Raw genomic sequence first — 142,415 nt, forward strand, 5'->3', positions numbered from 1 at the left:
TCAGTCTGCAGGCTGACGCTCTATCTTTCGGCTCTATCCTTTAATTGATGAAGAAAATGAGACATTCAGAGGGAGGAAATTGTCTAAGGTCATACAGGAGTTAATGACAATACCAGGGTTAACACCCAGGTTTTGATTCAATTTAGTTTCAATATTATTCATTTATTCCAGGAATTCTGAAATCCACCTGAGAATCAGAAACAACTTAGAAAACCTGTTAAAATGCATCCCGAGGTGGGATAAGGATATATATGTACTAATTAATAAAGAAAAAATGAAACCAGACTGGTGTGGCTCAATGGTTGAGCATTGACCTATGAACCAGGAGGTCACGGTTCAGTTCCCAGTTGGGGCACATGCCTGGGTTGCAGGCTCGATTCCCTGTGGGGGGCGTGCAGGAGGCAGTGATCAATGATTCTCATCATTGATGTTTCCATCTCCCTCTCCTCTCTGAAATCAATAAAAATGTCCTATATAATAAAAGCCTAATATGCTAAATGTCTGGTCGTCTGGCTGTTTGTTCAACCAATCAAAGTGTAATATGCTAATAATATGCTAAGGCCACTCAACTACTTGCTATGACATGCACTAACCACCAGGGGGCAGATGCTCCAACTGGTAGGCTTGCCACTGGGGTCTGGCTGAAGGGACTGAGCAAGACAGGCTGGACAAGCCCTGGAGCCCTCCCACAGTCCCTCCCTGGCTGACCAACCTCCAGCATCTCTCCCTGGCCCTGATCATGCACTGGTGGGGTCCCTTGGCCTGGCCTGCACCCTCTCACTATCCAGGACCCCTTGGGGGATGTCAGAGAGCCGGTTTTGGCTCAATCCCTCAGACCTGGCCAAGGGACCCCACTGGTGCACCAGGTCTCTAGCAGATTTTTTTTTTTTTAAATGGTGTCAAAACAAGCCAGAGAAAAATCATTTGGGCAAAAATAAAAAAAGGATCCCAAGACAAATTTATAAAAAATGTTCCTTTATTAACTTTTGGTCAAGAATATGTTTGTATATTTTCAGAAAACAACTCCGAGACCATGTGGATTCCGACAACAGAGAGGAATTGACTGGACTACGCCAACCATGAAGACAGAAGAGAAGCAGTCCAGAGATGGAAGACGCTGATGACGCCTTGCCATAATAGCAGTCAGCAGCTGTGTATCACTGCAGGATGCCCAGGACCAAACCAGAGAGGGTTGGACCTGCATTACCACCATTTGTCCACATCCAGAACTGAAATATCATTTTTACATAAGGAACTGTTTGACATTGAAATTGGGTCTCAAAAGAACTGTTGGCCCAGAAAGAAACTCACTACAGATGGATTCATATGCCTTTCAGAATAACCATTATTGCTTATCTCATTTTCGATTCTTATAACTATATTTCCAGTAGGACATGATCTCACTCATCTAGGAGAAATGGTGAACAACATAGACTGATGAACAAGAACAGACCCAGAGATAAGGAGCCATGGGTCAGACGGTTGGACCTCAAAGGGAGGGTGGGGATAAAAGGTAGAGATCAATCAAAGGACTTATGTGCATACATATGAGACTAACCAGTAGTCAAGGACAATAGGGGGGTGGGGACATGAGTGGGGAGGGGTGGGTGATTGGAATGGAGGGCTGAGGACAAATATATGATACCTTGATCAATAAATAAATTTTAAAAAAAAGAAATGCAGAGCCTTGATTCAGCTTAGTCTTGCTGAATCACAACCTGCAGTTAAGTAAGTTCTCCAGGTGATTAGAACACACTGGAAAGTTTGAGATCCATTATCCTAGGTGATTCTTCTGTGTAGCTGGGTTTGGGAAACATTGGCAGTATTCTAGCTCAGGACTTCTTCAAAGTTTCGCATGTTAGAAACATTTATTTATTGATTTTTATTGATTTTGGAGAGGAATGACAGAGAGACATAGAAATATCAATGATGAGAGAGAATCATTGATTGGCTACCTCCTACCGATTGAGCCCAGAACTCAAGCATGTGCCCTTGACCACAATCAAACCCAGGATCCTTCAGTCCTCAGGCTGACACTCTATCCACTGAGCCAAACCATCCAGGGCCACATTGGAAACTTTAAAATAGTGACTCCTGGAGGAGGATCCAAGATGGCTGCTCAGGTAGACACCTAACCGCAGCAGCACACAACAATTTCAATGGAATACAACTAAAATGTAGAGTGGAAATTGCCCAGAGCTACAGGTAGTCGACTTAATGAAAATTCTACAACAAGAAGGAAAGAGAAAACCAGAAGGAAAATCAGAGGAGCTGAAAAATCCTAAGGTACGGAGACATGCTGCGCGCTCGGACGCACGCGCGAGCGGAGAGGTTGCAGCCAGAGAGGAGGAGAGGGCTGGGTGCTGCCTGGCGTTCCCTAGCAGGAAGGAAATAGAACCCCCAGCCTGGGCTGAACCCCCGAACCGGCAGCGCTGAGCCCCAGTTATGGGCCAGACCCTGGGGACCCAGGCTCTGGCAGGGGGAGACGGGGCTGTGAGGTGGAATCCCAGGTGAGCAGCGAAAAGCAGGGCCCCCGGAGTCGCGCACATTGTGCACAGAGGACGGAATGTTGACTCTGATGCTGGATTCCCCTGGCGGGAAGAAACAAAACCTCTGGCGGTGCTGAGCCCCACTCCCGACTGCCCTGAACTCCATTTCTAGGCCAATTCCTGGGGACCCAGGCTCAAGCAGAGGGAGACAGGGCTGTGAGGTGGAGTCCTGGGAGAGCAGCGAAAAGCGGAGCCCCTGGAGTCGCGCACATTGTGCGCAGAGGACAGTCTGTTGACTCTGATGCTAGACTCCCCTAGCAGGAAGGAGAAAAAAGCTCCAGACTGGAGAAACGCGACGAGGAGCAGGAGCCCCTGCCGGACACCGGCCAGCCGGGCGCCGGCAGGGAGCTGGGCGACGGGGCCCCCAGTGGAGCGGGGGGTGCCCCTGGGCCTTCTACCGCTGAGCGCGGGCAACGGAGCCGAGGCTGGGGACTGCTTCCTGGGTGGCGGTGCCGACCCCGGCAACAGGCTGAAGCAGTGCAGGAGCCCGAGGAGAACAAAGGGGTGCCACAGGCCAACCTGCTGAGCTTCCAGGAAAAGGAGGAAGAAACCAAAGAAGTTTTCAATGTGAAGAAATCAAGTGAGAGCAAAAGATAGTAAAATTACTTAAGAAAGAACACAAAGAAGATCTTGAAAAATCAAAGACTAAGTCAGAACTCAACTCAGCAGCCAACATTGCAACATAAATGCGTTTTTAAAATAAAAAAATAAAAAAAAGGACAGAATGTTGGAACGGCAGAGGCCAGGCCTAGAGTGGCCAGGCACAAGGCAGTGGCAGCCGGGCCTGGAGCAGCAGCAGCCAGAACCAGAGCAGCAACAGCCAGGCCTGGAGCAGCCAGACCTAGGGCAGTGGCAGCCAGGCCTGAGGCGGAGGCGGCCAAGCCCAGGGTGGCCAGTCCAGGAACACCCAGACCCGGAGTGGCCGGGCCCGGAGAAGCCGGGCCCAGAGCAGCCGGGTCGGGAGCAGCCAGGCCCAGAACAGCAGTAGCCAAGCCCGGAGCATCCAGGCCAGGAGCGGCCAGGCTTGGAGCGGCCGGGCCCGGGGTGGCCCGGCCCAGAGCATCCAGATCGGGTGCAGCCAGGCCCGGAGCAGCAGCTGCCAGGCTGGGAGCGGCCAGGCCAGGAGAGGTCAGGCCCGGAGCAGCCAGGTCAGGTGCGGCCAGGCCCAGAGCAGCGGCTGCCAGGCTGGGAGCGGCCAAGCCCGGAGCAACGGCTGCCAGGCTGGGAGCGGCCAAGCCCGGAGCAACGGCTGCCAGGCTGGGAGCGGCCGGGCCCAGAGCAGCAGCTGCCAGGCCCGGAGCAGCAGCTGCCAGGCCCGGAGCTTCCGGGCCCTGAGTAGCCGGGCCCAGAGCAGTCGGGTCGGGTGCGGCCAGGCCCGGAGCAGCAGCTACCAGGCGGGGAACGGCCAGGCCCGGAGTGGCCGGGTCGGGTGCAGCCAGGCCCGGAGCAGCAGCTGCCAGGCTGGGAGCGGCCAGGCCCGGAGCGGCCGGGCCCGGAGTAGCCGGGCCCAGAGCAGTCGGGTCGGATGCGGCCAGGCCCGGAGCAGCAGCTACCAGGCTGGGAGCGGCCAGGCCCGGAGTGGCCGGGTCGGGTGCGGCCAGGCCTGGAGCAGCAGCTGCCAGGCTGGGAGGGGCCAGGCCCAGAGCGGCGGTGGCCAGACCCGGAGCAGCTGGTTGTGGAACGGACCAGAGCAACAGAGGCCAGGCCCGGAGCAGCCAGGCCCGAAACAGCTCGCTCCTCGCCTGCCCCCGTCCCAAGGCTGCCTCTCAGACATGGCTGGAAACTTTTGCGGGAACTTGAGGGTCTGCTGAATCAAGTGATGAAGGCTTAGATCTGGATATGTTGAGTTAGTATAGCGCTGGGGTGTTGATCTGTGAGTGCCTTGGGTGGGGCCTGGATGAGGCTGGTTGACCTATTTGGAAATGTCTTTTGTGTGAAGTGTATCATTGGGCATGTGGAGGTATTATTGATATGAGAAAATGCTAAGTAACTGATTTACTTTCTGAAAAGGGATTTACTATTGGGGAAAGGGAGGGAGGAAGAGATTGAACATAAACTGTGCACCTATGGATGAGGACAATGGGGGAGGGGAGGGGGCGGAGGGTGGGGTGGGAACCTGGTGGAGTGGAGAAGAAATGAGGAACCTTTGTAATAATATGAACAATAAAGATTGATTTAAAAAATAAATAAATAAATAAAAGTCATAGACCCCCCCCCCCCAAAAAAAAATAATAAAATAAAATAAAATAGTGACTCCTAAGAACCAGCAAGATCAAATCATTAGAATCTCTGTGGTTACATGGAACACTCCACTATGAAGGATGAACAAAATCTGCTTTGTCTTTGGATTGCTTTTCATCATGTTTTATCTTTGAAGCTGACTGTGCTAAAATTTAAAAATTTTATTATTTTTATTATTTTTAAATCAATCTTTATTGTTCATATTATTACAAATGTTCCTCATTTTTTCCCCTCCATTGCTCCCCTCCACCAGGTTCCCACCCCAACCTCTGCTCTTTCCCCACCCCCCACTGTCCTCATCCATAGGTGCACAGTTTATGTTCAGTCTCTTCCCACAACCCCCACTCCCCTTTTCCCAGAGAATCATCAGTTCACTCCCCTTCCATACCTCTGCTTCTATCATATTCAACAGTTAACATTGTTCATCAGATTTATTTTTATTCCCTTAGTTTCTAGATTCACTTGTTGATAGTTACGTATTTGTTGTTCATAATTTTTAATCTTTATTTTCTTCTTCTTCCTAAAGAACCCCCTTCAGCAATTCATAGAATTCTGGTTTTGCGGTGATGAACTCCTTTAGCTTTTTTTTATTTTTTATTTGTGAAGCTCTTTAACTGGCCTTCGATTCTGAGTGATAGCTTTGCTGGGTAGAGTATTTTTGGCTGTAAGTTCTTGTTATTCATCACCTAGAATATTTCTTGCCATTCCCGTCTGGCCTGCATGGTTTCTGTTGAGAAATCAGCTGACAATCGTATAGGTGCTCCTTTATAGGTAACTACCTGCTTTGCTACTGCTGCTTTTAATATTCTCTCTTTGTCTTTTGCTCTTGGAATTTTAATTATGATGTGTCTTGGTGTGGTCCTCTTTGGATTCCTTTTGTTTGGGGTTCTGTGCACTTCCTGGACTTGTAAGTCTATTTCTTTCCCCAGGTGGGGGAAGTTTTCTGTCACAATTTCTTCCAATATGTTTTCGGTATCTTGCTCTCTCTCTCTTCTTCTGGGACCCCCATAATTCTGATGTTGGTTTGCTTGAAGTTGTCCCAGAGGTTTCTTACACTATCTTCAACTTTCTGGATTCTCTTGTCTTCTTGCTTCTGTGGAAGAGTCTCCTCTAGCTCTGTGTGTTCCAAATTTTTTACTTGATTCTTAAGATCTTCCATTCCTTTTTTAGGACTCTGTATAATATTTTTTATTTCAGACAATGTATTCTTTATTTCTAGTTGATCCCTTTTCATATCCTCATAGGTCTCGTTTATTTTATCAGCCTTTTCTAGGAAATTCTTGAAAAACCTTATAAGCGTGGTTTTGAACTCTATATCCAGTTGCTTGTTGTTTTCGATTTCTTTCATTTGTGATCTGTTTCCTTGTCTTGGCATTTTCGCTGCTTCCCTAAGTTGGTAGAGTGGCTTTGTGTGCTAAGGTGTCCTATATGGTTCAGTGGGTCAGTCTCCCAGTTACCTGAGGTGGACACCCTTGGTGCACCCCTTTGTGGACTGTGTGTACAGCCTTATTGTAGTTAAGTCTTGATTGTTGTTGGTGTCACTGGGAGGAACTGACCTCCAGGCCAATTGGCTGTGAGGATCAGCTGTGTCTGTGCCAGGAGACAGCCTTGTTCGACTAGACTTGGAAAATTGCAAAAGCCTCTGTGCTCAGCTTGGATGGGGCGGAGTTTCAGGGTGGAGCCTACAGCCTTGGCTTCCCATCAGCCCCGCCCTATGAGGTTCTTGAGTCTCAGTGTCCTTCAGTACTCGCTGCAAACACCTGTGAGAGAAAGGTGCTCTCGAGTTCTACCCAATACCAGACAGTCTAGTCTCTCCCCCAATGAGCCCAGAACTGGGGTTCAGTGCAGTTGGAAATGAGGTTGGAAGTGGGGTTCAAAGCAGTCTGGAGCTTTTGTTTCCTTCCCGCTTGGGCAATCCAGTGGCACAGTCAACAATCCATCCTCTGCGCACATTCACATGCACGCCTCCGGAGCTCTGCCTTTTGCCACTCCCCTGAGTTTTCGCCTTACAGCCCAGATTCCCTCAATATGAGCCTGGGTCCCAGGGTCTGGCCCGGAACTGGAGCTCAGCAAAGTCCAGAGCTTTTGTCTCCTTCCCGCTAGGGCCATCTAGCAGCAGAGTCAACAGTCCGTTCTCTGCGCGGCATTCACATGCGTGCCTCCTGGGCTCTGCCTTTCACTGCTCCCCTGAGTTTCCACCTTACAGCCTAGATTTTCTCTGTATGAGCCTTGGTCCCCAGGGTCTCGCCCAGAACTGGGGTTCAGTGCAGTTGGAACTTGGGTTCAGCACAGTCCGCAGCTTTTATCTCCTTCCCCCCCTAGGGAACACCAGCCAGACACTCAGCCGCCCCCTCCTCTCCGACTCCGTCCTCTCCCCACGCGCGCACCGTGTCTCCGTACCTTAGCCTTTTACAGCTCCTCTTATTTTCCTTCTGGTTTTCTCTTTCCTTCTAGTAGAATTTCCAGTCAGTCAACTTTCCTGTAGTTCTGGATAATGTCCATTTTGTATTTTAGTTGTATTTTTTGAAATTGTTGTGTGAGGCTGCAGTTAGGCATTTAACTATGCTGCCATCTTGGTTTCTCCTTCAAAATTTTTATTTTTAAATTATTTTTTAAATTAAGGTTTTATATGTGTACATATCTTACCATTGCTTCCCCACCCCCCCCAATCTCATCCATGCCCTCCCTCCCCAGAGTTTTGCATCCACTGGAAAAATTTAAAATTTTTATTAAAATAAACTTCCTGGCTTGTGCTTTTCTACTATGAAAGAGAGGAAGGTGACTAATTCTTTGAAACACGAACACACACACACACACACACACACACACACACACGAGTGTGTCCATTACCTACAATGTGAAGGGTACAAAGATGGGAAGGGCAGGGTCTAGTCTATTTACCCCAAGGAAAGGAGCCACTCTATTCCCCTGAAGGCAAAAAGAGGTGGGATTTAGGCAGATTACATGGATACATTTCTGAGAACCAATCATAAGATGCATTTTATATTCTACTAGTGGCCCAGTGCATGAAATCGTGCGTGGGTCGGGTCCCTAGGCCTAGCCTGCAATCAGGCCCATCTTCCACCCGCTTGCCAGTCCCCAGTTCCTCCCCGCAGCTGCTGCCAGCCAGCCAGTTCTCCTCACCGGCCCCCCACCTCACAGTGACTGTTCAAGCAGTCATTCTGGCATTATGCTTATGGTCACTGGCCTGTTATTATATAGGATTGAAAGTGAGGAGGGCGAGAAGTACCACAACACAGATTATGGCCCCAGCCCCTGGCAGGTTGTAGACAATGGTGATGACCACTCTGAGGCTCAAAGGATTAAGCAATAACCACTAGGACAGCATTCGCACCAGTGGAAAGAAATTAAAACTATCCAAAAGAGAATAAACAAAGGTTATTTATTCCCAACATCCCCGCATTTGGCAGACTCGAAGACAGGCAATGGGAAACTTTTATAGTGGAAAAGAGAGAAGGCCTCAGGTGTGCTCTGACTGAGGCTGACCTCAGGTGGACTGTCTAGAAGCAGGATATCATCCTATCTGATTGTTAGAGAGGTTATTCGGTTTCCTCTGGTTGGTCCTGAGTTGAAAGATAGGGGGAAAGGGGAGGGGGAGGGAAACTGGCAGTTATTGACCAAGTCCTGACGATTTTGTGTTGATTGCTGCACGGCTTGTGGTTTAGCTTCCCAAAGTGGTGGCTGCAGAGATTGTGGGTCAGAATTCTATTGTCATATGTGGTCTGTTCATTTGTATTGTGGATGAAAGGGGCCACATGCTAACCTGACAGACTGAGCGGAGGCCTGCATGGTGGTCTTGAAAATTCAGAGACCTAAAGTAACCACAAAGGATGGCCTGAAATTAAACTTTAACTAAAAGAAGTTATGGTGGGTAATTATCTTCTAGGCTGGTATCTTCACCGAAAAGGTCAACCTTTACCTTAACTGGACCTATCTCTTTGCATCTATAATAACACTAGAGGCCCGGTGCACAAAATTCATGCACGGGGGTGGGGAGGTGTCCCTCAGTCCAGCCTGCACCCTCTCCAATCTGGGATCCCTCTCACAATCCAGGACTGCTGGCTCCCAACCGCTCCCCTGCCTGCCTGCCTGATTGCCCCTAACCACTTCTGCCTGCCAACCTAATCACCCCCTAACCACTCCCCTGCCAGCCTGATTGCCCCTAACTGCCCTCTCCTGCAGTCCTGAGTCCCCCCCCAACTACCCTCCCCTGCTGGAATGATCACCCACAACTACCTTCCCATGCTGGCCATCTTGTTGCAGGTCATCTTGTGTCTACATGGGGCGGCCATCTTTGTGTGTTGGAGTGATGGTCAATTTGCATATTACCTCTTTATTATATAGGATACCCTTAAAATGTCTGGGTAACTGGTAACTTCCCTTTTTCTGGACCCCTTGGGGCACAACCTAATGTGCCTGGGTGCCAGGATGTAGACCACAAATTCCTTTATTATCATGTTCATTGTTCCTGCACCCACCTGAGTATATGTCTATCATTTTACTTTTTATCCAATCCCAAGGGTTAACCCCACCTCCACTCTTCTTTCTCCTGCCTCTCTAGTCTAACACCAACGGATTTCATGTAGCCCACCTACGTCTCTTCCTTTGATTGTGATAGATTAAATAGAGAAGGGAACCGGAGACCGGGATGGCAGGACACAGGCTTTATTGGAGGGAAGAGCACCCCTGCCGGCTGCTTCCAGAGAGAGAGAGCAGAAGAGAGCAAGGGCCGGGGTACAAGCACCTTTAAGGATAGGGGATGGGGCTTAGGGCACTCAGCACATGCTGATTGGTGATTAGGGACCTAGGGAATTGGAATCGGGGGCTTAGGGTATTTGGCAGGTGCTGATTGGTGGTTCAGAGCTCAGGAATGTCTGGCTGCAGGTGGGGTTTACGTCTTTCCTTCAACTAGGAAAGGAGGATCCATCAGATTGCAATGTATATTATAAATATCGATGTAACCTGCCTTTCTCCGGAGCATTATCTCAATTCCTTGAGGTTCTGCTTCCCGGCAATTGTCCACAGTTTGGCTCAAATAAACCCACAAAAATTCTTCACAGGTTTGAACGTTTTTATGTTAAAGTATATCTAATCTCTCACACTCTCCTCATTCTTCCACTGCAGGGAGGGCTGGGGTAACTCTTTACAAAGCTGGTGAAGACCTGGGACCCTCAGCTGTGAGCTGACGGAGTGATTGACAGGGTGAATCCTGGGTTAGAGGGCAGGACACCCAGAGAGGGTCCCCCGGGGAAGGCAGCAGGGCAGAAATAGGAAATCTGTGTCTCTCTTCTTGGACAGGATGAGGGTGTCGCTGTCCTTGATGCCGTAGCTCCCCAACGCCGACCAGTCCTGCAGGACCTGGCCCAGGAACTGCAGCTCCTGCTGCTTCCGGAGCAGCCCCTGCCTGTCTTCTATCTGCTGCTTCAGGCCCAGCACGTAGCTGTCGGGGTCGATGGCGTAGGCGTGGCTCCCGCCTTCCGGGTTCTTCACGAAGACCTGGATCTCCGGGGGGATGGTCTCCAGCAGGTAGACGCGCGTGTCGCAGAATATCCCAAACTTGGCCAGAGAGCCGCGGCTGCCGAGGAGCTTCCGCTCGCCGCCGGGGGTCTGGAAGGACAGACGCTGCTGCACGCCCGAGGAGCACTGTCCGCGCCAGATCTTCTCTTTCACCTTCCTTATGGGGTCATACGGGTTCACCGTGAGGACGCAATCCGGGCGGCCCCCCTGCTCCACGGTCAGCTGGATGTCTCGCGCCTTCTGCAAGGGAGAGGAGAGGGTGGAGTGACCACGCCCCTCTGTCTGACATGCCGTAGCCCCCCTTACCGGCCCTCATCTTCCCAACAGCAGCAAACATTCAGGGAGTGCCAGCCACTGTCCAGGCCCTGTGCTGGTGGGGGCCTTTTATTCTCTTCTTAATGCATTTTGTTCTCACGGCAGCCCTAGCAGGGGGTGCTTCTCCTATTATCCCATTTCACAGATGAGGACATTGTGGCCAAGAAGGGTGAAGCGGCCCAGTCAGCATGGCTCAGTGGCTGAGCATTGACCCGTGAACCAGGAGGTCAGGGTTCAATGGCCGGTTAGCACATGTGCCCAGGTTGTGGGCTCGATCGCCAGTAGGGGCATGCAGGAGGCAGCCAATCACTGATTCTCTCTTATCATTGATGTTTCTAGCTCTTCTTTCCTCTCAGAAATCAATAAAAATATATATCCTGTACAATAAAAGGCTAATATGCAAATAGATCGAATGGCAGAACACCCAAACAACTGGTTGCTATGATGTGCACTAACCGCCAGGGCGCATGCAAGGGGCTGCCAGCAGACAGGGGACCGGGGGCCATGGTGGGAGGGGCTGGGTGGGGGGCACAGAGGATGGGCCGAGACCCGCCCCTGTGCCCACCACAGCCTCTCGGCCCACAGTTCCTTTCAAGGTGCATGAGTTCATGCACTGGGCTCCTAGTGTTTGTATATATATGTGTGTGTGTATTTATATATATATATATATATATATATATATATATATATAGAGAGAGAGAGAGAGAGAGAGAGAGAGAGAGAGAGGTGTGTGAAGTGGTTTACTACCTCATAGAAGTAGTAAGGAGTAGAGGAGACATTTGAACCTGCTCCAACATCAGAGGCCACACTCAAGGGCCTGCGAATCCCAGGTGGCTGAAGGACACCCCTGGAAGGTGCTGAGGCGGCTGGTCCTCTAGTTGATCCTTTCTAGAAGGAACAGAGGCCCAGCGTAGTCAAGATAAAAATCTTTGCAGGATGGTTTGTCTAGTTAGGAAAAACCCAGAGGCATACACGTTTCAGCCCACCTGTGGGCTCATTCGGCTGGTGGCCTCCAGTCTGTCATCCTGCACCTTATCAGAGAGCCTCTGGTTCCACTTCTGCCCCTTCTCCAAGCAGGTCTGGCTTTTGTTCCATCACACACCTCCAGTCCTGTGGCCTCTCTCCCCACCGAACCCCTCTCTCCCCACCTGACCCTCTACCTGGACGGGGTGCCCTCTGTTCTTAGTGTCTATATCCTTCCCTGGCTTTTTATTTTATTTTTTTACTTTACTAGAGGCCCAGTGTACGAATCTGTGCACTGGTGGGGTCCTCTGGGTGGCCTGCAGGGATCAGATGGAAACCTGCAATTCGAGGCCGCCTGCAGCTCCTGCCTGCTCCTCCCACTCATCGCAGCCCCACTGTGCCTGCCGCAGGCTCGTTCCCAATCAGTCCCACTGGGAGAGGCTCGCATTCACCAGCCATGAGCCCTGTGTCTGGTGTCCTCCCAAGGGAGTGGCCTGTGGGATTGGGCTGAAACCGGCTCTCTGACGTCCCCTGAGGGATCCCAGATTGTGAGAGGGCACAGGCCAGGCTGAGGTATCCCATCGGTACACGATCGGGCAGGGGAGGGACCGTGGGAGGGCTCCAGAGTGTGTCCAGCCCACCCTGCTCAGTCCTGATAGGCCGGACTGCAGCAGCAAGCTGACCTACAGGTCAGAGCATCTATCCCCTGGTGGTCAGTGCACATCATGGCAAGCGGTTGAACAGCCTTAGCATATCATTAACATATTATGCTTTGACTCAGTTGTTCTGCTGTTCAGTCTATTTGCATATTACCCTTTTGTTATAGCACTAGAAGCCCGATGCACAAAGATTTGTGCAAGAATGGGCTTTCCTTCCCCCGGCTGCCAGCACTGCCTTCACTCTGGCCGGAGCTGCCTTTCCAACTTTCCGAGCTGCCCAGAGGCCTGAGTGGCGGGGGCAGTGCAGAATGCCTGCATCATTGCCAAGCATCCAGCCCCGCCCTCGGCCATTCAGCACCTGCATTTGCAAATTAACCCACCATCTTTGTTGGGTTAATTTGCATGCTCACTCCTGATTGACTGGTGGGTGTCGCAAAGGTACAGTCAATTTGCATCTTTTATGATTGTAGATTTTTTTTTTTAAGATTTTTTATTTATTTATTTATTTATTTATTTATTTATTTTAAAATATCTTATTGATTTTTTACAGAGAGGGAGGGAGAGAGATAGAGAGCTAGAAACGTTGATGAGAGTGAAACATTGACCAGCTGCCTCCTGCACACTCCCTACAGGGGATGTGCCCGCAACCAATGTGCATGCCCCTGACCGGAATTGAACCTGGGACCCTTCAGTTCACACACCGATGCTCTACCACTGAGCCAAACAGGTTTCGGCTGATTGTAGATTTTATTAGAGACCTAGTGCATGAATTTGTGCACTGGTGGGGTCCATCAGCCTGGCCTTCAGGGATCAGGCTGAAAATAGCTCTCTGACATCCCCTGAGGGTTCTGGATTGTGAGAGGGTGCAGTCCAGGCCAAGGCACCCACCAGTGCACAAATCCGTGCACCGGGCCTCTAGTATGCATGTAAGATCTTTGGTTAATCTCTTCCTGCCCTCGCCCCTCCCCACTTCCCTCTGAGATTCATCAGTCTGTTCCATGTTTCCATGCCTGTGGTTCCCACTCCGTGTTGAGCGTCTGCTCCCAGTGGTCATTGCATGCCATAGCATGGTTGCTTAGGCTTTTATATATATAGATTAGAGGCCCAGTGCACGAAATTCGTGCATGGGGGGGTCCCTTCAGCCCAGCCTGCACCCTTTCCAATCTGGGACCCCTCAAGGGATACCCGACTGCTGGTTTAGGCCCAATCCTGGGGATCAGGTTAAACCAGCAGTCAGACACTCCTCTCACAATCTGGGACCACTGGCTCCTAACTCTCACCTGCCTGTCTGCCTGATCACCTCTAACTGCACCCCTTGGTGGCCTGATCACCCCTACTACCCTCCTCCCACCAGCTGATTACCCATAAATGCCCCCCTGCTGGTTTGGTCACCCATAACTGCCCTTCCCCCCCCCCCCCACTGGTCTGGTTGCTACTGACTGTCCTCCTTTCCAGCCTGGTTAACCCAAATGCACCCCTGCCATCCTGGTCACCTCCAACTGCCCCCCCGCCAACCTGGTTCCCCCCAACTGCCCCCTGCCAGCCTGGTTATCCCCAACTTCCCCCCTGCTGGCCTGGTCACCCCCAACTGCCCCCTGATGGCCTGGTCACCCCCAACTGCCCCTCCCTGCTGGCCTGGTCACCCCATGCAGCCTGATGTTCAGTCATCCGTCCAGTTGCTTTGGTCGTGACGGCCCCTGACTTTTTATATATTAAGATTGTTAAGCTGAGACCAGTTTGGCTCAGTGGTAGAGCGTCGGTCTGCAGACTGAAAGGTCCTGGGTTCGATTCCGGTCAAGGACATGTACCTTGGTTGCGGGCACATCCCCAGTAGGGGGTGTGCAAGAGGCAGCTGGTCGATGTTTCTCTCTCATCGACGTTTCTAACTCTCTGTCCCTCTCTCTTCCTCTCTGTGTAAAATCAATAAAATATATTTTTTAAAAAGATTGTTAATAGCATTACAGACGTCTCCCATTTCCGCCCTTTTGCCCCCTCCCCACCCAGCCTCGCCCTGCCAGGCCTTCCCCTGCTATTGTCTGTCTTCATTATATCCCTCCCTGGCTTTTAGGCCTACCTCTGGCCCTGTCTCCTTCAAGGAGTCTTCTCTGGTGATTCAGAGGTAATATTTATTTCTTATTTCTAGAGCCTCACAAAAACCTGGGTGTGAATCCTCCTGCCTCTTAGCAATGTGACCTTGGTCAATTAACCTTTCTGAGCCTCAGTTTCTTCATCTGTAAAGTGACGATAAGTGATAACAATAATCGTATATAATAAAGATGTAATATGCAAATGGTTGTTATGCCATGAAGTGCAATGACTGACTGTGTAACAACCAGATCACGGAGCAGCAGGAGGGTGGGGCAGTGAGCTATAAGCGGGCAGTGGAGAGCTATGGGAGGTGGCAGGGCAGCAAGCTATGAGGGGGGTAGGGGGAAGGGGAGCCAGGGGAGCTACAGGAGATGGGGCAGTGGGCGGAGAGCTACTGGAGGGCAGCAGCAGGCTACTGGTGAGCTACTGGTGCACAGATTTATGTGCAGGGCTACTAGTAATCTATTTATATAAAAGCCTAAGAGACCATTCAACCAGTAGCTATGATGTGCACTGACCACCAGGGGGCAAACGCTTAACACACAAGCATGGAAACATGGAACAGACTGATGAATATCAGAGGGAAGGGGGAAAGGGAGGGTGGGAAGAGATTAACCAAAGATCTTACAAACATACTAGAGGCCCTGTTAGCCTGGCCTATGGGGATGGGGCCGAAATCAGCAGTCTGAGATCCCCCGAGGGGTCCGAATTGTTAGAGGGTGCAGGCCAGGCCCAGGGACCCCACAGGTGCACCGGGCCTCTAATAATAATGATAATACTTGACATTTCTACTTTACAAAATTATCAATGGACAAGCACTTAGCACATTTTTTTTTTATTTTTTAAAATATATTTTATTGATTTTTCACAGAGAGGAGGAGAGAGGGATAGAGAGTTAGAAACATCGATGAGAGAGAATCATCAATCAGCTGCCTCTTGCACACCCCCTACTGGGGATGTGCCTACAACCAAGGTACATGCCCTTGACCGGAATCAAACCCGGGACCTTTCAGTCCCCAGGCCAACGCTCTATCCACTGAGCCAAACCGGTCCCGGCCACTTTGCACATTTTAAAGTTCAATGTGAATAAAATAAATTGTTATGGCCTTTGACTGTACTGTAGGTTTGGCATCACTCACGTAATATTATCTGTTATTTAGTATTTTTTGTTTGTTTTCTGAGTATCTTCTCTGGTGATTCTTTCTAACATCCCCCCCGCCCCCCCGAATTTGGAGCAAGGAAAGATTTACTGATCAAGAATGCCTAGTTTGCCGAAACCGGTTTGGCTCATTCGATTCCGGTCAAGGACATGTATTTGGTTGCGGGCACATCCCCCAGATCCCCCAGTAGGGGGTGTGCAAGAGGCAGCTGATCGATGATTCTCATCGATGTTTCTAACTCTATCCCTCTCTGTAAAAAATCAATAAAAAAAATTCTCACTGCATCTTAAAAAAAAAAAAAAAAAAAAAAAAGAAGCCTAGTTTGAGAACATGAGAGAACTAATTCTCCAATCCATTTCCTTCCTTCCTTCCTTCCTTCACTTATTTATTTATTTAAAATATATTTTTATTGATTTCAGAGAGGAAGGGAGAGGGAGAGAGATAAAAACATCAATGGTGAGAGAGAATCATTGATCAGTTGCCTCCTGCATGCCCCCATTTTCCCTGACCGGGAATTGAACTGCCACCTCTTGGTTCATAGGTCAATGGTCAACCATTGAGCCACACCAGCCAGGCTCCAATCCATTTTAAGACAACTCAAAATGCAGGTGTCCTTTAGCAGTTTTGTGCAAGTTTGTTTCAGAGGCTGTTCCCCCAACCCCCCACACTTGCTCCAAGTCCAGTGCTGGCACAAAACAGCTGACTGACTGATTGGACTTGCCCGGGCCCAGTTCGTGCAAGGAGTGATTGAGAGCATGGAGCAGATTCTCAGGGAGGTATGGAAGAAGGAAGGAAAGCAGAACAAGGATTGGAAGATAAGAAATCTGAGGCTCAGAGAGCTGAGTAATTTCCCCAAGTTCACAGAGCTGGTGGGTCATGCAGCCAGGACTCAGACTTCCGACTCCGATGCCCTGTTGGCTCCATTGACACAGAAATAAGTAGGTAAACACCGTGCATTCATCTCATTCTGGCTTCACGCCCCTGGCAGCAGCCCAGAGGGGAGCCCGTACCTTCACATTCCAGCTGGGGACTGGGTTGTCCTCGCTGTCATAGCAACAGTCCTGCTTCAGGCACTGGCAGGCCCTCTGGGCCACTATGTCCCATCTGTACCCTTCCGCCACGTTGTGGGTGGGGTCGGCCGGGTCCAGGATGATGGGCCTGCAACACAGGGAGGGGGTGCCAGGCTCTTTCCGGTTTGGAGGCCTGGCCAGAAAGAAGCCTTCTCAGGCGTCACCTCTTCCAGGCCTGAGCATCTGCATGTCCGGAGCCCGAGCTCTCAGTCCACGCGGGCTCAGAGACATTGCTGGAGGTAACAGCATAGAGACCATTCGATTTCCAAGAACTCCTCTTGGGGAGAATTCTCTAGATGTTTGTAAGAAAATTTACCCAGTGGGCATGGCTCAGTGGCTGAGCGTCGATCTATGAACCAGGAGGTCACAGTTCTATTCCCGTTTGGGCACATGTCCGGGTTTCAGGTTTGATCCCCAGTAGGGGGTGTGCGGGAGGCAGCCCATCAATGATTCCCTCTCATTACTGATGTTTCTCTCTCTCTCCCTCCCCTTCCTCTCTGAAATCAATAAAAAAAATTTAAAATGTATTTTATTGATTTTTACAGAGAGGAAGAGAGAGGGATAGAGAGTTAGAAACATCGATGAGAGAGGATCATCGATCAGCTGCCTCTTGCACACCCCTTACTGGGGATGTGCCCGCAACCCAGGTACATGCCCCTGACCGGAATCAAACCTGGGACCTTTCAGTCCGCAGGCCGACACTCTATCCTCTGAGCCAAACCGGTCTCGGCAATAAAAATATTTTTAAAGGAATTTTGATGATGATGATGATGATGATGATGATGATGATGATGGGGGGAGGGGAAGAGTAGGGGAAAGGGTGAGATGCCAAAGGCATGGTTAAGCAATATCAGATGCCCACCCAGGAAGGTGGGCCTCTTAAGTTCAAAAGTTTTGCTGACAGGCCACATAAGTTGGAGGCTAGAGCTGCTGAATCATTTTAAATAATAACTCCCCCTTCCCCAACTACTGATATCTGAGGTACTGGGACAAGCCCTATGTGAATTTTCCTCTTTTAATCCTTACAGTTCCATATGTGGGGACTAGTGTTCCCCATTTTACAGATGGGGAAACTGAGGCACATAGACCTCCCTCAGTTCTCACAATCAGCAGGTGGGACTCCTCCTCCAACGGGATTGGAGTTGCCTCTAGGTGTCTCTCCTCTGCTGGGCAAATGTTTTAAGGAATACAAGCTTGAAGGGGCTTAGGCTCAGGGTTAGTGTCCTTGGGTTGCTCACGTGACAACATGTGTTGCCCGTGATAGGAGCCGGCCTGTTCCCGGGGCTTCGGACTTAGGAGGGAGCCGTGGCCTCGGGGACAGAATGTGACAGCGGGCTACTGGAGTGAGCGGAACATTTTAGGCTCCAAGCTTGTTACTCCCAACACCCCGGCTCCTGATCACCCTGAGAGACCCAGGCTGGGGGGGGGGGGGGTCACCTGACCCAGAGTGGCCCATCTGGGGACCCGATGCACAGGGCTGATGCCCAGTGGCCAGCCGGGCTCTCTCAGGAGTTTGGCCAGGGATGTAAGTAAGCGGGAGCAGGGCAGAGAGGAGAGTGTGGGCCGTGAGGCAGAGTGTCAGGGAGAGAGGGAGCCAAAGGTTTGTCAGGTCCTGATGGTTTCCAGCCTCATTTCCTGGGCATCCTTATAATCAGCCCTCTTTTCTTAAGGAGACCCGGCTTGTCTTCCTTGTTTGGGAAAAAAACAAAACAAAAAACCATCACTCACGTAAAAGAGCAACAAGCATTCCTGTGACATGGCTTGCACTGACTTAGACCTTCTACTGCAAAGAACAGTCTCAGGCTGGGTTCTCCCCGCTGCAGGTTCCCAAGGGAAGGATTTGACTCAGGAGCAGACCCAGGAGTCGCCATGAGGAGCGGGACTGGAGAAGGCAGGGAGGGTGCCCCTAGGGGGGGGTGTCCAGGTGATTGCTGCAGGGGGGCTGAAGGCGGTCTCCGGGGAGGGACGCTGGGATTAACGTGCAGCAGGCGGGACCCAGAGCGAGCCCCTCGGTCTGCGATGAGAGGGAGCGGGGCTGTTTATCCACCAGCTGCCGCCGGCAGAGGGCCGCAGGCGCTGCCGGAGGGCTGAGCCAGCTTTCGGGGAGACGCTGGGCCCGCAGCACGTGCTGAGATCCTGACCGTGTACCCGGCCACACGGGGCCCTTCGCGGCGTTTCCCCGGCCCCCAGTCCCGCCTCCGTGGTGCCGGCGGCTCCTGTCTCACCGAGAAGGAACTGCGGCCGCGCTGGACTGAACGTGGGTCTCCATGATTCCTCCCACTTTCTCATGCTCTCTCTAAAAAATACTGAACTGCTGAAACCGGTTTGGCTCAGTGGACAGAGCATCAGCCTGCGACTGAAAGGTCCCAGGTTCGATTCCGGTCAAGGGCATGTACCTTGGTTGCGGGCACATCCCCAGCAGGGGGTGTACGAGAGGCAGCTGATCGATGTCTCTCTCTCATCGATGTTTCTAACTTTCTATCCCTCTCTCTTTCTCTCTGTAAAAAAATCAATAAAATATATTTTAAAAATAAATAGAAATAAGTAAACAAATAAATAACACTGAACTGCTCTTCTGAGGGCCAAGGTCAGAGGGGGCGGGGGCTTGGGGCCAAGGAAAAGGCCTCTAGCTGCTAAGGCCCTGGCGGTTTGCGAAGGCGGCCAGGTCACCATTTCCTGGCAGCCTTGCTGCTTAATAAAGCTCCCTTCCCCAAAGAGAGACCCCAGAGCACCCCCTCCGCTCTCTCCTCTCTGGGACGGGTGTGTGTGTGTGTGTGTGTGTGTGTGTGGAAGCGGGGCCCGCACCTCCCTCCGCTCTCTCCTGCCTGGGACGGGTGTGTGTGTGTGTGTGTGTGTGTGTGTGTGGAAGCGGGGCCCGCACCCCCCTCCGCTCTCTCCTCTCTGGGACGGGTGTGTGTGTGTGTGTGTGTGGAAGCGGGGCCCGCACCTCCCTCCGCTCTCTCCTGCCTGGGACGGGTGTGTGTGTGTGTGTGTGTGTGTGTGTGTGGAAGCGGGGCCCGCACCTCCCTCCGCTCTCTCCTCTCTGGGACGGGTGTGTGTGTGTGTGTGTGTGTGTGTGTGGAAGCGGGGCCCGCACCTCCCTCCGCTCTCTCCTGCCTGGGATGGGGGTGTGTGTGTGTGTGTGTGTGTGTGTGTGTGTGTGTGGAAGCGGGGCCCGCACCTCCCTCCGCTCTCTCCTGCCTGGGACGGGTGTGTGTGTGTGTGTGTGTGTGTGTGTGTGTGTGGAAGCGGGGCCCGCACCCCCCTCCGCTCTCCCCTGCCTGGGACGGGTGTGTGTGTGTGTGTGTGTGTGTGTGGAAGTGGGGCCCGCACCTCCCTCCGCTCTCTCCTGCCTGGGACGGGTGTGTGTGTGTGTGTGTGTGTGTGTGGAAGTGGGGCCCGCACCCCCCTCGGCTCTCTCCTCTCTGGGACGGGTGTGTGTGTGTGTGTGTGTGTGTGTGTGTGGAAGCGGGGCCCGCACCTCCCTCCGCTCTCTCCTGCCTGGGACGGGTGTGTGTGTGTGTGGGGGGGGGGGGGGCGGGGGGGACAGGTGTGTGTGTGTGGGGGGGCAGCGGACCGTACCGCGCTCTCTGGAGCTGCTGTCTGACCACGGCCTCGATCACGGGGCTCTGCAGCGTGTAGTACGTGGTCCAGAAGATGCACAGGGCCTCGGGCTCCTGCAGCAGCTCCATCACCGTGGTGAGGCCCTCGTCCAGGCCGAAGCTCTCGCTCTCCTGCGTGCCCACCTCCCAGGCGTAGACGGTCAGCAGCTCCAGGGCGTAGAGCGGGGGCAGCGCGGCCCGGGGGCTCCTGGCCTTCACATACTGTGCAGAGAGACGGGGAGAGCGAGACCTGAGGCCCCGTGTCAGGATGGCCCAGGACCGAACCCTGGAAAACCCAGGTTCCTCAGTCCAGACACTGTGTCTGTGAATGCTGACCCTGCCTGGCCCCTGTAGGTGAGCAGCATGTTTGTACTCGAATCCTAGGAGCCAACTTCGGAAGATCAGACTCCGACCTCCAGCCGCCCGTCCTGGGAGAAGTGCTGACCTTATGACTTAGAACCGAGAGGAGGAAGACGGGGGCTCACAGCAGGCCTCACTGGACCGTTCCCGGGCCCCGGGGGAGTGGACCGAGCGGCCTGCGTGTGGAGAAGCCGTCCAGCTCCTCCGGCCCCTTCGCTCTGCTCTCGCTCCCCCTCTTCTGAAGTCCTCCGCCTCCTCCGAAGTCCTCCCCTCCTCCGAAGTCCTCCCCTCCTCCGAAGTCCTCCCCTCCTCCGAAGTCCTCCCCCTCCTCCGAAGTCCTCCCCCTCCTCCGAAGTCCTCCGCCTGCGCTGAGAAGGGGGATGGGCTTTGCCACAGGCGTCCCTGTCCTCGCAGGTGTCTGGGCTTAAATTAGTGTCTTTCCTCAAGAGTTTGGGTTTTCAGGGCAGCAGGCAGCTGAACCTGGGATCCGATTATAGTCTCAGCTCTGCCATCTACTGGCTGTGTAATCTTTCCAACTGTTAAAAAATTTATTGGTTTTAGAAAGAGGAGGGGGGGGGAGAGAGAGAGAGAGAGAGAGAGAGAGAGAGAGAGAGCGAGAGAGAGAGAGAGAGGGAGAAGAGAAGGAAAGGGAAAGGAAAAGAAAAAGGGAAAGGGAAAGGGAAAGGGAAAGGGAAAGGGAAAGAGAAAGAGAAAGAGAAAGAGAGAGAAAGAGAAAGAGAAAGAGAAAGAAAGAGAAAGAGAAAGAAAGAGAAAGAGAGAGAAAGAGAAAGAGAAAGAAAGAGAAAGAGAAAGAGAGAGAAAGAGAAAGAGAAAGAGAGAGAAAGAGAAAGAGAAAGAGAGATTTGTTCCATTGATGCATTCACTGTTTGATTTTTGTATATGCTCTGACCTGGGACTGAACCCACAACCTTTTTTTTTTTTTTAAATATATTTTATTGATTTTTTTACAGAGAGGAAGGGAGAGAGATAGAGCTAGAAACGTTGATGAGAGAGAAACATCGACCAGCTGCCTCTTGCACACCCCCCACCGGGGATGTGCCCGCAACCAAGGTACATGCCCTTGACCGAATCAAACCTGGGACCCTTCAGTCCGCAGACAGATGCTCTACCACTGAGCCAAACCGGTTTCGACTGAACCCACAACCTTGGTGTATGGGCATGATGCTCTAAACCACATGTGTCAAACACAAGGCCTGCGGGCCAAATCCAGCCCGCCAGGCCTTGCAATGTGGCCCGCACCACGCTGTCATCACTGCACTCCGCTGTCAGTTTATGACATTGTCAGTTTATGACTGTTCAGTAAACCATTCAGCCTGCGATTTAGGCTGGATTTTAGATTTTGGCCCCTTCTCTGATTGAGTTTGACACCCCTACTCTAAACAGCTGAGCTCCCTGGCCAGTCGGTTTCCCTCTCTGGCCCTAAATGGTGCCCCATTTTAGATTCAAGGGGCTGGATTGTCCAGTGGTTTCAAACTGTGCTTGACATATTCCTGGAATGGAGTACGAAGAGGCGTCTCCAGGAGTGAGCAGGATCCCAACCCAAGAAGCTTCGTTTTAATTCAATTTAATTAAACTGGGATTTAGACAGGTTTTCTTTAAAGAAAACTCTTTTTTTAAAAAAAATATATTTTATATTTATTTCAGAGAGGAAGGAAGAGGGAGATAGAGATAGAAACATCAGTGATTGGAGAACAGTATGAAGTTTCCTCAAAAAAACTGAAAATGGAACTCCCATTTGACCCAGTAACCCCACTCCTAGGACTATATCCTAAGAAACTAGAAACATCCATCAGACAGGATATATGCACCCATATGTTCATAGCAGCACAATTCACAATATCTAAGATTTGGAAACAGCCTAGGTGCCCGTCAGCAGATGACTGGATCAGAAAACTATGGTACATCTACACAATGGAATACTAAGCTGCCATAAAAAAAAAGAAGGAATTCCTACCATTTGCAGCAATCTGGATGGAATTGGAGAACATTATGCTAAGTGAAATAAGCCAATCAATAAAAGAAAAATACAATATGACCTCACTCATTTATGGATAATAAAGAACATTATAAACCGATGAACAAAAAAATAGATACAGTGATAGTAAAGCATCAAACAGAATGTCAAATTACAGCAGGAAGGATAGGGAGAGGTGGGGGAGATAAGAGATCAACTGAAGGACTTGTGTGCATGCGTATAAGCATAACCAATGGACACAAAACGCTGGGGGGTGAGGGCATGTATGGGAGTGGGTGAGGGGAGCGATGGTAAGATATGTACACATATAATACCTTAATAAAAAAAAGAAAAAGAAAAAAGAAAGAAACATCAATGATGAGAGAATCATTGATTGGCTGCCTTCTGCACTCCCCACACTGGGGATCAAGCCCACAACCGGGCATGTGCCCTGACCAGGAACTGAACTGTGACCTCTTGGTTCATAGATTGATGCTCAACCACTGAGCCGGGCCGCTGTTGCTATTTTTGATTCTGGATTAAGTCTGAGTTTTGGCCAAGTCTGATTCTGGTTCTTGCTCTTATTTGCAAAGGCCACTTACGTCTGTGCTGGTGACAACAGTCCATGAATCTGATGGTTGCTATCGGGAGATGGATGATAGGAATTTATCTCTGGATGGGGGCCAGTCAATGGGGATTGGATTGTATTTTCTATTTTTCGTTCTTCCTTTTCCATCTGTGTTTTGAGAATTCTGATATCTCCTGGGACCCTCACTATCGTCTTGCATGTCATTATGAACTTGAATTACTCAAACATTCATCTGCGCATGTGACTCCCAGAAAATAAGCTGTAAGATTAGGCGCTCACTGATGCATAGATTTTATGCTGCGTTAATTTTGACCTATAATTAAAGCAGTAAAACCAAAGCCATTAGTTCTTTTTGTCTTTATGTTTATAAATGAAAGACAATGATCTGATTACAATATAATGTATCTGTGGGAAAGCCTCTTTCTCCCCACTCCACTCTGGAAAATTTACGGAGTGTGACTAGGAATAAATCCATGGGTAAAGGCTCAGATCCTTACCAAATGGGACTGAGTCAGAATTTCACTGTACTCTTTTATTCCAGAAATATGAGTTCATAAAAGCAGTTGCTTAGCCAAGGTAAGAAAAAGAGAGAGAGGGAATTAATTACCCTGGTTAATATTCTATATTTGATGGATATGTAAGAAAATAACTACTTCTTCTTAATATATCTCATATCCTCACAAAAAGATAATAGACTTGTGCAAACTAAGATTAAACATTCTTTGAATGATATATTATTCTAACTGGAACCTCAGAATTAAAAAAAATTCCATAAAAATTCCTGCTGTTGGTTATAAACTAACAAATCCTCAGGAAAAACACACACACACACACACACACACACACACACAAAGAATTATTCTGCAAAATAATAGCATATATAGGCCCTGCTTACAATGATGATTAAATATTTACAAAGTGACTTTAAGTTCCTGTTTTCATGACTATGTAGTATTTACATAATGTAAATTTACACAATGTAAATACACTATGTAATATTTACATAAGCTCAATAAAAATTTGTCCTTCTTCCTACCAGGATAGAATTAGAGAAAACAATTTATCAATAAATCAATAACAATAAAATATCAGCCAAAGCTGGTTTGGCTCAGTGTTAGAGCATTGGTCTGCAGACTGAGAGGTCCCAGGTTCGATTCCAGTCAAAGGCATGTACCTTGGTTGCGGGCACATCCCCAGTAGGGGGTGTGCAAGAGGCAGCTGGTCGATGTTTCTCCCTCATCGACATTTCTAGCTCTCTATCTCTCTCCCTTTCTCTCTGTTAAAAATTAATAAAATATATTTAAAAAATATATATCAAATTTATAAATAAATTTGTGTTTATGCGAGAACTCTAATCCAATTAAGTGTGATAATCAACCCCACTATTACAAATCAAGGACAAAATAAGATAGACCAAAAAGATAAATATCATATGATCCCCCTTATATGAGGAAGCTAGAATAGGGAAATTCATAGACAGGAAGCAGAATGGCGGTCCTCGGGGGCTGGGGGAGGGTAACATGGGGAGTTAGTGCTTAATGTGTACAGTTTCTGTTTGGGGGGGATGAAAAAGTTCTGGAAATAGATAGTTGTGTTTATACAACATTGTGAATGTAATTGTACACTTAAAATGGCAAAAAAAAAATTCCCCCAAATAAACAAAAAACTTAAGTCAAAAGCTCAACTATCCTGGCTGGTGTGGCTATTTGGTTGGCGTCTTCCCATGCACCGAGAGGTTGCAGGTTCGATTCCCCGTTAGGGCACATGCCTGGGTTTCAGGCTCCATCCCAGGCAGGGGGCCTGCCAGAGGCAGCCGAGATGGGCGTTTCACTCTCCCATCGATGTTTCTCCCTCTCTCTTCCTCTCTCTTCCACTCTCTCTCTAAAAAAATCAATAATCAATGAACAAGTAATAAAATACGCCTGGGGAAAGAGTGCCCCACCCTAACCGCCTTATGGACAATGAGTGCTGGCTACCCTGTTAGCTCAGATCTGGGCTGAAGGGCAGCCCCGCCCGCTGGCTCACCGCCCCCTCTGGCTCTGGGATCTGCAGGCAACAGGTCCTGTGACTGTGCCTTCGTGTAGGTAAGTGAAAGGGCAGCTTCGATCGACATGACCCTGAGGCTTTCCCTTCCCCAGGTGGGAGCTCAGATATTGAAGGAAGGACCCGCTGACTCCTCACTCACAGGGCCTACTCTGCATTTTCATAATTTCCACACCCCAGTTCCGGCTTCTCCGCTCAGTTCTTCGGTCCTTGACCCCAGTCCCGGAACTGATGTGAACACTAAAATACGACGGAGCCATAAAAGTCAATGCTGACACCAGGGACTTCACCAAACTTCCGGACAGGAACTGTGAACCCCTTAGCCTCATGGGACTCTCGTTTGTTTACCGTAAACACAAGCTTTTTATGTCCTTTCGTATCCATCAACAGCTTGTGACACCTAGCTGGATAAAACTTGTCAAATAAGAGAAAACACCAAAGTAATAGTACTGAATCTTTCAAAAAACAGCTTCATAAAACCCTGTGTGGCCGAATCCTTGCCTCAGGGGCAGAGGCTTGACCAATGGGGAGTGATAGATCCTCCCTTCCTCCAACTGATGGACGGATGTAAACTCTGTCTCTTAGTCGGAGCACTGAACCACCAATCAACTCAGGACCATGCCACCCAGCAGGGCCAGAGGATCGTCCACGGTCACCCGGGTCTGAGGCACCAGTATGGAAGATGAAACAGTGGGGCGGAGACCGGGATGGCAGGACACAGGCTGTATTGGAGGGAAGAGCACCACTGCCGGCTGCTTCCAGAGAGAGTGCAGAAGAGAGCGAGGGCGAGGTACAAGCACCTTTAAGGATAGGGGGCGAGGCTTAGGGCACTCAGCACACGATGATTGATGGTTTTATGTAAGGCCTAGGATTAGGGGCCTAGGGACTTAGGAACCGGGGGCTTAGGGTATTTGGCAGGTGCTGGTTGGTGGTTCAGTGTTCAGGAATGTCCGGCTGCAGGTGGAGTTTTCGTCTGTCCATCAGTTGGAGGAAGGGAGGATCTATCATCTTAATAATCATTCTTTTTTTCAAGTGCAGTTGACATTCAATATTATATTAGTTCCAGGTGTCGTATGGATATTTTAAAATATACATGATTCCATGCAGACATGGCATGTGAAATCTGAAAGGCAACTGCTACGAAAATGTTCACTCAGTTAGTCATGATCCCAGGAACCGGCCATGGGAGGGGAACTGGTGTGGGCGGAGAGCGGTGAATCTTTCCTCTTGTTAGCGGCCTTCATGGGCAGCGATTAACGTGCGGATGTCCCATTGCAATTGGCATTAACGGTACCAGACTGTGTACTTGCTTACTGAAATCCTGTAACCTCCTTCTTTTTCTCCTCCCTCCAGCTTTTCTTTCTCTTCCCCTCCCCTCCTCCCTCTCTTTCCCCTCTTTCTCTAGCTCCTTATTTATTTATTTTTACTGATCTCAGAGAGGAAGGGAGAGTGAGAGAGAAACATCAATGAGAGAGAACCATGGATGGGCTGCCTCCTGCGCGCCCCCTGCTGGGGATGGAGCGGCTGGGAATGGAGCCGTGACGGCCCGGCTCTCTCCAGCCTCTTTGTTCCACTTTGTATTTAAAAGACAGCACGCTCCTTGGCCGGCTCCGTCTCTCCGGGGCCTCCCTTCCCCCCCTAACCCCCCTCTTCCCCCGCAGGCTCACCCGCAGGAACCAGTGCTTCACCAGCCGCAGCAGCCCCTTGAGCTTGGTGGGCCGGTGCTTCACGAAGTCCCGCTGCAGCTCGCAGAAGGAGGGCGAGAGGCGGCCGGGGTCCGGGCAGGCTGCGGCCAGGCGCTCGTAGACCTCGGGGGGCGGCGGCGAGCTGGGAGCCGAGGGCCCTGGGGCGAGGGGGGCGCAGGGGGAGGGGTCAGGACCCGGCTGCCCGGGCCGGTGCGCGGGGGCTGCCGGGGGCCGGTGTCCGCGGGGGCTGCCCGGGGCCGGTGTCCGCGGGGGCTGCCCGGGGCCGGTGTCCGCGGGGGCTGCCCGGGGCCGGTGTCCGCGGGGGCTGCAGGGGCCGGTGTCCGCGGGGGCTGCCCGGGGCCGGTGCGCGGGGGCTGCCTGGGGCCGGTGCTCGGGGCCGGGGCTCAGGGGCTGCCCGTGGCGGGGGCTGGGGCCGCAGGGGCTGCGGGGGCTGCCCGGGCCGGTGTCCTCGGGGGCTGCCCGGGGCCGGTGTCCGCGGGGGATGCAGGGGCCGGTGTCCGCAGGGGCCGCAGGGGCTGCGGGGGCTGCCCGGGCCGGTGTCCTCGGGGGCTGCAGGGGCCGGTGCTCAGGGGCTGCCCAGGGCGGGGGCGGGGGCCGCAGGGGCTGCAGGGGCTGCCCGGGGCCTGTGCCCGCGGGGGCTGCCCGGGGCCGGGGGTCCTTCCTGCCGCCACCAGCGGGTTCTCGCTCCCAGGGCCCTCCCCGCTGCGATCAGCACGTTCCCTTCAGGCCCGTTTTGGACCCCCCGCCCCCAGTTCCTTTGGGCCCCAGCGCCGCGGGGACCCCAGTTCCAGGACAGAAAGCGGGGCTCGGGGCGGCTGCAGGCCCGGGCGCCTTCCCGCTCTGTCCCGCCTCCGGTCCCCGCCAGGCGCCCCAAAGCCTGTGCGGGCCCCGGTGAGCGCCCAGCACCCTCCACTCCGCCCCTCGGGGTCCTGCTTGCTTTACCATCAACACGCACCAGCGTGGTCCCCAGGGGAGCCCCGGGCACGGCGGCCGCAGCCCCCGGGGCGGGGGGAGGGGCGGACGGACGAGGCGGACGGGGGCCCGGGGAGGGCGCGGGGCGGGCCGCTCCTTACCCAGGGCCCGGTAGGCGGGCACGATGGTGACGGTGACCGGCTCCGCGGTCCAGCGGGTCCAGATGGTGAAGGCGAGAGCGTCGGGGACGCCCGGGGCCACCTCCAGGCCCTCGAGCCCAAGGTCCAGCAGGTCCCGGCAGGTCCACAGCGCCCGCCGCAGGAGCCGCAGCGCCGCCTGGTGGCACCGGGCCGCCTCTTGGAAGCTGCGGAAGCCGCTCAGGAAGGCCACCAGCCGCACCTCCGCCACGCCCCGCAGCGCCGTGCCCGTGCCGAAGGAGCCCACCTGCGGGCACAGGGCACTGTCACCGCCCGGCTCAGCCCCAGCCCGGGGTCCGAGCCACAGCCCCGGGGTCCGAGCCACAGCCCCGAGGGCTCAGCCCCAGCCCCAGGGGTCAGAGCCACAGCCCCAGGGGTCAGAGCCACAGCCCCGGGGGTCAGAGCCACAGCCCCAGGGGTCAGAGCCCCAGCCCCAGGGGTCAGAGCCCCAGCCCCAGGGGTCAGAGCCACAGCCCCAGGGGTCAGAGCCACAGCCCCAGGGGTCAGAGCCCCAGCCCCAGGGGTCAGAGCCCCAGCCCCAGGGGTCAGAGCCACAGCCCCAGGAGACAGAGCCACAGCCCCAGGGGTCAGAGCCACAGCCCCAGGGGTCAGAGCCCCAGCCCCAGGGGTCAGAGCCACAGCCCCAGGGGACAGAGCCACAGCCCCAGGGGTCAGAGCCACAGCCCCAGGGGTCAGAGCCCCAGCCCCAGGGGACAGAGCCACAACCCCCGGGGTCAGAGCCACAGCCCCCACGGGGGGACCCATCCCCCTCTTTCAGGTGAGAAAGCGGGAGCTCGGGAGAAGCCACCTGCCGGGTCGCAGGTGCGCAGCCTGAGGCCGGAGCCCAGGCCCGGGTTCCCAGGCTTCGCTCTGAGGCCGCCCTGCCTGCAGCCATGTGTGTGCCCGGACATGGATGCCCTCACAGGCTGCTGGACGGGCAGCGGGAGGTCTGAGTGGTTTATGACATGGCGGGGGGGGGGGGGGGACGGGGGGGGCGGACTGCCTGTGGATGAGAGCCTGGGCAGCCAGACCTGGCCCTGACTCCTGCCTGGCTTCTCCAGCTATGTGACCATTCGGAGCCCTACAAATCACCCCCTCTCTCCCCTCTCTCTCTCTCCTCTCTCTCTCCTCTCTCTCTCCTCTCTCTCTCTCTCTCTCTCTCTCTCTCCTCTCTCTCTCCTCTCTCCTCTCTCTCTCTCTCTCTCTCTCTCTCTCTCTCTTCTCTCTCCTCTCTCTCTCTCCTCTCTCTCTCCTCTCTCTCCTCTCTCTCTCTCTCTCTTTCTCTCTCTCTCTCTCCTCTCTCCTCTCTCTCTCCTCTCTCTCTCCTCTCTCTCTCTCTCTCTCTCTCTCTCTCTCTCTCTCTCTCTCTCTTTCTCTCTGATGATCTATCTATTCACACAAGGAGCAAAGACTTGGCTTTGCACTTGGTTGCTGTCAATCTCAAGTCTCTGAGCCTCCATTTTGCTCTCATCTGAGAAAAGGGAAGAGAACAGCATAGAGATCAGACCTGTTGCGGGGTTATGCTGGTGCACCCCAAAAAGTGAACTGTTATTAGCAGGTTGTTCTGCTCAGGGCAGCGTGGGGCTGGGTGCAGGCAGCTAGGTGCTGAGGGTCGGCCGCGTGTGCCAGCCCGGGCCCAGCTCACCTTCACCAGCTTCAGCACCCGCACCTCCTGGTCCGGCCAACACGCTCCCTCCAGGGGCTCTTCCCTCAGGAACTGCTCCACGGCCTTCACGGCCTCCAGCACCTCCTCCTTCCACTCCCGGCTGGGCTGCAGCCGCTGAGCCAGGAAGGAGTCCAGCCTGGAGGCGGGGGTCTCGTACAGCTCCTCGGGCAGTGCCATCGCTGTGACAGGACCTGTGACAGGACCCCTGCCAGGCAGATATGTAGTCACACGCCCAGCTCCTGGCGTGCACGCCCTTTTTTTTTTTTTTTTTTTTTTTTTAAGGGAGCTCCTCCTCCGCTCCCCTCCAGCGGCCTGCTGGGATACAGATAACGGAGAGGAAGCCCGGAGCGAGGGGGCTGGCCTGGGGCCCCCTCCTTGGGGACCCCTGGCTGTGGCAGAGGCACAGAGGGGCTCCGCAGAGCTTGGGAGGACCGGGGCCACCTTAACAGGCTTGGCTTCTGGCCCAACTTTCTGCTATTGGTTTCGATTCCCAACTCTTTAAGTTTCCTTTTAATGACGTTTGGAAAGTGAAATTGGCTTGGGTTGGTCCTTAGAGGAGGCCATCTGCCAGCAAGGTCCGAGTTGGATGGTACCTGCCCCCCTGTCCGAGGTTCAGGCAGATAAGGGGTTTGTTCGTGGTGGGGATGAGCAGTTGGGACTCACGCCAGGTGGAACAGACTATTTACACTTTTTAATTTGGATATTTTTTCTTTTTCCATTTGCAGTTTATGTTCCGTATCATTTTGTATCAGCGTCAGGTGTGCAGCATGGTGGTTAGACAATCGTACACTTGACAAAGGGCCACTGGCATTTCCAGCCCCCGTGGCCTCGGACACAGTCACCACCACACAATCGGCTGTGCTCCCCGGGCTGTAACTGCCAGGCTGCACCTCTCACCCCCTCCTCCCGCTGGCGGCCATCAGCCCACTCTCCCTATCTATGAGGCTTTTCTGTTTTGTTGGTTCATTTACGTTGTCCTTTGGATTCCACATATAAATGAAATCATATGCCCAAACCGGTTTGGCTCAGTGGTAGAGCATCAGCCTGTGGACTGAAAGGTCCCAGGTTCGATTCTGGTCAAGGGCATGTACCTTGGTTGCAGGCACATTCCTGGTAGAGGGTTTGCAGGAGGCAGCTGGTCGATGTTTCTCTCTCATCAATGTTTCTAGCTCTCTATCCCTCTCCCTTCCTCTCTATAAAAAATCAATAAAATATATTTTTTTTAAAAAAGAAATGATATGGTATTTGTCTTTCTCTGACTCAGCTCACTTAGCATATTACCCTCTGGGTATAACACCGTCCACGCAGTCACATAAAATGGCTGAGTAATATTCCAGTGTACACAGGCACCACAGCTTTAAGAACACCCACTCCGGCCGAAGCCGGTTTGGCTCAGTGGTAGAGCGTCAGTCTGCAGACTGAAAGGTCCCAGGTTTGGTTCCGGGCAGGGGCATGTACCTTGGTTGCGGGCACATCCCCGGTGTGGGATGTGCAGGAGGCAGCTGGTTGATGTTTCTCTCTCATAGATGTTTCTAGCTCTCTATCTCTCTCCCTTCCTCTCTGTAAAAAAAATCAATAAAATATATTTAAAACAAACAAAAAACAAAACAAACAAAAAAACACCCACTCCGCCAAAACCGGTTTGGCTCAATGGATAGAGCATCAGCTTGGGGACTGAAGGGTCCCGGGTTCGATTCCGGTCAAGGGCATGTACCTTGGTTGTGGGCACATCGCCAGTAGGGGGTGTGCAAGAGGTAGCTGATCGACTCTCTCATCAATGTTTCTATCTCTCTCCCTTCCTCTCTGTACAAAATCAATAAAATATATTTAAAAAAAATAAAACACCCACTCCTCTGTGGATGGCTGTCTCGCTGCTTCCGGAGCCTGGCTATTGTAAACAACACTGCAAAGAACACCAGTATGCATGCATCCTTTCAAATAAGTGTTCTGAGTTTCTTCAGATATATTCCAAGAAGCGGTGTCACTGGGTCATAAAGCAGTCCCATTTTAATGTTTTTGAGGAAACTCCATACTGTTCCCACAGGGCTGCACCAGTCTGCGTTCCCACCAGCAGCGGGTGAGAGTTCCTTTCTCTCCACACCCTCGCCAGGACTGGCTGTTTGTTGATTTATGGATGGTGGCCATTCTGACAGGTGTCAGGTGATATCTCATTGTGGTTTTCACTTACATTTCTCAGATGATTAGTGTGACTGAGCATCTTTTCATAAGTCTATTGTCCATCTGTATGACCTCTTTGGAAAAATGTCTGTTCAAGTCCTTTGCTATTTATTTATTTGTTTGTTTTTGTAAGAGAATATTTATTGGGTAAATTATAGAGGTAGAAAAAGTAATTCATAAAGGAAAAACCAAGATGACAGCGTAGGTGAGCAACTAATCTGCTCCCTCACACAACAATTTCAAAACTACAGCTAAAAGACAAAACATCTATCACCCAAAACCACAGGAAAGCTGGCTGACAGAGAAAGGAGCATAAGCGCTGAAAAGCTGAAAAGCCTAGAGGTGCACACAGCAGTCATTGTTTACTGCACTGGAGGGGGGGGCGGGGCGGGACTTGGAAATGACAGGCAGAGACAGCTGACGGCAGCCATCGCTGCTTGCCACGCCCCAGCCTAGAGAGGTCCTGAGACCCCGCCCCGTCCTAAGGCCCCGCCCTGCCCTGAGGCCCCGCCCCACACATTCTACAAACCTGCCCAGGCTCCACACAGCTGCTTTTTTTATTATTAAATATATTTTATTGATTTTGTACAGAGAGGAAGTGAGAGGGATAGAGAGTTAGAAATATCGATGAGAGAGAAACATTGACCAGCTGCCTCTTGCACACCCCCTACTGGGGATGTGCCCGCAACCAATTTACATGCCCTTGACCAGAATCGAACCAGACCTTTCAGTCCACAGACTGACGCTCTATCCACTGAGCCAAACCAGTTTCAGCCACACAGCTGCTTTTGCATAAGCAGCGAAAATGCCAAGAAAAAGAAGGATATCTCAAACAAAAGAAATGGAGGCCGAACCGGTTTGGCTCAGTGGTAGAGCATCGGTCTGCGGACTGAAAGGTCCCAGGTTCGATTCCGGTCAAGGGCATGTACCCGAGTTGAGGGCACATCCCCAGTAGGGGGTGTGCAGGAGGCAGCTGGTCGATGTTTCTCTCTCATCGACGTTTCTAGCTCTCTATCTCTCTCCCTTCCTCTCTGTAAAAAATCAATAAAATATATATTTAAAAAAAAAAAGAAATGGAGGAGAACAAACAAAAGACTGGATATAGAGTTCAAAACCACGATTATAAGGTTCTTCAAGAATTTCCTAGAAAAGGCTGATAAACTTAACAAGACCATCGAGGATATGAAAAAGAAATTAAACTAACTAGAAAATAAACATGCACTGACTGAAATAAAAAATATTACACAGAGACCCAACAGCAGACTAGAAGAATGCAAGAATCAAGACAAAGATTTGGAACATAAAGAGACAAAGGACACTCTTCTGGAGAAGCAAGAAGAGAAGAGAATCCAGAAAGTTGAAGATAGTGCAAGAAGCCTCTGGGACAACTTCAAGCAAACCAACATCAGAATTATGGGAGTGCCAAAAGAAGAGAGAGAGCAAGACACTGAAAACCTATTTGAAGAAATAATGACCAAAAACTTCCCCCACCTGGTGAAAGAAATAGACTTACAAGTACAGGAAGCACACAGAACCCCAAACAAAAGGAATCCAAAGAGGACCACACCAAGACACATCATAATTAAAATGCCAAGAGCAAAAGACAAAGAGAGAATCTTACAAGCAGCAAGAGAAAAACAGTTACCTACAAGGGAGCACCCATATAATTATCAGCTGATTTCTCAACAGAAACTAGGCAGGCCAGATGGGAGTGGCAAGAAATATTGAAAGTGACAAATAGCAAGAACCTACAACCAAAATTACTCTACCCAGCAACGTTATCATTCAGAATTGAAGGGCAGATAAAAAGCTTTACAGATCAAAAAAAGCTAAAGGAGTACATCACCACCAAAGCAGTATTATTTGAAATGCTAAAAGGTATTCTTTAAAAAGAGGAAAAAGAAGGAAAAAGTAAAGATAAAAATTCTCTCTCATGAACAACAATTACATATCTATCAACAAGTGAATCTAAAAGTCAAGTGAATTAAAAATCTGAGGAACGGAATAAACAGGTGAATATAATAGAATCAGGGGCATAGAATGGGAGGGGATTGATAATTCTCAGGGGTAAAGGGGTGTCTGTGTTGGGGGGTATGGGAAGAGACTGGACAGAAATCATATACCTCTGGATGAGGACAGCAGGGGAGGAGGGAGGTAAGGGCAGAGGGTGGAGTGGGGACCAGGTGGAGGGGAGTTATGGGTGGGGGGAAAGGAGAATCAGTTATAATAATATGAACAATAAAGATTTATTTTTAAAAAATATATTTTATTGATTTTGTACAGAGAGGAAGGGAGAGAGATAGAGAGCTAGAAACATCGATGAGAGAGAGAGTCATCGACCAGCTGCCTCTTGCACACCCCCTACTGGGGATATGCCCGCAACCAAGGTACATGCCCTTGACCGGAATCGAACCCGGGACCTTTCAGTCCCCAAGCCGATGCTCTATCCATTGAGCCAAACCGGTCTCGGCAGATTTTTTTTTTTTTTAAAAAGAGGAAGATTACCCAGTCAGAGAAAGATAAATATCACATGATCTCACTCTTTGTGGAATATAACAAACAACATAAACTGATGAACAAAAACAGAACCAGAGACATAGAAGCATGGAACCAGGGGTCTTCAAACTACGGCCCGCGGGCCACATGCGGCCTGCAGAGGAGTCTGATCCGGCCCGCCAGGTTTTTTGGGCAGTGAGCGCAGCCGAGGTGTTACAGTAGGAATTAGTAGTTCATATAGTCCGACCCTCCAGCTCTCTGAGGGACCGTGATCTGGCCCCCACTTTAAAAAGTTTGAGGACCCCTGGAATAGACTGTCCAATCTATGAGGGAAGGCAGGGGAGGGGGAGGGTAAGAGGTCAACCAAAGGGCTTGTATGCATGCATATTAGCATAACCAATGGGCACAGATGGGGGAGAGATGCGGGATAGAGGGGAGGGTGACCGGGGAGAAGTCAATGGGCAAAAATGGAGACTTATGTAATACTTTAAACAATAAAGAACTTAAAAAAAAAAAAAAAAGTAATTCCCAGAGGAAATGGGCTCAGGAAACCAGTTGTAGAGCTAAAGAAGGGCCCTTGGAGCATGGGAGTGAAGGGGCCCATGGCCACGGGCCTGGGTGGGGGGAGAAGGGGGAGGGGCAGGGCGCAGAAAGGCATGCGTGTGCTCTCGAGGCGAGACCTCTGCCCATTTTTAAATTGGGCAGTTTGTTTTTCTGGTGTTGATTTGTATGCGTTCTTCATAAATTTTGAATATTAACCCTTTAACAGATGTATCATTGGCGAATATCTCCTATTAAGTGGATTGTCTTTTCATTTTATTGATGGCTTCCTTTGCTATGCATTTTTTTGTTTCCCTTGCCCAAAGAGATGCATCAGAAAAAAATATTACTAAGAGAGATAGATGGCCGAAGCCGGTTTGGCTCAGTGGTAGAGCGTCGGCCTGTGGACTGAAAGGTCCCAGGTTCGATTCCGGTCAAGGGCATGTACCTTGGTAGCAGGCACATCCCGGTAGGAGGTGTGCAAGTGGCAGCTGGTCGATGTTTCTCTCTCATCGACGTTTCTAGCTCTCTATCTCTCTCTCTTGCTCTCTGTAAAAAATCAATAAAATATATTAAAAAAAAAAAAAGAGAGAGATAGATGTCTGAGAGTTTACTGCCTCTTTTCCTTAGGGGTTTTATGGTTTGAAGTCTTACATCTAAGTTTTCACTCCATTTTGAGTGTATTCTGGTATACCATGTAACAAAGTGGTAGAGTTTCTGTTTGTATCTGTCCAATTTTCCAGATTGATGTTGGTGGAATCTTTAGGGTTCTTTAGGTACAGAACAGACTTTAAATTCCAGTTAACTCTACAGACTCTAAACCCCTTTGACCCCTTGCCCCATACGTTGTCATGCAAATTAAACATGGGAATATTGAGCAGATAAAACACTCACTAAATGCAAGTATTATTCATTTTCTAATTATCTCATGAGTGTCTTCTAGGTGCCAGACATTGTGCTAAGAATACTAAATAGACTGGTTCCTGCCCCAAGAGGCACCCCGCACCCCGGGCAATGGAGGACACAAACTAGAGCCTGAGAGTGATGTGTGCAGGTAGGAAAAGGGCATGGAAGCCTAGTGGGAAGCTGGCAGAGAGTTTCTTTGGGGTCACCTATGGTGTCAGTCTGCACCTGCCTGAGAAGAGTCTTAAAACAGTGGGGATGTGGCCAGGAAAAGAGGGCACAACGCAAGTGCAGACAGAGCAGTGTGAACTATCCAGGGGTGTGCCAAGCACTCAGATGCTAAATTTGCCTTGGCATGGAGAGTTCAGAGGGGGAGACCTCAACCAAAGGCTTGGCCTGTGCCAGCACCGATAACTTTGTCCTGGGAAGGTTTATGGCCTCTCTGGAATGGGAGTAGTCTTATTTTCCTTATTATTTAAGCAAGGCAGGCAGGAGGGCAGGAGCTTAATCTTAGAGTGCCATTCATTCATTAATTCAACAAACATTTTTTTGAGCATCTACTATGTGCCAGTCAGGAGTTGGGCACAAAGCAGTGAATAGGCAAAATTCCCTGCTTGCAGAGGGCTTACTTTCTGATGGTGAAGACAGACAAAAACAAGATAAATAAAATTATAGTAAACGAGATGGTGATAAGTGCTAAGCAGAAAAAATAAAGCAGAGAAAGAGGTTAAGAGGTACTGTATATGTGTGTGTGTGTGTGTGTGTGTGTGTGTGTGTTCAGTCTTAAATAATGTGGTTAGGGAAAGCCCTAAAAGGAGACATTTGCACAAAGACATGAATGAGGTGAAGAGTGAGCCATCTGCATGTCAGAGGGAAGAGGATCCTTCAATGCAGAAGGAACAGCAAATGCAGAGGGCCATGCGACAGTGGGTGGTGGGTTTAAGGCATATCACTGTGACGGGAGGGAACTGATAGGGGGAGGAGGGTGGGAGGGGATAAGGTTTGAGTAGTAGAGGGTGTCAAGGAGGGTGCAGGGGGGGGGGAACTAAGGGTGTGGGATCTTGAAAACTACTAAGACTTTGACTTTAAAATATATATATATATATTTCAGAGGGAAAGGGAGAGAGAGAAACATCAATGAAGAGAGCACCAATTCACCAACCAGCTGCCTCCTGCACAGGAGACCAAGCCCACATCCTGGGCATGTGCCCTTGACTGGGATCAAACCCGGGGTGGGGGTGAAGCATCTTATATGAATACTGCTGTTTGAAATTTTAACCCTGCTATTTTGGCTCCTGTAAATGCTTGACTGCTTAAATAATAAGGAAAATAAGACTACTCCCATTCCAGAGAGGCCATAAACCTTCCCCAGATGAAGTTATCAGTGCTGGCACCAGGCCAACCCTCAAAGCCCCAGCGCATAGGGCTCTTTAAGAGCGTGCAAAGGGAACCAGAAACACCCTTACTTGGGAGACAAAGAACTAGAAAAAGTATAAACAGCGTAGCTTCCTCCATGTTTCTTTGCCCAGAATTTGAAAGGCGTTTTTCTCTGAGGCTGCACGTAATAATAATAAAGTGTGACTCCATTTCTCCAAGTGCTGCTTGGTTTTTCTGCAACGGGGGCGGGGGAGAGGGGGGCCTTTTAGTCCACAGACGGACTCTCTGCCCACGGAGCCAAACCAATAAGGGCAAGACTCTAACTTCTACTCTGAGCGAAATGGAGAGCCACTGGGGGGTTTTCCAACGAGGCAGAACGCGGTCTGCCTTTCATTTTAACAGGATGACACTGCCTCCTGGCGGAGGGTCAGAGTAAAAGCAGGGGGTGTGGCGCAGGGAAAAAGGGAAGCAGGCGCTCAGTAAAGGAGCTTCCGCAACAATCCAGACAGAAGATGTGGCCGCTTGGAGAAAGCTGGCAGGCGTGAAGGGAAGGAGAAGCAGGATTATTTATTATTATTATTTGTTTTATCGTGGAAAATTAAAATAAAGTAAAAATTAAAAAGCCCTGGCCGGTGTGGATCAGTCGGTTGGGCATCGGCCATCGGTTTCCTTCCCGGTGGGGGACAGCACTGCAGTTACCCTGGCAACGGCGCGCGTCGCCCCAGCGGAAGCAGTGAGTGGAGACAGAGGCGGGGCTTCCGGCGGAAGCGGGTTCTGCCGCTGCAAGCTCGGGAGGATGCTGCGCGCAGGCTGGTGGTGGCGGTGCCTCGGCCTGTGTGGCCTCCTCGCGGGGCGGGCGGAGGCGCCGAGCCCGGGGGAGCCGCTGGAGCAGAGCCGGCCGTACGCGGTGCTGCGCGGGCAGAACCTGGGTGAGCGGCGCGGGCGGCCCGGCGGCGGGATCGGGCTCCGCTTCCGCCTCTGGGGCGCCGGGAGCCGGGCCCGGCGGGGCGGACGGCGGGGACGGACGAGGGTTAGGGGTGCGGGTGCGACCTCGCCGCGGCCTGGGGAAAGGGCCTGAGCTGTGCGGCTCGGCGCCAGCCTGGCGCACAGGTTCTGGGCATGGCGAGTCCGGGGCCCTGGGTCTCCATCCGGGTCCCCTCCTCCCGGGCCGGGTGCGCAGGCTAGGCAGCAAGGAGCGTGATAGTGCGCACCCCGCTCCCGCTTCTTTCCTCTCGGGGACCACGGTCACAGCGGTGGCCGGCCCATTTCCGGGGTGCCGTGTGCCGTGTGTTGTGCTCAGCACTTCGTACACGTGATTTCATTCCGGCCCCACTGAAACGAAGCGGTAGTTTTCAGCATATTTTACAGATAAGAAAAAAGGAAGCTCGGAGAGATTTGCCCAAGGTCACACAGCTGGAAAGTGGTGGCGGCCGGGATAGAACCGGCTTTGTGTGAGAGCATCTCTTCCTCAAATACATCGTCCTGGGGCCTCGGCTACGGAGGGGCCGACTCTCGAGCTTCAGAATAACTTCCTCTTGTTTGGTCAAAGCCCTTCCTTCCCGCTGTGCCTCACTCTACATCTGGACATCAACAAAGCTGCCACATAGTATCATTTCTGGATTATCTTTACAGGAACTCATTGTCATGTATTTTTAAATATATATATTAATAATTCAAGAGGACCAGAGCTAGAAAGGCCATGGAGCATCCGGCAGTCTCTGTCCCTCATTTAAACATTAAGGAAACCGAGGCCCAGAGAGGGTGAGAGATGTCCCAAGGTCACACAGGAAGCTGGTGGCAGGCAAGACTAGAATTAAGGTGTCATCCCCCACCCCCACCCCGAATTCTGCTTTCCAGCCCAGTGACCTAGTGCTCCCTCCGGGGAGGCCTCCTCCAGGAAGGAGTTAGAAGCCTCAGGCCCCATCTCTTCTTTGTACCCAGCCCCAGCATCTGAAGCTTGAGGTCATGTGACTTGTTTCTTTTAATATTTTTATTGATTTCAGAGAGGAAGGGAGAGGGATCTAGAAACATCAGTGATGAGAGAGAGCTATTGATTGGCTGCCTCCTGCGCTCCCCCTATTGGGGACTGAGTCTGAAACCTGGGCATGTGCCCTGGACCAGAATTGAACCTGGGACCAGGTTCAGTCCACAGCTCTATCCACTGAGCCAAACCATTAGGGTTCATTGTCATGTATTTCCTACGTACTGTGTTGTGTGCCTAGCTAGCTGGTGCTGTGCTCCGTGGTTTCCACACATGACCCTGCTTTATGCTTTAGATCCGTCATGCTGATGGGATCGTTCATTGTCAGGCGGGAGGCGTGGAGACATGCTGCCCTGCACACCCTGAGATGTTTAGCGGCCTCCCCGCCTTTGCCCACTAGATCCCAGCCCACACAATCAATCAGAATATCTCCAGACACACTTTCCAACACCAATGTACATGCGCTTGTTAAAAGTAACAGCATTTTTTGCCGAAAATGGTTTGGCTCAGTGCTTGGTAGAGCGTTGGTCTGCGGACTGAAAGGTCCCGGGTTCGATTCCGGTCAAGGGCATGTACCTTGGTTGCGGGCACATCCCCGGTGGGGGGTGTGCAAGAGGCAGCTGGTCGATGTTTCTCTCTCATCGACGTTTCTAGCTCTCTTATCTCTCTCCCTTCCTCTCTGTAAAATATCAATAAAAAAATAAAAATAAAAAAAGTAACAGCATTTTGAACACCTCCCACAATTCTGAGAGTCACACAGTCTGGAGTGCCTGTGACTTCTGACAGGTTGCTGGTTACATTGATTTAAAGCCAGGCCCTTCTGCCTAGTCCTGTACCACAGATCAACCTAATTTACCAACTGCAGGTCCCAATTCTTACCTGAGCACATTGTAAATTTTAGTTGTGAAGTTTCCTTTCAAAAACATAGTAGGTTTGTGAAGTTAGTAAATTGCTGCTTTGATCAGAAAGGCCCTTCTCAAAACTCACATAGAGAGACTGAAATACTTTATTCTTTATTGAATTTCTAGTTTTTATAAATGGCTTTCAAAACATAGTTGGGCTCCCTGCTTTTATTCAGATCGTTATTCTTTGCCTACAACCCTTTCTTTAAACTCAGAATAAAATCCATGTTTCCTTAAACATGCAATGGCTGCAGTCTTCCTCTCCAGCTCCATTTCCTGCCTTCCTCCCTTCACTGTTCCCACCTCTGCCACGCTGGCCTCCTGTTCATTTGCTTTTTGGCTTGCTCTGGCCTCAGAGGCCTTCATTTCCTTTCATTAAAGTCTCAGCTCATGTGTCCCCACTCAGATGTCTCCGGGCCCCCCCCCCCCCAATTGTCACAGTAGTTTCCTCACTGCAGCCCTTCAGGCTGTGAATGCTCTTGTGTACATTCTCCCCATCACTTGGAGACTTCCAGAGAGAGGTCTGTTCAAGGCCGTTTCCCCCGGCACAGCGCCCGGTACTGAGTGGCATTCGGTCCGTCGCCGCCGGTGAATGAGGACTTGCGGAACCGGGCCGCCATGAGGAGGTAACTTGTATTCCTTTTGCAGTGCTGATGGGAACCGTTTTCAGCATCCTACTGGTGACCATGATCCTTATGGCATTTTGTGTCTACAAACCCATTCGGCGTCGCTGACAGCCGAGCAAGCTGCCCCGGAGTGTGGGAACAGAATGAGTTGTGTTGCACACGGGTCAGTGGAGAAGTTGGAATCCGAACTTTCATGCTTGGAAATGACCTCTGGTCTGGACAATTGGTAAATGCTGACTTAGAACATCTAGCAGATTTTCTGTAACACTGTAATGCAAATAACTGGCCACTGAGTCTACTTCCAGTATTTTCTTTCATATGTGGCTATACTTGTCAAAAGTCAGACCTAAAGCTCAGCGTAAAGTTCTGTGTAAAATGAAGTGCTCCTGGGAAAGGAACACGGTAACCTTGTGAGTGATTGGAAGGACTAATCGTTAATGTCTGAAGAGTAAGACGACTTAGACATTCAGCACTTAAGAACACTTGTGACTATAGGTTAAGAACCACAAACGTTTGTAATTAGAGGTGGCCTAGAGTACTCTGGTTGCAAAGCAGTGTCCTCTGTGGGGAGCTTGAGCTGTCATTCCTCGTGCAGCATCAGCTCTGCCCACTGAAGTTGGGGTCACATCAGGTAGGCTCTCTCATGTGTCCCCTTGGGCTGGCAGGCTCTGGGGTTGGACTGGAAGCTTCTAGGTGACCCGTCAGAAAAAGAACTTCCTGCAAACGTGCGGACCTCCCTGGTCTGCACTGCAGCCTTCCCGGCCCGCGGCCCGAAGCGTGTGGCAGCTTTTCAGATTTGGAATCTAAGAGACTCTTCGGCCCGGGTGGGAAGGACTCCCTTCCTGTACTAGGCAGAGTGGGAGTGGGTCTGTGTTTACACATTTATTTCAGCTTTGGAAATGCTGCTGCTGGTTTGCACTGCTGGTGAACTGGATCTCCCCCTATTGCAGTGATACTTTTGTACTTAAAACGTGGCCATCAGTATTTATTTTACTTTAAAGGTGCTAAGTTTAATTACGTTGTTAAACTGAAATGCATATCTTGTGCTCCTAATTTTTTTTTTTAAACCCGCACTTAATGTGAAATAACTGATGTGGGATCCTGTAACTCTTTGACGTATTTTGTTTGTAACCTTCAAATGTTAACTGTTCTGTGCTTTTCAGCAAATGTCAATTAAAATTAAAGTAAAATCTTACACCCTGTTTTACTCCTAGTTATGTTCCAAGCATTTAAAATGCAGGTGCGTTTGAATCAAATCTCTTAAGGAAGCACTGTGAAGTGGATTTTTAAATTCATATGTGAAATAATACTGTTTCCCCAAGTCAAAGCACCATTTCTGAAAACAGCCAGGATTAATCCCTCAGGCTGGCCAAGTCTGGAGACCTGGACTCTTGTCCCAGCTCCAGACACAAACAGCCTGAACTTCCTCAGAGCCTGTTTCTCTTCTTTGAAATGGTGACATACACTTGTTCTTAAATATTGTTTAGATGAAATGATTTGAAAGCTAACTCAAATGAAGGTGGGATTACTAGTTCGCCTGTCCCGTAGAAATCTGTTACTGGCTGGAAGGAGGGATGCCAAGACTGGCATTGACAGGGTTAAATCCCACCTCATCTGCAACACATTTTGATATGCTGCCAAAAAACTTATTGCCACTTTTAGGATTTTATGTTTTGTTAATCCTCACCCAAGAATATTTTTCCATTGATTTTTAGGGAGAGGAGGAGAGAAAGGGAAACATCGATGTGAGAGAAACACATCAATTGGCTGCCTCCTACATGAGCCCAGGCCGGGAGGAGCCTGCAACCAAGGTGCATGCCCTTGACCTGGAATCAAACCGGGGACCCTCTGGTCCACAGGCCAACACTCCGTCCTCTGAGCCAAACTGGCTAGGGCCACTTTTAAGCTTTTACAAGGAAACAGTAAGAACTTGCCAGCCTGCTGTCTGTTCAGTAATCACCAGGCGGGTAGTAGGGCCGTGTTCATTTTCTGAAAAAACTTGGCAGTTCACATACAATCCTAAACCCAGCCTCCATCCTCATTCCATGTTCCATCCGTGCAGGATGACTTCAAGCTAAAGGAAGAAAATGGTTTTTGTAGAAGAGGCTTATTACAGAGAGACTTCAGGTCTGGGGGAGGGAGGGAATTATACTGAAAAGCTTTTGAGAGCAGAGGCTGACCAGCTAGTACCTTCAGGTAGATTCTTTTCCTGACCATTTTAGGGAGCACGGGGGACCTAGACCTCACAAAGTGAACTGTACTCAGAATACCCGAGTACCCAAATGCACACACATCACTGACACCAGTCATAAAAATGAGTTACTTTAGCGAACACTGATCTTAACGCTGAGGTGAAGACGTGCCGGCGCTGCTGGAGGGGAGGGTTCCGGTCCTGGGAGGACTTCCCAGCTGGATGCTGTAGATCACGTGGGCCTGGTCGGGTTTGAACTCCATCACTTACTGAGCTGCAGGCATTTGAAGTTGCCGCAGTTCAGCTTGCCTTTGATGTCAGCTGTGTCCAGCAGGGAACGGTTGGTTTTAAATTAAATAATCCACAGGTATTGTGTTTCCATCAGAACAGTTTTCTTTCCGGTGCCCCACCTGGCTATTTACTTCCCCAAAAGCAAAGCCGCACTTTCATTTTTCCAAGGCCTCGTTTCAGAAACCATCTTTTACTAGTCATTGCTTCGTTTTAATACCAACATACTTGGTGTAGGATAAGTCCTAAAGCCCTAATTATCAACTGAACTGCTAAGAGCGGCCTCAAAATGCACGGCTTCCACCTGGCAGGTGTGGCTCTGTTGGAATGCCCTACCCTACACCGAAGGGTGGCGGGTTCGATTCTGGGTTAGGGCAAATACCCAGGTCTCGGGTTCGACCTCCCATTTGGGGCGTGTATGGTAGATGGCCTAACAACTTTTCTCTTTAAAGCAGTGTTTCCCGAAGTGTGGTACGTACCCCCAGGGGCACGGGAAGAGTTTGGTGGGGATACGCGTTGCACCGGGGTTTGGTGGGGATCGGCACTGCACCGTGCTTAGCTGCCTAATTCTACGTTCTCATGAATACGAGGGGTACTCAGCGTTACGAAAATTATTGAAGGGGTACACATATGTCAAAAGTTTGGGAAACACTGCTCTAAAGCAATGAAAAGCACAAAGACAGCTGAAACCGGTTTGGCTTAGTGGGTAGAGCGTCGGCCCGCAGACTGAAAGGTCCTGGGTTCGATTCCAGTCAAGGGCATGTACCTTGGTTGCGGGCACATCCCTAATAGGGGGTGTGCAAGAGGCAGCTGATCGATGATTCTCTCTCATCGATGTTTCTAACTCTCCATTTCTCTTCCTCTCTGTAAAAAACCAATAAAATATATTAAAAAAACAAACAAACAAAAAAAAACAAAGACAAAAAGCTCTTCAACTTCAAAGGCTGCTTAGTTCACCGTAGAGAGCAGATGCGGGGTTGGTTTTCCTTCCTCCACCAGAGCCAGCCCAGCTCCAGCTGCGGAAGCCGGAGAGCAGCCCACACCGGCTTGCTTCTCGTTTCCATGGAGACCAGGAGCACTGGGCATGTGGACTAGGATTGGTCAGGAAGGCAGGAGGAGCATGCCACCTTGTAACGTACAACTGAGCATGGGGCGGGCGGGCATCCTGATGTTCCAGCGTCACACAAAACGAAGTGCGGGTCCATTCAGTGACTAAGAATCTGAGGAGAGGGACTCCCAGGCTGTCTGGGATGCTGTATGAGCACTGCTAAGGAAGCGGTCTTTGCATTTTAAGAGCGTGAACACATAAATGAAAGACACTACAGGCAGGTTGACAAAAAGCTCAGTCCCTTTTTAATTGACTTCCTGGGATAAGTCAGAGACACGGGGAAGCAGGACAATGGAATGCAAACATAAGAGATTACTTATGGTTCACCTCAGTGAGTAAACTGTTGCCTAACTGCAGCCGTTCCCAAGCTGTGTCCTCACTCAAGGCAAACATTCAGTAAACAAAATGCCAAGGTATGCACTTGGAACAAAGGTGCTGCTGCGTATACTGGCCTGGTGTGCAGGGAAGGAATTTTGGTCAGACCATGACAAGACAGACAGGTGGTTATACTGAATCAGAAGCACATTTCTTTGTGGCTAGGAACATTTTACTGGCAATGCTAACTGTATTACAGACTCTAACTGGAACGTAATTCTTGTTTCTCTTCCCATCCCAAAAGAAGCCCAGCACACAGGAAACTGATGTCAAACAGGAGGATATTATTGACCAGGTCGTTTCAGTGCAGCTGTGAGCATGAGTACACAGAGCAGGCCAGAGTGAGGGTACCTTCTGCTGTATATTCTGTGATGGCTATTTACAGAAGGGTTAGACAAAATAGTTAACTACTAAAGGTATCCAAAAAAGGCCTGAGAAAATCTGGTTAAAATGTATAACCTTGTATTGCTACTGATGGGAATAGTTTTTATATCTTTTAAAAATAATAAAAAGATTCTGTTAAAAAATATATTTGTCGAGAAAGATGTTGATTTGAACTCTAAAAAGCAATGTGGAATCATCACTTTCCCTTCTGAATACAGAGCCACTGGGTCCCATCGGTAGCCCCCTGTCTAACTCCACCCCTTCTCCTCCAGCGAGCCGAGGGCTGCAGGGGCGGGTCTTCTCGGCCGCCTCGTGGAATCCTGCACGAGGGAGTGTGGCACCCACACGTGCGTTTGGTTCTATGCTGTCTGCTGTTTGGCCAGCCTGCCCACTGCAAGAACAAAGCTCATTCTAGCTGCTCCTTCAGGGCCAGGTTTAGCTGCCTTGGATTTAGCCTGGAGGACCCTATTCTCAAAGGAACTGCCTTTACAAGTTCAAATCAGATCCCTCAATGAATGAAGTGAGGTGGTCTGAAATTATTAGTAATTCTTAAGGCTAAGGCAACATCCATGGTAGTATATCTTAATTTGATGCAAATAGTTAACCCTAATCTAAAATAGATCCTGTACACATCTCCTCTTTAACTGTAGCTAGGGATGGAAAGAATGGAATGAGGTGGAATGGAGGAGGAACAGTGATGGTGGCCTAGAAACCCTGTATAAAGGTAAAAATAAAGGAGTAGATCGGCACAGATTATCCATTTCTTTGGTGAACTGTAAAGTATCATAAATTTTCATAAACCACACTCTACAAAGGCTGCTGCTCTCACATATAAAAGCACCCTGACTGCAATAACTTGTTTTGTTATCACTCCTTGGTAAAAATGAACCTACAGATCTGCGGGGATTGGGTTTGTCTAAAGCTGGTAGTAAAAATGTGACCTGCAAGCCAACACAGCTAATGGAAAGTGACGATGCTCTCCTGCCCTTGGTCTGGAGATGTGGCCTGCCAGTCCCCGCCCCTTCACCGGGGAGTGTTTGGATGGGCCTGGGGTCCCTGGTCCTGCACCTCTGCGTAAAGAAGGGGCGGCTGCCGTCCGCTGTGCACATGCGAGGTACAGCCAGTCCCTCAGCCCCAGGCCCAGGTAATGTAGCACCTGCCTGCAGCCCAGAGCGCTGCCTGGCGCAGCCGTGGGCAGAGGTCTATTGCTCGGTGAGAGACAGCTGTAAGACCTGCTGGAGCTCCGCCTCCTCCTCCCGGAGCCGCAGCTCCTGCTCCTCCAGCTCTTTGGCAGAGAGCTCCATGGCCAGCTGCAAATCACTATCAAAATGGCTTGTCTCATTCGAGGCACCAGAGAACAGGCCTTCCGAGTTGGTGAGGAGGCTCTCTTGGATGGCCCTGGGTTGGAAAGAGAGGGGGGAAAGAAACAGGGATTATCATCATCATCATGGCAGTGGTAGCAACTACATTCTTAACTGTTCACCAAGTGCACTCCATGTGCGTGCATAATGCCATTCGGTCCCCATGACTCTGGGAGCACAGAGGCTGTATTCAGGTGAGAAGTCTGAGGCTCAGGGAGGTTAAGACACCTGTTAAGGATCACCCAACTTACTAAGTGATGGGGCTAGGAATTAAATTTGGATCTCCTTGAAGCAAACCCCAAGTTTTTCATATGCCCAAAGTTTAGGGAAATGCTTTGTAAAAGGAATCTTTCTGGTTTCCTCCATCTATATATATAAAGAGCCAGAGTCCGTAACATCCAAAACAACGGAAGGCTCCACCGAACACCAGAAGTCAAGTCCTAAGTCAGTGCAAGGTTGCTGTGGTGACCCAGCACTCACTGCTGAGGGGGCTGTGGATCAGACCTGGAGAGAGAACTGAAGAGAGAGGCAGGGCCCTCGTGGCAGCTGCTGGTCAGCCATTGCCTCTCTTTCTCTCTTTCTCTGGGCTTCACCAGCAGTCATGCCTGTTTCTCTTTGGGCCTCCGGGGGCTGCTGATCAGCCCTACCTCTCTGATGAGGCCTGGAGATGCCGATTGGCATAGAAACCAACCAATCAGAACCAAATCTGGGTGAGCTGTGAGGAGCCAATGGCTGCCTAGGAGGCAAAGCTTTTGATGCTGACTGGCACAGAAACTGACAAATCAGAACCAAATTGACCAGCATGGTAGAGCAGTTGGGGGCAAGATCAGGCCAGCAGGGAAGAGCAGTGGAGGGTGAGATCAGGTTGGCGAGGGCAGTTGGGGTGGGCAGGCAGGCAGGCAGGCAGAGAGGTTAGGGGCGATCAGGCAGGCAGAGGGATTAGGGGTGATCAGGCAGGCAGGCAGGTGAGCAGTTAGGAGCCAGTGGTCCCAGATTATGAGAGGGATATCCAACTGCCCTTAGTTGGACATCCACCAAGGGATCCCTGATTGGAGAGAGTGCAGGCTGGGCTGAGGGAACCCCCCCTCCATGCATTGGGCCACTAGTTTAAAAATAAAGGAAGAAAATCTAATAATCTTTGTAGCTCTTCCCCAAAATGCCATTATCTTTAAAATTATATAAAGGTCCCACTGAGAGCATTTAGACCCTGTGTGATCACACATTCTTGGCAGATCAGGCAAATCGGAAAACATTTCCTCGGGGCCTGGCTGCCAATGGCACTGGCCTGTGAACAGGTCAGCAGTGCTATCACCCACTCCTGGAAACAGCCACCAAGAGATTACAGCTATTTTAATGAGTAACTGCCACAGGAAGCAGCAGCAGAATTAACACTTTATCAGTCTCTCCCGCCAGGCACAGTGTTGTGCGTACAAAGTGCCTGTGCCAGGAATTATGTCAGTTACCTCTCATATTGGACATCGTAGACATGTGCCTGGCTGATCCCTCCGTTAGAAGCTGGTCCTGAAAGGTCCTAGAAAAAACAAACATGATGGACATGAATATCTCTTAGAAGGAATAGGTGTCACTGATAAGAAAATAAAGCAGCAAGAACAAAACTGAAAATATTTGCATTATTGAGAGTACTGTGTGAAAAACTAATAGGGACTTAAATTATCTCTAAAATGACACCTAAGTGCCAGGTAGTATATGGTACACTACCCTTCTTAACAGCCTTTCATACTTGACAAAAAAACCAGTCTCTTAAAAAGTAGCTAACCTTGGGCAAAGTTTAAATGAACAAAACAGGCAATTCTTTTAGAGCAAGGTTAGAATAGATCATTCAATGCAGTCATGCACAACATGACAAGGTTTTAGTCACTGCTAGACCGTGTACGTGAGGGTGGTATACCATAGCTTAGGAGTGTACCATCGAGGTTTAGGTCAGTGCGTTTATGATGTTCGCACACGAGGAATCTAACGTCTCACGCTGGTTTCTCAGTGCGTCCCCATTGCCCACCGTGAAGCAGTGCCTAGCTGAGTCTGTGTCTGTGACTGGCCGCTCCTGTCTGTAAAACTAGGGTCACGTAGGTCTGTGTAGGCCCTGGAGGAAAGAAGCAGCTCGCTTACAGAGGAAAGGACAAGAGGCAGTGGACTGACAGCGGTGCCCAGGGTGGATCTTCGCCCAGGAAGGGGCTCTCCTCGGGAACACGCTGCCCTGAGGTCGGGCCCTTGGCCCGGCAGCCTCAGAAAGCGGAATGGCTATGGATGGGGTCCATGAGAGGGAACAGTGGGGCTCACATTACTCAAGCTCTGAGACTCAAAAATGAAAGCGGAGTGCCAAAAACCTGAGCCCTGGGAGAGGGAGGGGACAGGAGGAGCTGCTGACGGGGGAGTACCACAGGCCCTGGACTGTCCCAGGATGGGGAAGCCTGGAGGAAGAGTCACGTCAGAAAACAAAAGGCAACTGTTCTTAATGCTGGTCTGTCCTGTCCTTAGCTCTACTAGTACTTGTAGTTAGAGGCTCAGAGAGCTTGGGTTTAAACCCCTTAAAACAGAAATAAAATACCTGAGTAAAAAAAAATGCTCACAGAGGAGAATCCAAGATGGCTGCTCGGGTAGGCACCTAGCCGCAGCCGCACGCAACAATTTCAATAAAATACAACTAAAATATAAAATGGACATTACCCAGAACTACAGGAAAGTCAACTGACTGGAAATTCTACAACGAGAAGCAAGGAGAAAACCAGAAGGAAGCGCGGAGGAGCTGTAAAAGCCTAAGGTACGGAGACACGCGGCGCGCGGAGAGGACGGAGCGGGAGAGGAGGGAGGCCGAGTGCCTGGCTGGCGTTCCCAAGCGGGAAGGAGATAAACACTCCGACTGTGCTGGGCCCACAATTGCTCTGAACCCCCGTTCTAGGCCAGACCCTGGGGACCCAGGCTCATCCAGAGGGAGCTGGGCTGTAAGGCGGTACCCGGGGAAGCAGCGAAAGGAGGTCCCAGAGGCGCGCACACTGCGCGCAGAGAAGGGACGGCCGGCTGTGCCGTAGGGCTGCCCTGGCGGGAAGGAGACAGGGGCTCCAAACTGCTCTGAACGCCATCTCCAACTCCACTTCCAACTGAACTGAACCCCAGTTTCGGGCCCATTCCGGGAGAGCTTACACACTGTTTGGTAGCAGGCGAAAATCGAGGGCACCTTTCTCTCAGAGGTGCTTGCAACAAGTACTGAAGGACCCTGAGTCTCAGGAGTCGCATAGGGCAGGGCTGACGGAAGCCAAGGCTGTAGGCTCCACCCTGAAACCCCGCCCCATCAGAAAAGCTGCCTGCGAAAATGCCTAAACCAAATAGATCACAAACGAAAGAAATGGAGGACAAAAAGCGACTGGATATAGAGTTCAAAACCACACTTATAAGGTTTTTCAAGAGACTCCTAGAAAAGGCCGATAAAATAAATGAGACCTATGAGGATATGAAAAGGGATCAACAAGAAATAAGGGATCAACAAGAAATAAAGAATACATTGTCTGAAATAAAAAATATTTTACAGAGTCCTAAAAACAGAATAGAAGATCGCAAGAATCAAGTCAAAGATTTGGAACATAAAGAGCCAGAAGACACTCCTCTGCAGAAGCTAGAAGGCAAGAGAATCCAGAAAATTGAAGATAATGTAAGAAACCTCTGGGACAACTTCAAACGATCCAACATCAGAATCATGGGGGTCCCAGAAGATGAGAGAGAGCAAGATATCGAAAACATACTGAAAGAAATAGTGACAGAAAACTTCCCCCACCTGGGGAAAGAATTGGACTTACAAGTCCAGGAAGCACACAGAACTCCAAATAAGAGGAATCCAAAGAGGACCACACCAAGACAAATCATAATTAAGATTCCAAGAGTAAAGGACAAAGAGAGAATATTAAAAGCAGCAAGAGCTAAGCAGGTGGTTACCTATAAAGGAGCACCTATACGATTGTCAGCTGATTTCTCAACAGAAACCATGCAGGCCAGACGGGAATGGCAAGAAATATTCAAGGTGATGAATAGCAAGAACCTACAGCCAAAAATACTCTACCCAGCAAAGCTATCACTCAGGATCGAAGGCCAGATAAAGAGCTTCACTAATAAAAAAAAGCTAAAGGAGTTCATCACCACCAAACCAGAATTATATGAATTGCTGAAGGGGGTTCTTTCAGAAGAGAAAGTAAATAAAGATAAAAATTATGAACAACAAATACGTAACTATCAACAAGTGAATCTAAAAACCAAGGAAATTAAAAAAAAAATCTGATGAACAATATTAACTGTTGAATATAATAGAATCAGAGGTATGGAAGGGGAGTGAACTGATGGTTCTTGGGGAAAAGGGGAGAGGGGAATGTGGGAAGAGACTGAACATAAACTGTGCACCTATGGATGAGGACAATGGGGAGTGGGGAAAGGGCAGAGGGTGGGGTGAGAAGGGGGGGGAAAGGAACACTTGTAATAATATGAACAATAAAAATTTATTTAAAAAAAAAAAAATGCTCACAAAGCATCAACCAACACTTTCATCATACCCTTACTAAGACAATGATTTGTCTTCCTGGGGAGGAAGTGAAATTAAAATCCACATACCTTCTATGACACTACTGACACCGATAATATTCTAGGGAAAATATGGTGTAAACTATTATGAATTTACTGTTTCAACACTAGGAAATTACATAGCAACCCCAAGAGATAGGTTACCATCAGCTGTACGGGTGAACAAGAGGAAAGGGAAATCTGTCAGGAGACGATGCTGATAAGATTACGCAGATTATATGAGATTAGGAGCCCTCGCTCCCCCAGGCCCCAAAGCGGGCCTGCCTCTCTCTCTGGGCCCCACAGCAGCCGAGGCACTGCCAGTCCGGCCCTGCCTCCCTCTCTGGCCCTTGAAGCAGTCCTGGCTGCTGCAGATCAGGCCCTCCGCCAGTGCAGGCACACACAGGCCCCTGCCGCCCGCCCCCGAAGCTGTGTGTGCAACCCTTCTGTCCAGTCTCAACCAGTTATGGCATCCCTGTTAATTAGCATATTTCTCTAATATATATATACATACATACACACACATACACACACATACACACACACACACACACACACACACACACATATATATATATATATATATATATATATCGAGAGAGAGAGAGAGAGAGAGAGAGATATCTTGTAATAACCTTTGGGAAAGACCAGGTGTGTACAATACACAACAATTTCTGTAAATACCATAAATATGCCGAGGTTGTTATTTGAAGAGGTCAAATGGGAGGGTAAACCTCCCATGCCCCGCCCTTTATTCTGAGAAGTGCACCTGACTCCTGTTGGATTCCAGTAAGCTCTGCTGGATGGCAAACTGCATGATCTCGTAGTCCTCGTCCTGCAGGTGCATGTTCTTGCCATTGTCTTGAACATGGTAAGATTCAGGAATTTCAAACACAGACTGATCAACCTCAAAGTCTGTGACCGGGGAAGCTGGAACGCAAAGAGTGTATCTGAGTTAGCCTATGAATTTCCACTTCAACTTTTATACACATTTTTAAAATTTAAAAATATGATTAAAATAAAAGTTTGCTAGATGTGAGATTTAAAAAAATATATATTTTTTATTAATTTCAGAGAGGAAGGGAGAGGAAGGGAGAAATAGAAACATCAATGATGAGAAAAAATCATTGATTGGCTACCTCTTAAAAACCCCCACTGGGGGTCAAGTCAAGAGCCCAGACAAGTGCCCCTGATTGGAGTCAAACCCAGGACTCTTCAGTCCTCAGGCCAACGCCTTATTCACTGAGTCAAACCGGCTAGGGCTGTGAGAGATTTTTTGAGGAATAATCTTGACAGATAAAAGTATTAGAATACTGCTCTGACTGGTTTGGCTCAGTGGGTCCTGGGACAAGGGCACATGGCCCCTGTTGCGGGCTTGATCCCTAGTGGGGAACATGCAAGAGGCATCCTATCAATGATTCTCATTAATATTTCTCTCTCTCTTTCCCTCTCCCTTCCTCTCTGAAGTCAATAAAGATTTTTTTTAAAGCATTAGGATACTGCTTTTCTTTTTCTTTTTGCCTTGATCATTTTTTAGTAATAAAATTAATGCAGAGTTATAAAAAAAAATAGAAGACTCTAAAATGAAAAGTGAAGATCTCTCTCCCTGTACCCTTTCTCCTATGTCCAAATTCCAGAGGTAACCAGGATTTTACTCAAGTGTCCTTTGAGGAATGTGTGTGTATACACACAGTCACACCAATGTGCAATGTGTCTTTTTCTTTTTTCTTTTATTATGAAATAGAGTGAACATATAAAATAGTGTGTATATATGTAAACAAAATAAAAATAATATAAAACAAACATCTGTGTATCTTTCTTTCAACTAGCCTAAGACACAGAACACTATTTTAGCATAATTTTTAAACACTGAAAAATATTCAATTATATTTCTATATACTAGCAATGAGTAACTGGAAAATAATAATTAAGAAAATAAATCCATTTACAATAGCATCCAAAATATAAATTGACTTGATGGCAAAGGAGGCCGAGGAAATTTGGGGGAATGATAGAAATGCTCTCTCATGACTGTGGAGGTGGTTACATCTGCCAAGATGCACTGACCTATCACACTTAAAAAAATGAGGGCATTTTATTGTATCTACATTACACCTGAATAAAATCATTTTTAAAGAATATGCTGTTTTTAATAAACATTCTCAATTTTTTTCATTGAATTTAAACTAAATCCAAAAATTTCCTGATTTGGAACAGAGAACTACTTTATAAGATACTCCAATTCAAAGAGAATAATTAGTATAATGACTAAATGTATGAATTTTCTCTTTTAAAAATCACAAAACCCCATTTTCTTTTACCTGAATCTGCCTGGGTCCCTTCCACAGTTTGAGTTTCTTCAGCAGTGCTACAGCCATTAACATTTCCAAAGGTAATCCGTGCATTTAATACATGAAACAAGGGAATTTCTAACAAAATAAAAGCTTTTATAAATAACTTTATTGAGAATAATAACAACCATCATTTAATACTTAGCTATGAGTGCTTACTATGCTGGTACCATGCCAAGTACTCTTTATGAGTATGATTTCATTAATCCTCATAACAACCCTTCCCAATATATAGATATGAAAACAGATTCAGAGAGATTAAGCAACTTTTCCTAGATCACTGTAAATAAATGATTGAGCCGGGTTTCAAGTGTTATGAATGTACAACTATCCAAAATATAAATTCGTCCCAAGTAACATGTATTGTCTATGGTATTATGCATACTACTTCAGGCCCTAAGCCTATTTATGTGTCAAAAGATCTTGGTATCAATTGTCTTCCTCAATTAACTATCTAATTTGAAGTTTCACTTAAGGTCTGATATTGAAACAATGAATGTTTCACATTTTTATGCCTTTTCACGTCAATAAATTGAACTGGTGATTGGGGACTCTCCTAATTTTGCTATGCAAAGTGACCGAGTATCATGACACTTCTTCAAGCCAAATTAAACCAGAGGCTGTGCCCTCCTCCATTTTGCCTCCTGTCTGCTACTTTTGATGCAAGTGCTCCCATTCCCTACAGCACATTCTGTCACCGCAAGAAGGGCACAACCTGCACGTACTCCTGTGTTCATTCAGTTAACGGTACCTATTTTGACAGGAAATCCAGGTGGGAAGTCCAATTTGATGAAATCTCTGAGTCTTGCGAAATGAGCGCTTGTTCTGGCCATCAGGTCAATGATGGGAATGACCTGCTCCACGAGGGAGAGAGGGAAGTCCTCACACATCCACAGCGTGGCTTTGAACCTGCAGGGTTTGACATGATCATCAGACAGGGAAATGGAATTCTATGCAGCAGGCTAGACAACAGCAGCTTGCTCACCCTGCCGCCTTCCCAGTTATCTTACATCTCAATTCTGAGCTAGGCGGGGACTACTCCCAATGGGGAATTCAGATCACTCTGAAATCAGAGCTTTAGCTGATAGCAAGCATGAAGAAACTGCTAGCTGGTGGAAACAGTTTCATTTAATCAATGGATGCTGTTGGCAGTAAAATAAATATCCAATTCATTCTCTATGAGGGCTAATAAGATGGGCTTTTGTCGTAGCCAGTTTGGCTCAGTGGGCAGAATGTTGGCCTATGGACTGAAGGGTCCCAGATTAGATTCCAGCCAAGGGCACATGCCTCGGTTGCGGGCTTGATCCCCAGTAGGGGGCATGCAGGAGGCAGCCGATCAATGACTCCTCAATGATGTTTCTATCTCTCTCTCCTTCTCCCTTCCTCTCTGAAATCAATAGAAATATATTTTAAAAATAAAATAAAAGATGGGCGTTTGTAAAGTAATTTAAAATTATTTTTAAAGGCAGGGGGCAGAGAAATGACTGACCATGACACCATAAAACAGCATAGTTCTGAAACAAATACCCGTAAGTTGAAAAATGGCCATTGAGCCTTGGCCAGCATGGCTCAGTAGTTGAGCATCAACCTATGAGACCTATGAACCAGGAGTCACTGTTCCATTCCGGGAAAGGGCACATGCCGAGGCTGTGGCTGGATCCTCAGTGTGGTGCCTGCAGGAGGCAGCCAACCAATGATTGTCTCTTGTCATTGATGTTTCTATCTTTCTCTCCCTCTTCCTTCCTCTCTGAAATCAACTAAAAAAGAAAGAAAATGGCCAGTAAATCCCTCTTACTTCTGTGTTCTGATCGTCAGCTCTTTCGGCCTTCCGATGTCCCTGTCTCTCAGATCAAACTCTTCATTGAAGTACTCGTCAGGTGTGATGGCTGTGGGGTTGTTTGCAGTGGCAAATTCTGTGGTGAGGTCCTGCCGGGCCAGAACTCAGGGGAATCAGAAATGCCAAGTGGTGCTCACAAGTGGAGGCCTATGGCACTCAGTCTCTGAGGCAGACATGTTAATCAGCTACAGATCAGGAAGTTCTAGTCATTAACTTTTTAAAATTAAGTTACTGCACAGAACAAGAAAATCTATAAAGGTATTACCAAGCTACATGGCAAGTCAAATGCATTTCTCCATTTCAAAATACTTCTCCACTTTCCTTTGCATTTTTATCTCCTGATTAGAGAGAGAGAGAGGAAAGCATAGGAGGTCTGGGAGGTTTGGGGTGTGAGTTCCAGCTCTGCATTCTCTAGCTTGTGCTGCTGGAAAGGTAGTTCATATTTCTGACCCTCAGGGACATCCACTGTAGCAATTTCATAGAGTTATTTGTAAGGATCAAGTGAGGAAACGATTGTTAAGGTGCTTTGTTAAAATGTGAAGTCCTGAATCCTTTTTAATTTAAATTTTTACAGAGATCTTAGTTTATAACACATAGGAGAGAAAGCACCTGATTTTTATAATCACTTCGCTTCCCCTAAAATCTTTATTTTTAAAGACTCACTCATCTAATTCTCTTCCAGCAGAGTGTCTCCAATTCCAGCTGGGAGTACCCTGTGGCCTTCTCAGTCAGAGTGGCCTATTAGAGATTCCGTAAACGCCACCAAGCACAGGGAAGTCATCTCCTTTAAAGGGCGCTGAGAGCTCGCTGCTTCACTTACCCCCTGCGCACCAAACTGGTGCTCCACAGTTCCCAACAAGGACTCCAGTGGGTTCCTGTCCGCTGTACAGGGGCGAAAAGTTCAATGTTTAATATCATACTTTACTTGTGACTATAGAAAAAGATTCTCATCATATTTTAAAGTTTCTGATCCAAGCTACCTGCATCAGGGTATCATTTATGGACAGACTCATAAAATCATCCACAAGAACCATCAGCTAATTTATCTTTTGTAGGGTCTCTAGATGAACAACAATTACAAGAATTAAAGCAGTACATTGTGGAAAGAGGTTGCATTTGTAAGTGAGCCAGATCTGGATTCCAATCTCCTCCTGAATGGTCCCTGCCCATGTGTCCGTGCCCTGGGTCTGTGTCCTCATTTGTCAAACTGCAGCCACAGCATTGTGGTGACATCGTTAACAATGGCGGTGGTGGTGGTGGTGAACAATTACTTGTGCTAGCCACATACTGCAGGCACTGCTCTAAATCCCCCCAGTAACTCTTAAGATCTAGAAGCACCTTTATTTAATTTTTGAGGAAGTTGAGGCACAGATGGTCAATAACTTCACACAGCCACAGAACCAGCCCCTGGCAGAGCTGGGCAATGGCGAGGATGTATTGGCGATGTTTTGGCTCAGAGCCCAAGTTCTGTCTAAATGTTTCATTGTGATAGTTTGGACCAAATCACTTATTCCAGTGAAAATATTCTCCAATAGCCTTATCTACTTTTTCATCCAACAATTGTTCTTCATAACACATAAACAAGTCCTCGTGAATGGCTTTAATTATAGCTGAAGCCAAGTAAGGAGAAATATCTCCAAGAATAAGTCAGACTAAGGAAATTTTTATAAAAAGGAAGTCAGTATTAGGATTAGTACAACTGATCACATTATCCCCAAAACTTACCAGAGTCAACAAAGGTTCTCTCTAGGATTAAAAAGGGGTGGAGGCCCAGCTGGTGTGGCTCAGTGGCTGACCACTGACTCATGAGCCAGGTCACAGTTTGATACCCAGTCAGGGTTCATGCCCAGGCTGTGGGCTTGGTCCCCTCCTACTTGCAGGAGGCAGCCAATCAATGATTCTCACTCATCACTAATGTTTCTATCCCACTCTTTCTGAAATCAGTTAAAAAGACATACAACAACTTATTTTTTAAAAACGGGTGGAGAATTACCTTTATATCTCTTTTTCTCTTCCTCGGTCAGATGTTCTGTCCGTATTTTGGTTATCACACTCACATTATTTACGGTATAAACCTTGAGAGACATGTGCAAGAGAAAACAGTGACATGGGGAATCGAAACTCAAAAAATAAGCATAGCAAGAGCAAGAATGCTGAAGCCAAAAAAAAAAAAAAGAAGAAAAAAAAAATTAAAGAAAAAAAGAAATGCAGCAAAATAAAAATGAGAAACGGTTAACAATCATTAGATCCTTCAGAGAAAATGCACAAGCCATCAGCTTAGAAAGGCCTGAGCAGTCACTGTGCATCTCAGAGCGTTAAATACTGAGGAGTTAACAGAGACAGGCTTCATCTTCTTGTTGCTAAGTGTTCTCAAAGAAGGTCCTGCACTTTAAGCCCCCCCTGCATTTCTAGTGTGTTAAGGCCGTGGTCAGCAAACTGTGGCTTGCATGCCACATGCGGCTCTTTGGCCCCTTGAATGTGGCTCTTCCACAAAATACCACGGCCTGGGCGAGTCTATTTTGAAGAAGTGGCATTAGAAGAAGTTTAAGTTTAAAAAATTTGGCTCTCAAAAGAAATGTCAATCATTGTACTGTTGATATTTGGCTCTGTTGACTAATGAGTTTGCCGACCACTGTGCTAAGGCATCCGAACCTGCACTGCGGACTTCTGCTGATTTCTGGCCATCCTGTAACAGGACTGACTAAGACAGCCATCGGAGGCAGGAGGAAGGGGAGTGAACAAAAGGTTCTCTACACTGATAAGCTTTACAACCAGAGCCACTATTGAAGGCATGCCAGAGAGTGACAAAAAGCACTGTAGCTGCCAGTCAATGCTCTGTTAGCAAGGTTGACTGGGAACTATGGGGGTTTGGAAAATGAAATGTCTCGATTAACAGAGAAGTGTATCTGCCATACGTTCAGCGGTCCAGAAAGCACACTCAGCACTGGAATGACTGTTACTGAATGTATCTCGCTGAGCATGACGTAAGCTTTCTCTGCTGCTCAGAGGTCACCAGAGGATACTGCAGTGCCTGGCTCCGGCCTCTGGAGCCATCAATCCCTGCTGTACTGCAGGCCCCGGGAGGGCCAGGAAACAGGGCTGTGCAGCGGACAAAATGCCAGCTGTCGTCTCCACTATGACAACTATGCTCCAAACTCACTGATGTCATGTAAGTGGGCTATGAGCCATTTGCTTACACAGAAGCTAACTACAAAAAATGGAGACTCATAAAACTACTGTATTTTTTTAAAAACACACTCAGGTTATAAAAAAAAGATGAACAGTCATGTTAAGTCTAATCCTTTCTGTGTGTGTGTGTGTGTGTGTATGTGTGTGTGTGAGAGAGTCTTTTTCATTCTTACCAGGACAATTGGTACCTGTCCTCATTTCTCTACAGTAGTGTTTCTCTTTGGCATAACTAGAGACCTCCTTGGGACATGCTATCCCATTTTCTGAGAGTCAAATAAGATAAAAATCCAAGTGAGAGACACGCTAGATAGTACTTAGTCCCCAGAGCATCTCCATGGCATAGATGCATGACAATCTGAACAGACTCATTTGCATAGAAGCTAAATTGCTATATTAAATCTTATTTTAAGAGTTTCCTTTTACCTTTGCTTCGTAACCATTAACAACTTCTGCTTTATCTGTCCTCCAGCCCCAGAATCCGGATTTAGTTCTGATAAAAAGTGAACACCACAAATTTCTACATGTACAACATGCCATTCAGATTTATCCCTGCAGCCTTTATCGTTTCTTCCCCCAGCTTAAGTTAGTGAAGGACATCTGGAAACCATGGTCCAAGTGTCCATAAAGGATGTTACAGTGACAGATGGCTGAAGCATCTCCCGCCCCCTCCCAGCTATTCACCAGTTTGCCTCACCCCCGGCACAGAGAGCCTCCGTTCTTGGCTTCTTTACAAAAAGTGCCAGCACGGACAACAAAGGTGGTGACATTTATTAGACAGCTGTCCTAAGGAGTGAGTGACATGACCGGCATCCAAGCTCGCCACAAAGTAGTATGTGGGTCAGAGAATTTAGCTGGGTCATCTTAACTGTGGGCACAGATGTCAGGGGCTCTGTCCCATAAGCAGCCACAATCATGGGGGAATTAGCGGCACAAGGAGGCACAGACCATCTTGATCCTGGGAGAGTGGGGGTGGGAGAGGAACTCATCACTGTGGCAAGCTGCGTGGAAAAACCACCAGTGCCCCCAGAATGGCGCGGGAGTCAGCCACGCAGGTGATCGGGTGCAGCAGGGGGAAAGGTGTTAAAGGCAAGGTTTCAGCCCGGCCGTGGGTCCCGGCTCTGCGAGCTGCTTCTAAAGCAGCCCAGCATTCCAGCAGCAGCTGCAGCACTGGTAAAGTGCCCCAAACCCAGTTATTCCACTCAACACAGTCCTGGAAAAAATGCATTTAGGAACCAACAGCAGCCAAGAAGCTCTGGTTCTCTTTCAGAGCCTCACACCCTGGGAAACATGACGGCTCCCAGGGGAGCCCGGCCAGCCTGGCCGTGGTCTAGGACAGCACATCCTAGCTCCGCTGACTGCACTCGGCCCTGCGCAGGGCAGCCGCCTGCCTCCTGCTCTGACCTGGCGGGAAGGGGGACATCAGGTGGCATGGTAGTCAAGTCACAGAGAAGTCTGCGGTCATTTGCATATTGTGTTTCCAAACACTCTGCTTTTCTTCTAATGGGATTTAGAAAATGGAATTAGGCCAGATGGGGTATAGGAGTTTTATGTATGCATTACAGCCCATCAGAGAAAGGAGGGACCAAAGCTTTAAACACCCTATTAATTGTCCATAATCAGTACGCCGTGACCCTTGGAGGGAGGGAAATAAATCCTAAAGGGATTACACAAACTGCTAGCTATGTCCGAGTGACATTTCAGAAACAAATGATTCCAGGGTGCAGGGGGCGAGAGACCTCACCTAACTGATTAACAAACCAGAGGCCCCTCTTAGTCATTGATAATTGAGATATTCCTTTTGGTTAACAAATTCAATCCTCAGTTCCTGTCTGTCACTAAGTCACTTGACAGTTCAGCACAGGAAATATTCCTTTTCGGGCACAGAGTCGTCCGAAGGGCCGAAGGATGACCAGGTCTCTCCCCTTCCTCCTGCACGCGTTCTGAGCCAACAGCTGCAGTTCTCCCGGGAACCACGCTCCTCACTCACCTCCCTCATCCACAACCCCCACTATTCCATTTCCTTCTCATCCTCACTCTCTGATGGTTCCTTCCTTCCTTCCTTCCTTCCTTCCTTCCTTCCTTCCTTCCTTCCTTCCTTCCCTTCTTTCCTTTTTTTAATTAAAGAACTTATTTCCCAGCCAGTGTGGCTCAGGGGTTGAGTGTTGACTGATGAACCAGGAGGTCACGGTTTGATTCTCAGTTGGGGCACATGCCCAGGTTGTGGGCTCAGTCCCCAATAGGGGGCAGGTGGGAGGCAGCTGATCAGTGATTCTCTCTTATCGTTGATGTGTCTGTCCTTCTCTCCCTCTCCCTTCCTCTCTAAAATCAATAAAAATAAAGAACTTATTTTGGTATTTCTTCAGTAGAGGCATCTCCTTTGGGGTAATCTGCAGAGAGCAACATCCACCAACCCAGCACCAATTTCTTCACAAAATCCACCACTAATCTGCCCTCTTGACTGAAGTCCTCTCAGAGTTCAGTTCTTAAATTCAATGTCTACATCCTAGTTTAAAACCAAGACCCTAAAAACTCCCTGGCACTTAACTTTACACGCAGAGGCCTCTGAAGATGGCATGAGGGTTCTCAGCTCCCTCTTTTGCCATGTTCACCTCTGCCTGTCTCCACTGAGACCACCACCCAAAACTGGCTTGGAGCAAGCACTGGCTCGGAGCCTGCTACACAATTCGGAGAAGAGAGAGCTGTGATGGGGCGGGAAATGTTTTGTTTAGGATGAGTTGAGCATAATCTTTCAGAGAAGAGAAAAACCCAAAATGCGATCTGAAGGCATATATTAGGCCAAAAATTTATGCAAGAAGGGCACTGATTTACAAGCATCAAGCCCCAAGGAACAGATTAGAAAAAGAACTGAATGAAAACGACTATCATAATATTAGAGCTCCACATCTTCCAACTTCAATCAAATGAACGCTCCGACCTCCAGCAGCAAGCCTCTCACTCAGAGTGCCTGCATCCTTACTGGATGCACAAGATGCTCACTGATCACACCTCACTCCTGAGTACTACACAACAAAGCAGCCGAGGAGACAGCATCCTGGAGGGGGAAGCCACCTGCCCGAAGCCGCACAGTTAGCTAGCAGCCCTGCTGATGAGGCTCAGTTCCCAGCTCCTGTCACTACTCCTCTGTCTTCCAGCTTAGGGACAGAGCCCTAGGCTAAATGTCTGCAGGGGCATGTGCCCAAGACTGGACATGTCTTCCCATATCCTCACTGGTAAAGCCATGGCCAACTGCTGTCCTGGAAGATAATGGCTGTCCGGGGGAGGCTGACAGTGTGGCACTGACCCTGCCTCAGGGGGCACCCCGCCCAAGCAGCAGCATACCCGGAGTTTTGGTTTTCTCTTATGCTATAAGCAAATACCCTAATTCTACAGCTCAATCTAAACTAAAGGAAAAGGGCACTGAACAAGTCTTCTATATGACTCAACAGGAAGCTGTTTTTTGTTTTTTTGTTTTTTTTTTATATATTTTATTGATTTTTTACAGAGAGGAAGGGAGAGGGATAGAGAGCTAGAAACGTCGATGAGAGAGAAACATCGACCAGCTGCCTCCTGCACACCCCCCACAGGGGATGTGCCCACAACCAATGTACATGCCCCTGACTGGAATCGAACCTGGGACTTTTCAGTCCGCAGACCAACGCTCTACCACTGAGCCAAACCGGCTTCGGCAGGAGGCTGTTTTATTAATAAATTTTATATTGGAAATGAAGAAAAGGCTAGGATCGTTAGTATATTTGTGAAGAGAAAAGGAAGACTAACTCCAGGACAGCGTTCACAGTACGTCATGTTACGCTGCTCTGGTTACAGAGCTGGATGTGACCTCCTAGGCAAACACTCAGGGCTCTGCCAGCCCCGGGGCACAGCAGGGACAGGTCCCTTCCCTCACAAAGGCCTCCACACCACAGAGGTTCCATCTGGGCTAACAGACACAGCCCGCTCTGAGGTTCTGCAGGGAGAGTCTGCAATAGGACCGAAACCCTCCAGACTCTTGCTCTAAACTGGTAGGCCTTCTGTAGGGAAACTGGGGAGAGAGAATCAATCACATTTGCCTCTATGAAAGCTGTGAATCTGACTAACATCAGGGTAACCACATTCAATAGCTTCCAGAAACTCAAAGTCCCATGGTCGGGGACTAGGGAGTCCTGTGGATCCCCAAACACCAAAACAAAAATAAAATTCGAGTAAAATCCATTAGAAAGGGCCCATGAAAGGATATGAAGACATTTATCCAAGACTTAAGCAATGTGCTATAAAAATGATGTATGATGAAGGATGTCAGTAATGGTTTACATTTGGTGAGAGCAGAGATTAACTTTAAAATGCTAGTGCTAAAACTGCCATAAAAAAAATCCCAATCCACCCATAATTTCCAATCAATACAAACACGCCACTACAGATGGCAGTAAAGGGATGAGAAATTAAAATGCAGAGCCTAAATTCATACCTTTCGAAAGCAATATTTTTAGTATCGAGGTTGGTGTTAATGACTGGGCTCGTGAGCCGCCTTTCAACCTCCCTGCCTGTTGGCTTCATCAAGTCCAGAGTGAGGCGCTCCATTTCCTGGGAAAGATCGAAGTGTTCGGTGGTGACCACTTTGTCATCATGGTTGACTTCCATCAACTCCGCCCAGTTGTCTGTTAATAAAAACAAGGGCATAACTAAGCGCAGTGCAAGTCAGAGGCAAAACCCAGAAAACCTCATGTTAAAATGCATCCTCTTTCCAAGTCTGCATCTTTGAGCCATCTTCCCCAGAGATGCAGGTTTTTAAAATAATTTTCACTTTTTGTTAGCAACACATTTATCTGTGTACTTTTTAAAATATATGATTACAGCCGAAACCGGTTTGGCTCAGTAGTAGAGAGTCGGTCTGCGGACTGAAAGGTCCCGGGTTCGATTCCGGTCAGGGGCATGTACATTGGTTGCGGGCACATCCCCGGTAGGGAGTGTGCAAGAGGCAGCTGGTCGATGTTTCTCTCTCATTGATGTTTCTAGCTCTCTATCTATCTCCCTTTCTCTCTGTAAAAAATCAATAAAAAAATATATTTAAAAAATATATATATGGCTGAAACCGGTTTGGCTCAGTGGTAGAGCGTCGGTCTGCGGACTGAAAGGTCCCAGGTTCGATTCCGGTCAAGGGCATGTACATTGGTTGCGGGCACATCCCCGGTAGGGGGTGTGCAAGAGGCAGCTGGTTGATGTTTCTCTCTCATCGACGTTTCTAGCTCTCTGTCTCTCTCCCTTCCTCTCTGTAAAAAATCAATAAAATATATTTTAAAAATATATATATATATATATATATGATTACAAAATATACATTATTTATGCACAACACTGGATAAGCAATGCCTTGTATGGAGGGAATATAATGAATGAGATATAAGACAGAGGCTTGTAGCCAAAGCTCAGGGACATAAGAGAGTAACAATGTTGGGTGGTAAATAATACACACAAGAGAATTATATAGGTAACAAGTGAGGTACAGGAACTGAGATGAATAACGAAAGGAATGACAAGCCCGCCAATGTGGCTGAGTGAATGAGCACTGACCCATGAACCAAGAGGGCTGGGTTCAATTCCGAGTTAGGGCACATGCTCGGGTTGCGGGCTCGATCCCTAGTAGATCAGAGGGCATGCAGGAGGCAGTCAATCAATGCTTCTCTCTCATTGATGTTTCTGCCTCTCTCTAAAAATAAATAAAAACATAATTAAAGAAAGAATAACAAGAAAATGCCCAGAAAGGATCAGATAAGGCACATGAATGTGGATGTGTTTTATGGTTAAAAGTCACTCTATAACTTAGCATGAGCAGTGGTTACTACAATGAAATCACTCACCTTCTCCCTTAAATATGAAGCTACGCCTCCCTCTTATCCAGCTCATGTTCTCAAATCCCAGCAATGTGATATCAACACGCAGCTTGGCACCGCTTTTCCAAATGCGACAGACATCGTTGGGGCATATTCTGGAAACCAAGGGCACTGAAGAAGAGAAGTGCATTACTGAGAAAAGCCTGATGGCCAAGCGAAACACCCAGAAATCAGGATTCTGGCTTTAATGAAAGGATAGGAATAGAAAGATGGAGACTGTCACATAGAGCTGAACCTGGCTGAACTTGATACAAGAAGTCACTTTTAAAAAATAAAAATGGCGCAGCTGGCAAGGCTCAGTGGTTAAGTGTTGACCTATGAACCAGGAGGTCATGGGTTCAATTCCCAGCCAGGGCATATGTCTAAGCAGTGAGCTTGATCCCCAGTGTGGGGTATGCAGAAGGCAGCCTATCCATGATTCTTTCTCATCATTCATGTTTCCATTTCTCTCTCCTTCTCCCTTCCTCTCCGAAATCACTAAAAATATATTTTAAAAATAATAATAATAAAAAATAAAAAAGGACCTTCTGTTTTCCAATGGTCTTAGGTGACCCTGCTAGTGGTTCTCAACCTGTGGGTCACGACCTACAGGTTGAGAACTGCTGCTGTAGAGCCTAAGACCATTGGAAAACACAGATATTTACATTATGACTCATAACAGTAGCAAAATTACAGTTATGAGGTAGCAATGAAAATAATTTTATGGTTGGGGGTCACCACAACATGAGGAACTGTATTAAAGGGTCGCGGCATTAGAAAGGTTGAGAACCACTGGGCTAGAGTATGCTCAATGTCAAAACGAGCTCCTCTCCTTGACTGCCATCAGAGCTCGGGTGGGTCCATCTGGCCTTTCTCGTTCACATATGCTACTTTTGCCATATGGCTGCGGCTGCCATATTGTCAGATCCACCATTCAGATGATCAAATGTCTAAAATGTGCTGCTGCCGAAACCAGTTTGGCTAAGTAGATAAAGTGTCGGCCTGCGGACTGAGGGGTCCCAGGTTCGATTCCGGCCAAGGGCATGTACGTTGGTTGTGGGCACATCCCCAGTGGGTGTGCAGGAGGCAGCTGATGAATGTTTCTCTCTCATGGATGTTTTTAACTCTTTATCCCTCTCTCTTCCTCTCTGTAAAAAAATCAATAAAATATATTTCAAAAATAAAATAAAATGTGCTGCTTTTTAACAAAACCTGAAATCAGTGAATATCTGCATTAGAAAAAACTCATTCGTTTCACAAAAGAATCTGAAGTTCTCTTCTTTGTATACTTTTTACTCTATTTCAATGTTTCATTATAAATATGACGTCTTGCCTGAAAGGGAAGTCTGGAAGTGAAAATGGCTGAAAACTGGGAATTAGGAGCTGTCATTAACTGATCAACTTGAAATAAAAATAGAACAACTATGAAAATTACTGTCAGTCAATTTGCCTCACATAAGATTTTGGAGAGAAATACATCCATTTTGTAAAAAACAAGCTACTCCGATATTCATCTCATCTTCTTCCTCAGAATAACGAGTCTAAAAGAATCAAGCTAAACCACATAAGGAAGTAAGCAAATTACGGTAAGTCCTATTAAAATATCAACCTTTTAAAGAACTAATAATATAGATCAATGTCAACTGGAAATGACAAGAGACAAAACTGTCATTTATGGATGCTTGGGAGAAAAAGTCCTGCATGTGGGGAAAAGCCTTGAAGGGAAATGCCCAGAACACTAACACTAGTGGTGCTTAAGTGGGATTATAGGTGACTATTTTTCATAATTCTTATCTATGCATTTTCTAGATTAAAAAAAATACATGTAACTTTTATAAAGGAAAAATAAACCAATATTGAGGCTAAATAAAGTTGGGAACAGAAATAAATTACAATCTCACAGCCACTCACCCCAGCTGGTGAACTCCCATTTCATCTGCACATAGAAATCTGGCGTCTGAAGGACAAAGTTTAGAAGAAATTACCCTGTGCTATTAACTAAACACAAGCACAGTAAGGGTTAAAAGGGCTTTTTAAAGTGTGGGAGGGGGAGAGAACAGAGAAAATAAGAAACACAAAGCGCAAACCCATCAAAATAAATGCTTATTTTACATTCAGGCTGTGATTTGTTCTTGATATAAAATGTCTAGACAGTTAATAAAGTTAACTGAAAGCAATAACGTTGGAGGGGGATAAAAGTCAAGTCTGATTTAGGGGCTCAATCTGGTTCCTAACAGGCACATAAGGAGAGCCTGGGAGGATGGGTAAGGACCACCAGGCAGCGTGCAGGACAGGCCGTTCCAAGCAGAGAGAGGAATGTCCGTTCCATCCAGCAGGCTGGGAGCCTGGCTGAAAGGCTCTGAGTTCTGGAAAATGGACCGCTCTGAAACCAACGAGCGCAGCTAGACATCACTTCCCCAAGAAGTTTATACTCCCCTCCGCCTTCCTCTTAACTCTCAGAATGTGGCTTTGACGTTTCGCACCACCACAGCAGCCCCGTCTAAGATGATTTCTGACCTACAAGGTTCGTGGCGAGCTACTTAATTTCTTAAGTGCCACCTACTAACTTCCCGTTGCCGCCCAAGAAGAGAAATGCTAGCAAGTCCAGGTGTTTTCCTGTCCCTCCCACCACCAGGTTTTGCCAGAAGCTCAGGGCAGGAAGACCAAGAGTCTACCCTGGTGTAAGACCGGCCAGGATTCCAGTGCCGGACAGCGACCCTCTCCAGGGCAGCCAAAAAGAAAGGCGAGCGAGCCGGGACCGGTTTGGCTCAATGGATAAAGGGTTGGCTTGGGTACTGAAAGGTCCTGGGTTCGATTCCGGTCAAGGGCATGTACCTTGGTTGTGGGCATATCCCCAGTAGGGGGTGTGCAAGAGGCAGCTGATCGATGACTCTCTCTCATCGATGTTTCTAACTCTCTATCTCTCTCCCTTCCTCTCTGTACAAAATCAATAAAATATAAATATATTTAAAAAAAAAAAAAGAAAAAGAAAAAAGAAAGAAAGAAAGAAAGGCGAGCGTGTCATGAGACAAAACATCAGCCACGGCCTCTGGTGCCAATAAGCACAAGGTCAGCTATGGGCTGTCCATACCGTCCAGCAGGAAGTGCAGTGCAATGCAGTTCACTAGTATGGATCAATAACAGGTTAAAAAGAAAAATCCTTTACTTTGAATTTTTAAAATGGGGGTGACGCCATGTTAAGTCATTTTCTGTTTTGTCAAATGGAGAAATGTTTTTAGTTCCTCCTGCAGTCAGATAAGAGAACGGTAAAGCCCCATGTGATCGTTGTACAAATGCACACCTATTTTAAAAACAATGCATATAACTGTTTCATATGCCATGGAAGGTTTCTTTGCAGTACATGAAAATTAACATCTTAGGCAGCATTTACTTTACATAGAATTATTTCTTGAAAGGGGGCTCAGATAATGAGCAGTGATTGTCTAACTTCTAGCAAAATTGTTCCTTTTCTCCACAGAACTGCTCATTTTTCTCCAGAAATGTGTTTTGACTAACATCGTAAAGCCAATTTATCAACAAATATCTTTGGAGATGTTTTGAGGAGCTCACGTCTGTGCTTAATTTGAGAATAAATGGCATGAAAATTGAGCCATGGCACTTTCTCGTCTCTTGCTGCCCCGGGAATATTCCACATGGTTGACTGATAAAATGGTTTTTGCAGGTAACAAAGGTTATCTGTAGAATGGCAACCATCATCCAAAACAATCCAGGGCCCTAGAAGTAAAACTGTTTAAGAAACTTCTCTAGGTGTCAAACAGTCCTGCACTTTAATTCACAAAGACCTGTAAACTTCCCCAAAACTGTACATCAAATATGGCAATGAATTAGAAGCCGCAGAATACTGATGGCTAGAAGTAACAGGAGTGACAAGGAGAAGATACACGCAGACCTAGGAACCTCAAGAGACCCTGACAATCCCTGTCCAGTCACCAAGGCCCAACCATCTCCAAGGTGACCTATGCTCAGGATGCTACTTTTAAGAAATCAGGCACCTGGACAAATTCATTGTTTGATGCGCAGGAAATCATGCTCTCCAGTATTCAGTACATGTATTCCTGACTCATGAAGCTCTTCAGGCCAAAACCGGTTTGGCTCAGTGGATAGAGCGCCGGCCTGCGGACTCAAAGGTCCCAGGTTTGATTCCGGTCAAGGGCATGTACCTTGGTTGCGGGCACATCCCCGGTAGGGGTTGTGCAGGAGGCACCTGGTCGATGATTCTCTCTCATTGATGTTTCTAGCTCTCTATCCCTCTCCCTTTCTCTCTGTAAAAAATAAAATAAAAAATAAAAAATAAAGCTCTTCAGGAAGGCGCCCCACAGGGTCAATGACGGCAGTGCCACATTGAGTACCTCGAGAATCTTTTGGAGCAGCTCAGGAACGCCTTCGAGGGCCATGGACGTGTTGTGGTAGTCTCGATGTTGAAGAACCGTGTACACCATCTCAGGGTCACCAGTGCTCACAGCCTCGTGCAAAACTGGAAAACAACAAGGTAAAACCTAATGGCCCAGCATTCTTACACTTTCTGAGACATTCCACAGCCAGTCTGAAAAATGTCTACATAGATCAAAGACCGGCACGTTCTTCCTGGAGAGGAGAGAGGCGGTAACCCCACGTTATCATGTGACCACGCCTCTTATTGCTAGCTCGTAAATAGGTAAAAAGAGAAAACAGAGCCCGTTTAGCCTCCTGTTCAAACCCTCATCCTCCTCGGTCAAATCCATCCCCTCCTTCTCCCCCTTGGTTACCGCTGGTCATGGAATCCTGACAGCGCCTTCAGAAAGCTGGCTTTAACTCTGTGCTCACACAGCTATGGTTACATGTAGATCAGGCAAGCAGAGCTCTGCTTGTGTGTTTTCTGCTCTGTCACCATCAGATTACCCTGACCAATAATAAGAGAATTGGCACGTGCACGCGCACATGTGCGCAGAAAAGAGCCAGGACTTCACTGGAAAAGGCCACTTCGAGAAGGCCACAATTTCTTTTTGGTTTTGCTTATCCTGATGGATTCCTTGCAGTTCCCATCACATTCCTCGGGGGAATCTGGCCTCCACACCTGTGCTTGGTGGGGAGGGTTTGCACTGAGAGCTGCTTTCTAGATGAGGGCTGTGGGCCAGGACGTGATCCGGCCGCCGTGCTGCAGAGCAGCCAGCAGCATCTGAGGCTCCTGTCTCCTCGCCCAGTGCCTAGGCCAGGAGAGAGAGAGTCTTCAGATAAAGATGGCTCTGAAGACAATGCCTGACACTGGCCTTTATTCCCAAAGAGACACTGAAATGAAAGGCTTTAAAGATTTTAAAAGCATACTTGCCTGTCCATCCCTCGCGATTTTCTTTTGTAACATCTGCTTTATGTCGGAGCAAGACTCTAGCAGATTCCAAATGTCCCAAAGAAACAGCGAGGTGCAGTAAGGTTCGACCTCGGGGATCCACAGCCTCCACGTTCTGTGAAGTAAACACGGGCATTTATTACACAGAAATGTGAAAATGTTTTTGAGAGATCCTAAGTATAAAAACAGAAAACAATATTTAGATGTTAATTAAGGCAATGTATGGAAAAATGAAGGCTTGCAGATGGGCACAGTTGAAATAGGAATTTGGGGGTTATAAATAAAGATGATAGCTACTGAGTTCCTCTTTCTATAGAGTTAAATGCCTAATAAATAAATGCTAGCTACCAGCCTCAGATCATTGAGCACCACCTCAAGCTCCGAACCACACTCAAGTCTAAATAAGGCTTTCCCCTAAGAAATGTAGGGGATTTCTTAAGCACACATCAGCATTCAGGTGTAAAACAGGAAGCACAGGCATTTATGCAAAACGGAAAGTGCAGAAGAGAATTTAGGTCAGAATAAAATGACATTCTCCAGTTGGATTCTCACCAACACACCATTCTCATTATTGTGTATTGACTTCCAACTGGCCTAAGTAGTCACACCTTTGGGTCCTGCAGACAATGTGCATGATCTGTCAGGCGTGTATGTGCACAGATTCATAGACAAATGTAAGCACGCGCGCACACACACACACACACACACACACACACACACACCGTCAGTCGGTTTCCCCTTGAGGGTTTTCTTCCAGGTACAGACATACTCTCCTCCGGTGCCTGCTCTCTGGCGGGCCCTGCCCTCCAAAGACAGCTCTGAATCCCGTCCCAGGACACAACACGCTGCCACGGGACTTGGGAATGCGAATGCTAAGTGCCATAACACTCCGTAGAAAATGTGCTTTGTCTTGATTTGAGATGCCACTTGTGCATGATTAACTGCAGCCTCCAAAGATACCCAGAACGTTCCGCCAGTGGCCACAGGGAAGGAAGGTAAGCAGCACTATGGGCAAACCACTATCCAACAGCTACAGAGCCTCCCTGTTTTGCTGTGTGCATGGCTATTGTGCAGCGGAGACAGGAACTGTTGCTGAGGAAAACAGAAGTGTTTGAAGACATCCTGCTGAGGGAACACACATCCGCCTGGACCAATCTCAGGCCTCAGATTCCTCTCAGGCACTGAAGTGCCAACGTGTCTCCTTGAACCTCCCACCCACCTCCCAGGATTCGCTGACTTTTCCCAAGTCTGGCTTGTCCATCTCGTCAAAGAGATCAAGAATGCCAAAGCGTAGGATCCACATCTTATATTTCCTAGCTTTGTCATCCTAGTCCCTAATTTGCATTAAATCCTTATTCTTTTTTTAAGTAATATGCTAAAAACTAAGAACTTAGTTGAAGTTTAACAAGAAAGAAATAATTAACAAGTTTATCTTCTTACACATCTGTTATATAACCTTTTCTTACTTAACAAATTCAATTTAATTAAAGGTGCTAGGTTTAGCCGCTGCCTGATATATAAGAGATGCTTAACAATATTTATCACCCAAGGGGAACTACTTACTGCTGTTCACTCCCCACAGCAAAACTAACTAAGCACTGGAGCTCCTAGACAAGCATTGGATACAATATATGAAATCAAAGCCAAATACATTAAGTTGTTGACTTTTCCTATTTTGGATCACAGGGAAAACTGCATGTATGAGGCTTACACAGCAGCACACTTGCGTGGCTAATTACAACTCTTCGGAGCCTCCTGTGCCTCTCTTGCTCATTTGAAAGGAGAAAAAGGAGTAAGAATGTTATTTTATGCTGACAATGTGATTAAAAACAATGGATGAATAAAGATTACAGTGGGAATTACTGAAACAGAAGATAGAAAATCAATAGAGAAAATTCAGCAAAACCAAAAGTTGGTTCTTGGAATATTTCAACAAAACTAACAAACTAGATTGACTGAGAGAAAAGAGAGAAGACTCAAGTTAACAAAATCAGGTTATTACTACCAACTCTACAGAAATAAAAAATATTATAAAGCTCAGTATGGCTCAGTGGTTGAGCATTAATCTATGAACCCGGAGGTCATGGTTCAATTCTCTGTCAGGGTACATGCCCGGATTCGAGCTTGATCCCATGGGGGCTTGCAGGTAGGGGTGTGGAGGAGGCAGCCGATCAGTGTTTCTCTGTCATCATTAATATTTCTATCTCTCCCTTGCTCTCTGAAATCAATAAAAACATATTTTTAAAAAATATTGGGCTCATGATCTGATTGGGAAGTTTTTTCTTCTTTTTTGGAGGAAGATTTTATAAAGAAATGGTATTAATTATTAAAAAAAAATTCTTATTGATTTCAGAGAGGAAGGGAAAGGGAGAGATAGAAACATCAATGATGTGAGGGAATTATCGATTGACTGCCTCCTACTGGGGATTGAGTCCATAACCTGGGCATGTGCCCTGACCAGGAATCGAACAATAACCTCCTAAATCATAGGTCAACACTCACCCACTGAGCCAGGCTATAAGCCCAGTATTATCGTGATAAAAAGCACATCATAAAAAAAGAAAACCAACAGACCACTAACTTTTATGAAAACAGATGCAAAAATAATATAGTAGCAATACAAATTCAGTAACATATGAAAGGGGATATCCAAATGATATCTCATATAGGCAAAGATGGTTTAACATCTGATAATCAATTAATATAATACATCATATCGATAGAATGAAATTAAAAAAAAAAACCCAAACACAATCATCTCAATAAATGCACGCTGTGGTCTACCCCAAAAATTCCTATGTTGAAATCCTAACCTCCAAAGATGATGGTATTAGAAGTGGGGTCGGTGAGAGGTACTTGGGTCATGAGGAGGAGCCCTAGGAATGGAGTTGGGAATTATGGCTTTACAAAAGAGGCCTCAGTGAGGACACAGTGAGAAGGTTCCTACAATGAACCAGGAAGAGAGCCCTCACCAGCTATCACACAGGATCTGCTGGCACCATGATCTCAGACTGACAGCCTCTAGAACTGTGACGAATAAATTCCTATTGTTTATAAACTGCTCAGTATTTTGTTACAGCAGCCCAAACAGACTAAGACAATGCAGAAAAAACATTTGGCAAAATCCAATACCCCTTTATGATAAAAACACCACCACTAAACAAACCAGGAATAAAGGGAGCTTCCTCAAAGAGCCTCTGTCTATGAAAACCCACAGCCAACATCATTCTCAATGGTTTAAGACTAACTGCTCTCCCCTCAAGATAAGGAACAAGACAAAGATGTTCTCTTTTACCACTTCTATCCAATACTGAACTGGGGGTTCTAACGAGGGCAATAAGGCAAGAAAAAGAAATAAAAGGGAAAAGTAAAACTATCTCTGTTCATAGATGACATAATTTCATTTATAGGAAATTCTAAAGAATCCCTTTAAAAACTATTAGGACCAATAAATGAGCTCAGTAAGGTTGCAGGACACAAGAGCAATACACAAATACCATCTGTGCCTGGCTGGGTGACTCCGTTGGTTCAAGTGTCATCTTGTACACCAAAAAGCCGTGGTTCAATTCCCATTCAGGGCACACACCTAGATTGTGGGTTCAATCAAATAGGCAAATCTATAGAGATAACAAGTAGATTAGCGGTTGCCTGGGGCTGAAGGGATTGGAAGAAATGGGGGAGTAACAAAGGGGTATAGGGTTTCTTTTGGGGGTAATGAAAATGTTCTGGAATTTGACAGTGGTAATGATTGCACAACTCAATTAATATACTAAAAAACACTGAATAATACACCTTAATAGGTGAATTGCATAAGTGAATTACATCCCAATAAAGATATTTAAAAATCAATGTATGTATGTGCTCTATGTAATACATAAAACTAATGTACCGATATACTGTTTGATGAGTTGCTTAATTTCTCTTGGTTTCAGTTTGCTCCCTTATAAAATGAGATCAATAAAAAACACCTACCTTACTGAGTTCTTACAAGGCACAATGCCTAACCCCAGAGAAAGCACTGAGAAGAGTCAGCTCTTATCATATGCCCACACTGTCATTTTATTTTTAAATATATTTTATTGATTTTTTAAAAATATATATTTTATTGATATTTTACAGAGAGGAAGAGAGAGAGGGATAGAGAGTTAGAAACATCAATGAGAGAGAAACATCAACCAGTTGCCTCATGCACAGCCCCTACTGGGGATGTGCCCGCAACCAAGGTACATGCCCTTGACCGGAATCGAACCTGGGACCTTTCAGTCCGCAGGCCAACGCTCTATCCACTGAGCCAAACCAGTTTCAGCCACACTGTCATTTTATTTATTTATTTATTTATTTATTTATTTATTTAATATATATATATATTATTGATTTTTTTACAGAGAGGAAAGGAGAAGGATAGAGAGTTAGAAACATCGATGAGAGAGAATCACCAATCAGCTGCCTCTTGCACACCCCCCACTGGGGAGAGAATCACCAATCAGCTGCCTCTTGCACACCCCCCACTGGGGATGTGCCCGCAACCCAGGTACATGCCCTTGACCGGAATCGAACCCAGGACCCTTCAGTCCACAGGCTGACACTCTACCACTGAGCCAAACCAGTTTCAGCCACACTGTCATTTTATATAAGCCGTCACTTTCTTCCTTAAAGAGATCTGTTCAAATTTCATTCTAGTTGAGAGTGAGTCTTAGGGTCCTCAGAAAATGACATTAGTTTAGTGAACAAGAGCTTTCAGAATTTCACTGAAATTCACTTTCAAAGCTGATTGTTTTTTCTTTAAGTTCCTTCAGTCCTGAGCTGTACCAAATTAAAAATACCCACCCCAGCCCAGCCAGTGTGGCTCAGTAGTTGAGCATTGACCTATGAACCAGGAGGTAATGGTTCAATTCCCAGACAGGGCACAGGCCTGGGTTGCAGGCTCAATCCCCAGTAAGGGCCTGCAGATTCTCTCTCATCATTGATGTTTCTATCTTTTTCTCCCTCTCCCTTCCTCTCTGAAATCAATAAAAATATATTTTAAAAATACCCCTTTTTGCCGAAACCGGTTTGGCTCAATGGATAGAGCGTCGGCTTGGGAACTGAAAGATCCCGGGTTCGATTCCGGTCAAGGGCATGTTGGTTGTGGGCATATCCCCTTGGTTGTGGGCATATCCCCAGTAGGGGGTGTGCAAGAGGCAGCTGATCAATGACTCTCTCTCATCGATGTTTCTAACTCTCTTATCTCTCTCCCTTCCTCTCAGTACAAAATCAATAAAATATATTTTTTTTAAAAAATGCCCCTTTTAAGTATATAGTGCCCCTAAAAGAAAAGGATGAGATGTCTGCATGTCTCCTTCCTACCTGTTAATTTAAGCCCACCAACTTTTCTTTCTTTCTTTTTTTAATATATTTTATTGATTTTTTTACAGAGAGGAAGAGAGAGGGATAGAGAGTTAGAAACATCGACGAGAGAGAAACATTGACCAGCTGCCTCTTGCACACTTCCTACTGGGGATGTGCCCGCAACCAAGGTACACGCCCTTGACCGGAATTGAACCTGGGACCCTTCAGTCCGCAGGCTGACGCTCTATCCACTGAGCCAAACAGGTTTCGGCCCACCAACTTCTTTTGCTCAAAGCCTCCCTGTTATCCTGCTGTCCTCCAGAGGCAGCAAAAGGCCGAGCTTTGAGTGCAGCTGCAGAACTAGACATCAGTCTCACTTCCTGACCCCTCCCAGCCTCAGGTGAATTACTCAGCCTTCCGTGCCTTGGTCTCAGCAAGAAGTCCGTGCTTTACAAACGCTCACTGTTCCCTCTTGCGGGGCACCTCCCTCGGGCAACCACCTTCACTCGTGGGCAGTCTCAGGCTGCCTGGTCCTCTGTGGCCTGAGCTGGTTCCTCATGCCAAGTCAAGGGGGGAAGGTACCCACTGGCCTGGTTCTCTAAGGTGAGCCCGAGTTCCCGAGGGCCCAGGGGGAGCACCGAGTGAGCTCGAGGCCCTTTATCTTGGGGTGTCTGGCCCGGCTCTGAGGAGGCTTCCGGCCAGCAGGCACTGACTTGAGTGTGTGCCAGTGGCCTCACGCAGCCTTGCCACAGGCGGGGGTGCACACCGCAGGGTGGTTCCCGATCAGGCTCTGCTGCCTAGACAGCGCTCTTCCTCTTGCCTGAATGTTGTGCTTTCACCTGCTGCTGCCTGAACGGGGCTGGCCCTAGTCAGCCTCATCTGCTACCATCCACCACCCAGTCCCAGGGTCTCCCCTGCCCCGTCTAAGGTGTACTCACTGGCCTTGTATTTGTCCCCTTCCATTCACTCACTCTCCCAGCGTCAGTAAGTTTTTATTCATTCCCCCAGCATCCGTAAGAAGGCCAAGGATATGTAACAGACCTCTCTTGCTAAATGATAAATGGCATAACCATAACACAAATCATTTCCACTGCACCAACCAACTTGAAGGCCCCACTGAATATTAAAGACAGCAAAGCTGATGGGTTAAGAGGCACTTAATAAAGTGCCTGAAAGGAAGGCACTTAATACTGTGCCTTTGCTGAGCAAATGTTAAAAGACTGAAACAGCCGAAACCGGTTTGGCTCAGTGGATAGAGCGTCGGTCTGCGGACTGAAAGGTCCCGGGTTCGATTCCGGTCAAGGGCACATTACCTTGATTGCAGGCACATCCCCAATAGGGGGTGTGCAGGAGGCAGCTGGTTGATGTTTCTCTCTCATCGATGTTTCTAACTCTCTATTCCTCTCCCTTCCTCTCTGTGGAAAATCAACTAAAAAAATTAAAAAAAAAAAAAAAAAAAAAAAGCCTGAAACAATCTCACAGTGGACAAAGTTAGTTACTAAACAGCCAACTCCAGCTAGTAGCAAGTTATCGGGTTGGGGGCTAACGCCCACGCAGAAGCACATACTTATCAGCTTCATCTGGATAAACTTGATTCTTCCTGTTCTGCTGTTCACAGGACAAAATTAAATTCTTACCAGTGTGCCTGCTTCAAGTCTCACTCATGGAATGGAAGGAATGAAGAAATGAATAGCAGAAACTTACTGGCAAATAAAACATTAAGCGAAACAGCTGGTTTTATTGCTGGGGTAGTAGGAATTTTTTGGTTTAAATTATGCAACCAGTATGTGTTCCTTTAGAAAAACTGGAATATACACAAAAAAGTAGAATACCCAGGATGATCATCATAACAGCAGCAGCAACTATGGCAAATGGTATTATACCCATTCACTATAGGCCTGCATTTTCAGATGGGTTCTCTGCCTTATTTCCACAATCCTGATATGAAGGTACTTTTAATCAAATAAGTATAGCATAAAGGTTAAGAATACAGGATTAGGGCAGAGTCTGACTTTCTGGGTTTATATCCTGGTTCGGCCACTGGCTAAGCATACACCAGTGCCTCTCCTCCTCAGTTTCCTAATCTGTAAAATGGGAATCATAACAGCACCCACCCCAAAAGACTGGTGTCTAGAAATAAATGTAAAACTGCGCAGCACCTACTGGGGATTGAGCCTGCAACCCAGGCATGTGCCCTGACAGTAATCAAACCTCTGGGCTGCGCTGAAATGTTTTATGTGCAGTTTCACAGGCGATAAAACAATTCAGCAAGGGTAAATAACTTACCCATTCTCACAACTGAAATCAGCATTAGAACTGGCCATTAATTCAGCTGCCTATGAGTCAGAAGTAGGTAGCTGGTTCATAATTAACAGAGGATCTCAATAACTATGAAAGCAATAAAATATTTCCTGCCTTGAATTTTAATATCAATGATCACCTGAACCAGTTACATAATTTGCAGGGACCAGTGAAAAATCAAAATGCAAGAAACTTTATTAAAAAAATAATTATGAATTTCAGGATGGTAACATCAGAGTATTAAACCAATCCTGAGCCTCTTCTGAGCACAAGGTAGCCTTTGAAGCTAGATCAACTCAACACTTGCAATGGCCAACTTTCAGAATTGAAATTGGGTTTTGTGGTCATGACAGTGAAGTTTCCATGATCAAGATGCTCTTTTTTTTAAAAAAAAAAAAATGTTTTTATTGCCAAAACCGGTTTGGCTCAGTGGATAAAGCGTCGGCCTGCGGACTCAAGGGTCCCAGGTTTGATTCCGGTCAGGGGCATGTACCTTGGTTGCTGGCACATCCCCAGTAGGGGGTGTGCAGGAGGCGGCTGATCGATGTTTCTCATCTATGTTTCTAGCTCTCTATCCCTCTCCCTTCCTCTCTGTAAAAAAATCAATAAAAAATATTTTTTTAAAATGTTTTTATTGAGTTTAGAGAGAGAAGGGAGAGGGAGAGAGAAAAATATCGATACTCTTACAGGGGATCAAGCTCAAAACCCTGAGCAGGAATCGAACCAGCAACCTCTTGGTGCACAGATGCTCAATTCCCCGAGTCACACTGGATGGGTTCAAGATGTTCTTTATGATTACATTTGACCTTTCTTCTCCCCAAAGGGAATAGGTATACTGTGAAATGATCTACAGTGATAACCAATAACAAAGTCAAAACCAAATAACTAGCAAGTATGAACAGTTTCCTGAGACCTCCTTGACAGCTGAAGGCATTAAGGACCAAGTTATTCCAGGAAAATCTGCTGCAAAATTATAATTTTCTAATCACAAGTGTCCTTAGGTTTTTCAAGTCACAGAGAACTTTCAGTGAACACCTTTGTCACAGCTTTCTGGAAAAAGAAATAATTCAACTATGTCACATTACAGATTATAAACCAAGACTGCTCTTATCAAACAAGTTTTTCTATCAAGAAAAACCCCAGTTTATTTAAACTCTTTTCTTCCTCTCCAAAGGCTAGAAAGTGGGCTGTTTTCAGAAATCGGTATTGAAAGTGTGTGATGAATCTCTCTATCAAAGGGGTTGTTAGTTCTATGACTTTGTACTTTATCTTGATATTTCACAAGGAGTTGGACAGCCCGATACTGAGGATACAAAATGCAGCTGACCTAAAAACAGAACTGCCCGGTGGTTTTTAAAGTGTCCATGGTGAGACTTAGAGTTAAGAGCAAAATGATGGAGGCCTCCCTCTGTACAGAAAGGGTTAAGTCATCAGGTACACTGGGATGCCTCTTGGTGAGTCATTTACTCTGGGGGCATGATCTAATTAACACCAAGGACTTACAATAAAGGTTTATTTTCATTGGATGGAGGATTTACATTAAAAAAAAAAAAAAAAGCCACTTTGACTTACAATGGGTGCGCAACAATTTTGAAAGAAATATGGCAGGTGCAAGAACAGCTTAGCAGTCACCATTTACCGAACAAGGTAACGCTGACTGCTCAATGCTCCTTCAACCTAAAACTCCTGGACAATTACAGTGCCAATTCGAAAACCAGGACGTTAGTACACTGGATAAAATGAATCAACAAGAACAATTACACCAAACAACTACAAATTCTTATTCTAACGGCTAAGTTTATTAGCTCGTAACCTGAAGGTACCCACGACTCCCAGAATTGGAGATGCCTAAGCAGGGCTTCTCAAGCAAAACACTACTAACTTTTGGGGCCTGATAATTCGTGATTGGGGCGGGGCGGGGGGGGGGGGGGCGGGGGGTGCGCTATCTTGTGCACTTTAGGATGCTGAGCTGCATCCCTGGCCTCTCCCACTAGATCCCAGGAGCACCCACTCCCCACGTCTAACAACCAAAACTGTCTGAATGCATCTGGAGCGGTGGGGGCCAAAACCACTTCCAACTGAGAACCACTGCTTTACTTACTTTTTAATAGATATTTTTTATTTCAGAGAGGAAGGAAGAGGGAGAGACAGAAATATCAGTGATGAGAAAGTCATTGATCAGCTGCCTCCTAAACGCCCCAACACTAGAGATCAGAGACTGAGCCCGCAACCCGGGCATGTGCCCTGACCGGGAATCGAGCCAGTGACCTCCTGGTTCATAGGTCCATGCTCCACCACTGAGCCATGCCGGAGGTGCTGAGAAGCACTGCTTTAAAGGGAAGGTGATACATACAAGACCAGGAATCGATGTACTTTGGAACACGAAGGGATTTTAAGGATCCCGGGCACCAGTGGTTCTCAAACCTGGGTAGGCATCCGTCTCCCTGGGCCAGGGAGGGAAAACGCCTTGCCCAAGGTCACAGGGCGGGTTGCCACCTGGACTCCAAACCCCACGGAGCCCTTCCTTACAAAAAGGGAGGGCGGGTGCGGAGCGGGTATTGTTCTCACCCCTTGGGGAAGAGCCTGCCTGGTTGGGACGGCGCGGTGCCCACACAGAGAACCCCGACTGATGGGTAGTAGGTGGGCGACCTTGAGCAAAGCGCATCACCTCTGAGCGCCTCAGTTTCCCTTTCTTTCCAAGGTAACAATAATAGCACCTACCTCCTTGGACTGTTGCAAAGTCAAAAAGAGTTCATGTCACCAAGCCCTCGGCACCGGGCCTGGCACACAGTAGGCGCTCAACCCACGTCCTGCGACGGTTCCCGCCCCACGCCCGGAGGACTGACGGGCCTGCGGGGCCCGGGCGCGGAGGACAGAGCCGGCTCCGCGGGCTAAAACGACCCCGGAGCTCCCCCTCCGCCTCCCCCGCCGGCCCGCCCCGCCCTCACCTGGTCCCGCAGCTCCCGCTCCAGCTGCCGGTAGTCGTTGTTCCACACGAGGAGGTGCAGGGGGAAGTGGCCGCTGGCGTCGCGGGCCGCCGACATGGCGAGGAGGCCGCCGCCGGGCCGCGCCGCCCGCTGCCCAGCCTCAGCCCCCGCGGGGTCTCCGGCGCCGCCCGCCCGGCGGCCGACGAGCTCGAGAGAAGGCGCGCGAGTGAGGGCGCGGGGCGCGGCGGAGGGCCCGCGGGCCAGGGGCGGGGAGCGCGGGAGGTCGGGGGTCGGGTCGGGGACCCGCTCAGCCGCGCCCACCCCGCGCCCCGCCGCGCCGCCGCCACCGCGCTGACAGCTCCGAACCGACTTCTGCGGGCTGAACTGCCCCGAACCGGGAAGTGCCGGGAGCGGACCACCGCTCACCGCGGCGGGGGGGCGAGGCCAGGGAGAGAGGCCAGCCCCCCGGCCCGGGCCCACCCGCTCCCCCCCACGTCCAGCTCCGTACTGAGATATACAGCGACATTCCGCAGGAGATTTCAAACCCTCCCTCTTGGCTCAGGATCTGGAAATAAAAAACTCAGCCTGCTCGTCACCCCCCCGCTCCAGCAACCGCAAATGGTTCGGCCCACAACCGGCTCCTTCCAACGACTCCGCGCCCGGGGGGTGGCAACAGCCCGTGGGCCGGACCATTCCGTTTACTGACTCCCCTGGCCGCCTTCCGGGACCCGCGCAGAGGCTCCTGTGATTGGTCAGAAGCCATTTTGGAAGTGGGCACCTCCAAACTGCTTTGAAGGGGGAACTACAAACCTTAGAGAAGTGGCATTAAAGAATTGCATGGCCTAGAGATTGTTCTATCTCATGGTTTCTCAAGGAAGGGCGTTTTTGAAGGAGATCATTCTTTCTGTAGGGGTTGTCCTGTGCTTTGTAAGATTGAGCAGCATCCATAGTGTTAACGAAAAAACACACGCACAAAAAAAAAACATTGGAAACTGTAAAGAATTTTTGTGATTTTATTTGAGCCAAACTGTCGACCTATTCCGGGAAGCAAAACCTCAATGAATCGAGATAATGCTTTGAAGAATGGAGGGTTACATTTCTACTTATACATTGCAATCAAAGGAGGAACATAGGTGGATTACATGAAATTCATTGGTGGTGGATTAAGGAGGCAGGAGAAAGCAAAGCAGTGGGAAATCCCTGGGATTGGATAAAAAGTAAAATGATGGACACATACTTAGGTGGGTACAGGAACAATTAACATAATGAAGAAATTTGAGGCACCCATCCTGGCACCCACTGTTACGGAGCGAGTCCCCAAGAGATGGACCACCGAAGCCAATTTGATTAAGCCAGCAAGAATTTATTACAGATTCGAATCCGGGCTCAAACCGTGGCTGACGCAGCAGCCGGCAAACACCCAGGTAAGAGCCCCAATGGAGGGGCAGTCCCTCCAGAGCGCTCACCCAAAAACACAGACAAACACACACCTACTGCGGCCAGTCAGACTCTCCGGATCGGGGTCCCTCATGGTCGTGGCTGGAGATCCCAGACGAATTCATGATCCCCCAAGGACCACCAGGGAGCCGAGTCCGATGCAATAAACAAAAGAGCCTTTTCCATGCTAGCATGGGCTCTGTCCCACTCACGCCGGCATCATGGCGGAAGAGAGCGAATTTTGCCCAGTCCAGGGGTTTTACTCAGGTCGGTGGTGATGTCACTGCCTCAGCTAACCCTGATTGGCCCCTCAGGACAAAGAACTGGCCGTCCATATCGGTTCCTAAATCCTAAAGACTAAATTCTAAAGACTGGGGACAGCCCGCAGGGTTGGTTCCCAGTCACACCCTGCTGAACATTGGAATGTGGCCCTATCTTGCCCATAATACAAAAGCAGAACTAAAGGTTATCTATAGTTTCTACCCCTGAAGCTACTGAGTCAGTGGGAGTCAATCTCCTGTAACTACCCTATTGTTTAAGCAAGTAATCGAAGGAAGGTCGAAGTCAGATAGCAAGGTTAAAATTCCAACAGCAGTTTTTACCCAAGTATGATTGCTACCATATTTCACCCACCACATTAGGTTGTGCCCCAGGGGCTCCAGAAAAGGAGAAGTTAACCAGACAGCTCACAGATATGTTATCTTAGAGGAAAAAGGGCAAATGGGCTCAGTAAAGAAGATCTAAGCTGATCTTTGTCAGGGAAAATATCGGCCTAGGACATGACTACCCACTATAATCTGTTTGTAGTTAAATATTTAATTTTCAAACTATCTTTTGTGGTTATTTTAGGTCTCTGAGTTTGCAAGACTGCCACACAGGCCTCCCCTGAGCTTGTCAGGTTGGCATGTGGCTCCTTTCGTCCACACTAGCCTTTCTACCCACTGGTTGCCAGTAGCACTCACACCCCCCCAAACACACACACACACACACACACACACACACACACACAAAACCTCCAGGCATTGCCAATTGTTCCATGGAGGAGGCACATCACCCCCAGTCGAAAACCACTATTATATCTGAACTCCAAACTAGGTTATGTTACCTATGGCTTATTCCACACATGAGTGTCATGTTTTTTGAAGCTAGCCATTTGAATTTTGGGTTATGAATACACAGAGTTGACCACAGTCTGCAAGTATAAAGTTCATTCTTTTTAAAAAATATATATATTTTATTGATTTTTTTTTTACAGAGAGGAAGAAAGAGGAATAGAGAGAAACTTCAATGAGAGAGAATCATGGATCAGCTGCCTCTTGCACACCCCCTACTGAGGATGTGCCCCCAACCAAGGTATGTGCCCTTGACCGGAATCGAACCTGGGACCTTTCAGTCTGCAGGCCACTGAGCCAAACCAGTTTCAACAAAGTTCATTCTTTGAGTTCCAACATAAGACACTGAACATAGCTCCTTGATTCAATAAAGAACCAAGTCAATTTACATCTACTCACTGATCTGAGCTGTCCACAACTAGACTACATAGCTGGGTGAAATTATTTGATGAACCCAGAAAGCTTACCCTCTGCCTTCTCAGCTTTTCAGATGCCTGCAACAACAGCTGTTTAAGATTGCTGGCCTAATCCATTTTCTGCATGAGTTAAGTCCAGAAGATTTGTGAGTCTCCCATCCAAAATAGGATGCAGGAGCACCAGGATGGTACCCAGAGGCTCTAACTGTGGAATGTGTGGAGATTATGTGGTTATACTCATACCACACGTTTATCAAAATGGAGAGGTGAACCAAAACCCAGAGCTTCTGAGAACTATTGGAAGGGAAGGGGAGAGACTGAGAGAAACAGAGGTATGAGAAAGACACATCGATTTCTTCCAGGACTTCCTATCCTTTCAGAAATCTTGTGCAACTTAATCTTGTCTCTTCTTGCACCTCTCTTATTAATTGAAAAACTCCACAACGGCTGCTTACCAGAGTACCCAAAGTCAAACAGTACCAGACCCATAAGAGGCGTCCAAGATCTGCTGAACGGAGCTCACAATTGTGTTTACATATGAGAAATCTATGAACCAAACAAGATCAAGTCAGTACAGTCATGCTGACAAAACTGGTTCACACCAAATGGGCTGAACCACGAGGAATATAATTTATTTTACTTTGACAAGATTGAGCTTGAAGACTTAAAAAATTTTAAAAATATTTTTTTATTGATTTTTCTAGAGAGACAGCTGACACCTTCCAAAGAGAAACACCAATGAGAGAGCATAAGATCGATGACCACTGAGCCTGCAGCCCTGGCATGTGCTCTGCCATCCAAAACCATGACCTCCTGGTTCATAGGTTGATGCTCAACCACTGAGCCACACCAGCTGGGCTATTCTCTTTTCTTTGTAACATTCTGGTAGTGTTTATGATTTGCAAGTCTTAAGACCCTTGAATAAGTCTTTGTCATTTATTTGTAGTCAAAGCCTCTTGACTTCTTTTGCGTGGTTGACACAGATAGCACATACAATAAATATTCCTTAGCATCAGGGCCACGTCTCTTCTCTCCTTCACACTGATTAAACTCACCCCACTGCATTTATCTTATAGCATCCTATAAATTACTTTAGGTTATCTATTCTTATGCTATTCTTATTCTAAAAACAAATTGTGACAAGAAGATAATAGTAAAACCAAATACCAACAATAATAGAAGCTACTATTATTGACAGCTTTCTATGGGACAGGCACACCACATTTTTCTGTGAATTATTACATTTCTCCTTAGCCAGATAGTATATATTTAGTTTTCCAGGTCACCTATGAGTTTTGTTGGTTATTCCTCTTCCTCTTTACCACCCCTTAAAATTATAAACCATTCTTAGATAGCAGGCCATACAAAAGCAAGTCTAAGTTTATTGTTAGATAACACATTTATCTCCAATTTGCTGATGAGACTAAAACTGCAGCTTAAGCATTCTTATTTCACTCATTTTACTGTACGTCTACTGCCATCAAATGTCAGCTCCATAAGGACGGGATAGTTTGTCTTCTTGGCTCACTTCTGTTTCTGCAGTGCCTAGAGCAGTGTATGGAACACAGTAGGTGCTCAATAAATATTTGTTGCATAAAGTAATGAATAAATGAACTTGGCCAAAGTTATGCTAGTGACTACTGATTGCCTCAGTAAAGTGTGGCTACAGTTTCAGTCAGTAGGTGTTTTGCTGCTCTCTCCAGTATTATTCAGCGATAGGATGAAGCGACTCTCTTCCGACTCTCTTCCGGGGAGGGAGACCCAAACTCAGCATTGATAAGCGGACAGGAGACCCCGGGTACCTATCTGCCCTCACTTAAGATGGCGACGACGCAGCGTGCCCGTTCTGGTCACGTGACCCTCGACGCCAGCGGGCGCCTCCCCGCGCCTGCGCCTTGCGCCGCGGCTGCGAAGCGCTGAGGGGAGAGGCGCCGCCGCCAGCGCCGCGGTGGGACCCGTTAGAGCGGAAGCGCTGCCGTCGCCGCCGCCGTCGCTGTCTCGGGGCTTCAGGCACCCGGCAGGCAGGAGGCGGGAGCCATGTCGAAGCGGCTCCGGAGCAGCGAGATGTGCGCCGACTGCAGCGGGCCGGGTGAGTGCCGCCGGCCGGGCCCGCTCCCCTCAGCTCTCCTGCCCGGGACCCCTGCCCCGCGCCGCCCCCACGGGCAGGCGGCTCCCGGCGGCCGAGTCCTGCACCCCGTGTGCCCGGGGCCGCGGCTCGGAGCCGCTGAGGCAGCCTTGGGGCGCGAGCCGTCCCGGGCCTGTCAGCCGGGCGGGCAGGGGGCCGCCGCCCTCCGGTCCCTCCCGGCCTCCCGCCCCAGGCCTAGCGGAGAGGGGCGGGCTCGAGGCCGGCAGCGTCTCCCACAGGAAGGGGCTTGGGCAACGCGCAGGAAGGCCAGTTACCGAAGTCAGCGCGGCCGTCCTCCCTGCCGCGGCCCCGGGGCGCAGGTGTCACCCCCCGGCCCCCCGCCCGCCGCCCGCTTCCCGCCGGAGCCCTCCCGGCCCGAGTGGGCGACCGTCGCCGCTCCCCCCCGCCGGGACCGGCCCCCGACCCGGGGACGACTCCCCGCTCCTGGCGTGCGGGCTCCGCTCCCCCGGGGAGAGGCTCCGGGAGGTCGGGGGCTTGCACCCGCCACCGGCACCCAGGAGTCGACGCCTGTCTCAAGTTTTGGCGTCTGAGCGCCCCAGTTCAAACTGGATGTTGCTTCTGAGTGACCTTGGGCCGGTGGCTGCGTTCGGCGGAGCCTTGCTGTCCTCATTTTTTCCAGTGGGCATCGCCGGAGCCCCAGCCCCTGGTTCCGAGGGTTCAGCGAACACTCTTAGGTCACGTCACTTTGGCGGTGGCGTTTTCTCTCTCTCTGATTTGTGTTCTTTAGAACAGAGCCTGTCAGCCCCTGGATTGTACACTGATTACTGTTTACAAAACAAACCGGGCAGCCAGGCATTTGGGGGCATGGGAAAGGCAGAACCATTCCTCCCGTGTGTAATTTTCAGACTTAGAGTTCAGATCCATTTTAGGGATTGGAGCCGAGTTGACAGGTCTCTGTGCTGTTTTCGGTGCTTGGGTTTATCTGCTTTGAATTGGAAGTAATTCAAAGGTAAGATGGCTTCCTTGGCACAAAAGCGTCCAATAAATAATCTTAATGAAATCATTGAGCAGCGGTGCTTTTGCAACTGCTCTGAACTTCATCTCGGTGCATGGCAGTGGGCATCGATTTTAAATAGTTCCGTGATCACTCCAGCCTTCCGCGGTGCTTCCCTCGCCTGGGAGTGCCAGTGATGTTACCAGCTGCTTTTGAAGGTAGGGAGCCGGGTGGAAGAGGTTAAAGAGGTGTTTTACCAACTACGTAAGTTACACAAACTCCATTGTAGGCTCTAAAAATGTTACTTGTTCCACTTCCTTATTTCTTGTGTTTTCAGTTGAAGGAACTGTCTGATATGTTTGATTCACTTGAGGCTAGATTCAAACTTCCTCTTGGAATGCATATTTTTTAGTTCTGAGCGGATGATATGGGGCGAAGGAAAACTTGGGCTCCGTTGCCGCCCTACATACTACCTTGCACGTCTTCCGTGTTTTGTGCATTTCAGAACATTTTCTCTCCTATTGTGTCATTTTACTTGTCTCATATGCCTAATCTATGAGACTTGAGTCACTTCCTTCCTGTTTTGAATGTAAGTAGGCTACCTTGAAATGTTCTGTGAACTTGAGCAGCCAGGAATTTGTGCTGCTTTTTTTGGTAAGCCCTCTGGATCGTTACCTTATGGTTAGGAATCCCTTTCAAATTTTGATGAATACCAAGGCCTTCTCCCCCCAAAATGCATGCATACTTAATCTTTCATACAGAATTTATATTAAGATTTCTCAGTAGGGCCGGGACCGGTTTGGCTCAATGGATAGAGCGTCTGCTTGGGGACTGAAGGATCCCAGGTTCGATTCCGGTCAAGGGCATGTACCTTGGTTGCGGGCATATCTCCAGTAGGGGGTGTGCAAGAGGCAGCTGATCGATGACTCTCTCTCATCGATGTTTCTGACTCTCTATCTCTCTCCCTTCCTCTCTGTACAAAATCAATAAAATATATTAAAAAAAAAAAAAAAAAAAAAGATTTCTCAGTAGGGTCACAGACATTTCCAAAGCCCATTTGTTGTGTTCCTGGAGTCCAGGTTAAGTAGCTCTGGCGTTATGCTTCAGATAAACTGCAAGGGCCCTCACCAGTTTGGGTCAGTAGATAGTGCGGTGGCCTGCAGACTGAAGGGTCCTGCGTTCAGTTCCGATCAAGGGCACATACTTCATTTGCAGGCTGATCTCTAGCCCTGGTCGGGGTGGTTACGGGAGGCAATCAATTGATGTCTCTCTCTCACCCCTCCCCCAGCTCCACTCTCTCTAAAAATTAATGGAAAAATATCCTTGGGTGAGGATTAATAAAAAAACCAAAACAGGTAATCTGGAAGGGGGTTCACCCAATATCATTTATATAAACTCAAGTTTACTGCGTTGTTAACATTCTGATGTTCTTTCCATGGGATTCGGATCTACGATGTTAAAGTGATTAATTGAGAACCTTGCTTAGTGTGTGTGAAGTTCTAGTTGTCTTGTTCCTGTCTAATTTCCTCCAAGAACATTGTGAGTCTACTGAATAGATACGTGAAAACCAAAGCTGTGATTCAAAACAATCTCTTTTTTATCACCAGTAGTGGTACCATATTGCAAAAAAGCAATGTTGTGTGTGTTTGTAGGGATCCTTCATCTTGATGTTTTCAGTCTTTGCTTTTTAGAATGGCATAATAGTACTGAATTATTTTCTGTTCTATTTCATGGCAAACATTTCATCATCTTGTAAATATTTACATCTTAGTAAATATTTTATCTTAAAAAAAAGAATCTAGTTCATTTAAAATATATTCTACTTTGAGTTTTACTAAGACTTTTACAATAGTAATGCAATGTTCACATGAAACATTCTACATTGTAATACCAATCAAAACTTCTTCCAGCCTGGCTGGTGTAGCTCAGTAGTTGAGCATCGGCCAGGGAACTACGAGTCACTGGTTCAATTCCCCATCAGGACACATGCCCAGGTTGGGGGTCCGATCCCCAGTAGGGATTATGCAGGAGGCAGCCAAATGATTTTCTCTCTCTCTCATTGATGTTTTTGTCTCTATTTCTCTCCCTTCCTCTCTCTCTAAAAAAATAATTTAAAAAAATTTTCCAGTGGGTCATGAATTTCAGTGGATTCTTGAAAATATCTGAATGGTACTTAGAAAATAATTTAGAAAAGTTATAACAGTTAACATTACTGAGAACTTACTATATGCAAGCAACTTTACTGACTTTTTATATCCTCACTATCCTGAGATGTGTTATATTCCCATTTGATTCATGGTGAGGATGCTCAAAAAAAAAAAAAAATTAAATAAATAAATAAATAAAATAACTTGCTTAGCTCATTGTGTGAGAAGTGGGAGAGTTGGGGTTCAAACCCTGGACTGCTTGTCTCCAGAGCCAGTTCTCTTAACCACCACACTCTCTGACTCCTAGGATTTGTCTTTGATTGAAATCCCATAACTTTTCATTATATGGTTGGAAAGGATTTGAATAAGCTGTTAAAAATGGTAAAGATGGTGTCCATGCATTTTAGAGATTTTTGTGGACATTGGAGAACTTTTAAATACAATCCTTAGACCAGGGAGCTTGTGTGGCACCTATTGTCACTCCATTGTGAGTTTGATGAAATGTAGGTCTTTTTTCTTTTTCTCTCTTTCTTTCTTTCTTTCTTTTTTTTTTTTTCTTTTTTCTGGTTTCTAGGTATCCAGTGTACTTTTCCAATGTGGATTATTTCTGTTTCAATAGCTGTCTCTAAAACTTCATAGGAAAAAAGTATTACGTACACTAAAAATACCACTCATTTTTATTAGACATCTTTGCTTCTTTGAAGCCACTGCTATCACAGATCTGTTCTTTCAGAGCAGTTGCAAGATTGGACTCAGTAGTGTATTTATTTTAATATATTTTTTATTGATTTCAGAGAGGAAGGGAAAGAGAGAGATAGAAACACCAATGATGAGAGAGAATCATTGATTGGTTGCTTCCTATTAAGGATGGAGCCCACGACTCGGGCATGTGCTTTGCTGGGAACCGAACTATGAACTCTTGGTTCATAGATGGATGCTCAACCACTTAGCCACACCAGTCAAACCTCAGTAGTTTATTTAAAACAACTAATGGATATTCTAGAGCAGTGGTCGGCAAACTCATTAGTCAACAGAGCCAAATATCAACAGTACAACGATTGAAATTTCTTTTGAGAGCCACATTTTTTAAACTTAAACTTCTTTAAAATAGACTCGCCCAGGCCGTGGTATTTTGTGGAAGAGCCACACTCAAGGGGCCAAAGAGCCGTATGTGGCTCTCGAGCCATAGTTTGCCGACCACGGTTCTGGAACATCTCTCTAGTGGAGGAGGCCAGATTTCCCAGTCATTCGTGAGAACCACAACAGCTGAGCAGTTTTATAGTTTTGTCACTTGCAGTTTTTTGCTACGCAGATAGGCATATAGATTTGCAGCAATCTTTTCACCATTTTCTTTGGATGATGCTATGTGGATTATTCACTGTCACAGTTATATTATTTTGCCATTTGTGGAGATGGATAAAATGATTCATCTATATCCTCTCAATTTGCTTCTCATATTGAATGAAAGAGCATGTATCTGAGGTGGTAGATCCCATTAGGGCTTCAGACTGTGGCCCTGCACCAGAAAGGAGATAACTGCTTATAGAGGATTTCAACTCGAGTTTTTAGTCTCAATTAACATTGTACCCAACCAGGCAAGATAGGTTGCATCGCCAGCTGGATTGATTAGTATACTAAAGCAACAAAAATGCCTTTTTCTGAAAAACCTTACCTCAGTCTCTTTTGCCACCTGGCAGTAAAGCAACCAACTGGTATCCTCGCCACTGAGATTTCATTTTCTTTCCAGATCCTTCCTGGGCATCAGTAAACAGGGGAACTTTTATATGCGATGAGTGCTGCAGTGTCCACCGGAGTCTAGGGCGCCACATCTCTCAAGTAAGGCATCTTAAGCACACGCCGTGGCCTCCAACGTTGCTGCAGGTAAAGGAAGACTTTTTCTCGTGGTTTGTGATTTAAGTTTTTAGGGCTCATTGTTTTAGCAACTGAAGTTTCCCCTACTCCTTAAATCATACAAAAATGTTTGGATGGTAACGGAATAGAGTGCTGTGCTTATCTTAAATCCATCACAGACAGATAGCTAAGTAGTCATTCAAATTTCTTGGTACTGCTTCACTGCTAACTTTCTAGAATGTCTCCAGAAATTGTTTTTAAACCTCATCATTTCCACATACCGTGGTGAAAGCTACTGCTTTAGAAACTTTTGTTAATGTACTTATACTTGCTGATATTTTTAGCACTTCTTTTCCTCCTTTGATAGAAGCACAGAATGGGATTCCTCAGAAATTTCTGAAACATCTGATTTAAAGTTGTTACTAGTTAGAGAACAAATTCAATGAACATGTTTTGATGGATCACCTAACACTCTGCTAAGTGTTGTGTGTTGTTTTACTTGTGATTCAGTGTCACGTCACCTGTATTTCTATTTTCGGATACACGTTCTCCACGTTCTGTTGGAGCAGAGAATTAAGCATGTGTTTCCCCTTCCTTTGTCTTGAGTACATATTTTACTAAGTCTGTGGCAGCTGCATAACATGTCCTTTAACAGTGCCTGTACACACTAAGGGACCAGAACAAGTGGGATTGGGTCTCTGATATCTCCACTAATGTAAAAAAACAGATGGGGCCATGTTAGCCGTCATGCTTTGAAATGAAATTGGAAGATATGGTTTATTAATAACTTTTACTCACAAGTTTCTAACAGCTCATTCTTTGCGCAAGTAAGTGGGTATTTACTGTTCTCAGGTCTGCGTTTACAGATTTTTGTTAGAGGGTCTGAATAAATTCTATAGATGAGTAGTTTAAAATGCCAGGGTTGACCCTAAAACTTTTACCAAAATATGATACATGAACCCCCAGTGGTACTCAAAACAGATATAGATAATACTCTAATCTTTATTTTGGAGGTTGCATTATATTAATGTGTATATGAAAGCTATAAGTAACACATTAAACCATAATTGCTAGAAAAAGTTTTAAAAATGAGTGGATTTAAAGAAAAATACCAAGTGGGTAGTCTAGACAGTACATAGATTGTTAGGAATCTTTTAAATAGTGTTAGGAATCTTTTAAATAGTAAATCCAATCGTGGAAAACACTGCCTTAAAGTGTCAAAGTACTTTTCCTTCATCTATAATAATAAAAGCGTAATATGCTAATTAGACTGGACGACCTTCCGGATAAAGCCGGTGCTGGGAGGGAAGCCGGTCCGGTGCCTGCCTGCGGCCGGAGTCCCGGGTGCCAGAGGGAAAAGCTGGTGCCGGCAGCCGGGGAAAGGAAGGCCTCCTCTTGCACGAATTTTGTGAATCCTGCCTCTATTAATCTATCAGAACAACATAACCAAACCCGTTTAGATATTTAGATATCCTACTGGTCAAATCTGAATTCAGTATAAAGGTTACCTTTCATGCTCTAAAATCAGAAAAAGATAATGTGTGTGATGCCAGTCATGCTAGTTTTTGTAATGGGGCTTTGTTTTTCTTGTTCAGTCATTGATTACCACTGAATATTTGTGGAAAGAAATTAAAATATGATGTTATACTATTTGCTTTTAGATGGTTGAAACCTTATATAATAATGGTGCTAACTCAATATGGGAGCATTCTTTGCTGGATCCTGCCTCTATTATGAGTGGAAGACGTAAAGCTAATCCACAGGATAAAGTACAGTGAGTGGAATGTTTATAAATACTTTTATTTCTTTGGGACACATGGGCCCACTGAAAGGAGCGCAGCTATTTTTGACCAGCCTCCACAAGGGCAGCACAGGAGGTGGTTCCCCCAATTGTTCATTGAACTCTTTGCTATTAGAAATGCAGAACAAGGGGACCTGGCCGGGTAGCTCAGTTGGTTAGAGCAGTGGTCGGCAAACTCATTAGTCAACAGAGCCAAATATCAACAGTACAATGATTGAAATTTCTTTTGGGAGCCAAATTTTTTAAACCTAAACTTCTTCAAAATAGACTCACCCAGGCTGTGGTATTTTGTGGAAGAGCCACACTCAAGGGGCCAAAGAGTCACATGTGGTTCGCGAGCCGTGGTTTGCGGACCACTGGGTTAGAGCATGGATACATCAAGGTTATATAGGCCCAGTCAAGGCATATACAACAATCAACCAGTGAATACATGAATAAATGGTACAATAGGTCGATGTTTCTCTCTTTCTCCTTTTCTTCCTCTATGTCTCTAAAAATCAAAGAAGGAAAAAGAAATGCAGAATCAGGCCATCTCTTTTGCGTGGTTACACAGCATAAATCAGTGGTTTCTCCAGTTTGAGACTAAGGCTTAAAGGTTGTTGGTGTAATTAGATTTTGGCTTAGGTACTCAAACAAGAGGTCTGTCAGACCAGACATCTAGGTTCTGCGCTCCAGTCAGCCTGATGCCTTGCCTATAAGATGGGATGAAATGCTGGTTGTTAGGTCAATTACAAAATTACACAGAGAAAAGAGATGCTAAAGAAAACAGATATTGGCCATTATAATTACTAATAATATGTTTTCAGACCCACTGCTGTAAACTTATTTCAGTGCTGCTCATTTTATTCCCTAATATTTTATTAGGGAATGTGGGTCACTTCCTCTTCTTTTTACAGCCTAGAGAATGGGGAATGTCGTATCTGAACTGCAAGTGAAATGTTTTCTTTTTTCTGTTTTCCAACCAGTCCTAATAAAGCGGAATTCATCAGAGCCAAGTATCAGATGTTAGCATTTGTTCATCGTTTGCCCTGCCGGGATGATGATAGTGTGACTGCCAAAGATCTCAGTAAGGTGGGTCACACCTTTTAAAATCTCTAAATTTACTGAATGAAGCAGTGTATTGTTTTGTTTGGGGGGGAAAAAAAAACTTTAAAATTAAGAAAAACAAAACAAAAACTGTTATCTAGTCACTAAATAACTAAGAACAGCTTTTCATTGCAGTTGGTTTTGTCTTTATTCTTTTTTCTTTTTTTCTTTTTTTAATATATTTTATTGATTTTTCACAGAGAGGAAGAGAGAGGGATAGAGAGCTAGAAACATCGATGAGAGAGAATCATCTATCAGCTGCCTCTTGTACACCCCCTACTGGGGATGCGCCCGCAACCAAGGTACATGCCTTTGCCCGGAATCGAACCCGGGACCCTTCAGTCCCCAGGCCGACGCTCTATCCACTGAGCCAAACCGGTCCCGGCTGTCTTTATTCTTAATTCAAATGGCAGCCATTCATGTTAGTATAGGTAAAGGCATAGAGGAAAAATAAGTATCTAGAAATCTATTTGTGTTATTCAGATATGGTTTGAAAATTATGTTTCTCCTAGAGGCCCAGCCTATGAAATCATGTACAAGTAGGGTCCCTAGGCCTAGCCTGCAATCAGGGCCATCTTCCGCCTGCTCACCAGTCCCCACCGCCGCTCACCCCAGTTCCCTGTGGTTCCTCATTTACCATCCAGCGATTGGAGCCTATGGGCCAGGGGGAAGGACCAAGAAGCCTGCCTTCCGCCTGCTTGTCAGTCCCTAGTCCCACTCCAACACCTCCCACCTTGGTTCCCCGTTTGATGATTGGAACCTGCGGGCCAGGGGAAGGGACCAATAGGTCTGCCTTCCGCCCACTCACCAGTTCCCAGTCCCGCCCCGCCGCCACCCTGGTTCCCCAGTAATTCCTCGTTGACCATCCAGCGATTGAAGCCTGCGGGCTTGAGCTCGAGACCAAGAGGTCGTCAATGCACCTCATAGCAACTGGTTGATCCGTTGTTCCGGTTGTTATGCTGTTTTGGTTGCTGGCCTTTTATTATATAGGACTAGAGGCCCCGTGCATGAAATTCTTGCTCTCAGGGGGTCCCTCAGCCTGGCCTGTGCCCTCTCACAGTCAGGGAACCCTCAGGGGATGTCTGACAGTTGGACATCCTTAGTCCTGCTACAGAGGCTTCTGGCTGAGCGGCACTCCCCCTGTGGAATGTCTGCCACCTGGTGGTCAGTGCACGTCATCGCGATCCATTGTTTTTTTGCCGTAGATTTGCATATTTGCCTTTTATTATACAGGATAGGATAAGTTTTTTGTTTAACTTTGAAGTAGAAACCCTCACAGTTTCTAGAAGGGACTAGAAAGTTTGTGGGATTTCTTCAGGTCTCTATGTTGCATACTTAAAAGATCTTCAGGAAGCAGGGTATGACTCAAAGCTGTAGTACATGGGATGGTTTATTATACTTTTAAAATGAGTAGCTTGTTTTCTTTATGTGGGCCTTTGCTTGTTTTTGAGAGATGCTACAAGAAACCTGCTTCTCTGCTTTTAAAGCACTCTTTTGGCAAATGTTCACAAATAGCACAAGCATTCACAGTTCAGAATTTTTTTTTAAAATATTTTTTTATTGATTTTTTACAGAGAGGAAGAGAAGAGGGATAGAGAGTTAGAAACATCGATGAGAGAGAACCATTGATCAGCCACCTCCTATACACCCCCTCTTGGGGATGTGCCCACAACCAACGTACATGCCCTTGACTGGAATCGAACCTGGGACCTTTCTTTCCTTTTTTTTTTTTTTAAATTTTATTAATATATATTTTTATTAAATTATTATTTTTGTACATATACCATTGCCCCCCACCTCCCGTTTATACCCTCCCTCCCCAGAGTTTTGTGTCCATTGGTTGTACTTATATGCATGTATACAAGTCCTTCGGTTGATGTCTTATCTCCCCCAGATCTCCCCAACCTCGAACCTGGGACCTTTCAGTCCACAGGCCGACGCTCTATCCACTGAGCCAAATCGGCTTCAGCTCACAGTTCAGAATTTTAAACTTTGCCTAAAATTTTTATTTCTTTATTTATTTCTTTTAAAATATATATATTTTATTAATTTTTTACAGAGAGGGATAGAGAGTTAGAAACATCGATGAGAGAGAGAGACATCAATCAGCTGCCTCTTGCACACACCCTACTGGGGATGTGCCCACAACCAAGGTACATGCCCTTGAATGGAATCGAACCTGGGACCCTTGAGTCTGCAGGCCGATGCTCTATCCATTGAGCCAAACCAGTTTTGGCTTTTTGTTTCTTGCTACTTCCATTTCTTGTTACTTCTGATTATTAGTAAGATGTGTTTTTTCATCACAGGTTTTAAAAGTAAAATAAATTTTAAAAATAAGGCTTAGATAAAGATGTTAGAGTAGATATCTTTATTCCTATGATAAGGGTTATTGCATTTCAACAATTTGGTCAGAATTGAAGGCAGCTCATCTTCTGAATATATAAATACTTTTCTTCAATAGTGCAGAATTTGGTATGCTACGGGCCCATTTCCCACCTGAAAGACTTCATTAGAGCATTGTATACAAGGCCAAAAATAGTGGTGTGGGAAGGATGCACTATAAGGCAGAACCCTGCAGTATTAATAGCTGTCCTACTCTTATGGCTCAGTTGGTTGAGTGTTGTCCCGTGCACTGAAAGGTTGTGGGTTCAACTTCTGGTCAGGGTACAAGTCAGGGTACATGCCCAGGTAGCGGGTTCAATTCCCAGTTGGAGTGCATGTGGGAGGCAACCAATTGATGTTTCTCCTCTCCCTTCCCTTCCACACACTCTAAAAAAATAAATAATGATAATACAATAACGATAATACTATAACAGGTGTTTTTTTTGTTTGTTTGTTTTTTTAAAATATTTTCTACGTACCAGGTTCTGTGCTAGGCACTTTACTGTGCCATTAACTCCTTACAGTAACCCTGTGAATAGGTGGCATTATTTAAAAAAATTTTTTTTTTTATTAAATTATTATTTTTGGGGAGACACCAAGATGGCGGCATAGGGTAGACACCCGAATGCAGCCTACCACAACAAATTTGAAGTTAGAACTGAAAAACAGGGGAGGCATTGCCCTGAAGTGCTGGACGGCTAGCTGAGAGGAGGCTCTGCCATCTGGGAAGGAGAGAGAAGGCACACTGAACCTCAGGAACTGTGAAGGTACGGAGAACTGTGTGCGCGAAAAGGCGCTGGCTTACTCCCAGTGCGGGGAGAGGAAGGGCCGGACAGAGATTGCTGCTGGCTTACTCCTGGCGCGCAGAGAGGGCGGGCCGGGCTGAGTTCGCTACTGGCTTACTCCCGGTGCGCGGAGAGGGCGGACAGCTAACGCGCAGCTGGCTTTCTCGTTCGAGAGGAAAACAGAATCAGCCTATTGCTCTGATAGACGGCCCCAGACAGGGAGAGGCCAGACTGTCAGGCAGTGGGCAAAGATCTCTCAGAGGTGTGTGAAGCCAGAGGCCATTACTGGGGGACTTGGGGAGGAGCCCAAGGGAATACAGTTTGTCTGCACCAGCCTGAGACTCCGCCCAATCTCTGGCTGAGCACAGAAGCTCTCCCAGAGGCTGGCTTTCTCTAAGGAGGGACTGGCAGGAACCCAAAGCTTGTCTGTGCCTTTACCAAAGAGGTGCGCGCGCCTGCAACCAATCTTCCGAAACTCTCCGAGAACAGGTCTTTTCTCAGGCGAGACTGACAGGGAACCAAAGCTTGTCTGCGCCACCCCGAGACCCCGCCCTATCCAAGCAGAGTACAGAAGCCCTCCTAGCTGAGACTCTGCTGATCCTCACAGCCAATTGGCTTGGAGATCAAAGCTTCCCAGTGATACCAACAATAAGCAAGGCTTAACAACAAGACTGCACACACAGCCCACAAAGGGCTACACCAAGACTGTCCACCGCAGGTAACTGGGAAGGCTGTGCTACTGGGCTCTACCAGAACACCTAGAACACAAAGCTATTCCATCAAATCAGGGAAACAACTAAAATGCAGATAAGAAGGAGACAAAGGAAGGAGATGGAGGAAAAGAAAAGATTGGACATTGAGTTCAAAACTACAGTTATAAGGTTATTCAACAATATCCTAAAAAAGGCCGATAAAATAAATGAGACCTATGAGGATATGAAAAGGGAGCAACTAGAAATAATAAGGGATCAACAAGAAATGAAGAAAACATTGTCTGAAATAAAAAATATTATACAAAGTCCTAAAAACAGACTGGAAGATCACAAGAATCAAGACAAAGATTTAGAACACGAAGAGCCAGAGGACACTCCTCTGCAGAAGGAGAAGATAAGAGAATCCAGAAAGTTGAAGATAGTGTAAGAAACCTCTGGGACAATTTCAAGCAAAACAACATCAGAATTATGGGAATTCCAGAAGAAGAGAGAGAGCAAGATACAGAAAGAATACTGAAAGAAATAGTAATAGAAAACTTCCCCCACCTGGGGAAAGAAATAGACTTACAAGTCCAGGAAGCCCGCAGAACCCCAAACAAAAGGAATCCAAAGAGGACCACACCAAGACACATCATAATTAAAATTCCAAGAGCAAAAGACAAAGAGAGAATATTAAAAGCAGCAAAAGAAAAACAGGTAGTTACCTATAAAGGAACACCCATACGATTGTCAGCTGATTTCTCAACAGAAACCATGCAGGCCAGACGGGAATGGCAAGAAATATTCAAGGTGATGAATAGCAAGAACCTACAGCCAAAAATAATCTACCCAGCAAAACTATCACTCAGAATCAAAGGACAGTTAAAGAGCTTCACAAATAAAAAAAGCTAAAAGAGTTCATCACTGCCGAACCAGAATTATATGAATTGCTGAAGGGGGTTATTTAGGAAGGGGAAAAAGATAAAGATAAAAATTATGATCAACAAATACGTAACTATCAACAAGTGAATCTAAAAACCAAGGGAATTAAAAAAATCTGATGAACAATATTAACTGGTGAATATAATAGAATCAGAGGTATGGAAGGGGAGTGGACTGACGATTCTCGGGGAAAAGGGGAGTGAGGTGTGGGAAGAGACTGAACAAAAACTGTGCACCTACGGATGAGGACAATGGGGGATGGGGAAAGGACAGAGGGTGGGGTGGGAACCTGGTGGAGGGGAGCAATTGAGGAGGGGAAGAGGATCACATTTGTAATAATCTGAACAATAAAGATTTATTTAAAAATAAATAAATAAATAAATAAATAAATAAATAAAACTTACAAGCCAGCCCTAAAAAAAAAAAAAAAAAAAAATTATTATTTTTGTACATATACCAATGCCCCCCCCTTCTCCCGTACATACCCTCCCTCCCCAGAGTTTTGTGTCCATTGGTTGTACTTATATGTATGTTACAAGTCCTTCGGTTGATCTCTTATCTCCCCCAGATCTCCCCAACCTCCCCGCTGTAATTTGACAGTCTGCTTGTTGCTTTACTGTCTCTATATCTATCTTTTGGTTCTTCAGTTTATAATGTTCTTTATCATCCATAAATAAGTGAGGTCATGTGGTATCTCTCTTTCATTGACTGGCTTGTTTCACTCAGCATGATGTTCTCCAATTCCATCCAGGTTGCTGCAAACGATGAGAATTCCTTCTTTTTTATGGCTGCGTAATATTCCATTGTGTAAATGTACCATAGTTTTTGGATCCAATCATCTGCTGGTGGGCACCTAGGCTGTTTCCAAATCCTAGCTATTGTAAATTGTGCTGCTATGAACATAGGGGTGCATATATTCTTTCTGATTGATGTTTCTAGCTTCTTGGGATATATTCCTAGGAGTGGGATTACTGGGTCAAATTGGAGTTCCATTTTCAGTTTTTTGAGGAAGCTCCATACTGTTCTCCACAGTGGTTGCACCAGTCTGCATTCCCACCAGCAGTGCACGAGGGTTCCTTTTTCTCCGCAACCTCGCCAACACTTGTCGTTTGTTGATTTGTTGATGTTGGCTGTTCTGACAGGTGTGAGATGGTATCGCATTGTTGTTTTGATTTGCATTTCTCGGATAATTAGTGACTTTGAGCATGTTTTCATGTGCCTCTTGGCCTGCCTTCTGTCTTCTTTTGAGAAGATTCTATTTAGACCTATTGCCCATTTTTTTATTGGGTCATTTATCTTCCTTTTATTAAGTTGTATAAACTGTCTGTAGATGTTGGAGATTAAACCTTTATCAGTGATAATATTTGCAAATATGTTCTACCATACAGAAGGCTTTCTTGTTGTTTCGTTGATGGTTTCCTTTGCTGTAAAAAAGCTTTTTATTTTGATGTAGTCCCATTTGTTTATTTTTTCTTTAGCTTCCATTGCAATAGGTGGCATTATTACTGGCATTTTAGAGATGAGGAAACTGGGGCTCAGATTGCTTAATGAACCTCCTCAAAGTCACACAGCTTAAAGGTTTATATGGTTTGAAATTCAGGTCTATCAGACTTCAGAGCCATGCTCAGCCACCTCTCCATACTACCTCTCGCTCAAGGTATAATTGTGCCACTTAGAGAGGTCTTGAGCAGGTCAGCCTTCCCAGCCCTAGTTTCCTTATCAGTAAAATGGGCCTGACTCCGCCTTAGTGTCCGGGGATGGTTGTCACCAGCAAGGGAGAGACTGCTTCATCCCCTTACTGAGCTAAGTACGACTAACACATACATGGTCTGCCAGCTGCTCTAGTATATCACTCTTCACACTTTAACAGCATTCCTTTTTTGTTTGTGTGTTTTTCAGCAACTCCATTCAAGCGTGAGAACAGGGAATCTTGAAACCTGTTTGAGGCTGTTATCTTTAGGAGCACAAGCCAACTTCTTTCACCCTGTAAGTCAGCAGGAATTGATCTACATATTAAATTGAAACTAAGTGGGTTGTGTTTGTGTAGCCTTTTCTTTATTAAATTTGCTTTTTCCCCTCCATTTTCTTAATGATTCTTAGGAAAAAGGAAACACCCCACTCCATGTTGCCTCCAAAGCAGGACAGATCTTACAGGCGGAGTTACTGGCGGTCTATGGAGCAGACCCAGGCACGCAGGACTCCAGTGGGAAAACTCCTGTTGATTATGCAAGGTTAGAGACCTAGATTCTTGTCGCTTCTCTCTGTGTGGGCTTCTTTGTGTTTTGTATGATTCGTTGTTAAGTTGCTAAATTGCATATGGTTAACATTTAACCCCTTCTAAAGATTTATATGCAGCTATTTTTAGATGACTTTTCAAATGAATATCAGCTCATAACCTGGGAAAGTAGAACCGTAACAGTCTGCTTAGCTTCCAATTTTCATGTGATTCTTTATAATGATATGGTATTTAAGCCATAGTTATACTCCAAATCAAGTACTAAGAATGGCAGAACCCACTCCTCAATTTTTATATATTTTTAACCATTGCTTAAACTTAAAAACAAATGTGTGTAAGTAGGTAGATATGTGATTAAACAATTATAGTAAAATGTCAATTCTAGAGTTTATGTAGCTCATCTTTTTCTAAACTAATTGTAAAGCATTTTTATTCTACAGAGGATAAAATGGGTAAAATGACAAAACTCTGCCCTCCTAGAATTTACTGTTCCATGGAATAGATTATTTATAAATGCATAAAAGAGCTAAATGGGGCAAGATAGTGTGGAATTTGTTTGCCAAAATGGATAACTAGTCTTAAAAGTCATATATAGGTTTCTTCATTGCAGCCAAATCATTAAGAAATTTCTTTTTCTTGGTCTTTGAAGAATGGGTTAGATTTGGGTTATGAAGGAAGAGCTCAGGCATTCCAGGGGAGAAGAACGACATGAGTTAAGTTCGGGAAGAAGGCATAGGCAGGGCATGCTCATCACAGCAGGGGACCTGACTGGATGGCACAGAATTGTCTGGGAATAAAGAGCTATAGTGTTTGATCAGATCTAAGACTCCACTGTTTGTACGGTCATTCATTATTTTATATGCCACTAAAAAACTTGGCCAATTAAATGATGAGTATCATTAATTGTAAGATACTTCCTGATTTCATAGATGTTTACAAAATGAGGGGTGGGGGGGAAGATGTGTATCACAGAATCAAAGTTGTGCGATAGGGAGAATATTTTGTAGTGCCTTGAATGGTAGAAAGAGAAACTGACAGAAACTAACTTCATCTTTTAAGAGTAAGAGAGCCCTCAGTATATGATATTGTCATTTATAGTAGGATTTTTTTCATGGGTACCAAGCATATGTGCCTTGGTACTAAAAGGACTTCAAGCAGCTTATATATTTATTTCATGAATGAAGAAAGGCAAACTTAATATTTTCTGTTATGGAAATTGAAGATAAGGAGGCGAAAGCTACAGGTGTGTGTTAGGTTGGTCTGTGTCTCTGAATTGAGGACCACATGTTACTAAACTCTCATCCCGGTCAGACGGGCTCCATCGGCACATCTCGTGGAAAGACCATCTTTAACATATTGATGTCCGTACTCATCCATCTTCACGGATTCAGAATTTCCAGGCGTGGGGCTGGGATAGCTGTATAAATTTTATAAATTTTAAAACACCTTTGTTAATTTTTGAGAATCTCTATCCTAGACCACTTATTAATTTTATCTTCTGCCTCATTAGTTGAAGTTATTATTTACCTGATAAGTCCTTGAATTCTTTATTAAGTATTCTGCCTTTTACGTAAAAGAAGAGGGAGTATTTCAGATTATGAGAACAGTTTATAAATATGGGAATCAAAGTAGACCTTGACAGTTTACCTCACACAAAAAGGTTGATTATTCTAAAAAGTCATGTTTGATAATTGCTCAGGTGGCTCAGGAGACATCTCTGTCCTTTTTTATTCTAGAGCCATTGGCTGGTGAGCAATATGAATGGTACTTTGTTTTCTCTTGGTAGGCAAGGAGGGCACCACGAGCTGGCAGATCGCCTTGTGGAAATACAGTATGAGCTGACGGACAGACTAGCCTTTTATCTCTGTGGCAGGAAACCAGGTGAGTGAAAGGCCCTCAGCCTCTCCACACCTCCTGTAGTCAGTCTCTGGAAAAACAAGTTGGGGCACTATTATTTATGACCTCTGCTTTAACATATCCTCCAGAACCCTGTGAATAAGGATTTCTATTGGAAATGATAACTACAGCATTTTCAGTTTTATATAAAAGATGTTAGTCAAATCTCCTTGAATTTTAGCTTTTATAACTTTATTTTAGCTCTAGATAGTGACTGTTCCACACATCAAAGTGCATAATTAAACCAAAACTGAATGTGCATCACAGTTCTTGGCATGTAATGGGACTAGGAATGTAAGAGCAAAGAATTCACTTTTGTAGTTATTTGAAGAATTCTAAGGAATGTAAAAAAGTCCAAAAGTGAATTTTGCCTTTAACCACCTTTATTTTTGAGGTGGAACTGGGGTCATTAAACCATGGTTCAGTGGGTCAAATCTAGTCAATGACCTGTTTTTAAAATAAAGTTTTATTGCAAGATAGCCAGGCCAATTCCATATTGTCTGTGGCTGCTTTTGCACTATAGAAGCAGAGTTGAGTAGATTGAGTAGTTGTGACAGAAACCATATAGCCAAAGAGCCTAAAATATTTATCTGGCCTTTTACAGAAAAAGTTTGCCAACCCCTGATGTAGAATATCCACATACATGTGCGTAGTGGTTCTCCACTCTGGTTGTACATAGAGTTAGGAGCCCCTGATTGTGGGGCCAGTTCCTGGTGAGATGGAGTGAGCACACCCACCCTGTCTCTCTAGAATATAATTAAAAACCCTGGACCAGATGCATGGAATAGCTATTTAAGGACTCTAGCTCTGGATTAGGGAATTCAAGGTACCATCAAGCTGGTGGTGAGTGCCGTGTACTCCTGATAAGGCCTCTACGGCAGCCTGAAACTGGAACTTTATAACAAATGCAAAGAAGCCTTCTCCGTCTGGTTGAAGTAGGACTCCTGCAGGACAGACTTGGAGGATTCCCTTTTTTATTTTTTTCCTCCCTTATCCTAGCCAGTGGTCGGGAAACTGCGGCTCCTGAGCTACATGCGGCTCTTCGGCTCCTTCTTTGTTCTAATGCCACTTCTTCAAAATAGACTCGCCCAGGCCGAAAACCGACTTCTGCACACGGGCCATGAAATTTCAATCACACTGTATGTGCGTGCCCGCACATGGTATTTTGTGGAAGAACCACATTCAAGGAGCCAAAGAGCTGCATGTGGCTCGTGAGCTGCAGTTTGCCGACTACTGCCCTACCCCAAGGCAGTCCTGTGGCTAAATCAGCCTAAATCTCTGGCCAAAAGCATGAGGGGAATCCTGATGGCTTTTATTTTTCTCTGTATTCTCTCACCATTTGGCCCAGGAGGTAGAACCTAACCTACTAAAAAAAAAAAAAAATACTGCCCAGCCAGTGTGGTTCAGTGGTTGAGCATCGACCCATGAACTAGGAGGTCATGGTTTGATTCCCAGGTGGGATATATGCCTGGGTTGGGGGCTCAACTCCTTAATGTAGGACATGCAGGAGGCAGCCAATTGATGATTCTCTCTCATCATTGATGTTTCTGTTTCTCTTTCTCTCTCTGAAGTCAATAAGAACATATTTAAAAAACAACAAAAAAATTAATACTGTCCATAAAATGTAAGGAAGACTCAGTTTCACAACATAATATTTAAAATGTCCAAGATAGCCCAAACCGATTTGGCTCAGTGGATAGAGAGTCGGTCTGCGGACTGAAAGGTCCCAGGTTCGATTCCAGTCAAGGGCATGTACATTGGTTGCCAGCACATCCTCAGTGGGGGGTGTGCAGGAGGCAGCTGGTCGATGTTTCTTTCTCATCAATGTTTCTAGCTTTCTATCCCTTTCCCTTCCTTTCTGTGAAAAATCAATAAAATATATATTTTTTTAAAAATTAGCCGAAACCGGTTTGGCTCAGTGGTAGAGCGTCGGTCTGCGGACTGAAAGGTCCCAGGTTCGATTCCGGTCAGGGACATGTACATTGGTTGTGGGCACATCCCCGGTGGGGGGTGTGCAGGAGGCAGCTGGTCGATGTTTCTCTTTCATCGACGTTTCTAGCTCTCTCCCTTCCTCTCTGTAAAAAATCAATAAAATATATTTTTTTAAAAAATTAAAAAAATAAATAAATAAAATGTCCAAGATACCATTCATAATGACTTGACACTAGGGAAATTTCAAATACTTGTAAGGAAAAAGTAGTCAATAGACACCAACCTCAGATGACCCAGTTGTTGGAATTATCAGACAAAAAATTTTAAGCAAACAGGAACACCATGCTCTAAAAAGTGTGAACATCTTGAAACAAATAGAAATGTAGAAAATCTCAGCATAGGGAATAAAAGATAAAGAAATGAACCAAATAGAAATATTACAACTGAAAAAATATAATTCACTGGATAGGCTTAATATCAGATTGGAGATGATAAAAGAGCGACTAATTGAAAATAGATCACTAGAAATTATCTTGTTTTGAAAAATAGAGAGAAAAAAAGAGTGGGAGAAAAATGAAACTAGACAGAGCCTCAGGGACCTGTGGAACAATAGCAAAAGGTCACATTTGTATCAGCAGATTCCCAGAAAGAGATCAGAGTGTGATACAGAAAAAATGCTTAAAGAAATATTGGCTAAAAACTAAATTTGGCAAAAGAAATATGCTTATAGATTCAAGAAGCTCAAAGAATTCCAAAAAGAATAAACTCAAATAAATTGTCACTCAGATATATTAAAATCAAACTGCTGAAAACCAAAGACAACAAAACATTCTGATACTGCAAGAAAATAAATGACACCTAGAAGAACAATTACTTCAGTGACTAGATTTCTCATCAGAAACCAATGATATGAAAAAAAGGTAGAACAATATTTTTGAAGTGCTGAAACAAAAAAGAGTTGTCAATCCAGGACTCCAATTTTCAGTGAAAATAACTCGGGAATGAAGAAAAAAAACACACACAAAAAAACATTTTAAGGTGAAGGAAAAGAAGAGAATTGGTTGCTCTAGCTGAAATGCTAAATAAAGCAAGTTCTTTGAGTAGAAGGGAAATGATACTGGGAGGAATCTTGGAACTTTAAGGAATGAAAGAAAAGCATCAGAAATTATAAGTATCTGGATAAAAATAACAGCTGTTTTCCCCTTAAATTCTTTAAGACATGTATGATAGTTTAAAGTTAAAATTATAACATCTCGTGGGGTTTTCAGCATATGTCAATGTAATAAATTTGACAACTACAACATAAAAAGGGAGAGAAATATGGAGGTAAAATTGCCTTCTTAAAATGGTAAAATGGTATTTCTAAGTACAATGTAAAAATTTGTGTATTATAATCCCTAGCACAACCACTAAAAAAAGACTACATACAATGATATATGCTTAAAAATTCTAGAAATAAAATAGAATATTAAAAGTCAATCAAATAAACAAAAGATATTTTGATTGAAAAATATTCAAAAAAAAGAAGAAAGGAGAGAGGAACAAAAAACTGAGGCCCAAGCAGAAACTAGTACAATCATAGACTTACATCCAGACATTGCAATAATGACACTAAATGTTCCTGAGCTAAACACACCAATTAAAAGCAGACATAATCAGAAAATTTAAAACAGAAAACAAGCCCTAACTGTATGCTGTCTGCAAGATACCCACCTTAAATATGATCTTATAAGGCCCTGTCCGGGTAGCTCAGCTGGTAAGAGCATTATCCTGATACGACAAGGTTGCCAGTTCAATCCCCAGAAGTGGGTGTGCAGGAGGCAGTCGATCGATGTTTCTGATCAATACAAATGTTTTTTTTTTAATAAGAAAGTCTAAAACTCTTGCCCCTGCCAGTTTGGCTCAGTGGGTAGTTGGCCTGTGGACCAAACAGTCACGGGTTCAATTTCAGTCAAGGGTACGTACATACCTGGGCTCGTGCAGGAGGCAACCAGTTGATGTGTTTCGCTCACATCAATATTTCTGTCTTTCCCTCTGTCTTCCACTCTCCCTAAAAATCAATGGGAAAATATCCTCGGGTGAGGATTAAAAAAAATAAATAAAATAAAAATTTTTAAAAAAGAAAGCCTAACCCTCTAGTTGGCCATTTTAGAGTGAGTAGAGATTAGGGCTATAGACTTCAAAATGGATCATATATCTAAATAAAAACATAAAACTAGACTAGAAGAAAACACAGGAGAAACTGTGATCTTTGACTAGGTAAAGAACTTGGTTGTAATATCAACAGGATAAGCCATAAAATAAAATGTTGTTAAATTGGACTTAGTCAAAATTTAAAAATTTTGCCCTGTAACAACTAGTTAAGATAATGAAAAGAGTCCTAGCCAGTTTGCTCAGTGGATAGAGTGTCAGCCTGAAAACTGAAAGGTCCCAGGGTTGATTCCAGTCAAGGGCACATGACCAGGTTGTAGGGGATGTGCAGGAGGCACCCGATCAATGATTCTCTCTCATCATTGATGTTTCTACCTCTCTCCCTCTCCCTCCTCTCTTAAATCAATAAAAATATATTAACAACAACAAAAAAGATAATGAAAAAACAAGCCACAGACTAGGAGAGAGTATGTGGAAATAACATATCCAACAAAGGATCCAGAATATTTATACAACTTTCTTGGATCCAGAATACTTAAAACTCAACAGTAAGAAATAAATACAGGGCAGAGACAATATACAGATGACAAATAAATCAACCACTCAGAGAAAGACAAGTATCACATGATCTCACTCATATGTGGAATCTAAAGAACAAAATAAACTGATGAACAAAATAGATCCATTGACATGGAATCTCAAAGGGAAGGCAGGGGTGGGTGGATGAGAAGAGATTAACCAAATAATATATGTGCATATATGCATAACCCATGGACATAGACTATAATGTGGTGAAGGCCTGGGCAGGGGAAGGAGGTGGGCCAGAAGGGGTCAAAGGGGGAAGGGGGGGAGAGTGGGGAGGGAAGGGTACATCTGTATAACTTTGAACAATAAAGATAAATTTAAAAAATAATAATTACATGAAGAAAGAAGCTTAGCATCATTAGTCATTAAGGAATTGCAAATTAAAACTGCAGTGAAATGCCACTACATGTTATAATTTACTAAAATACAAGTAAAAATTTAAAAACCTGACAATTCAAGTTCAGGTGAAGATGGAAAACAACTTAAAAAAATATATATATATATATATATATATATATGTGTATATATATATATATGTGTATATATGTATATATGTATATGTATGTATATGTATATATTATTGATTTTTTTACAGAGAGGAAGGGAGAGGGATAGAGAGAGAGAGAAATATCGGTGAGAGAGAAACATCAATCAGACGCCTCCTGCACACCCCCCACAGGGGATGTGCCCGCAACCAAGGTACATGCCTTGACCGGAATCGAACCTGGGACCTTTCAGTCCGCAGGCCTTCGCTCTATCCACTGAGCCAAACCGGTTTCAGCGAGAAACAACTTTAACTCCCATACATTGCTGGACAGAAAGCAAAACGATACACTACTCTGGAAAAGTTTCTTGCCAAGTTAAACATATATTTATTTATAACCTAGCAATCCTACTCCTAGGTATCCGATATACCCAAGAGAAACTTATATTTACACAAAAACCTACATGTGAAGGCTTATAGTGGCTTTATTCACTGACATATGATCAGTGTTTTTCCAGAAGCTGTATTAGAACGGAGTTAGCTAACATTGTAGAAAACAGCCCCTGCCTGGATCTGCCAAGACCACCTGTCCCAGTCCAGACTTTTATACTAATTGACTAGAGGCCCAATGCACGAAATTTGTGCAAGGGCTGAGACCCTGGCTGCCACAGCCCTTGCTACCCCGGCTTCTTCTGGAATGTTGTCCCGATGGTTGTTCCACTGTTCCGCCATTTGGTCAATTTGCATATTACACTTTTATTATAGACTAGAGGCCCGGTGCATGAAATTCATGCTTGGGGGGGTTGTCCTTCAGCCCAGCCTGCACCCTCCTCAATCTGGGACCGCTGGCTCCTAACTGCTCACCTCCCTGCCTAAACCCCTAACTGCTCCCCTGCTGGCCTGATCTCCCCCAACTCCCTTCCCCTGCTGGCCTGATTGCACTCAACTGGCCTCCCCTGCTGGCCTGATATCGCCCCTAACTGCTTGCACCTCCATACCAGCCTGATCGCACCCTTAACTGCTTGCTCCCCTGACAGCCTGATTACCCCTGTCTGCCTTGCACCTCCCCCCACCCCCCCTCTCCCACCCCCATCCCTCCCCACCCCACCACCACCATTGCTTTGTCTGGAAGGAAGTCAGGAAGATGTCCCTTCAGCCGGGTCTAACGGTCTAATTAGCATATTATCCTTTTATTAGTATAGATTAATTTGAAAGTGAGCCACCAAAGCTCAAAGAATCCCGCCCATGCCATCTGGAGAGCTAATGGAACCTGCTGTGACCTAATTCAGCTCCCTAAGCTTTCTTTCAAAGGCTGAAGGTCATCACTTACACTGGGGATGAACAAGCATAAGGATCAGAGTGAGAGTGGGCTTTCTGCTCCATGATGTCTAGACTTCTGTGCCAGAAGGAAAAGGAGAATACAGTCCTTGCTGCTAGCCAAGTCTTCGGGGACTTGTAGCCAGTTTGGCCACTTAAGTTCCCCCACGTAATTCATAATTATGGGAAGATACCAATTACAAAACAAACTGAGAAAAGAACAGCGATGCTCCTTTACAGATCTTACCAATATTTATATGAACAAACTCTGCCTTGGTTTCTGTTTCAGATCACAAAAATGGACAGCACTTTATAATACCTCAAATGGCAGACAGGTAAGGTCATTTAAATACCAATTAATTTTATCTGTCTCAAATATTTCCTTGGTTGTATAGTGTATTTAAGTGTATAATATTTTGTGTTTAACAAGCCCATACATTTTTCTTTTTTACGGCTATACAATTTGGAAATAAGACGGCTGTAAGTAAACCACCATATAAAACTTAAGTTTGAAAGAGCACAAGTAACAAATTTACTAATATGAAAATAGGAGTCCATGTATTAGTTGTGACAGTATGTCTGTAGATTATGTTCAAAGAATATTTCTTTATTATAAGAGAGTATATTCTTTGTCTATAACTGGGATTGGCAAGTTTTTATGTTGTTGTTAAAGGCTAGATAGTAAACATTTCAGACTTTTGGGGCTATACAGCCTCTGTCACAACTACTCAACTCTGCTGATGTAGATGAAGCATCCATGACACTATGTAAATGAAGGGCATGCCTGTTCCAATAAAATGTTATTTTCAGATACTGAAATTTGAATTTTATATGTAATTTTCACAAATTATGAAATACTATTCTTCCTTGCCCCCACCCCCACCCCAACCATTTAAAAATGTAAACATTTTAGCTCATTGCTAAACAAAAGGTGGACTATATCTGTAAGGTCAGATGATTTCGAAGCTGCAGGAATGAACCCTTAATTTAGCCAGTTATCTTTGTACAAATACTGTCAAGAGTTTATGAAATGATTAATTGCTATTCTAGATGTAATCTTGCCATTCTGGTTTTTCACATTCTGCCTTTTTGATATTTTCTTCTACCATGCTTTTTTTTAATACTTCAAAAATGATGACTTTTCTCATTTGTCTTTATTTATTTATTTAAAAAATATATTTTATTGATTTTTAACAGAGAGAAAGGGAGAGAGATAGAGAGCTAGAAACGTCGATGAGAGAGAAATATCGACCAGCTGCCTCCTGCACACCCCCTACCGGGAATGTGCCCGCAACCAAGGTACATACCCTTGACCGGAATCGAACCTGGGACCTTTCAGTCCGCAAACCGACAATCTACCACTGAGCCAAACCGGCTTCGGCTCTTATTTGTCTTTTAGTTAGTAGGTGATTATTTTTCTTTTAACATATTACATGATTATGATATTTCAGTTTTTAATTATTTTTAATCCTCACTTGAGGATATTTTCCCATTGATTTTTAGAGAGAAACGGAGAGGGAAAGATAAAGAGAGAGCAACATCGGTGTGAGAGAGACACATCGATTGGTTGCCTCCTGCATGCACCCGACCAGGGCTGGGAGCCAGCAACCAAGGTACATGTCCGTGACTGGAATTGAACCCAGGACCCCTTTGGTCTGCAGACTGATGCTCTATCCACTGAGCCAAACCGGCCAGGGTGATGATAGTATTTCTAGAAGGAGTTATTTTCACCAAGTTATTCTGTTCAAATTTTCCTCACGGACTCTTTTGGGCTATAGAATTTTTGGTTCTGACCATGAACTCTAATGTCTTGCTCCCTTGGCCAACTTTATCTTCTACAGAGTTCACACACACACACAAAAAAAAGATTTTATTTATTTGCTTATTAGTTTTGTACATTTTCTTAGCAGCCTGGATTTGTCTGAATTGGCAAAAGCTGCTAAGAAGAAACTTCAATCTGTGAGTATCTCTATTTCCTAGTGAACTCCAGTATGGGAACTGTATCCTGCATTAACCTGTTCTTTACTATTGCATCACATGACTATTTCATACCCTTAGCTGCTGTTAAACAGAAGCAGACCATTCAGTATATAGCCATGAGGACTGGAAGTACTGTACGTTCAGTATACCCAGCTTATTGGCTCTGCTTCAAATAATGCCATTTTTCTTAGTTATTTTAAATGCTAAGACTGTGCTTTTGCTATTAGGAAGTTGTTTCGTCTTATAAGAGTTCCTTGTTAAAAAAATAAAAAGAGACCCTGTTTCTTCAAATGTGAATAAGTGTAAGGGGAACACACTTCCTGGGATTGCTTCCTGTAGCCGCATAGGCTGCTTAGATGGATAAGAGCAGGTGCTGGAACGGTGAGTACCAGAGATTCACTTGCTGCCATTGGGATCCAGTCTCGGCTGTAACTCTCTGGCCTACCCCATGCCATTCCCAGAGCTTTATAAATGTATGCTTAAAAAGCGGGGGGCCTGCCCGGTGCGTGTTCAGAGTTTGCCTCGGTCTGCCGGTCAAGCCTCACTTTAATCTGAGTGTTTCTTCCCAGCCTGCCCACCTTAGGGTTAGGAATCTACCTCTCTGGGACGAATTCTCTGTGTTTAGTCCCCACAAATGAAGCTTCACTAAAGCGCTTCCTCCCTTTTAACCACCAGATTAAAAGGTGTTCCCATTGCTCTCTGGCTCAGAACCAAGGTGGTTCTTTTTTGTAGCCCTAAGGACATCATCTAACTCTCTCACCGTCATTACCTGCCCTGCCTCCCATCTTGTTCCCATGTGTGTGCCATTCGCTGCCACCTTCAGGTACTCTTTCAGAGTCTTCTTTTCCTCTTTCCTGCAGCATTCCCCTTTCCCCACTCCATCCCTTGCATCAGTCAGCAGTTGAAAATGACCACCTTCACAACGTAGGTAGTGGTTTTCCCAAAGCCCAACGGAAATTTCAACTCCTCTAATTTATGGCTTTCTCTTCACTCCCCTTTTCTCAGAAAACCCTTTACTAGAACGTCATATAATATTAAGTACCAAATATTACATAAAATGAATTTATGCTTACTACTTAACTGTAATATGAAATAAATGTATTTTATGCAATTTGTTTGGTGTCTCTGTGTTCTGTATGGTTTTGTGTGTCTATGTTTTATCGCCTTTTTTAATATATATTTTTTTTATTGATTTTGTACAGAGAGGAAGGGAGAGAGATAGTTAGAAACATCGATGAGAGAGAGTCATCGATCAGTTGCCTCTTGCACACCCCCTATTGGGGATATGCCCGCAACCAAGGCACATGCCCTTGACCGGAATCGAACCCGGGACCCTTCAGTCCCCAAGCCGACGCTCTATTTATTGAGCCAAACCGGTTTCGGCTTTGTCGCCTTTTTTAAATTAAGGAGGTCATATAGTTAAGATGATAAGCTTTGGAGTCAGCAATAAATATTCTGTGATTCCCTTTTAATTATGTAAACCAATTTTTATTTTAAATAATTCTAACATTAAAGATAAAGCCCAAGTTCCTTTTGACTATTTTACATTCACTAGGCTGACAGCTGCATGAAAGCTGGGGCTATGTCTGTCATATCTCTAGCATGTGGCAGGCACTAGGGAATGTCTGGAACCAAGTTGAGTGCAGCTCTCAAGAACTTGGATTCTGCATCAGACTGCTCAGGTGCAGATCTCAGCTCTGACAGGCTCCTTAGCCTCTCTGTGCCTTGGTGTCCTCTCCTAGAAAGGAGATTATATGTAGCAGGGGTTGCAGCTCAGAACTGCTCAGTGAGAGTGAGCTGCTGCTGCTGTTGACCTCACCTGTGGTCTCCTAATTGGTGAGAAGAATATTCTCGCAGCCAATTATAATTGCCAATTCAGAGTTTATCCTATCTCTATTCCTCCCTCCATCTCTATCTTATTCCTTCCTTCCTCCCTCCCTCCCAAAAAGCTAAGAGAAATATAGTAAGACTAATAATGTATTCCTTGAATTAGCAAATGTTAACATTGTGAGAGACTTAAACTTGGATCTCAGATCTATTATCATTTATTGACTTTGTTAATTTAGGTAAGCTACTAACTTCTGTGCCTCAGTTTCCTTATTTGTTATGTGGAATAATAGAAGTTACTATTTCATAGAGGTATTGTGAATATTAAATATGATGTTAGCGCAGTGCCTTGGATGTAAACCCTTAATCAGTATTGCTGTTGTAGTTATTGTTAGTACTAACATTAGCTTGTACCTCCTAAAAGGAAAGAGGAAAGATACTCATGATGAAAGTTCAAGTTTTCAGTCCTTCATCAACTTATCCAGCAAAAGACTCTCAGTTTATTTTGTTATAAATGTAATGTAACCACACTAGAGAAAATTTGGAAAATAGAAAAGGGGAATGGATTCAGCCTCAATATTTTGGAATACTTCTAATTCTTGTTTCAGGTATCTTTTTAAAATGAGGCTCGATCATAATTTTAGAATTTTATATCTTGCTTTTTTCACCCAACAATGTATTGTATCCATTTTAATGAGTTCCCATGAAGTCTGCAGCCAGCATTTAAAATAGCTGCATAAAATGCCTTGTGTCAATGTGTGATTGGCTGTGTACTGAGCCCCATCTCAGTGCCAGGTACTGTGTGGGGATGTGAAGAACACAATAGAGAACAGAGCAAATTCAGTTTACGCTCAAGAATGGGGAGAGGTCAACTAAAAACTAACAGCCACCAGTTGTCAGGGTGCATTTGTGAGGAAAAGCATAGAGAGAGCCGGAGACACCCTGGCAGGGGCTTAGCCTCATCTGGGTTAGGGAAGACCCTGCCTTTGACCATCCTGGCTGCTGCCAGGCAGGCACCTAGTCTGTGGGGAGTATTTTGTTGGCTGACCCTGCATAGCATACTGATCAGACAGCCTATCCCTTGTTGGGGCTGCTCAGTTCTGGGGATTGGGGCTACTACTGAGGAAGATAGCAAAGAGGCTTAACCAAGGTCTGATTATATCAATATATATATATCAATATATATATATATATATATATATATATATATATATATATATGTATATATTTAATATTTTATTGATTTTTTACAAAGAGGAAGAAGAGAGAGGAATAGAGAGTTAGAAGCATCAATGAGAGAGAAGCATCGACCAGCTGCCTCCTGCACACCCCCCTCTGGGGATGTGCCCGCAATCCATGTACATGCCCTTGACCAGAACTGAACCTGGGACTCTTCAGTCTGCAGACCGGTGCTCTATCCACTGAGCCAAACCGGTTTCGGCTCTGGTGATATTTTTTATTATTTTACTTATTTTTGTTAATATGAGGATATTTTTTAAAATACATTTTTATTGATTTCAGATATATGTATATTGAGATATATATATATATCTTAATGATGAGAGAGAATCATTGATTGGCTACCCCCTACACGCCCCACATGGGATTGAGCCTGCAACCTGAGCATGTGCCCTGACCAGAATCAAACCTGTGAACTCCGGGTTCACAGGTCAACGTTCAACCACTGAGCCATGCTGGCCGGACTAAGGATATTTTTTTCCATTGATTTTTTTAGAGAAGGGGCGGAAGAGAGAGAGAAACACTGATGTGAGAGAGACACATCGATTGGTTGCTTCCTGCATCTACCCCGATGGGTTGGGGATCAAACCTGAAACCCAGGTATGTGCCCTTGACCGGGAATTGAATCTATGATCCTTCAGATTGAGAGCCAGCACTCTAAACCCTGAGCACACTGGCCAGGGCAGTGATATTTTTATGCGATGGCAACTTCTATCCTCTCAAAATTGCATGTTTTGGCATCTTTATCCTGCCAAGGGTTTATGACCCCTTATATTTGGGGACATTGGCAAACATTCTCAAGAGCAAAAGAGAAGACTTCAAGTTGATGTCACATGAAGAGTAGAGCACTAAAACTTGTGTTTGAGAGAGGCGCGTTAGATGTCTCTTACCTCCTCTGTAGCAGCCCTGTCTGCATACCATAGAGGAGTGAGGCTGCTCTGGGAAGCAGGTCAGTCAGGATCTGCGCTCTGTTGGAAATGTTTCTGTCTGTGTTACAGGGGGTATTTCCTAAGCACTGGCTCTGGATAAAACATTGGTGGTAAAAGGGTGAATAAGTCACAGTCCCCACTCATTCTGCTGGTGCTAATCCTGTCCCTGTGTTCCTGTTTTTTTCACTTTCAGCTAAGTAATCACTTGTTTGAAGAACTTGCCATGGATGTGTACGATGAAGTTGACAGGCGAGAGACTGATGCAGGTGACTTAACGTGGGGCTTTAGCTAATATGCTTGTTATCGGTGGGCAGTGATAAGCTGCCAGCCTCTGTTTACTTGCCCAATTTCTCCTGTCCTGATAACACGTGTGTGCACATTTCCTCCTGTATATGTTGGCTTCGGAGTGTGCTTCCTTGAGTCTCCCTAGTAAGGTGGGGCTGCGGCTCTCAGAGGAGCAGTGGCGCACCCATGGTGATGAGATTCTGTCTCTGGCTTTCTCCCCTGGCTAGTCTGGCTTGCCACGCAAAACCACAGCACCCTGGTGACCGAGACCACCGTCGTTCCCTTCCTTCCGGTCAACCCCGAGTACTCATCCACACGGAACCAGGCAAGTGGCTGAGTGTGAAAAGTGACCTGGGTGATATTTTGAGAACAGTTGATACCTTGGTATTTTTCCAAGACAGGTATTTTAATATTTTTTATTCAAATATTAATGGCCTTTATACACACAACACAAACGTAACAAATTGGTAAGAAAAGCGGTAGGTAGCAGTACATGCCTGGGCAAGAACACAATTCACAGATGAAATATAAATGGCCTTTCATGTGGAAAAAAATAATCAAACAAAGCAACCTAAAGGCATTAATGAAAGTTTCATCAATAAGATAATAAAGTGTACAATAAGGGGTACTCAAAACTGGTAAGGATCTGGCTAGATGGGCTTTCTCATGCTGCAGATAAGCGCTTCAGTTGTTCCAGACTTTAGAAAAACAATTTGCTAACTTATTTCAGAAGCCTCAAAATTAAGTGCCCGTCCTTTCACATGGGAATTCTTTTTTTTTTTTTTTTTTTAAAAAAAAACAATAAAAATTTATTCTCTCACAGTTCTGGAGGTTGGATGTCCAAAAATAACAGTGACAGCAGAGTTATCCTTTTTTTTTTTTTTTTTTTTTTTTTTTTTTTAAATCAGTCTTTATTGTTCATATTATTACAAAGGTTCCTCATTTCTTCCCCCCTCCACCAGGTTCCCACCCCATCCTCTGCCCCCTCCCCATCCCCCATTGTCCTCATCCATAGGTGCACAGTTTATGTTCAGTCTCTTCCTCCCTCCCTTTCCCCGATAGTAAATCCCTTTTCAGATAGTAAATCTGTTACTTAGCATTTTCTCATATCAATAATACCTCCACATGCCCAATGATACATTTCACACAAAAGACATTTCCAAATAGGTCAACCAGCCTCATCCAGGCCCCACCCAAGGCACTCACAGATCAACACCCCAGCGCTATACTAACTCAACACATCCAGATCTAAGCCTTCATCACTTGATTCAGCAGACCCTCAAGTTCCCGCAAAAGTTTCCAGCCATGTCTGAGAGGCAGCCGTGGGCAGGGACAGGCGAGGAGCGAGCTGTTTCGGGCCTGGCTGCTCCGGGCCTGGCCTCTGTTGCTCTGGTTCGTTCCACTACCAGCTGCTCCGGGTCTGGTCACTGCCGCTCCCGACCTAGTTGCTGTGGACTTGGCTGTTGCTGCTACAGGCCTGGCCGCACCCGACCCGGCTGCTCTGGGCCCGGTTGCTCCGGTCCCGGCCACTCCGGGCCTGGCCGCTCCACATGGGAATTCTTTATTTGGGGATATGTTCTAATAAAATAAAAATACAGAGATTCGTGTACAATGAACGATGTTCATTGAAGCTCTGTATGTAGCAGAACATTAAAAACAGCCTAAGCACCATCAGGAAGAAAGAAGTTGATAAAATTAGGAAGGTCTTTTAATTTTTATTGATTAATGGATATATATAATGATGGAATCCTGGCATATAGACTATAAATTTATCTTGCAATTTTAAAATTTTCTTCCAAATTAATTTTTTATTACTACATCTATTTAAAAATGTCTTGATATTAGGACAGGGGAGCTGTAAGTAGAATTAATTTAGTTTTGTTCCCCAAAATATATATGCATTGTGAGAATTTAAATGTTATATAGTTATCCTATGTAAATGTTTGTAAACTGATGGCAAGGAAAATGTTAATGTTGGTTCAGTTTGGCTATGGTTGATGATGCCTTAATCATGCTGGAAGGTCTTTGCCAAAGTCTAACAATAGCCTGACTATTTTTATGTGAATATTTATGTGTGTATTTTGACATTTGGGAATATTTTCAATTATTTTTTCACCTTCAGGGCAGACAGAAATTAGCTCGGTTTAATGCACATGAGTTTGCCACGCTGGTTATTGACATTCTCAGTGATGCCAAGAGGAGACAGCAAGGCAGTCCTCTCTCTGGTTCAAAAGGTAACTGTTTTAAACCAATTCTGCTTCTTTGGCCTTCTAAATTTCACACAAGTGCTAGATTTAAAGTTACAAAATGATTAGAGCAGTCATCAGCAGAATAGCTTAAAAAACCCTATAAATTTTATTGGTATCATGTTGGGACAAAAAGTTTACCTCTATGAGCCCCGGTGATTTACAAATATTTCAACATTATTAACTCTATTCAAATACGTGTATCATATATGTGACTTTTCCCTCTTGTGTCACCTATCTTTATTCCTATAAAGTTGCATCCTGAAATTAACTGACTTATTTTTATTTATTTATTTTTTTTTACCATCCTAATAACCATTTATTTACTTAATTAAAATATATTTTTATTGATTCAGAGAGGAAGGGAGAGGAGAGAGGGATAGAAACATCAATGATGAGAGAGAATCATTAATTGGCTGCCTCTTGCTTTTCACTGGGGATCGAGCCTGCAATCTGGGCATGTGCCCTGACTGGAATCTAACCGTGATCTCCTGATTCATAGGTCAACACTCAACCACTGAGCAACACTGGCTGGGCCCTAATAATAATTTTTTTTCCTTATTTATTTATTTATTTATTTATTAAAATACATTTTATTGATTTTTTTTTTGCCTCCCTCCCTCCCTCCCACACATCCCCTCCCTCCCCAGAGTTTTATATCCATTGGTTGTACTTATATGCATGTATAAAAGTCCTTCGGTTGATCTATTATCTCCCCCAGATCTCCCCAACCTCCCCGCTGTAATTTGACAGTCTGCTTGTTGATATCTATCTTTTGGTTCAGCAGTTTATAATGTTCTTTATTATCCACAAATGAGTGAGGTCATGTGGTGTTTCTCTTTCATTGATTGGCTTATTTCACTCAGCATGATGTTCTCCAATTCCATCCAGGTTGCTGCAAATGATGAGAATTCCTTCTTTTTTATGGCAGCATAGTATTCCATTGTGTAGATGTACCATAGTTTTTGGATCCAATCATCTGCTGACGGGCACCTAGGCTGTTTCCAAATTCTGGCTATTGTAGATTGTGCTGCTATGAACATAGGGGTGCATATATCCTTTCTGATTGGTGTTTCTAGTTTCTTGGGATATATTCCTAGAAGTGGGATTACTGGGTCAAATGGGAGTTCCATTTTCAGTTTTTTGAGGAAACTCCATACTGTTCTCCACAGTGGTTGCACCAGTCTGCATTCCCACCAGCAGTGCACGAGGGTTCCTTTTTCTGCGCAACCTCGCCAACACTTGTCGTTTGTTGATTTGTTGATGTTGGCCATTCTGACAGGTGTGAGATGGTACCGCATTGTTGTTTTGATTTGCATCTCTCGGACAATTAGTGACTTTGAGCATGTTTTCATGTGCCTTTTGGCCTTCCTTCTGTCTTCTTTTGAAAATGTTCTATTTAGGTCCATTGCCCATTTTTTAATTGGATTATTCCTCTTCCTTTTATTTAGTTGTATAAGCTGTTTGTAAATGTTGGAGATTAAACCTTTATCAGTGGTATCATTTGCAAATATGTTCTCCCACACAGTGGGCTTTCTTGTTGTTTTGTTGATGGTTTCTTTTGCTGTAAAAAAGCTTTTTATTTTGATGTAGTCCCATTTGTTTATTTTCTCTTTAGCTTCCATTGCACTAGGGGTAGTATCAGTGAAGAAGTTCTTTTGGCATACGTCTGAGATTTTGCTGCCTGTGGATGCTTCTAGTATTTTTATGGTTTCCCGCTTGATGTTTAAGTCCTGTATCCATTTTGAGTTTATTTTTGTGAATGGTGTAAGTTGGTGATCTAGTTTCATTCTTTTGCATGTATCTGTCCAGTTTTCCCAACACCATTTATTGGAGAAACTGTCTTGACTCCATTGTATACTCGTGCCTCCTTTGTCAAATATTAATTGAACATAGTGATTTGGGTTGATATCTGGGTTCTCGATTCTATTCCATTGATCTATATGTCTGTTCTTGTGCCAGTACCAGGCTGTTTTGAGAACAGTGGCTTTGTAATATAGTTTGAAGTCTGGTATTGAGATCCCTCCTACTTTACTCTTCTTTCTCAGGATTGCTGTGGCTATTCGGGGTCTTTTATTGTTCCAAATGAACTTTTGGAGAATTTTATTTTTTTTTGAAATGTTTTTTTTTTTATTTTATGTACAAAGAGATTTGCATTGTTGTAAGGTATATAGATGTCTTCAATGACCCATGCACAGAAGTTCCCTTAGTCCAACTTAATGAAGCCGATGTCCTTCGTGTACTGGCGGAAACACTGGCGGCACATGTTGAGGCCGTACTTCCGGATCAGGCCGTGGCGGTTGGAGCAGACGCGGCAAGAGCGAGAGCCCTGGCCGAATTTCCTCGGGTGGCTCCAGTAGAGTTGCTGGTGACCCATCTTGCTCACTCGGTAGCAACGAGGCAAAAGGTGTCATTGGTATTTTAATGGGGAGTTCATTGAACCTTTAGATTGCTTTAGGAAGTATGGACATTTTGATGATGTTGATTCTACCAATCCATGAACATGGTATGTTCTTCCATCTCCTTCCATCTTCCTCTATCTCTTTTTTCAGTGTCGTGTAGTTTTCCGCATATAGGTCCTTTACTTCCTTAGTTAAATTTATTCCTAGATATCTTAATTTTTTTGGTGCGATGGTAAATGGAATTGCTTTTTTAGTCTCTGTTTCTGTAGTTTCACTGTTGGTGTATAGAAATGCCATGGATTTCTTGGCATTAATTTTGTATCCTGCTACATTGCCAAATTCATTTATTTATTTATTTATTTTAATAAATTTTTATTGTACATATTATTACAAATGTTCCTTTCCCCCCCCTTCTCACCCCACCCTCTGTCCTTTCCCCACCCCCCATTGTCCTCATCCATAGGTGCACAATTTATGTTCAGTCTCTTCCCACATCTCCCTCTCCCCTTTTCCCCAAGAATCATCAGTTCACTCCCCTTCCATACCTCTGATTCTATTATATTCAACAGTTAATATTGTTCCTCAGATTTTTTTTTTTTAGTTTCCTTGGTTTTTAGATTCACTTGTTGATAGTTACGTATTTGTTGTTCATAATTTTTATCTTTATTTACTTTCTCTTCTGAAAGAACCCCCTTCAGCAATTCATATAATTCTGGTTTGGTGGTGATGAACTCCTTTAGCTTTTTTTTATTAGTGAAGCTCTTTATCTGACCTTCGAATCTGAGTGATAGCTTTGCTGGATAGATTATCTTTGGCTGTAGGTTCTTACTATTCATCACCTTGAATATTTCTTGCCATTCCCGTCTGGCCTGCATGGTTTCTGTTGAGAAATCAGCTGACAATCGTATAGGTGTTCCTTTATAGGTAACTACCTGCTTAGCTCTTGCTGCTTTTAATATTCTCTCTTTGTCTTTTGCTCTTGGAATCTTAATTATGATTTGTCTTGGTGTGGTCCTCTTTGGATTCCTTTTATTTGGAGTTCTGTGTGCTTCCTGGACTTGTAAGTCCAATTCTTTCCCCAGGTGGGGGAAGTTTTCTGTCACTATTTCTTTCAGTATGTTTTCGATATCTTGCTCTCTTTCATCTTCTGGGACCCCCATGATTCTGATGTTGGATCGTTTGAAGTTGTCCCAGAGGTTTCTTACATCATCTTCAATTTTCTGGATTCTCTTGCCTTCTAGCTTCTGCAGAGGAGTGTCTTCTGGCTCTTTATGTTCCAAATCTTTGACTTGATTCTTGCGATCTTCTATTCTGTTTTTAGGACTCTGTAAAATATTTTTTATTTCAGACAATGTATTCTTTATTTCTTGTTGATCCCTTATCATTTCTTGTTGATCCCTTTTCATATCCTCATAGGTCTCATTTATTTTATCGGCCTTTTCTAGGAGACTCTTGAAAAACCTTATAAGTGTGGTTTTGAACTCTATATCCAGTCGCTTTTTGTCCTCCATTTCTTTCGTTTGTGATCTATTTGGTTTAGGCATTTTCGCAGGCAGCTTTCCTGATGGGGCGGGGTTTCAGGGTGGAGCCTACAGCCTTGGCTTCCGTCAGCCCCGCCCTATGCCACTCCTGAGACTCAGGGTCCTTCAGTACTTGTTGCAAGCACCTCTGAGAGAAAGGTGCCCTCGATTTTCGCCTGCTGCCAAACTGTCTATGCTCTCCCCCAATGAGTTCGGTATTGGGGTTCAGTTCAGTTGGAAGTGGAGTTGGAGGTGGCGTTCAGAGCAGTCTGGAGCCCCAGTCTCCTTCCGGCCAGGGCAATCCTGCGGCACAGCCGGCCGGCCCTTCTCTGCGCGCAGTGTGCGCGCCTCCGGGACTCCTCTCGCCGTTCCCTGGAGTTCCGCCTTACAGCCCAGCTCCCTATGGGTGAGCCTGGGTCCCCAGGCCTGGCCTAGAATTGGGGTTCAGAGCAGTTGGAGCTGGGCCCAGCACAATCAGAGCTTTTCTCTCCTTCCCGCTTGGGAACACCAGCCAGGCACTCGGCCTCCCTCCTCTCCGGCTCCGTCCTCTCCACGCGGCTCCGTCCTCTCCACGCGCCGCGTGTCTCCGTACCTTAGGCTTTTACAGCTCCTCGGCGCTTCCTTCTGGTTTTCTCCTTGCTTCTTGTTGTAGGATTTCCAGTCAGTCGACTTTCCTGTAGTTCTGGGTAATGTCCATTTTATATTTTAGTTGTATTTTATTAAAATTGTTGTGTGCGGCTGCGGCTAGTTGCCTACCCGAGCAGCCATCTTGGATTCTCTCCCCAAATTCATTTATTAAGTCAATTAGTTTTTTAATGGAGTCTTTTGGTTTTTTTATGTACAATATCATGTCATCTGCAAATAAGGATGACTTGACTTCTTCTTTTCCAATTTGGATGCCTTTTATTTCCTCCTCTTGTCTAATTGCAATGGCTAGTACTTACAGTACTATGTCCAGCAGGAGTGGCGAGAGTGGGCAACCCTGTCTTGTTCCTGTTCTTAGAGGGAATGGTTTTTAGTTTTTGCCCATTGAGTATAATGTTGGCTGTGGGTTTATGATATATAGCTTTTATTATGTTGAGGTATGATCCTTGTACTCCCACCTTGTTAAGAGTTTTTATCAGAAAAGGGTGTTGGATTTTATCGAATGCTTTTTCTCCATCAATTGATATGACTATATGATTTTTATCTTTCAATTTGTTTATGTGATGTATCACGTTTATTGATTTGCGGATATTGTACCATCTTTGCATTCCTGGAATAAATCCTACTTGGTTGTGGTGTATGATCTTTGTGATGTTCTTCTGGAGTCGATTTACTAGAATTTTGTTGAGGATTTGGCATCTATGTTCATGAGGGATATTGCCCTGTAATTCTCTTTCATTGAGTTGTCTTTATCTGGTTTTGATATTAGGGTGATGTTGGCTTCATAGAAGAAGTTTGGAAGTGTTCCCTCCTCTTGGATTTTTTGGAATAGTCTGAGGAGGATAGTTTTTAGTTCTTCCTTGAATGTTTGGTAAAACTCTCCTGTGAAGCCATCTGGCCCTGGGCTTTTGTTTGCTGGAAGCTTTTTGATGACTTTTTCAATTTCTTCCCAAGTCACTGGTTTATTGAGATTTTTAGATTCTTCCTGATTGAGTTTTGGAAGTTTGTATTTTTCTAGGAATATGTCCATTTCCTCCAGGTTGTTCAGTTTGTTGGAGTAGAGTTGTTCATAGTATTTTGTAACAATCCGTTGTATTTTGGTGGGGTCTGTTGTTATTTCACCTCTTTCATTTCTGATTTTGTTTATTTGGGTCCTCTCTCTTTGTTTCTTGGTTAGCCTGGCTAGAGGTCCATCTATCTTGTTTATCCTTTCAAAGAACCAGCTCTTGGTTTTGTTGATCTTATGTATTGTTTCTTGGGTCTCTATGTCGTTTATCTGTGCTCTGATTTTTGTTATCTGAAATTAACTGACTTAGATCTTGTTAAAGTACATAAGAAAATAAGCCCTCTTTATTGAAATTACAGCTCATCTGCTGTTGCTTACCTACAAAACTGAGTTCCAGCCCCAGCTGGTTTTGCTCAGTGGATAGAGCGCTGGCCTGCAGGTTGCAGGGTCCCAGGTTCAATTCTGGTCAAGGGTATATGCCCGGATTGCAGGCTCTATCACCAGTGAGGGTGTGCAGGAGGCAGTCCATCAATGTTTCCCTCATCATTGATGTTTCTATCTCTCTCTCCCTCTCCCTTCCTCTCTGAATAAAAATATATTTAAAACAAACAAAACAAAACTGAGTTCCAGATGTTTAAAGTTTGTTACTATGAGCTTGAGATGCCAACCGTGAGAATTACTGTGGGTTAAGTTGTAGACAGCATGAGTGCCTGTTTCCGTGCCCGTTAGAGGTTTGTTCCGTAACTCAGGGACCTGTCTCTGTGCATTAGGAATGCTGCCTTCCGCCACAAAACGGTCTTCATGGCTTTTTTCTCATTATAATACATTTTATTGTAAAACATTTAAACAGAAGTACATACCATAAAAATTAAGTTTTCAGTCAATATTATATTCCCAAAGACAGTAAGTACTCATTAACTGACAACAATTTGTTCTTGATTTTACTGGTTTGACCAGGAGTAATCAAGTTCTAAGAAAGCTTATTGAACTTTGGTGAAGATGCAATGATAAGGGTCCTTTAATAAATATGGAGTATCAAAATGTACACTTTTGATTTGGAGGTTCTATTTCTAGATGTTAATTGAGAAATAATCAGAGATGTCATATATATATATATATATATATATATATATATATATATATATAATATAATATTGAAAACATTAGAAACATAACAGAACAACATTTAGTCACATATTTGAATAGTATTGCACAGACTTTCTTTTTCAGAGAATATGTAATGACAGTATAAAATAATATTTTTTAAAACTATACATATTTAATATATTTTTATTGATTTCAGAGAGGAGAGGAAAGAGAGAGAGAGATAGAAACATCAATGATGAGAGAGAATCATTGATTGGCTGCCTCCTACACACTGAGCCCACAACCTGGCCATATGTCCTTGCCTGGGAATCAAACGGTGACCTCCTGATTCATAGGTCTACACTCAACCACGGAGCCACACTGGCTGGGCAAATAATAATTTTTAAAAATATATATATTTTATTGACTTTTTACAGAGAGGAAGAGAGAGGGATAGAGAGTTAGAAACATCAATGAGAGAGAATCATCGATCAGCTGCCTCTTGCACATTCCCTACTGGGGATGTGCCCGCAACCAAGGTACATGCCCTTGACCGGGATCAAACCAGGGACCTTTCAGTTCGCAGGCTGATGCTCTATCCACTGAGCCAAACCAGTTTCGGCCAGATAATAATTTTTTAAATAAAGGTTTAGTTATGTATAATACCAATTTTCTAAGGAAAACATTTATAACATGTATGTACAAGTGAGTATACCACATGTAAGTATAAATATATACTCAATCCTCATTATTTACAAATTCCATAAATAATTTAAGTTGTAGACAGTGCAAAGCGTTGAAAAGTTTGAGTCACCGAAAGCACATATTCCCAACTCAGATCGAATAAGATCACACTTTGCTTTTTGTTTCAACTTCCATATTGTAAACAAGTGTCCTTTTCAAAGTCTGTGTAGTGTTATATTTTTCACTTTTTTTTTTTTTTTTTTTTTGCTTTTTGTTAGTAATTTTACTGTTTAAAATGGGCCACTGGTGCTGAAGTGCTGTTCAGGGTTCGTAAGCACTCGAAGGCTGTGATAGGCCTTGTGGAGAGAATGCATGTGTTAGATAAGCTTCACTTAGATATGAGTTCTCCTGTTGGCTGTGAGTTCAGTGTTAATCAACAATATGTATTATGGGTGCCTAAACACAACACACATAAAATAAGGTTACACGTTGGTCAGTTGATGAAAATGTTGTGACTAAAGGCTTGTGAGAACCTAACCCTGTGTTTCCATTCAGAACAGTGGTTCAGTATTTACTGACTCAGTCTTTACAACAACTTTATAGACCATAACTACTGCAAATAATTTTATATATATATATATATGTATATATATATATATATATATATATATACACATACAGTATATATATATATATATATATATATATATATATATATATATATATTTGTGTGTGTGTGTGTATATGCTTATGCAATGGCCATGAATGATTCATTAGTTTCAAATTTTCTATGTTGAATCTTTATTACTTCTATAATCAGGTACTATGTGTGTTTAAATATTAATTTTTAAAATTAAAATTTACATAACCATAATTTATCATGCAGTATTCTCCATCAAAATACCTAGAAACAATATTGGAAGTTAGAGGTTAGCTTGAGTTACCTGAAAGAAATTGGGGAGACTTGGATAATTTGTGAACTCTTTTATTTAAAACTAGAGGCCCAGTGCACAGATTTGTGCACCAGTGGGGTTCCTCGGCCCAGCCTGTGGGGATCACGCTGAAACTGGCCTCCGACATCCCCTGAGGGATCCGGATTGCAAGAGGGCGGTTTTCAGGTGATGCACCGCGGAATCAGGCTTCCTCCTCTCTGGTTCCGGGTGTGTCACCCAAGAACCTCAGCTGCCAAGTCACCGCAGCTTGGCAGCTTCTACATTGAGCATCTGCCTCCTGGTGGTCAGTATGCATCATAGCTACTGGTTGAACAGTTGGATGGTCGCTTAGGCTTTTGTATAGATACAAGAGGCCCTGTACATGAAATTCATGCACGGGGGTGTATCTCCCTCAGCCCAGCCTGCACCCTCTCCAATCTGGGACCCCTCGAGGGCAGTCAGACATCCCTCTCACAATCCAGGACTGCTGGCTCCCAATTGCTTGCTTGCCTGCCTTCCTGATTGCCCTTGACCACTTCTTGTTAGACTGATCACCCCCTATCCACCCCCTTGATAGCCTGATTGGTGCCTAACTGCTCCCCTGCCAGCCTGATTGCCCCAACTGCCCTCCTCTGCAGGCCTGGTTGCCCCTAACTTCCCTCCTCTGCAAACCTGGTCGCCACCAACTTTCCTCCTCTGCTGGCCTGGTTGCCTCTAACTGCCCTCCCCTGCAGGCTTGATTGTCCCCAACTGCTCTCCCCTGCAGGCCTGGGTCCCCCACAACTGCCCTGCCCTGCAGGCCTAGTTGCCCACAACTTCCCTCCTCTGCTGGCGTGGTCACCCCTAACTGCCCTCCCCTGCAGGCTTGATCACCCCCAACTGCCCTCCCCTGCTGGCCATCTTGTGGCAGCCATCTTGTGTCCACATGGGGGCAGGATCTTTGACCACATAGGGGCAGGCATCTTGTGTGTTGGAGTGATAATCAGTTTGCATATTACTCTTTTATTTAATAGGATTAGATAGGATAGAGGCCTGGTGCACAGGTGGGGGCCAACTGGTTTGCCCTGATGGGTGTCCCGGATCAGGGTGGGGGTTTCCTTGGGGTGTGGGGTGGCCTGGGCGAGGGCCCTGTGGTGGTTTGCAGGCCGGCCATGCTCCCCGGTTACCCAAGAGGAGGTCCTGGGATCTGGGATTTATTTATCTTCTATAATTGAAACTTTGTAGACTTCAATGGAGCCTAAAGCAGGCCAGCAAGTTTGGCTTCCTCTTGTCGCCAGGGAAACCCAAGCCTCCTGCTCACTCTGTGGCTGCAGCCATTTTTATTGGGATTTATTTATCTTCTATCATTGAAACGTTTTAGCCTTGAGCGAAGGCCAGGGCTGACCAGAGTAGGCGGAAAGCTTGGCTTCCTCCTTCGCCAAGGAAACCCAAGCCTCCTGCTCGCTCTGTGGCTGGTCGCCATCTTGGTTGGGTTAATTTGCATACTCACTACTGTTTGGCTGGTGGGTGTGGCTTGTGGGTATAGCACAGTGGTGGTTAATTTGCATATTACTCTTTTATTAGATAAGATAGATGTGTTAGAGCCCATTGAATCATCCCTGCTCCCTTATAGACCATGCACATGTGTTTGGTTACTGGGTCATTCTGTTTTTTTCTCTCTCACTGGCATCCAGCTGTCTAAATACCTGTGCCTGCTCTTTGAGCACCTACTTTTTAGGCTCCACTTTAACAATCTTTCTATCTTGACTTGATGTTACCTGGTTAATCACAATTAAGCTTGCATTAGCCAGCTTTATCTTCATGATTTGGAGCTATACTCTATCTCACTGAATGATTAGAAACTTGGGAACCGGCCTCCTTTGATCAGCTCTTTCATAAGCAATCTCATTATTTGCCCACATTTGGTGAGTAGCTCAGGGGGATGCTTAAATCTCTCTTTGCAGTTTGTAGTAGGCTATCTGTCTGGTTGCTATTGCTGTTATTTTTCTTTAGTCTTTTAAATAGCAACCCAAAAATCCTCCCAATAGTCTTTTTGAGAAAAACTTTTTTTTAAGGCCCTGGCCATGTAGCTTAGTTGGTTAGAACATTGTCCCAATAACTTTTTTAAAAGTTTTTTTTTTAGGCCTGAATAAAGTTATTTGCTTCTATTGATAGACAATGTGGAGCTCATACTGAAAACCATCAATAACCAGCACAGTATTGAGAGTCAAGACAATGACCAGCCGGACTATGACAGTGTGGCGTCAGATGAAGACACAGATCTGGAAGCCACTGCCAGCAAGGCCAACAGGCAGAAGGTGAGAGGACACACAGGAAGGGAGACTGGGATTCTTTTAAACATCTCTTCTCCTGCCCCGTGGAAGTGCTGGGAGGTAGAGTTGAGTTCACTAACGAGCTTGGGCCCAGCAGAGGTCAGGCGAGGTAAGTGGGAGTCCTTTGTCCCTGAGTCATTGCTGAGTCACATAGCCCTGCTGCAGTTGTGACTTTATAAAACTTGTGAGGAGGGACTGTGTGTTTTATTCTTTCAACAAAGGTTTACCAAGGACTTGTCTGAGTAATACTCCCCTGACCGAGGTCTGGTCCCTTTCCTGTGAGGCTGGCACTGCCTGAGCGGAGAGGCAGCTGCAGTACGAGGCCCACACTGATACATGCCATAGGCAGGAGCCGAGAGGAGGCACAACTTGTTGCTGAGGGGGATAGCGTAGGCTTTGTAAATAGGATAGCTCTTCACGTGTCTTAAAGGGTGATTGGATTGGCCATGTGAAAGGCAGGGAGGAGTGGTCTAGGCAGAGAGAAAAGGAAATAAGGGCATCTGGTTGGGGGCGTAGGGGTGGACTGTGATGTGTAGAGAGCCTAAAAGGAGTGGGAACTAAGGCTGCAGCAGCAGGCGGAGGTCACACCATGTGCCGGACTGAAGAGCATGAACCTTGGCAGGTGGAGCCGAGCCCAGGAAGCTTTTAGGGAGAGCAGGAGGCAGTGGCCAGCCATTTTGGGTCCCGTATTTTGGGAGGAGTATTCTGGAAGTTCAGAGAGGAGAGGAAAGGAACCCAATCAGGATACTCTCCAAAGGCTGGCCAGACCACGTGAGGGCTTGGCTGGGAGGTCCAGATGGAGAGAGATCACTGTGGCAGAGTGTGAGCGCAGGGAGGAGCAGCAGGGGTTGGCTGGTCCACCCTCTGCTGAATCCCCAGGACCTTGGCACTGACCTAGCCCATAGAGGGGCTCCGCAAACTTTTGAGAATGTGTGGGCAGGAAGATGGAATAGACCAGCCTTGGCAATAAGTTGTATGTTTGAACGGGGGAGATAGACTTACAGAACATGTGTCGGGTTTGTAGCTCACATGACTGTGAGAATGGTGGTGCCATTGGCAGATGCAGGGAATGCGGAGAGGACAGCGAGAGTCACGTGTCTGAAACATCCCTGCCAGGTTTCCCTAGCAGCACTGCGTTTCTCAGTGAAAGTGAAGGTCATGGCAGGACCCTACGGGAAAGGGTCCTCTGTGGACTGACGGGCCTCCCACTCCTCTCTGCCCTGCACACCCACTCCCTCTAACTGAGCTCTGCCACTGGCTGAATGTTCTTCCTCTAGACAGCCATCTGACTAATGTCCTCACCTTCTTCAGGCTGCCGCTCACATCTCACCTCCCCAAAGGCTTTCCCCGTCTGTCTAAGTAAAATGCCCACCTTCATCCCTACCTGAGCTCCCTAGCCCCTTACCCTTCTCCATGTTATCCATTTCCTACCACACTTACCACCTTCAGTCAGACTGTATAGTCACTTGTTTTTATCCCCCCCTCCCCACTCTGTTGGATATAAATGCCATGGAGTAGGAATTGTAGTCTATTTTCTTTTCTTATATATCCCCAGAACACTGCCTGGTGCTCAATAAACTTTTGTTTGAATGAATGGATTAAAGAATGAATAAAAAGAAAAAATGAATGAGCAAGGAAAGGCAGACAAGACAAGTGCATTTAGAGAGTCATTGTCAGAGTAGGTTTATAGCCCTACTGCCTATTTTGTTAGAAAATATTGACTTTAAATTTTTTCAAATATTATAGTAACCCCACCTTTATGTTTTATTTTTGCATTACCCTCAGAAGCCTTGATTTAGTTTGATTAACTTTGCAGTCCGCTGGCATGGTCAGAATTTGAAATTCTTTAGCTATTAGTCTTGAATGTTATCATCGTCTCAGATTGTGAACATTTTCCCCAATTTATTTTTAGAGCCTAGATTCAGATTTATCAGATGGACCAGTCACTGTGCAGGAATTTATGGAGGTCAAAAACGCTCTAGTGGCTTCTGAGGCCAAGATACAACAGCTAATGAAGGTGAATAACAACTTGAGTGACGAGCTGAGAATTATGCAGAAAAAGGTAACATGTTAATAAATGCCAGGATGATTGATGCTTTAACCCCTTAGTATAAGGAAGAATTTCAGGCACAATACCTGTGGTTAGAGGGAAGAAAAAACAGTTATTGTAACCTAAAAATCTTTGGGCCAAGCTGTCTTTTTGGAAGTAGTATTTGAATATTGCAGGTAGCTTCAATAAGTAAACAGAGTAAGTGTCCCAATAGAAGAAAGCCATAGCCTGTTGGGTGCTTCTATCAGTTGTAGTAAACCTTGCACCATTCTGTGCCTCCTGGGATCCTGGATGCCACTCTGTGGATATGAGTCTTCCTATTGCTCATTCTACAAGAATAACCATACCAGAGCAGATGAAAGCCCTGTTTATCAGCGTTCCACAGCATACCCCACCCCGCGCCATGCCAGGAGTGCTGTCCCTCTCCACTCTTATTCTGAGTCGTTATCCACCCCCTCCCTGGCAGCCCCGTCCTGCACCCCCACTTTCCTTTTCACCAGTGCTTCACTACTAGTTTATGATTCCTCAGAGCTTAGAGCAGGGCCTGCACAGAGCAGGTTCTCTGTGAATATAAGCAAACATTCTGTTTACAGTAGTGAGAGATGTTCACTAATAACCCCATAGGCTTAGCATTTTCTCATTCACTGCCTTTTAAGAGAGTCAGAAATATATGAATATATTAATCCCTAAAAGAAGTGTGGCTAACAGTAGCAAGGAATTTGCTTAAGATGTGGATTACATATGTAATTTTTTATGAGAATTCTAAGAAAAGAAAGTTGAAAATTTCGTCCTTCAGTTCTCCACAATATGGATTTTGTACACTTCCCTTAGACAGAAACAAAACAAAGGCCTTCGCAGAGTCATGTTCAGAATCATGATCAAGAACAGAGGACGTGGGGCAGGTCATCTGTGGCTGGGCCCTTTTCAGTGATGCTTCCTAACGGAAGGCCACAGAACTAAGGGACTGTGCCCTCTGCGTGTCAGGGAAGTACCCTGCAGTGCCCTTGGCCTGGGCGTGGTCCAGGATTCTTCTGGGGCTGAGTTCTAGATCATTTGTGGAGACCTTTTTGAGATGGAGATAGCTATCATAGGAGGGGACACGAAGATCATTCAGATTTTAACCTAACACTTGTTCTCTGCCTCGCTGGCCCTGGTATGCAGCCGTAACACAAGGCTTGCACTTCCTCTGTCTTTTCTGAAATACCTGTTTAATAAATTACAGTTTGACCCATTAATTGAATTAATAATTTCATTGAGGTGCCTTTTTCTGAAACATGCTGACGTTGCCACTGTAAATCAACTTGCTAAGATCAGCTTTTTGATTCTTTAATGCTCCTTTTAGTACGTGTAGAAATTGCCAGAGATAACCTATCTCTGAAAGCAAATGTCTTAGGCTTCTTTAAGAAATATAGAATGAAATTATTTGCTGTTGCTCATGGATTATTTCCTCAATTCTTGGAAAAGCTTTTGATTTCTGAAACTATTGGACTAGCTGTAATTTTTTATTTCCTGTTATACTCCTTCCAAAAAAAAAAAAAAAAAGTGGTCTAGTTCTCATTTAGATAAGTATTCTGATTCATCCAAGACGTCCCTCTAAATACAGAATACTAAAGTTCTTAAAAATTGAGACCAGGAACTTGTGCTCATCAAAACACTTGCAAGCAAAATCCATGAAACATCCTTGTCTTAAACACTCGTAAGAGAGGGCTTTTACACAGACAGACATGTGACAGACACCACTCCTTCCCCGCAGGCATGTGTCAGCTAAGCTCCTCACTCTTTGGACCTTGACCATTTCACTTTAGGATGTGGGTTCCCTAGTACAGAGTTTTGACAGGCACCTTACGCCTGTCTGTGTCCTGGTATGCTGGGATTTTCCATGGCTGCTTGGCACTTTGCAGCTGTGGTTCCTTCTTTGGAAAGGGAGTTGCAGATATGTGAGGTCCTGAAAGCCTGTGTGGTGTAGGAGCAGTCCTTCGTGGGTCACTCTTCGAGAAAATGGAAGATGAGGGTATTTCTCTGACAGAGGTAGTACGCCAGGCTTTTCCAGAAGTTTGGCACTATTAATATAAAGTATGTGAGATATGTTTATTTAACAAAGATGTATTGATTTTATTTCAAAGTTAGGTAAAGTTTTTTAATATATAAATATATTGAGTTGACAAAGTAGCGTGATTTCTATTTGATCTTTCACATTTTAACAGTTGCTTGGAAAAGATGCTAATTAATGAAGAGGAGCAGCCACTATTGGTGCATTTTCACAGATCGGTGCTTTATAAATAAAAATTGAAAGTAACTCCTAACACTGAATGGTTTGCTATCGAAAAAGTAATGATCTTCTGGTGCAGATACAGTTGCTTGCGGACCTGAGCCTTGGCCCTGGTGGGCAGTTTGGTCAGATTTTACAATCACTGTCAAAGAGTAGACAGCTGAACTCACACCACACCCAGCTTAGACAGTGTCACGGAAGATGAAGGAGCACCAGAGGGGAAGGACATTGCAGACTGGACTCAGTTAATTGTGTTTAAAATGCCAGACACCAACGAGTAACATGATTCCTTGCTGATCCCTTAACTCGAATTCATCCGACACCATGAAGCAGCCTGCATGTGAGGAATGGAAAGAGCATTCAGGGTCTCCAAGTGACAGCCTCTAACTAAAACAGGGTGGTGCCAGGCAGATTAGAGTGTTTAAAGCTGACACCATCATGGTTGTGATTTTGAGTGACAAAACCAAAGGAGAGAGAGGCCACATATTCCAGCTCTGGCGGAAAGCTAACCAGTCACCAGAGGGAAGCGAGCGTGCTGCGTGGAGCGCTCAGAGGAAGATGTTCACAGACAGGCCTTCCGTTTCCTGTGTAACATGCTAATAGAGCAAGCGTACCCTGATTCCGTCCCCTCTTTTTTAACATGTGCTGCATTGTTTGGAACATCAAGAATATTATGTAATAAAAGCTTGTTGATTATAATTTTTCCTGTTGGCTTTCTGGGAAGTAGCTGACCTGATTTTTCATGAGCTGAACTTCACTGTCTTTCTTGCTTTGCACCGCAACTCCAGTAACTTTTGTGCTGCTTCCATGGTGTCCGCTGGCATTTTGGCAAATTGCTCAGGGCTCATTTGAAAAGCAAGTTACCTATGCGATGTCTTAATGACCTCAAGCTCTTGCTAGCAACAGCCTTAGGAAAATCCAGAGTTCAGCTTGCCTGCAAACATTTCTCAGGTCTGCCATGACCAAATTTTAAGTTGTTAGATATTTGTTTTAAAAAATCTAATCTGCAACTTTTCTATATTTAGAAATTAAGCTGTTTATCATGCTTCAGTGATGAAGTGAGTTGATTGCATTTCATTCATTCGAGAAGATAGAGTTCTCATTTACAGTTGCCTTTTACTTTCAACCCAGCTAGCTGCTATTGTTTTTATTGTTTAAAGCTGGTAGTTGTATGCATTTATTTGGTATTTGCTTTTTCTGCTTGCTGTAGAAAAACACAGTCCCACTGCCAAACATTTCTTTCAGCTTCAAACTCTGCAGAGTGAAAATTCGAACCTCAGGAAACAGGCCTCAACCAAAATATATCAGGTGCAAACGGGTTCTGAGTACCCAGATACTTCCACCCACTCTTCCTTAAAGCGACGTCCGTCTGCCCGGGGCAGTCGACCCATGTCCATGTACGAGACGGGATCGGGCCAGAAGGCCTATCTCCCCGTGGGGGAAGCGAACCACCCCGAAGAGAGCAGGACGAGGCTGCAGCCGTTCCCTGCACACGTAAGTACCACCACTGGCGCTTCCCCGGCCCCTCTCTGCAGCCTGCCTCCTGCATTCCCTCCTCTGAACCTGGAGATGCCCGTGTCTCTGCTTCGCCACATTGGGCTATGCGAGTTGTGTTTGTGTTTTAACATGTTGACAGATGCTGTGGGAGCACCACAAGCAACAGGGTCTTTGGCCAAAAGTTCTCCCCTCCCTTTCTCTCCCTGTGGGAATTGTATTTTCTTATAACCAACTTTCTCCCCCATTCCCAAAAACAAAAACAAATTGTTAAGGTCGCCACTAGAAGGAAGTGCCATCTTCTTTGAGGTGGTTAAGACAGGTGCATGCCCCTTTATGAGCGAGAGCCCTTGGAATGCAAGGTGCCTCCTCTGCTCCTCCCAGCCGAGCAGGTGGCGTCTGTGGTGGCTCCACAGCTTCTGCACGTGTGGTCAGCGCGCCTGCTTTGCCTCTGCATCCCCTGCCGCCCCACTCTGGAGAAAGCACTGCTTTGTCCTTTCATAAGAATGAGGTGTAAACACTCTACATCGATTTTACAAGTGTTGTATTCCGAAGATTGTGTTTTGTAACAGGCTGCTAACATCTTATTTTACAATGGGATAATAATTGTGTTGTGAAATAATATATTTCTTCCAGATTGATTTATTTTAAAAATCTGTTTTGACCAAATGTCACAGATGTTGTGAACTTATGTGATAATTTTAGAGAATAATTTTTATCTTTTTGAATGTCACAGTTGTTATTTTTTTTCAGTCAAATTTTGTAAGAGTTTCCAAAAAATTCTCAGAAAATTCAAAGTAAAGAATGTGTATGCTCTAGTAAATTGATCCCTAGTTTAATTTTGTCCAGCTTTAGTGTGGTAAAAATTACTGTGTTGTTATATTGTAATGGGAGTATATTCAACTTTTTAAGTTGTTTGGGCTAAACATTCTAAAGCAGTTGATTTGATACTTTTGGTGTAATGGAATGTCATTGAACTAAATTAAAAAACTCGTTTTTGTATAACTGAAAACAAAATTTAAGAAAAGCAAACTTTGTTAGTTTTCATAGTATATATTTTTATTTTAGAAACACTTGGAATGTAAGAATGTCATTATTTTATTATTGTAAAAGGTTTATATCTACTAAAAAATAGATTGATAACATACCAACTTTTAATCATTCATATAGTTTTCTCATTTCATATTATCTGTCTTAATTAAAAATATTTGTGTAAGGCTATTTTTTTTAAATTATCGGCAAATTTGACAAATTATGCTAGATATTATCTTCTCCTTTATATTGAAGAAAATTCCTAGTAATTTCTGGAAGGCATTTCACTAAGGGATTAAACATGTCTGGGCATTTGTCATCGGCTAGTGTGGCTGTCAGCTGCCGATCACAGAAACTTCAGCACTGATCTCGAGGATTGAGTAGCTTTTTAGGACTCTTCCTGGGAAACCGGGTAGGTGGTAGGGCTTTTGTTGTATGTATTTTCCCGAGTGTGTTTCTTTTTCCCCTTTTAGATCGGGAGGAGTGCACTTGTGACCTCCTCTTCATCTCTGCCTTCCTTCCCCTCCACACTTTCCTGGTCCAGGGACGAAAGCACCCGAAGGGTTAAGTACACTCGGAATGGCCGGCGCTCTGGAGGAGGGGCAGCTCCTGGGCACTGTGTGTTTCTGGCCCTCCTGTCCTTCTGCTGATTGCCCTCTGTCCTGCATGAGGCAGCTCTGAGCAGCATGCATGGACACACGCACACGTCTGTGGGAGACAGCCACCCTTTCGTCTAACTCCACATTGCTCTGTTTCACGTACTATTTATTATAATCAAGTTCACAATTTACCCTATAACATTTATTCTGAGCTTACTGTCATTTTAAACAATCAGAATATTAGCTGGCTGCTGGTGAAATATTGTAGTAGGGCACATCTGTCAGATTAGTTCAGAGCTTCAGTTATCACATTAAAACTAGTATATTTGGACTAACTGAAACACCAAGACATCATGCTTTTTTATTTCTCTTAACCTCTTAACATACTTTGTCAGCACCATACTTGACAAACCAAGGTTTTGCCGTCCATGCGTCTCATGTAAGCATTGCAATACATAGCAGAATTAGAGGTCTCGGCAGCTGTTGGTATGAAACTGTTCACTTTATTAGTTAGTTGAGTCCAACTTCCTTTTTTGTTGTTGTTGTTTTAATCTTCACTTGAGGATATTTTTCCATTGATTTTTTAGGGAAAATTTGAAAAAAGAGGGAAAGACAGAAAGAAACATTGATGTGAGAGAAATACATCTATTGGTTACCTCCTGCATGAGCCCCAATCAGGGCTCAGGCCAGGAAGGAACCTGCAACTGAGATACGTGTCCTTGACTGGAATAGAACCGGACCCTTTGGTCCACAAGCTGATGCTCTATCCACTGATCCAAACTGGGTAGGGCTCAATTAATTAAAAAAAAAATTATTGATTTCAGAGAGGAAGGGAGAGGAAGAAATAGAAATATCAATGATGAGAGAGAATCATTGATTGGTACCTTCTGCATGCCTCCTGAGCCTGCAACTCAGGCATGTGCCCTGGTCAAGAATTGAACCATGACCTCCTGGTTCATAGCTTGACACAACCACTGAGCCACACTGGCCGGATTCCATTAATGTTTTTAGAGAGAATTTTTTATTTATTTTTTAATCAATGTGAGAGAGACAAATCAATTGGTTGCTTCTTGCTCGCTCCCCAACCAGGGCTGGGGATAGAATCTGGACCCTTTGAGGGACGGGCCGACATTCAACCACTTAACCACTGAGGCCAGAGCAAGTTCACTTTCTCATGTATAACTTGCATTCCCAGTAACAGTATACAATTCAGGCAAACTCCATTTAGAATAGCTATACCTAGTATTTTTTAAGTTGAGTCCAACTCCTCCATTCGCAGCCTTTTTTTTTTTTTTTTTTAGTTGATTTCAGAGACAGGAAGTGAGGAAGAGAGAGTGGTGGTAGGGATCAAACCACCACCTTTTGGTGCACAAGACAATGCTCTAACCAACTGGGTCACACCAACCAGGGTTATACCTGGCTTTTTGGTTTGTCAGTGAAAAGGTCCTAGGGATTGAGATGACATCCCGGCTCCCAAAGGCACTGCCATTTACAAAATAGTCTCATGCATGAAGAGCACATGGCAAGCTGAGACACCCTGGAAAGAACGAAAGCCTTGAAGACCTGCAGTCAGGTCCCCGCTCACTCTTTCTACCCCAGGGGGGTGGAGCTAAGTGAGAGGAGGAGCGGGAGCTGTGGGTGCGGGGCCACCTTTTCGGACACAGTGGGATCTGCACCTGGCCTTTTCCATGCCCTGCACACACGGAGGGATGATGAGTTGTTCTCTCCCACTGCCAATGCCACTTGGCACATCGGGCCCTTCAGGGGTTCTTTCCCGCAGCTTTGAAGCAGTCTACTGAAAAGAACACTAGTTACTTGAGGGAATCTCCAAGCCTTCTGAGCAGTTGTAAAAGGAACTGCAATGTTTTTTATTACAATATTTCAGTTAAACTAAGGGACAGTTAATAGAAATGAAATAGCTCATGAACTTTTAAGTGAACTTTTGTCCACTTTGAAATGAAAAAAACAAAACTTTTTTTCCCCCAGTAGTTTTGAGAATAATTGCAAGGACTGCTTTTTTTTTTTTTTTTTTTTTTTTAATATATTTTATTGATTTTTTTACAGAGAGGAAGGGAGAGAGATAGAGAGCTAGAAACATCGATGAAAGAGAAACATCGATCAGCTGCCTCCTGCACACCCCCCACTGGGGATGTGCCCATAACCAAGGTACATGCCCATGACCGGATCGAACCTGGGACCCCTCAGTCCGCAGGCTGACACTCTATCCACTGAGCAAAACCAGCTTTGGCAAGGACTGATTTTTGAAATGGAGTTTTATACAAGATTAACAATTAAGTCATTTAAACTGGTAATCCTGAATATTCCTGGAAGCTTTATCATGAGTTTAGGTTCATATGGGATATCTCTATTTTTAAAAAATTGCAAATCTTTAGAATAAACTGAACCAGCACCAGCTACTCAGTAACTTTTCTATTAACAGCTTTGAGAGAGCAGCACTTTTAACTAATGGTTCTTACCTCTGCATGATCACAATAATTTTTCACAAAATTAAATGCTGGCTAACTTGAAATCATATATATGTTTTTGCTGACAATAATGAAGAACTTAATTCGTAAGTAATTCATTTCCTGCCAAACATTATTTTCAGTACTGGAGAAATATTTCCTGAGTACTTTTATTAGATATATCAGTTATTACTCTTCTAAAATGTCTAAATGAAACTTGATACTTTTGATCATTGTGGTGGTAGTTCATTCTATTTGTAATTATCAAATTTATATTAAGGAAGGCAAAAAGGTCCATTATAAGATGTGAGATTTTCTGGGTATAATTCTATTTTCTAGAATTGTCCACTGGAGCAGCTCTGGATGAATTTTCCAGAATAATTATTTAAATGCAAGTCTTTCTATTACATTTACGTGTGTGTGTGTGTGTGTGTGTGTGTGTGTGTGTGTAAACTGAAGAAAAAGAAATGTAAAGATCAAACATTCCCTGTGAAAGGTAAGATGGGTGTTCTGTTTTGAGGTCACCTGTGAAGAGCTGCTTTCACTGTGCCCTGCACTGGACACGGGCCTGCCTTTGGTCTGCCATCTAGACTTCCAGCAGCCAGTGACTCACGGGGTGATTCGAGAAGCCAGATCAAAATGGGCAGCAAGTGAGGCAGAAATGGCTTTCTTGTAGGAGATACAAACGAAGGGATCTTAAAAGTCAATTTACAGAACTTAAACTCTCTAAGCCCATGGTCGGCAAACTGCGGCTCTCGAGCCACACATTAGTCAAATATCAACAGTACAACAATTGAAATTTCTTTTGAGAGCCAAATTTTTTAAACTTAAACTTCTTCTAACGCCACTTCTTCAAAATAAACTCGCCCAGGCCGTGGTATTTTGTGGAAGAGCCGCATGTGGCTTGCGAGCCGCAGTTTGCCGACCACTGCTCTAAGCTAACACTTTTAATCATTTGGCAGATGAATTTGAGTGGATAAAGTATGAATTTTAGGAGCCAGCACAAGTGTCTTCTATTGAAGTGGCTAAGACCGAATAGAGCATTTGGGGGACCGTGAAAGACCTCAGCAGACAGAGAAAGAGCGTTTTCTCCAGGAGAGGAAAGAGAAGCCCTGAGGATAGCAAGCAAACTGTGATGTGCATTGGAGCCTTCCCCTGGGGGCTGGCTGCCTGCCTGTCACATAAGGGCCTTCAGAGGACCAGGCAGCATTACAAATAAGGAGCAAATAATTAGATTTTATGTAGATTTTTCTTAAATTGACTTACTCTAAAGTAGCCACTCTTTTGGATGACACTGTTGGGTCTCCAGATGTTTAAATAAGGCTCTTAATTTACAGTTGACCCTCAAACAACATGGGGGTTGGAGTCACCTTGAAAGGCCCTGTACTTAGCAGTGTTGCCATTTGCTCAACACATTTTTATATTACTCTTAAATCTGCCTCCCGTTTTTTAATTTCCACAGTTGCATCAAATCTTTATATTTTGAGGGTTAGGTGCTTTGGGAAACAGATAAAAATGGTTGGAAATCAAGTATACACCAGGTTAATCTATTTTGATTCACAAACAACATGTGGCAATCAATCAATACTGGTTTTCTGCTCTGATAACCCCCTCTGAGGAGATCCGGAGAGCCTCAGCGCCCAGGCCTGGGATGTTGGAGGTAGCAGGGGGCCTGGGCTCTAGGTCCTGTTTTCTGCCGAGTCTGTGGCCTTGGGTGTGTCACTTCTCACCTGGTGTTAGATAGATAATGTGCAGGCAGCTTCCAGTGCTGAAGCTCAGTGGTGTCTGAGTGCAGGCGTTTTGCTGTTCAGTGGGACTCACTGTATCGTAGTTAAACTCATGCCCCTTAGAGAATGAGACGTGGGTGTGTTGCCTTGTGTGTGTGCATTAGTTTGTACCAAGGATCTGCTTATGGAGTAGCCACTGAGCTGAGAATGGCGCACAGAGAAAAGAGTATTTCTGTACCCACTGCTCCTCTTTCACTAGGTTTTCAGTAGAGGGTTGGCTCCGTCCCAGATGAGGGCCGGGCCATGCAGTGGTGATTCCTGGAGAAGGGGCTCCTCAGTGGTGTCTGATGCTCGGAACCAATGGTCCCCTTTTCTCTCTTGCAGGCGTCCAGGCTGGAGAAGCAGAACAGCACACCTGAAAGTGACTATGACAACACTCCCAACGACACGGACGCAGATGACATGGGGTACACTGCAGGGGGCGTGCCGGGGTCGGGCTCTGAAACCAGATACTAGCCAGCCGTGCCAGGAGCCGTAGTTCATCACCTGCACCTCTTTTCTCTGTTCCCAAAAGTCTTCAAATATTGAGGCAATGGTTCATAGGTCAACACCTCTTCTCATCACACGTCATTGCCACGGGGTCTTATTTTCCTTTACCAGCACATGTTATGTCTCTACGTCTCTGAACTGTGCTTCAAATCAGTCCTTCCCTTTAAGTCGCTGTTAGGTTATATTCTGCATTTTTACCCCATGGGACTGGCTCAATTAGGGATGGCTTTCTAATCACACTCCCTCCCCGTTCGTTATTCCTGCCTTTCCTCATCTTCCCCCTTTCTGCAAGAGTCATCATTCCCAGTCCCCTAGTGAACGGAAGAGCCTCCATGTGCGCTATGCTGCCTGTGGGTGAACAGCCTTACCACGAGTCTCCTGCCAGACAGGATAGAGGGAACCACAGAAGCAGCCTGCTCTGTGTTCAGCAAATGCAAGCGGGGCTCCTAGTGCAGACACAGATAAGCACCTGCTGCATTTAGCCTCTTCTGTGATGTCCACAGGTCAAGCAGGAAGGGGAGGCAGAGGAGTATGGTGTGGCAAGGCGATGGCTCAATACCGGACATGGCAGAGCCCTCCATCGCCCCGAGCCCCAGCCTCCCCAGCACCGAAGACGTCATCCGAAAAACTGAGCAGATCACCAAAAACATCCAGGAGCTCTTGCGAGCAGCCCAGGAAAACAAACATGACAGGTAGGGCTTCACTCCTGGGAGGCTGCCCACGCTCTGCGGGGCGCTCAAGTCAGGAACGGGGTTTCGTCAATGTCCTAATTTCAAAGGGTTTTTAAAATTTCACATAACAGGTTTAAGAACAAATTTGTAAATTTAGGTTTGTTTTTTTACATGTTGTTTTCAGTTTTTCATTCTTCTTAGGAAGTATGAATATAAATGTCTCTAGGAATAGAATCGTGGTGTGGTTGGGACAGTGATATTCCTGTTCTAGGCAGAGAAGGGAGGGAAGCTCCTGAGAACTTGCTCTTAATTCTTCCCGGCACCACTGCTCCCTGGGCTTGCCTTCGCTAGCCAGTTTGCCGACGTAAAGATATCCTGCCATGACCCTGACTCTCATGTCTCCCGCGTGTACCTGTGCTTATGTGTGTATGAAACGTCTAAGACACGTGGTTTACCAATAAAATTGCTCGAATCACCATTCACATAACTGTTGCTCGTTCTGAGCAGAACCATATTGAGCAGAGCCAGTTCTTAGCATAGGAAGGGACTGGCTCTTGTTCTGATGCATTCTTTTCTCTGAGAACTTCCTTTCAGCTAATTGTCTGGGTGGCATCCTAGTTTCATGTTGCTTACATTGCAGTGTTCTCTTCGGTAATTGTAAAAAATACAATTACCTGCCCTACGGCCATTTCTGGCTTTAAAGATCGCAGTATGGTGCTTGGTACAATTTGGAAATTTTTTACTTTTTAATGTATAGATTTATTCAATAAATGTCATGATCTGATTTCTTTTTTAAGACCATGAGAGCCCTGCTGGTGTGGAATGAAGGGTCTCGGGTTTGATTCCCAGCTAAGGGCACCTGCCTCTGTTGCAGGTTCTTTTTTGTTTGTTTTTCATTTTGTTTGTGTTTTCTTTTTTTCGGTTGCAGGTTTGATCCCCTGCTTCAACCGTGTGTAGAAAAGGCAGCCAATTGCTGTGTCTTCCTCACATCAATGTTTCTCTCGCTCTCCCCATCCTCCCTTCCTTCCACTCTCTCTAAAAATCAATGAAAAAAATATCCTCTGGTGAGGTTTTAAAAAAAAAAAAACCATGAGAAATGATGGAAAGATTTTAATCATTAGCTCATTCTTTTGCTTTAAACCAGAACTGGTATAGAGAATTTATATTTTACAACTTGTTTGATGTTCTATTAAAATTTCTGGTTACTTAGATATTCAAGGCACTTTTTTTTTTTTTAAATATATTTTATTGATTTTGTACAGAGAGAAAGGGAGAGAGATAGAGAGTTAGAAACATCGATGAGAGAGAGTCATCGATCAGCTGCCTCTTGCACACCCCCTACTGGGGATATGCCCACAACCAAGGTACATGCTCTTGACTGGAATCGAACCCGGGACCCTTCAGTCCCCAAGCCGACGCTCTATCCATTGAGCCAAACCGGTTTCGGCTCAAGACGCTTTTATTCACAACTTTGTATTGTACAAATTAAACCCAGGCCTTTTCCTCCTGTTGACCCATTGCTTGTGTTATCTTAAGTAGACCAATAGCCTACGTGGGCACATTCAGGCTTGGTCCTGGTCCCCTGGTCTAAGCCCCTGACCGTCCCTCAGCCTGGTTCTATCCCCTGCCTACATCTCTCTCCCGCACTCACATGCACAGGAAATTACACAATTCAGGATTACTACATATTATGCACAAAAGCCTTTTTGGGAAAAGATAATTTGAAGAACACCCTCTGATAATGGAGGAGGACTTCATTGATCTGTGTGTGCTTTCTTTTGCCGCTTATTCGGGACTTTTCTCAAATGTCTTAAAATGAATGAATTTTTGAGAGATGACCTTAGGAAAAATATCTTCTTTGTGTAGTAAGGGAAAAGGGTGAATTATATTTTTGGATCAACAAGAAAACCCTAACCAGCAAAATGTAAAACGCATATGGATAACATACAACTCAAAATAGATGTGTTCTCAGTAAATGTGATATTAGTGGGCACACTAGTGCAAGAAACGTTGTGTCTGACACAGGGGCTGCTGGGGACATTGCCTTTTCCTCTGAGTGTCCGTGTGACCAGATGGATTGTTGCCCCTTG

General features: G+C 45.5%; 5 protein-coding genes and 1 long non-coding RNA gene across 16 annotated transcripts in view; 3 read left to right on the forward strand and 3 right to left on the reverse strand.

The window, feature by feature from the left end:
* Positions 1 to 9,460: 9,460 nt before the first annotated feature.
* Positions 9,461 to 30,043, reverse strand: OASL (2'-5'-oligoadenylate synthetase like). The gene is made up of 6 exons (XM_084868324.1): positions 29,613 to 30,043; positions 27,932 to 28,214; positions 26,820 to 26,995; positions 20,166 to 20,407; positions 16,524 to 16,671; positions 9,461 to 10,568 (listed from the first exon to the last, which is right to left on the reverse strand). Exons 1-6 carry the CDS (start codon positions 29,808 to 29,810, stop codon positions 10,026 to 10,028), a joined length of 1,590 nt encoding a protein of 529 aa, XP_084724450.1. The 5' UTR covers positions 29,811 to 30,043; the 3' UTR covers positions 9,461 to 10,025.
* Positions 19,907 to 20,247, forward strand: LOC311613924. The gene is made up of 3 exons (XR_014793552.1): positions 19,907 to 19,955; positions 20,053 to 20,103; positions 20,156 to 20,247. It is a non-coding gene; the product is annotated as an uncharacterized lncRNA (long non-coding RNA).
* Positions 30,044 to 37,876: 7,833 nt separating the features above from the next.
* LOC311613620 (uncharacterized protein C12orf76 homolog) lies at positions 37,877 to 41,833 on the forward strand. Its single transcript, XM_084867699.1, has 2 exons — positions 37,877 to 38,056; positions 40,659 to 41,833. Exons 1-2 carry the CDS (start codon positions 37,924 to 37,926, stop codon positions 40,742 to 40,744), a joined length of 219 nt encoding a protein of 72 aa, XP_084723825.1. The 5' UTR covers positions 37,877 to 37,923; the 3' UTR covers positions 40,745 to 41,833.
* Positions 41,834 to 44,445: 2,612 nt separating this feature from the next.
* On the reverse strand, positions 44,446 to 80,433 carry ANKRD13A (ankyrin repeat domain 13A). Of its 2 annotated transcripts, none has more exons than XM_084867698.1 (15): positions 80,066 to 80,433; positions 69,471 to 69,603; positions 68,515 to 68,639; positions 66,056 to 66,101; positions 64,133 to 64,276; positions 62,743 to 62,932; positions 58,704 to 58,770; positions 57,085 to 57,166; positions 55,923 to 55,973; positions 55,050 to 55,194; positions 54,006 to 54,163; positions 53,225 to 53,332; positions 51,673 to 51,833; positions 47,807 to 47,874; positions 44,446 to 46,380 (listed from the first exon to the last, which is right to left on the reverse strand). In XM_084867698.1, the coding sequence occupies exons 1-15, from the start codon at positions 80,159 to 80,161 to the stop codon at positions 46,185 to 46,187; spliced, it is 1,770 nt and encodes a 589-aa protein (XP_084723824.1). In that variant the 5' UTR covers positions 80,162 to 80,433; the 3' UTR covers positions 44,446 to 46,184. The 2 variants fall into 2 exon arrangements, with proteins under 2 accessions (XP_084723824.1, XP_084723823.1); XM_084867697.1 differs by having other exon boundaries at positions 55,050 to 55,180; positions 55,912 to 55,973; positions 80,066 to 80,294.
* A 4,444-nt stretch (positions 80,434 to 84,877) lies between these two features.
* Positions 84,878 to 142,415, forward strand: part of GIT2 (GIT ArfGAP 2) — a 64,151-nt gene continuing 6,613 nt past the window's right edge. The window contains exons 1-18 of one of the 10 annotated variants that reach the window (XR_014793547.1): positions 84,878 to 85,098; positions 89,984 to 90,117; positions 91,749 to 91,861; positions 92,854 to 92,959; positions 99,675 to 99,761; positions 99,876 to 100,006; positions 101,798 to 101,892; positions 108,666 to 108,711; positions 110,284 to 110,335; positions 114,545 to 114,617; positions 114,864 to 114,961; positions 116,759 to 116,870; positions 127,312 to 127,454; positions 129,382 to 129,531; positions 133,034 to 133,282; positions 134,788 to 134,877; positions 139,490 to 139,572; positions 140,158 to 140,346. Coding sequence is in view for 9 of the 10 variants with exons in the window: in XM_084868289.1 (XP_084724415.1) it covers positions 85,047 to 85,098; positions 89,984 to 90,117; positions 91,749 to 91,861; positions 92,854 to 92,959; positions 99,675 to 99,761; positions 99,876 to 100,006; positions 101,798 to 101,892; positions 108,666 to 108,711; positions 110,287 to 110,335; positions 114,545 to 114,617; positions 114,864 to 114,961; positions 116,759 to 116,870; positions 127,312 to 127,454; positions 129,382 to 129,531; positions 133,034 to 133,282; positions 134,788 to 134,877; positions 139,490 to 139,572; positions 140,158 to 140,346 (2,000 nt within the window). In the remaining variant the exon portion in view is untranslated. The other 9 variants (XM_084868290.1, XM_084868289.1, XM_084868291.1 and 6 more) reach the window with 9 other exon arrangements.
* Positions 118,984 to 119,290, reverse strand: LOC311613916 (small ribosomal subunit protein uS14-like). The gene has a single exon (XM_084868403.1). It carries the CDS (start codon positions 119,257 to 119,259, stop codon positions 119,089 to 119,091), a length of 171 nt encoding a protein of 56 aa, XP_084724529.1. The 5' UTR covers positions 119,260 to 119,290; the 3' UTR covers positions 118,984 to 119,088.

The sequence above is a fragment of the Pipistrellus hanaki genome, assembly GCF_964339955.1.
Source record: "Pipistrellus hanaki genome assembly, chromosome: 19".
Classification (NCBI taxonomy): Eukaryota; Metazoa; Chordata; class Mammalia; order Chiroptera; family Vespertilionidae; genus Pipistrellus; species Pipistrellus hanaki.

Coding starts and splice junctions, on each gene's coding strand:
- OASL (XM_084868324.1), bottom strand. CDS start 29,810: ATGGCACTGCCCGAGGAGCTGTACGAGACCCCCGCCTCCAGGCTGGAC. Junction 16,672..20,165: donor CAGCAGCTCCAGAGAGCGCG/GTACGGTCCGCT, acceptor CCTGTGTTGCAG/GCCCATCATCCTGGACCCGG. Junction 10,569..16,523: donor TCCCCAGCTGGAATGTGAAG/GTACGGGCTCCC, acceptor TCTCCCTTGCAG/AAGGCGCGAGACATCCAGCT.
- LOC311613916 (XM_084868403.1), bottom strand. CDS start 119,259: ATGGGTCACCAGCAACTCTACTGGAGCCACCCGAGGAAATTCGGCCAG.
- ANKRD13A (XM_084867698.1), bottom strand. CDS start 80,161: ATGTCGGCGGCCCGCGACGCCAGCGGCCACTTCCCCCTGCACCTCCTC. Junction 68,640..69,470: donor AAATCGCGAGGGATGGACAG/GCAAGTATGCTT, acceptor GTTGTTTTCCAG/TTTTGCACGAGGCTGTGAGC. Junction 55,974..57,084: donor AGAGAAAAAGAGATATAAAG/GTAATTCTCCAC, acceptor GCCCCTGTACAG/CGGACAGGAACCCACTGGAG.
- LOC311613620 (XM_084867699.1), top strand. CDS start 37,924: ATGCTGCGCGCAGGCTGGTGGTGGCGGTGCCTCGGCCTGTGTGGCCTC. Junction 38,057..40,658: donor GCTGCGCGGGCAGAACCTGG/GTGAGCGGCGCG, acceptor TTCCTTTTGCAG/TGCTGATGGGAACCGTTTTC.